This window comes from Ochotona princeps, chromosome 24 (genome assembly GCF_030435755.1).
Source record: "Ochotona princeps isolate mOchPri1 chromosome 24, mOchPri1.hap1, whole genome shotgun sequence".
NCBI lineage: Eukaryota > Metazoa > Chordata > Mammalia > Lagomorpha > Ochotonidae > Ochotona > Ochotona princeps.
In genome coordinates, this window is record NC_080855.1 from 16,713,136 (window position 1) to 16,856,372 (window position 143,237).

At 45.8% G+C, this 143,237-nt stretch overlaps 4 protein-coding genes across 5 annotated transcripts; 3 read left to right on the forward strand and 1 right to left on the reverse strand.

Moving 5' to 3' along the window:
• Window positions 1-763: 763 nt before the first annotated feature.
• Window positions 764-15,532, reverse strand: ACSM5 (acyl-CoA synthetase medium chain family member 5). The gene is made up of 13 exons (XM_004586779.3): window positions 15,256-15,532; window positions 13,932-14,142; window positions 12,359-12,566; window positions 10,533-10,676; window positions 8,538-8,691; window positions 7,962-8,041; window positions 6,356-6,479; window positions 5,588-5,668; window positions 5,374-5,475; window positions 2,736-2,863; window positions 2,541-2,640; window positions 1,413-1,532; window positions 764-870 (listed from the first exon to the last, which is right to left on the reverse strand). The coding sequence occupies exons 1-13, from the start codon at window positions 15,457-15,459 to the stop codon at window positions 787-789; spliced, it is 1,740 nt and encodes a 579-aa protein (XP_004586836.2). The 5' UTR covers window positions 15,460-15,532; the 3' UTR covers window positions 764-786.
• A 4,047-nt stretch (window positions 15,533-19,579) lies between these two features.
• On the forward strand, window positions 19,580-46,367 carry PDILT (protein disulfide isomerase like, testis expressed). 2 transcript variants are annotated; one of them, XM_004586780.3, is made up of 12 exons: window positions 19,580-19,769; window positions 22,530-22,738; window positions 26,066-26,272; window positions 31,211-31,344; window positions 33,695-33,832; window positions 36,379-36,489; window positions 36,576-36,701; window positions 39,518-39,715; window positions 40,739-40,859; window positions 43,309-43,487; window positions 45,075-45,170; window positions 46,030-46,367. In XM_004586780.3, exons 2-12 carry the CDS (start codon window positions 22,537-22,539, stop codon window positions 46,255-46,257), a joined length of 1,740 nt encoding a protein of 579 aa, XP_004586837.2. In that variant the 5' UTR covers window positions 19,580-19,769; window positions 22,530-22,536; the 3' UTR covers window positions 46,258-46,367. The 2 variants fall into 2 exon arrangements, with proteins under 2 accessions (XP_004586837.2, XP_058536985.1); XM_058681002.1 differs by having other exon boundaries at window positions 22,535-22,738.
• A 7,422-nt stretch (window positions 46,368-53,789) lies between these two features.
• On the forward strand, window positions 53,790-67,103 carry UMOD (uromodulin). The gene is made up of 10 exons (XM_004587082.4): window positions 53,790-53,880; window positions 55,776-56,552; window positions 56,709-56,813; window positions 57,916-58,124; window positions 59,046-59,194; window positions 60,881-61,126; window positions 63,840-64,002; window positions 64,466-64,547; window positions 65,379-65,420; window positions 66,783-67,103. The coding sequence occupies exons 1-10, from the start codon at window positions 53,790-53,792 to the stop codon at window positions 66,842-66,844; spliced, it is 1,926 nt and encodes a 641-aa protein (XP_004587139.4). The 3' UTR covers window positions 66,845-67,103.
• A 7,657-nt stretch (window positions 67,104-74,760) lies between these two features.
• On the forward strand, window positions 74,761-83,814 carry LOC131483284 (pancreatic secretory granule membrane major glycoprotein GP2-like). The gene is made up of 7 exons (XM_058681087.1): window positions 74,761-74,833; window positions 76,447-76,914; window positions 77,654-77,767; window positions 79,483-79,691; window positions 80,158-80,294; window positions 81,726-81,959; window positions 83,751-83,814. The coding sequence occupies exons 1-7, from the start codon at window positions 74,761-74,763 to the stop codon at window positions 83,812-83,814; spliced, it is 1,299 nt and encodes a 432-aa protein (XP_058537070.1).
• Window positions 83,815-143,237: the final 59,423 nt, after the last annotated feature.

Genomic DNA, 143,237 nt, shown 5'->3' on the forward strand with positions numbered 1-143,237 from the left:
CATCTTACTAAAATAGTTATACTACCTATTTGGAAAACTTGAAAACTATAGATACAATATAAAGAGGAAAGAAAACAATGATAGCTGTGCATTTTTTCTCTCTCCTCAATTCCCAGGAAAGTTCACATCTTAGTGAATCGGTGCTCCAGCTTCCCAGCTACAATTTGCTGTTTACCTTTCTGAGTTGTGATCCTTCAGCACACACACATTATTTTATTCTGCTTTTTAAAATTGAAATAGCTTATCTTTTCCGCAAGATACAATAAAGTCCTTAGATCTTTTAAATGGCCAGGTCATTATTTTATTGGGTTAATTTACTACATTTCCCAGTCATTTGGACATTGATTTTTTTTCCAGTTTTCACTTATGCAACAAATAATTTCTACATTTTGAGCCCTTTCTTTTAGGTGAGTCCCAAAGATGAAATTTCCATGCTAAAGGACATGGCCCTGATTGCTATTATCAAATGGTACTATTCAAAGGCTTAAGCTAAGCTTTCATGCTCCTAGTGGCAGATAGAGAGTGGTAGGTACCCTGTGAGTGTGATGACCTGGCCTTTCCAAGGGTGACCTAGTTAGGCCAGTGAGCAGGCCACTAAGATGCTTCCGGCTAGAGGGTTCCATGGAGTCCTTGAGTACCTGCTGGACTGGGCGTTGGCCATGAGCTGGTCAGAGCTCTTCACTCTTCTGGGATCATATGGTGACTCTGGAGGGACCCAATGGAAGACAAACACCTCTGGTGTTTGTGGGCAGGTTGGAGGTCGCAGGGCATTTGTGGGGATGCACTTCATTTCCCCCACTCTTGGCTTCTCAGTTTGGCCCTTTGGATCTTTCCAGAAACTGTCTTAGGCAGTTCAGAAACAAAAGCCACCTAGTGATGGAAATAAGAAAAAAAAATTAGAAATTATCATGGCTCAGGGAGACTTTCACTGTCAAAACATCATTCCTTTCTCTCACCGAGTGGCACAAGAGAGAGGAAAGAGAGGGAGAAAGAAAAGCGAACTTCTAGTTCTGGTCTAAATTCCTCTAGCTCTAAATTCCTGCAGCAGCTAGGGCTGGACCCATCTAGGTTTCCCATGTGGGTGATGAGAATCTAAGTACTGGAGTGGTCGCCACTGCTTCTTAGGGTGTGTATCAGCATCAAGCTGCAGACTGGAGCTTGAGTTGGCCATCAGACCCAAGTGCTGGAACATGGGACAGAACCTCCTTTCTGGAGTCATACACTTGTTAGAGTAACGCAGTGAGCTCTGGTTAGGGCTCGCAGAACACAGTGCTGAGGCAGCGGCTGGACTTCCATGAGTCCTCGCTACCACTGAGCCTGGCCCGGAGCACAGCTCTACCTTCAGGAGCCCGGGGTGTATATGTACACATGGGATTTCCCAACCATCACGTGTTTGTTTTCCCAGAATTCACCTTTCTGGGGTATTTGTATGGGGCAGTCACTCTCTTCACGTGCTCCTGGAGTTCCCGGGTCAGCACCTCTGGGTCATGAGAGGAGTATTCTGGGGAAAGGACGACAAATGCCTTCACCACCTGAAGGGGAAAAGCAGACCCCGGGGTCACACTTTGTACAGCAACCCCTTTCTCTTTAAGCCAGTGCTGTGAATAAGCGCTCTGTTACCAGCCCACCATGACAATTCTACCAATTCCTTGGGTGTATCCAGGGTACCAGACAATTTTTCCGTTGCTCACCTTTTCATGTCTGCTGCTGGGGGAGTCAGCATTGCAGAGCCTTGTTCACTCCCCAACCTGAACTGACCTCAACAGGTGCCAACGTCGCTTCTCTTAAGATAGAAATACTTTGGGGAAAGGAGCTTCTGCAGGGTTCCAATGGGCCTTGACTTTCAGGTTTCCCTAACCAGGCATGGGTACTGGCCAGGACCGAGGAAAGCACATCCACTTCCCCAGGAGTTATGCATGTAGGAACGCTTGCAACCAGCAAACACTAAGAGACACTGCTTCTGTTTCATGCATCTTAGAAGCCTAGTGCCTGGCGCTCCCTCCCAGGCTAGAGGCATCACAGTCAGGTCTAGTGTGTGTGATAGCCTCAGCTGCAAACAGAAAAGAATGTTGTGTTGGGTAGAATGGATGTGCTGCACCTGCTACCAGCATTTGTCCCACAGTCTGCCGCTGGGATCCAGGTCTCTATCTTAGCGACCAGTGTATTTTCCCATCGTGTCCCTGTAGCAGGGGTGGGGTTTCACTCCCTCCCGAGTGATTGTTTATAATATTATCTGTAGCCAATACAAAATGATCAACTTCAAAAACAGCTGACTGTAGAGTTACTGAATGGTGGGTTCTTCTGCCTGAAGTTGCCTTGGCAGAGCCAGACTTCCCCCATGCTGCTGGAGAGTAGTGATGTCTCCAAAGGCTGGGGTGATGGTAGACTAGAGGGAATTTGTGTCTCATGGTGGTAGCTGGCTAATGCTGAAACATAGGGAGTGGACTGGGCTATGTGTTCACCTGCTAGCACTGTGTTCCCTGCTGGCTTTATTGGATGTCGTGGGTACAGAAGCAGGAGGAGATGTTCCCAGTTATTACCTCCCCCCTGATGGGGTCTGGGCTGCTGACCACGGCAGACTCCAGGACAGCTGGGTGCTCAGCCAGGGCACTTTCCACCTCCACGGGCCCGATCCGGTAGCTGAAAGAAAAAAAAAAACCAGACACTCACGCACACGGCCCCTCTCCAATTCTGCCTGGATACATCTGAGGGAGGCAACGAGCGGACAATGGGACCTTGAGGAGTTGATCACATCGTCACTCCTCCCGACGAACCAGAAGTAACCGTCCTCATCCATGTGGGCTCGGTCCCCCGTGATGTAGAAGTCCCCTTTCTCTGATGCTGCCATCTTCTCAGGGTTTTCCTGAAAGTCAAACAGTCCATTTAGGATGCTCTGGGCCAGCAACTGCTTGGTTAGCCCCACATGGTGAGGGGCAGGAAGTGGCTCGGGGCAGTCACCCACTGCCACAAAGAGAAGGATCCTGGGAAACAACTGAATGTAGGAAGATGGACACAGGACATTGCCTTGACTTTCTAAATTGATTTTTGTTTTTTAGGATGAGAAAACACATTCTCTTTGTTTTCCAAAATCGCTGGATGTAGACAAGAGGTTCTGGCCAAAAGGCATACTGGTTGGGGGCAGTGGGGAGGGTAAGGATAAAGGACAGAGAAAAAAGTCAAACTCGGATACTCTAAGTTCTAAAGAACTATTTGCTGGTACTGGCAATGGAAATAAAGTGTCAGAGAAAGGGAGCCTCTTTTCTAGTAAATGACTTTACAAAGTACTTTGGTATTCTTTCTAGGAAGTGATGTGACCCATAGAGGAAAAGTGTGTGAACTCCATGAGTGCCTTGTCTGCCTCTGGGGGCATGGGACAGGCAATGAATAAATCACAACTGAGTTTGTTTGTCAGAAGTGTCAAGGATTTGCTATTGTTTACAGAAGCGATCAGAAGGAAGCACATTAGAATTTTAATGTGATCGCCGCTTGGCCTGATCACAAAGTTCCTCTTCGTTTTTTTGTAGATGTTTCTATGACTCTTGAATTAACACAGGTAAAGATTATTGCTTTTACAGTCACAGGACAACTTGTAAAACTCAACATTCCCCAAGCAAAAGGCTTGATTTCTGTGACTGCTTCTTGCCGTACTGCGCCTGATGAAGAGCTGGAGATGGAATTGCTGGAAAGTGTGGTTCTCAATCTTGGCCTACCATGGGGTCACCCTGGAGCTGACCTCCGCTGATCTCCACTGACCACTGGCGATTTTGATTGAATGAGGCCAAGGTGTGGCTCAGGCTGCAGGAGTGGCAGAGGTTTTCCAGGTGCTCCCCACACACAGCCTGCTGCCCAGGTTGTACAGAGAAGAGTCGGGAGAGGGAAAGCGCCTCATGATCATGGTCCAAAGGGGATGTACACAAACCATTGTCTAAAGTGAATGTACACAAACCATGACAGAACATCTCAAACACCCAATGTGCCCCACCTCCATCTTGAGAGCCCGTAAACACAAGATGCAAGAGGCTGTTGCCTGCGTGACACATGGAATGTTTACAGTAAGCTTCTTCATAAGTAGAAGGAGTGGGTTGTGAAATAATGATAATAAGTATGGTAAGCATGTAAGTCTGAAGATAGTCACTTCTTACCAAGTTTTACACACTGTGCATACTTGTGTGTACAATGCTTTTGTGATTTACTCATAGCAAGGACGGAGCCAGGGTAAAGTTGGGAGGTGGGAATTTAATCCGGGTCTCCGGTGTGGGTGGCAGGGAACCAGCTGCTGCGAATCATTACCTGCTGCCTCCCAGGGTGACAAGACACTGGGATGGGAAGTGGAGTAGCACCTTAAACCCAGATCCTTCCATCTGAGATGTAGGTGTCACAGGCAGCATCTTAACTGCTGTGCCAAATGCCTGTCACACGTGTGCCACACGTTTATGTGCCTGGCAGTGCAGCGAGTTTACCCCCACACCCACCCCCACACCCACACCCACACCCACCCCCACCCCCCCACACACACAGCTAACATATTGCATCATGATGTCACCACAGTCTTGATGTCTCACTAGGCCCTTGGCATGTTTCAGTTCCATTTTAATTTGATGGAATCCTATGTTGTCCCTTATTGACTGACACATCATTCTGCATTGAACAATTGTATTGGATCATCTCCAATTTTAGGCACACGTCCTGCCAGCACCCCCCAAAAAGAATGCTGAAAACTCAGCTCAAACATAAAATTCAAGTTTGACCTTCGCTTCATGCTTTTCCTTCCCCAAACCTCAATTTTCTCATCATGACAGTGAAGGGGCTGCCCCCTGTGTCACATGTTTCGGTCCCACAATCTGCAAGCCCATTGGGTGAGTGGCTCCCCACTTTGAGCTTCCTTCTCAGTGGCAGGAGTGCTCACCCATCCCAGCACCTTCTTTGTTACAATGCTGAGCTGTTTTGTGCACTAATTTCAAGATGTGTATCAAGAGTTGGGCTTATGGCATGGTAGTCTGACAGCTAAAATTCTCACCTTGTATACACCGGAATTCAATATGGGCTCCGGTTCTAATCCTGGCAACCCCACTTCCCATCCAGCTCCCTTCTTGTGGCTGGGAAAGCAGTCGAAGATGGCCCAAAGCCTTGGGACCCTGTATCTGTGTGGGAGACCCAGAAGAGGCTTCTGGCTCCTGGCTTCGGTTCGACGCACCTCCAGCCATTGTAGCCACTTGCAGTGTGAATCATCAGGTGGAAGATCTTGCTCTGTGTCTCTCCTCCTCTCTCTATATCTGACTTTGCAATAAAATTAAATTGATCTTTAAAAAAGAGTTGGGTTTCATGCTTGGCAGACAGCAGTTGGTAGGAGAATGGCCATTCTCTGCCACTTACCAAATAGTGTTTGAAGAAACAGAAGGGTCTGTTCGGTCTGACACGGATGCCAATGTTCCCCTCTTTTCCTGGAGGCAGAACGTTGCCTTCATCATCCACAATCTGGCAGAGAGATCATGTGACGAGGCCTGAGCAGCCAGACAAGCCTGGCTGACCCAGTGCACCCACCTTGTTCATGTCCCAGCCACAAGAGTGAGTTGGTAGCACATCCTACCTGTGTATCATAAGGTGGGATTGCTTTGCCCATGGATCCGGACTTGATGAGTGTGCCTTTTAGATTGCCACAAACTAATACCTAGAAAGAAATCCATTGGTTTCATTGCCTTAGCTTGTTTCCTGGGCTACGCCTTTCTTCCACTCTGCTTTCTCGCTTTCTCCCATCTTTACTTTCTTCTTTTGCTCTGTCTCCTCTCTCTTCCCTTCTCCCCTTTCCCTCTTTACTGCTACTATTCTTCTTCTTCTTCTTCTTCTTCTTCTTCTTCTTCTTCTTCTTCTTCATCTCTCTCTCTCTCTCTCTCTCTCTCTCTCTCTCTCTCTCTCTCTCTCTCTCATGCTTTTCATAGTCAACAAACATTTCTGGAGCTGTCCAAAGAGCACTCCCACAGAAAGAACACATCGTAAGTCAGGTGAGAGTTAATGGGCAGTTTGTCTTAATGGCTGTACGGGCACGGCTCAAGGTCTTGTGCTCCGAATAGAGCAGGTGTAGGCTGCCCTGGTGGAGGCTAACATTACCCTTGACCACGAGAGTTGCTTCCTGGTTATGGCGTAATTGTGAAATTACTTTAAATTATCTTTAACTCAAAAAGGAAATAAAAACCCATGGAGTTTTGTCACCAGCTTCTCCCATGGGAGATGGTGGGGGTTAAGGGGAGACAGATCAAGGAGAGAATAGTTGCAAGGGCAAAAGATTCCCCCCTGGGCTGAGGGCTCAGATGGGGGTGGGTGGAGAGGCCAGGGCAGGGAGTTAGGCCACAGCACTCACTGTTTCTGACTGCCCATAACCTTCAAACAGTTCCAAGCCCGTGTGTAGCTTCCACTTCTCTCTCACATCAGGGTTGAGGGCCTCGCCTCCTGCTGAGCAGTGCCTCAGGCTTGGAAACTTGTACCTTGTTCAGGGGAGAAGACCACAGAGATCAGTACATCATCCCCACACGCTGTCCAGGCTTGTTGTGTGGGTCCAGATCCTCAAAGGCACTAGAGGCTCAACTCCCCGGATTGGTGACCTGTTCTAAGTGCTTTCACCCTCTGGCTTTGTAGGTGTTTGATGCTGCAGTTGAATTGCCACTTGGGCTATCCATATCCCATACCAGAGTATCTGGGTCTCAGTCCTGGCTTTGCTGTGCATTCCAGCCTCCTACTGATGTGTACTCTGGGGGGAGGGTAGCAGAGACTCAAGTGTTTGGGTCTTGGCTACCTGTGTGGGAAACCTGAGATCCAGGATCCTGACATGGGCTAGGCTGAGCCCAGGTTACAGTGGGCATCGGGGAGTGAGCCAGTGAATGGGAGCTGTTGCTCCTGTGTCTGTCTCTCTGAATTTCAAGCCATAAATAATCAATGCTATCTGAGATAGGGATAAAATCAGAATCACCACTAGTAGTTTTGGCAGAACTCGGTAGCCTCTATTTAATAATAAATGCTGACCACTATCTAATTGACAAAGATTACTCAATTAAAAATTGGTAAGATAGAAATTCACCCCCCTAAGAATCACAAAATTTAAAAAAAATCACAAAATTTTGACAGATGGGCCCAAAATTCCTAAAGCCACTAAATCAGTTGCGAAACCACATCTTGGTTCAGCAACTTACCTAAAATATTAAAATATCAGGGGTTGCGAATGTATTTCCAATTTTCCTTTGGGTCTAATGCATTTGACATACTAGTAAATTATCCTTGAATAGATGGTTGTTCTCAGCCAAAATCTTAATGTGAAGCTACAGGCAGCAGATCAGCCAAAGGGGTGAGAGTCTGACATTGCAGAGCATTTTGCCTGACAACTAAGGAAAAACACTCTTTTTCAGACACTTGTTGGCCAGATGAAGATGTCTTACATAGACATCTTCAACATCTGTGTAGCAGATGTTGCTGTGCACTCACTGGCCAAGGACAAGCCACAGAATCTTATGAGTGCCCAATGCCAGGTACCCAGAGAGTGGCTAAGTGGAGTAAGTCTAGAGTTGGGCAAAACAGCAACCACAATGGTGGTTCTATGGATATCACCCACACCTAAGGGTCCTAGCACCCAATTCCTTCCCTTAAGAGGCTTTTACCCAATAATTTCTCTATTCTCACAGACACAACAGACACTCTAAGGAAGGAACAGCTTACAGGTACAAGTGAGAAAAAACCCACATCCCTCAACATTGAAACTTCAGATCAACTTAGCTCTATTCCATTCCATGTTCCATTTGGACATGTTTCTGGGAGGACCTGCAAAGGGTACAGGTGTTCATGCCAGCGAGAAGTAAAAAATACAGATACATAGAGTAAGACAGAATGTGGGAATGAGAGGGTGGGTGTCCATGTGGGTTCCTGTACACTCTATTCTCATTGTTTGACCCTCAATGCACCAAACAGGTGTGCTGTACCTGGTCAGATCTTCCTGCACGAGCAGCCGAAAGATGGTTGGAACACAGCAGAGGTTGGTGATCGGGAACAGGGAGAGAATCTAGACACAAACAGAAGGTGATAGAACTTTTTAGAGTCAGAAGGGCAGATTCTGGAATTGGAGTGGGCAAACTGGCTCTTTCAAAGCTTGTTACTGAAACAGAAAAGTTGAAAGCCATGTATGGTACCCATGCTCCAGGATGGTTCCCAGGGACCATAACCTGGGGTTTGTGCCCTTGTAGGGTCCCCTCCCACATTGTCCCATGGCTGGTTTGTATGGCCAGCACAGCACTGAGGTAGCAGATGTCACTTCTGAGATTAGGTTATACAAAGGCTATCACTTCTGTCTTTGATGCCCTTCCAATCATACCGTATGTTGTGTAGTAGCTCACTCTGGCAGAAGTAAGCCACCCAGCTGTGAGCATACCTGAGCTGATGGATGTGCACAGTGAGGCGCAGAGGCCTTGGGCTCACAGCCTAAGAGGAACTGAGTCTGCTAAATGCTACCACCCATTTCAGTTACTCTCCACATATGAGACACAGTTTTTGTCTCTCACATTCAGGATGGTCTTGGCATCAACTCGGGGTAGCTCATGCACAAAAATGCAAGCTCCGTTGGCCCAGGCAGAGAAGAGCGTCCAGGCTGCCTTCACCCAGCCAGTGTCGGTTGTATTCCAGAAGATGTCTGACTCAGTCAAGTCCATCCACTGCCTGTCAAAAATGAGAGAAAGTCAGCACCCTCCACAATACTTCTACTTTAAAATGGGGCTATGCCTATCACCTTATTTGGATCCCTGTACGGAGTGGATCCTCACTTGTGTTTGTCAAAACTGTACAAGAACAATCAAGTAAACCACTGTTTCAATAAGCACCTACTGAGGATCTTCAAGGTAGCTATGCCCTGAGGCTAAGAATTAAAAAGGCGGAACTCATGTTTCCAAGGAGTTCACAGTCTAGTAGGAATGATATACAAGGGAGTAACTAATCTCCATAACTACAATTTATTCAGCCATGTTATTTGATGTTTAGTCTTAGGGATACGGAAATGAATGCTTAGTTTTACAGAAGTTTATCATTTAGTAAATACAAGCGTATAGGAAGCCCTTTGAGAAAAGGCTCAACTAGAGTTTGACACAAACCCTTATGAAATGACGGAAGAGTTGCTTGATTTAGAGCAAGGGTGGAGATGGGAGCTGGGGGTGTGTTCCTATACAGAAGGTGGCATTTGGCTTAAACAATCAAGGGTGGGGAAAAGGAGGTGTGCCCCAGGAAGAGGAACCTTGTGAGCAGGGAAGATGGAAGAGCAATTGTGTCCTGTGCTTGGTCTCCTGGTTCCCCCCCTCTTCTCCTCCTTGTCAATCTTTTCTTGCCTCTGCTGAGTCATACCAGTCACCCCTTCCATGTATAAAAACCTCAGGCACTCCATCTCTTGTTTTGGTCTTCCTCTTATTAAACCATCCTTGTACTCAGGATTCCAACAGGCATTTTTCTCATTAACTCTCAACAAACACACCCGAGTGCCTACTGGACATTACCACTTTTACCTAGGGGTGTGGAGTATTTGCATTTTCAGTGTGTAAAATGCACTTTTCGTATCCCTCCATTCCCCATCCCATCCAGGCTATGCAATCTGGACTCATCCTTGACTCTACTCTCATTAGACTTATCAGACCTATGTTCAAAATACATCCATAATCCCCAGGTCTGGTATTTTCATTACCACACATTCCTATGAACTTATTGAAGACATTTAACATCAAAATGAGCACATCTCTTATTTCCATCTTGCCACACATATTCTGAAGTATCATACTAAAATGTAGAATCATCATGTGGTCCTGCAATTTTATTGCTGATTGTATCCCCTGAGGAATTAAGAGTAGGGACTTGAACAGTCATTTGTATACACCAGTGTTCATAGCAGTGCCGTTGACTATAACCTACATGTGGAAACAGTCCAAGTGGCAATCCACAGGTGAACAGCCTAGCAAAAGCAGCATACACAGACTCTAGTGTATTTCTTGCCTTAAAAGAGAAGGAAATTTTGGCACACACTCTAAGATAGATGAACCCTGGGGATATTATGCTTAGTACAAGAAGACGGACAGATTGTGTAAGACTTGCATTTTCAAGATACTGAGAGTAATCACATTCACAGAGACAGGAAGTAAGAGAGAGGTGCCCAGGGACCAGGCAGAGGGAAATGGGGGTTAATGTGTGAGGGGTGTGTGGAGTTCCCATGAGGGAAGAATGAAGATGATTTCTGGAGATGATGGTCATACTGCTGTGAGGATGCATTCCATAACATGGTAGTGCAAACTTAAAGATGACACACAAAAAAGGTGAAGTTGATGTCTCTTTTCCTCCCAAATAGTTCAACCCCCTGGTGGGTTCTCACCTCACTCAGAATAAAGCCAAAAGCTGTCAGTTCCTATCTGATTCGCTTCTTTTTGATCTCTGCTCTCAGCTCCTGCCAGTTACCCGTCACTTGCCTAGTCCCACTCACGTGCCCACTCTGTTCTTAGATCTTCCAGATGCGCCATCCTTGATACCTGCCACAGGTCACGAAGCCCAATCCGTAGCTGCTCTGAGAGTGCTCAACCATCTTGGGGGATCCGGTAGTTCCACTGGTGAAATAGATGGCCAAGGAGTCTTGACTCCGGGTTTTCACGCAGTCGTGCTTGGCCGAGGCCTCTCTGGACAATGTAAAAACACTAGGTGGTACGAAGAGCAGCAGGCGAGTTGAATGGTACAAATAATACATGTAGCCAATATTTCAGTGAATACCAAGTGAGACAGACAGTGCTGAGCACTTCAGTCTGCATTTTCTATAGCCGCTCCATAGGTAGAAACTTGAACGCTTTGGCAAGCAAGGAAATTAAGGCTTCAAAATAGTTAATTGTCTGATACAGGAGAGCCCATGCTCTCTGACCAGGACATGATGACCCTCTGGTAGCACACAATCAATGCGCATAATCCTGTGCATTCCTGCTCCACCCCAATTCCCCAGGATTCAGAACTGCTTTTTAAAGGGTTCCCTAACTGGGGACTTTGAGATCTGGACAACAGTTCTGAGAATCCCACCTGTACCTTGAGATCCCCTGGTAAGTTTCTAAAAGAAGCATCATTGCAAGGCCCTATCCCTTGGTCAAATTAAATCAGAAAATTAAATATTTTAAGCTCAAGTAATTCCAGTGACAACCTGCTGATTTAGGACAATCTGCAGCTTAACAAAATCCATTGGATGGAGTTGCTGAAACCCAGATTCTTGGAGTCCTTGCTCAGAGATGCTGCAGAGTTGCTGGTTAAGCAGGTCAGGTTTCGGGACTGGAATTTGAAGCAGCAGCTAGGCAAGCCAGGTGCATTTGGTTTGTGGGATGGGCCTTTGGGACTGAGTGGTGCAGACCCTCCAAACGCCCTTTCTAATTTCTGGTTTTAAAGCAGGACATTGTCTCAGAGCCTCAGATGGGCTTCCAGCAAGTTCTCGATCCAGAACAATTGGGGCTTTGACTTTTTCTGACTCCTTTTTAGCATGTTGGGCAAGTCTTCATTTCCTTACCAGTGAAACGGAGTCACAGTGCACTTTAGAAGGTTCTTTTCAGAGATTAAATGAGCTGGTATCATATACACTACCATGTTCTAAACACTAAACATAATGCTTGCCACAAAAGAGATGGTCATTAAATCTCTGGTGCATGAATAAGTGTATGCAAATGGATATTTAACATAGATTCAGGCATACACAAAGCACTGGATACATGACAGTTATTTTATCATCATTTGGCCACCCACTATGCACAAATTGTACCTTTTTGGTTATTTTGCATATTCTGGGTCTAATAGCTCTGTGGATAGACAAAAGCTAGTGAAAGGGCCTAGCATGATAGCCTAGTGGCTTAATGCTCGCCTTGCATCCTCCAGGACCCATATAGACACCAGTTGGTGACCTGGATGCTCCACTTCCCTTCCAGCTCCCTGCTTGCAGCCTGGGAAGGCAAAAGTCTTGGGACTCTGCACCTGTGTGGGAGACTCAGAGGAAGCTCCTGGCTCCTGGCTTTGGATCAGCTTGGCTCCGGCTGTTGTGGCCACTTGGGGTGTGAACCAGAAGATGAAAGATCTTTCTCTCTGTCTCTCCTTCTCTCTGTAAATCTGCTGTTGCAATAAAAACAAACATTGTTTTAAAGCTAGTAATAAGCCAAGCAGTGACTGAATGAGTGAACTTGATTATGAAGGTGATCAGTCTGGCTTCCACAGGGAACATTAGTCTCTCATTCACTCCCTTCCTGTGCAGTTGGCAATGCATTCCAACTCTCATGACTTAGAGCAGAAGCACCTTGACTTCACCTGAGTGTTAACTTCCTGGAGAGTCACAACTCACCGGAAATGCGCCCTGAAGTTTATCCAGCCTGGCCGGTTACTGTCTGACACCAGCAGCTTGGTCTGGAGGGCGGGGCAGTCAGCGCTAATGGCATCCACCCGTGCAGCTAGAGAGTCGCTGGTGATGATGCCCTTGGCCCGGGACGCCTGCAGCCGGTACTTGAGGTCCTTCTCCGTCAGTTGACAGATGCCTGGAATCATGATGACCCCTGACAGCACACAGAGAGGGCTTGTTGACAGAGCAGTAGGGGGGGACCTAGCCCCACTGGGTAGAGGTCAGAGAGAGGGGCAGGGACTGCAAAGAAGGAGCTGGAAGAGGTAACAATAATAATGAAATCTGGAAGGCATTTAGGGAGTGTTCACATGTGCTAAGAACTTTACATTGTTCCACTTACTTCTCACAATTTAGGGAAGTGGGTATGATTATTAACAACAACTAAGACTTTTGCCTTAAATCAATGAAACAATGTGCCCCAGATCACATGAAAAGTAAGTTGCTGAGCTGGAATTGTGAAGCCGGGCAGTGCTAAACCTGAGACCACGATCTTGACCATGGTATTCTATTGACTTAGAGAGGACTCAGTCCAGTCAGTTGACGAGCTTTTCAAATGCAATGCTACAATGGATCCTCGTGTTGGTTGTGAGTCTCTTGTGAGTACGGAGAAGGTAGATCAGGGAATAGGGATCCAGAGCTTGAACCAAAGGCTTTCTGAAAATAGTTGGCCTTTCTCACTTGGCAGGGAAGGAATGAGTAAGCACAGATTGGAGCAAATTTTCATGGAATACTTCAGATACTCAGTTGTAATGAATGCAGGTTGTGAGCATCCTGTGGAGGGTAACACTCAATTCACAGAGGAAAAGGAGCTCCCCAAAGAACCCATCATCCCATCACCTTCCAGAAAGCACGAGGATTGAATCAAAGTTCTCATTGCCCTTCGCTACTATCTCCTAACTCTTGAGGGACTCCAGCGCCTCAGCGTATACCCTTCCTGAGCTGACATCCTGTGCTTGTGGTTGTTCTCCCATCTCTGTGGATTAGTTATTTCCAGGGGAGGACTTTCCCACACAGAGTTTGGAAGAGGGCTGACAGGTGTGTATCTGGAGAATGTGAGGATGAGAGGATGCAAGGACATGCAGCTTGGATACTTTCTAAAATATTGGGGAACTGTAAAACTTGACTTGAAAATGTGGGATCTTGGTTTTGAGTGATTTGATTTGGACATGAAGGAAACTAGGGAACCTGTAGAACTGGGGGTACTGGGGAAATTAAGATCCTATGAAAAAGCCTAATGCTTTCAAGAGAAGTTTTGATCATGCAAAGTGCTTAGCACAGTACCTAGTACACAGCAGGTACTCAAAAAAGTGCAGGGACTTTTTGTACGTTGGCCTTCGTTCAGTGGTTCTGCTTTGATCAAGGACAACGCATTCTGGTCTCTTTGTACAATTAAGATTGTGATCACTGGGCAAAGGGAAAGTAAACCAAATTCCACACAGAGTTCATTTTGTTACATCTCATAGGCCTTGTGGCCACCGCAAGGCTCAGGTGTGTTGTTAGCCCCAGCCTGGCTACGAACCTGTCCGCATGCAAGCCACGCTGAGCAGCCACCACTCTGGGAGCCGCGGGAGCACCATAATCATCTTGTCCCCAGGCCTCAGGTCACACACATCCTTCAGGACGTTGGCTGCCTTCCTGGACTGTGTGGCCAGTTCCTCGAAGCTCCACTTGACCTCTTCTCCTGAGTCACCTACCCACCAGAAGGCAGGATTTGGGGGCCGATGCCCGACCTAGACAGTGGTACGGGCAGGAAAGAAAGTAGAAGTCAGTTGCCAAGGATTTTGGCTTGCATTTAAAAATATTTTATGCTAGTTCTCACAATACATTGAGTATATTCACAGTGTTCAAAATCAAAACAATGTGGAGTAAGATCCATTCAGGGGCTCACTCCATTCTTTCTAACTACCCTGTTCTCACTTCACCTGTCTTAATGTCTCACACATTCCTTCAGTATTTCTTTACGTAAATGGAAGCACAAAACATTTTGAAAACGAATAGCATTTTACTGTTCAACATTTTGTTATATGAAAATGAGGGGAAAGGGTGGAAGCAAGAGAGAGAGAGAGAGAAAGAGGGCTCTCCTATCTATCATTTCATTCCCCAAATGTCCACAACAGCAGGGCCAGGGCCAGACCATATCCAGGAGCTGGGGAGCTCAATTTGAGTCTCCCATATTTGGTGACAGTGACTCAACTACTTGAGCCATCCCCTACTGCCTCATATGGTGCTCATTAGCAGGAAATAGAAAGTGGAAACAGAACCAGGTTGAACCTAGACACTCCAGTCTGGGATATTGGCATCCCTAGAGAAATCTTAATTGCTGTGCCAAATGTCTATCTCTTATACAATCTTTTGAATGCAAAATGCAAAAGGTAGCATACAGTTCATGCTGTCCTACATAATCCTCCTTTTTAAAATTGAAATACTATTTGCATGCCACTTGTTGGCACCCCAACATGAGACTTAGATGTGTAGTGCCACAAGTCACCCCAACGTTGTTTTGTTTTATAAGTTGATGGCCATTAGCATAAATAAAAGGTAACCATAAAATACAGAGACACAACAGGCACACAAAGAAGGGAAAATAAAGAAGGAGATGTATAAAAAATGTAGTGTATTCCAGCCTGTGTTTGCCTGTGATCTTGAGGAACTTGGAGTAGGCAAGGATATCTGTGGCTCCCACTACTTGGTCACAATTTCCTCCATAGACTTAAGTATTATTACTTGATGTTTTAGGCCTTGCAATATTCACTGGTCAACACATCTTCTAGTGTTAAGTCTCATGGGGTAGCTGAGGGCAGCCTGGTGTACCCACAATGGACAGAGGGCAAGATGGGCCTCACCTTTTCCATCTGACTCCACGTATCCAGCACATCATGGGCAAAGTTGAAATACTCGGGCACTGGCTGCCTTCCCAAATTGATGGCTTCCCAAGTGGCCACCAGCTTCTGAGGCACAGGGAAAGGTGATGGATGCCCAGGAGATCTGCAAAATCCCCGGGAACCCCTAAGTGCCCGCAGGACTGCACCTCTCAGCCAGAACCCCATGTTCTCGTTGTGGCTGGTCGCCTCTTGTCTGTCACCTACAAGAGCAGAGAGAGCATTGAGCTGAATCCCAGCTGTGGGAGGAGCCTGCACTCTCTCTCCACTATGCAGAGCATGCTTTGGACTTCAGTCTCAACTCGAGTGTGTCTCTGTTCTCGAAACCTGAGATTCCCCGCTTGCCCCACTGCTGTCCTTCCCCCGGCCTGTGGCTGTCTGCCAGTCTGCGGTCAGGAGTTCAGAGTTCATTCAGGGTCACTGCTCAGTCCTGCCCAGGGGTCCCTCCAACAACCTCTGCCTGTCCCGACTTGGCCAGACAAAGCTAGACAAAGCTGTAGCCCAGACCTAGCTGGCAGAAACATGAGGGCACTTCCAAACGAAATAATAATAAAAACAAGATCTTTTTTGGTGCGAAAAATATAGAAATTCATTTGGTTTTTCCATAACATACACTTTCCATAACTTTTTGAACTGCCTACGAGCTGCACAAACCATTTATAATGTTCTAGCATGCTTGTGAAGAAAAGTGAAAGTCAAGAAGTGAAATGAATGTCAGGCACCTGAGTTAACCAGATAACAGAAAGTGTGGGTTCAATGTGGAATCCAGGTGAAAGCGAGTTGTGAAATGTTTTACATTGCTGTCTTACACTAAAAGTCCTCCAAGTCTACAGTGTGTCTTACATCTGCAAGCACCTCGAATCTGCATTTCAGGCACCCAACAGCTCTAGCATCCCAAGGTCCTATATTGTACGGCTCCATCTTGCTACTTCCCAATGTGGTCTTTGGAACAGCAACGGCACCAGCACCAGCAGCAGCTGCCACATATGAGCATTAGTTTCAACTGCTCCACCTCAGCTTCTTCTGGGTCACCTGTGGTCTAGAATCTGTTACGCAGCATCCCCAGATGTGTCCCCCCTGCACGTGGAAGTTGGCGCTGCATTAGGCTACTCCCCGCTTCTGTTCTAGCTCTCCTGGGTGCTCCTAACAACAGAAGATAAGCATTCCACCCAGCAGCAGTGACCCTTGACAACAGCAAGGAACCCAGGCTAAGATCACTTTTGGGGACCGAGCACGCTGCAAAGCTGCCTCAGTGTGATTGTGAGTTCTTAATATGGGCTCCAGGCCTTCAGGGTTGTTTCCTCCATTTTTACAGAGATACAGCTGACACTCAAGAGGGGGAAAAGTGAGTTCCAGATTTCACCTCCCAGAGAAACCTGAGTGTTGTTGCTATAACTGCCAGGCAGGCAGCTGTGGCCTCAGAGGCCCGCCCCGCTCCTGATTGCCCTGCATGCCCCCTTGCTCTCCCAGACTGTGCTCCCGGCCTACCACTAGGTTCCTCTGGCCTCTCCACAAAGCTCAGGCCCTCTTCCCAAGTTCCCAAGGCATTTCCGTCATGGGTTCATCAGCAAAGTCTGGCAGGGGGTTGGGGAATGGTACAGGAAACACCTGTTGAATTACCTTACTCGGTTCTCAGACGATGCAGAAGGAACCCGGATTCTGTTGCAGCCTGTGCCACAGGGGAAGGCCAACAGCTGGCACAACCTCCCACGGGGGGAGCTTTGGACTGGACTTTGCCAGAGGGTGGAGCTGGAGCCTGTGTCAGCTGCCAACGGTTTTGAAGCACATTGAACCAGGGCAAGGGGCTACTGCCAGGTTTTTCTCGCCACAGCCAATGGGAGGGGAGACTCCCACTGTATCAGCTAGTGGCTGCTTTCCTATGGGTGGATGTGTCCCCTGGAATTTCAGGTCACCATTGAAGTGATTTTTTTAAAAAATTTAAACTTAGGAGTTTATAGTATGCAAGCAAGATTTTACAGAACGTTATGCATTTTAGGGTAATCAAAACAGTGTTATGACTCTAACAAGTTAAATATTAACAATTGAAGAGCAGAAAAGTCTTAGGTAGGTGAGCAGAGAAATCCCCAATAACTTAGCAAGTGAGGAATAACTGAACTCTACATCCTACCTAATGAGGTCTAGGAAAAGCCAAATCGGGAACCTGACCAGTAAGGTACAGGCTGAGCAATTATAGGCCAGCTGACTTTTCCCTGTCTGTTCAAAACTTTCTATTATTAGTCTTTCTCTGTCTATCTGAGCTAATTTTGGGGCTCCTGAGCAATCCTGATGGTCAGTGCAAGAGAAGATCGGGAGCCAAAGCTGGAAGCAAGTAAGGACCAGAGAAAGCTCCTCTCCTGAGTCCAGAAGGAAATTTATAATTCTTTTGTCTCTGAGAACCACCAGGGGCTTCTGGCTGTTGTTCCGATGTCACCAGATGCTAGATCGAAGCAATTTTTAAGAGCACGTGGCCTTGTTGTATTTTAGCAGAAAAGATGGTCATCATGATGATATAAACCTCTTCGTGTTCAGAGATCGGGGGTGAAGAGTGGCTGCCTGGGACAGGAAGTGACTTTTAGAAGCATGGTTCTCCTTGTGGTCATGACTGCCCTGTTGTCTGAATTCACTATTAATACTGGTGATGATTGTATACTAGCCAAATTCATGTGGTTGCCAGAGCACTTCCTTCTCCCTGGGATAGGACTGAAATTCCTTGATGAAGGAGGGCCCTTGGGTGTCCTGCAGAGGGGACGCTTGGGGATCCACTGTTTCTCCTTGTAGCAATGCAACACACATTGCTCGTGGTTGGGATGCATTTCCCCAGACGTCACGTTGCATTTGCTCCTGCAGAAATATTGAGATGCAAGGCCTTTGGATTTGGTCCCCAGGGACCTGCTCCCCATGAATGAGATCACCCATCAATATGTACACAGATATTCCTAGTTCATATCAAATGTGTGCAACAGCCAGGGCTTGGCCAGGTAAAAACTAGGAGCTGGGAACTCCAGCGAGGTCTCTCTTGTGGGTGGCAGGAACTCATGTCCTCCAGCCAGCTTGTGCTATCTCTGGGCTGTGAAGATCCCTTGATTTCTACTGCCTCTGAAATATGTGGGTATCATAAGTAGCAGCTTAACTTGCTATGCCACAAGACCCATTCTCCCTCATGAGTATTGGATAAAAGTTGGACAGCAGCTGCAAACTCTATCACCATCATGGTGATGTTAGTAAAGTCTGTGGCCATGTATCATCCAAAACACACTAAGCACCAATAATTTACTGCTAAGTAAAATAAACGGAAATCTAGTATGTGATTGATGTTATGACAAACCCATAATAGTTATAACGGGGACAGGATATATGTCACAACATTGAGAAAATTGGTGCTACAGTTTTATTGCTTTATTTTATGATTTATTTTATTTTTATTGGAAAGGCAGATATACAAAAAGAAGAAGATACAGAGAAAAATATCTTCCATCCACTGATTCACTCCCCAAGTGATTTCATGGTCAGAGCTCAGCCGACTCAAAGCCAGAAGCCAGGAATTTCCTTCAGATATCCCATATGGGTTCAGGATCCCAAAGCTTTGGGCTATCCTATACTGCTTTCCCAGGCCACAAGCAGGGAGCTGGATGGAAAGCAGAGCAGCTGGGACATGAACCAGCACCCATATGGAATCCCAGTGGATACAATCAGGGATTTAGCCACTAGGCTATTGAGCTGGGCCCAGTGTTAAGATTTTAAACCAAGGGGTCAGGAAAGGCTTAACTGTGAAGGTAACATTTGAGTGAAGAATTGAAGATGACAAGAGATTGGTCCTTGAGTGGCCCCATGTAGGGTAGTCTTCTCCATCAGATAAAACGTAAGTGCAAGAAGACCCCTGAAGCAGGAACAGAGTTGCTCCTGGGAACTAGCAAGGAGCCAGTGTGGTTGGAGCAGAGTGAGCGGATGGTGTGGGGAAGCTGGGCTGGTGATGGGTGACGGACCTGATGCCCTCTGGGAAGAACTCTAGGCCTCATGTCGGATCTGTATCCTTGTCTGATGCCCTACACCCCTGTGAGGGGCATGCTATCTTACAGGACTGGATGTTGGACCTGAAACAGGGAGAGGGACATGCTCCAGCCCACACAGTTGGCAGTGAGTGAGCCCAGAACCCTTCTGCTTACTGTCGGCCTTGTTCCTGGGCCCCACACACAAACCCCAGCTCCTGCTGGTTATAGGCAGGACTGCCTCTTACTCAACAATGGCCCATTCTTCTCCAGGGCCACCCTGTCTCTCTGCAACCTCAGAACTCAGAACACTGCTGCCAGACTGCCCAGGAGGGGACTTGACCTCTGCCTCTGGGTTTCCTTAGAGTACCCAGCTGCCTGTGTGCCACCTTCTAGTCACAAAGGGGCGCCAGGAGCCTACTCTTCAGGCCAGGACTGTCCTGTGCAGCCTCCCAACCCCAGCACACTTAAGAGCGAGCCAGCTTCCCACAGGTATGAGTGTCTATGAAAGTGGAAAACCTGACTACTAGCCCTGCCCTGGCAGCCTTCCCTCTGCCAGGGGCCATGGTTTGAACCATGTACTTGGGTACAAATGGTAACCCAATAGAATTGACCTGATGGTGGAGGGACACTTAAAAAGTTAGTGTCCTGATTCATTCCCCCACCCCAAACAAATCGCAACCTAGTGGGTTTGGCCCTGAGAATTAGTATTTTTTTACATTCCTCAAGAAATTCTTTGTAATATTTTAAAAAGCCTTTTTCTTATTCTTTTGTTTGAAAGATGGAGAGATGGGTGGGGGGACATGGCACAGAGGGCTGGGAGCCAAGGAGGGGAGGGCCAAGGGGCCTTTAGTGATCATGTGGGCCCAAAGAACCAAGGCTGAAGGTGTGGAGGAAGTGTGTTCCGGGTAGAGACAAGGCTCCAGGGGCAGGGTGTGCTGTGGCAGGAAGGAGAACCCTGTGACTGCCTACAGGGGACAGGGAGAGTGTAGAAGGGGAAAAGGGCTAAAGCCCCTGAGTGGGCCAAGGGCAAGGTCTGGGCTGTATGCGTGAGCATGGCTGCTGGAGCGTGGAATGAGGGGTGGTGTGGTCTGATTTGTGTTTAAAGAGCAAACCTCTAGTTGCTGAGCTGGTTAGGTTAAGGAAGACACAGAAGGAAGGACAGGCAGTTATGGGGCCATCTGGACAGCAGAGAGTGGCGGCCAGGGCCTGAGTATTAGGGAAATGTGGGAGGACAGGATCTAGTTTGAGCTCAGCTTAGTGTGCTGGGCAGCATGTAATGTGTCTCCCCTGACACTGGCTGTTCCTGGTCGTAGAGCGTCCCATCACAGCCACTCTCACCTGAGCTGGGAGCGGGGCAGGTGGATAGCAGAGCTGCATGTGGCGGTGGTGGAGCTAGGAAGAGTGCATGGAGGGTCTCGAGGGGCTATGGTCGGGGGCGAATGGCAGAGCAGAAGAGCAAATGCAAGCAGCCCAGCAAACAAGCGGCAGGTGAGGGGCTGGCTGAGGCCGCAGTGCAAATGTTGAGCCAGAGAGATGCCAGAGTTTGAGAAGAGGCAACAATGCAAGCAGGGATTGAGAGAAGAGTCTTCAGAGAAACAGCCAAGGTAGGGGGACTGGGGAGACCACCTCTCTTTTGCTCTTTAAAATGCACTTCTTCCTTCAGTCAGAGGTGAGTTTCTAGGTGAAGCTCCCCAGGGTCACCCTGTTTGGAGTGTCAACCCTTGGAGTCGACATTGTGGCACTGTAGTTAAAACACCACTTGGATTTCCAGAATTCCACAGGGGTGTGCCTGGGTTCAGCCCAGCTGCCTGCGAATGCTCGTCTGGGGTGACAGCAGGTGAAGCTGCTTGTGGTTGAGTCCTTGGACCTGTGTGGGAGACCTGTGTGCGGTTTTGCACTCTTGGCTCAGGCCTGGCTCTGCCTTGGCAAATAGGGGGCATCTGGATTGTGAAGCAGGCAATGCAAAATCTTCCTGTTTCTCTGCCTTTCAAATAAATGAATAAACAAAATGGCAACACTGCCTCCTAGCCACATCTCTTTGAAATCTTACCTTACCTACATCCTCTCTTCAGCATCTCTGCCAGTGCACTTCGGATCCTGTGGCTCTGGTTAGCTCACTGACTGGGTTTTCTGCCCAAGAAGGCAAGGGCTTGTCCGTTGGTTGCCCCTTTGCACCCAGAACTGTACTTAGTGTCTGCCAAGATTCCCAAAGCACTCAATAAGTGGACAGAGGAGGTAATGAGGGAAGGACGGAAGGAGTAGGAGCTGAGGCATTAGGAAGGCTTCCCCCAGCAATACTTTGCTCACCAGCTCTTGGGGTCTGATCTCCATTCTGGACCCCTTCCAAGTTCCAGACCCAGCCTGCCCAATTTGATCAGTAATCTCTGGGATTTTAGCATAACCAGATTGGTCCTGGCAGTAACTGAAGTTGAGGGATGCATGCATGTCTTGGCTGTCCATTCTACTGGTTTGTGTCTTTCTGGGTATGTTCAGAATACTCCAAATAAAAAGTTCAAACATGGGCCTGGTGCAATAACCTGTTGGCTAAATTCTTGCATGCCCAGGATCCCATGCGGGTGCTGGTTCATGTCCCACCTGCTCCACTTCCCATCCAGTTCCCTCCTTGTAGCCTGGGAGGGCAATAGAAGATGACCCAAAGTCTTGGGACTCTGCACCCCATACAGGAGACCTGAAAGAAATTCCTGACTTCAGCTTTGGATGAGCTCAGCTTTAGCATTTGCGACCACTTGGGGAGTGAGCTAGCAAAGGAAAGATCCTCTTCAGATTCTAATTTTCAAGTGAATGTGTTTTTATTATGATGCCTGGAACTTTTTCTCAAGTGTACCTCATCACAAATTATAAAAAGGAATATTTACACCCAAGAAAATCATATGGGATACCCAGCCAGGTGGTAAGCTTCCCGTCCCAGGGGCATTCTAGCAGGAGCTGGTGGAACACAGTGTGGGGTAGCACTGCTGACAGAGGAACTCCTGGGAGGCTGTGAGCGGGGAGGGGACTAGTCACCCCTGGAATCCAGGGCTCTCCCTAGGACTTGGGAGCAAGATCGCCTCTCTGAAGCGCTTGTGCAGCCTGTGGGATTCTGTGTCCTGCACCTCCGAGCTCTCCAACTAGCAGGCCTGGGCCTGAGGTTGACCTGATGTCTGATTATGCTGCCCAGCTGTGGGCATTGCTGGGAAGGGCTGACATGGGCCCTACCACCTGTGCTGACCAAGGGTTCTATTCCTGCAGGACAGCCATGGGGCTGCTCTGGGTGCCCCTCCTGTTGGCGGCCTCTTGTGCTTCTGCTGACCATAGCTCGCTGGAGAATGACGACGATGTTTCCAGTATCAACATAACCCAGCCCTTGCGCATCATGGAGGAAGGCAATCTGATGGTGCTCACGCCTGCAGGCCTGGCCCAGATGTTGAAAGAGACTCGCTTCCTCATGGTGCTCTTCCGTGAGTTTGTCCCTTTCAGGTGGTAAATGATGGTCAGGCGGAGGCCTGATGCTTTGTAACTGTGTGAACACATAAGATGGCCCTCAGGTTCCAGCTAAGAATACTGAGGCTGAAAAAGAGCTTAAACAAATCACAGCATGGACCAGGATGTTACTTTGGCCTTGGATTTGTGTGCGGCTGCTCTGTCCCATTCAAGGCTAGGAGTCAGGCTTGACCATCACGTATCATTGGCATTCCAGGTCTCAGTTTTCTCTCCTGTAAAAATGGGTGTGAACATGGCAACCACACAGAGTTGCAATGAGTTCCTGTAACATGTGCACAGGGTGCCGAGTGATGGCAGGTATGCTTTGGGGCTTGTTGTCCTTTGCTGCCCCAGTAGACCTTGCAGGAGCGGGGACAGACTCCTTCCTAGGGAACACTCCCTAGGGTCTGGGCAGGAGGGCTGCCCCACTCTGCCTTGGGCTCTTTTCTGGGTACTTCATGAAGTTAGGTCAATGGATCCACACAGCCCACTGTGGTAAGCATCATGACCTGTCTACAGTTAAAAAAAAAACGTTCAGAGAGGCCAAGAGTATTGCCCAACATCACACAGCCCAAGTGGAGAACCGTGGATCTCTCCTGTGCTGTAACACTTTCCACATGGAAGGATCTGGAGAACGCGAAAGGCAGCTGTGAACCATGGATTCAGAAGCATATAGCATGGCCGGCTGGCTCCAGGCAAGGGCCAAGGTTTGCTTCTGGGATGGGCCAGGCCTGGCCAGCTTAGACAAAACCTGAGGGACCTAAAAGAGCCGGCTAGGCAGGGCAGGGTCCCTCCTCCTCCTTGGTTTCTGCCTGCATTCCAAGCAGCCGCTCCGTGCAGATTCTCCTTGCCGTCCGCTCTTGGATGCTGCTTCAGGGTGACCTTTGTCCCCTCTTGGCTTGTCCCCCTCTAACACAACCCTTTCCAGAACGCTGTTATTTCTGTCCTGCCAGTGCAGTGTAGCGAGGTGAAGGTTGGTTCTGGAGTGCTGTAGTCCTTCATTCAAATGCCCTGCTCCACCACCTCCCAACCTGGTAACCTTGAACAAATGACCTTGAACACTCTGAACCTCTTTACTTGGCTGCCAAGTGGGAAACCTAACATTTAAAAACATATTTATTTGCTTATTTAGTTGAGAGTCTGAAAGCAGAGTCCCAGTGAGACGGATTTCCTGTTTTCTCCTTAAATGGCTGTTACAGCTGGGAGGCCAAAGCCAGGAGGAGTCAGGTTCTCAGCCCAGGCCTTCCATGTGGTGGCAGGGCTCCAGGGTGTGGAGACCCTGGGTGTGCATTGGGTGGGGCCTGGAATCAGGAGCTGCAGCTAGGAATCGAGCCTAAGCACTCCAACATGAGACGTGGGGCATCTGCACCACCATCCGAATCACTAGGCCAAATTGAAGAATTTAACGACATTATTTCATGACTAGGGTTACTGGGGAGAGCACGTGAAAATGTGCTAAACACAGTGACAGGTGCATGGAGAGTTGAAGATGTGCCCTCCACCCACCCATGATTGTCACTAGTTTCCTTAGTTATACAACAGTGAATTATTCCTGGCTGTAATGATGAACGTGGGTCATATATGAGCGATTGTCAGCCAGCAACCATGGGCCCAGCATGGCTGACCCCACAGCACAGCAGATCCAGGGCAGCACACAATAGGCCAAGCCTGCTGCTGGTGGTGGATGGGGGTTATCCAAGGCAGTGATGGCGACAGAGTAGGATGTGGAGAAGGTACTATCTCTGAGGGAGGTGCCCTTTGATCGCTTATGCTTGGGTACTGTTATAGGAGCAGGAGAGACTGCTGGCTCGTTGGGTTTGCATGTGCACAGCCATTCCAGTGTCTGGCTCCCTGGGCTGTGTTTTACAAGATGCAGGAAATGTGAGAAAGACAGAGTGTTCCTTTGTAACGGGGACTCAGTGCCCCCCTCCCTGGCTGGGCCACCTGCCTTGGGCCTGGAGTCTCACAGTGTCCTCAGAGCAATGAAAGGCCCACTGGGCTGCTTCCCAGGGGCCCCATTCCTGCCAAGATCACAGACCAGTTTGTTCCTTCGGGCTGTTTCCACACCACGCATGGAAAAAACCTAGGAGGCCAGAGCCCTGTATCTGGTCTCTTTCTTCAGAGTAGCTCATCTTTTTTGGGACTGCTTCTCCAAGGTGGATGCTGAGAAGGGATCAGAGAACATCAAGCCACCCTCGTGCCCTCTCCTCCTCACATCTGGCTTTCTTTATGTGCCAGAATCTGCCCCTGCAGGGGCCCACATTGGCCTGTTAGCTCCAGAACATTCCACCAGATGGCACTCATGAAACCTCTCTCAATCTCTACCTTTCCCTTTCACCCCCAGATCTTGTCCACACAAATTTTATCCCAGTAGCCAGGAGTGACAGTATTGGCTGATGAGTTTCACATGCATAGTGGTGGTCAGTGGATGGAAACTCTGCATGCACAAGGAATGGGTTCAGATCCCAACCAAAGCACCCTGCCACAGGGTCCTGGGCAAATAGATAATCTTGTTGTGCCTCAATTTAACCATCCATAAAACTGAGATGATAATAATAGTACCTTCTCCATGGGGGTATGGGGAGATGTGCATGACTTGAAGCACATAAAGCTCTTAGAAAATAATAAGCACTAGATAACAGATGATTCAGCAAATTTCATTTTGTGGGTAGGTGTTCGGTACAGCAGCTAAGATGCTGCTTGAAACACCTACATCCCATATTTTAGCATCTGGATTCAGGCCCCAGATCTACTCCTGGTTCTCTGGGAAGCAGCAGGTAGTGGCTTCAGCATCTGGGTCCCTGCCACCCACATGAGTTCCCAGCTTCTGGCTCTGACCTGATCCCATCCTGGTTGTTGGAGCCACTGCGAGGGTGAACCAACAGATGGGGGCATTCTCTCTCTCTCCTCTCTCTCTCTATCTTGCCCTTCAAATAAATAAATTAAAAATATTATAATCTCTCATTTCACTCTGGCAGCTCCATAAAGTAGCTGCTTTGATTTTTCCCATAAAAAAATGAAGCTTAGAGACCCTGAGGATGTTGTCCAACATTGATCACAGTTCGGGCTTCCAATATCAGCGAGCCCTACAAACCCTTAAGTACCTTTCCCAAATTGTCCACTTGTACAAACTTTCATTGGATCACTCCATGTCATGCATCCAGTAGCAACTGAGCCCAAGAAAGGGCTGGGAACAAAACAGGTCAAATAAAGAAGTGACCTTAGGTGGTGGGGATTGGTGGGGAGTGGTGGGGAGTGGTGGGGAGAGGCTCTGGTGAACTCTGTCTCCATGCTACCTCTTTCAGACAATGCATCCTCAAAGCAGTCCAGGAACTTGGCTGAGGAGCTGGGCAAAGCCGTCGATGTCATGGGCAAAGGCAAGAATGGGGTTGGCTTTGGCAAAGTGGACATCACCGTGGAGAAGGAGCTTCAGCAGGAGTTTGGTGTGAAGAAGGCGCCGTCCCTGAAGCTGTTTTTTGAGGGCAACAGATCAGAGCCCATCACTTGTAAAGGTGAGGGGGTTTGTGTGCCAAGTTTCCTCTGTGCCCATGTAAAGCCCACTTGGCTGCCGGAGGGTGAAGGTGGGAGGCTCTGCTCCACATGGCCCCTCAGGGACTCAGGTTCCTTCTGGCTTGTGGCCATGCCCTTCTTTCTCTAGAACTAGTTCGTGAACAATTTGCTCTTGATTTGGTCTCTGATGGGTAGCTAGGATAAGAAGGCAGAAGCTTGCCACAGGTGACAGCTGTGACCACGACCAGACCTGAAGTGGTGAATATCATTTCTGTTCCTGTTGAACTGACCAGAACTCTGTCACATGGCTTCTCCAAAATGCAAGAAGGGCTGAGCAACATGATTCTGCTTTGTGGCCCCAGGCAAATATTAGTGCCTATGTCGCTGCTTCTACCGTAGCTTGCGTCTTGGTGAATGGGGCTGAGACGGGAGGCTGGGTTCATTGGGCTTCTAATTCCACCTGCCCTTACACACTCTTCTACTTTATAGTGATTTTGACCGAGTCCCAGGATAGAGATGTATCAGGTAGCCAAAAGGACGGCTGGTTTGTGTTGGGGGCATCTAGCAAATGCTTGAACTTATATCAATTATTTAGTTAACACGCATTTATTGAAAACCCACCATGTGTCAAGCCCTGTCTAAATATTGAGATTTGGAGAATTATACACTTCAGTGTGATATATGGAAAGTACTGATTTTCAAAAACTTACGTATGTGGATGCATCATGGATAGATGGATAACACCGATGAACACAGACGGGAACAACATAGCCTCTCCTACGTGAGAATGTTCCCATCGTATGTGTTGAATGATTTTCAGGACATTGAGACTGTGGATCATAGGGTCTGGCATATAGCTGACTTCTAACAAGCCAGACCGACTGATGTGACAGGGACAGGTGGGCTGGGGAATGCCAACACATGCAGCAGTAACAGGGCATGCCTTGTGGTTTTCAAAATGGACACAAGAGGGCATGGGAGATGCAGGCTAGGCTTGTGGAAGGGGCATGCTGGGGGAGAAGAATCAGCAGTTACAAAAGAGACAGAGCAGGACTGTGGCTCCACGCAGGCTGCTGGAAGGCATAAGGTGCAAGAGGAGAGAGGAAGGAGGGCAGGGACAGAGAGGGAAAGAGCAGAGACTGTTACTTTCCGTGGACCCTTTGGATCCAATCAGTGATCCCTTGCTTTAGGATGTGCTGGTGTTGGGGAGAAAAGCGAAGACTCACAATGCCAAAGTCATTTCACCAATGATCCTGTCTGCCAAGGGAGCAACTCTGATGCCAGATCTGTCCCAAGGGCAGATCAGAGATGGCTTAAGGTCAGGGACAGGGTCTGACCTCACTGCCATTCCTGGGCCTTCTGAAGAGTCTATGGGAATTGGCAACACACTTTCCGGATCCAAATCCTTAGTTACTGCCTAAGGAACAGTTGCTTCCTCTTGTCATCTGTGGAGTGGGGATGGTGGGCATAGGTACCTCCTGGGGTTGCTAGGAAGATGCAGTGGCTTTTGGGAGGTGCGGGGCCTGAGCCATAGCTGCAGCACTGACTTTGTTCCAGGTTCTGTACGTTGGACCTTTTAAAATGTGTTCATAATTCAGTGTCATCAGTATTTCTACAGATGCAGAAACTGTACCACAGAAAACTGGACTGACTTCCTCAAAGTTCCCTAGCTAATAAGAGTCAGTAAGCATTTTCTGCAGACAGCTGATAAACATTTTGTCCTAATGGCCAAATCTCTGTCACACTCAATTCTGTTGAAGCAACGTGAAAGCAGACAGAATGCCAACACATGGCCAAGGTGGTTTTGATAAAACTTTATTCATAAAGTCCTAGGGCCACCAGCTTCGACCTACTGGCTACAGTTTGTTGAACTCTGCTCTACTTGACGCTAAGGGAACGGCAGATGTGTTTATCTTTAGTATGTGGTTTGTTTCCTGACTCTAATCCACTACTTGGAATAAGCAAGTTCTTAGTTTTGGAGTTTGAGTGATACAGATTTGTGAGGATGCATGGCAGGCAGGCATACCAAGGAGCCAATTCCTGCTTCCTTAGTGAGGTGCTGGGATGCCAGAATGGAGACTGGGCTGGGACTATGGTGAACTCTACTTATGAGAATTTGAATAAGCTTTTCTGTTTTCTAAGCAAGAGTCTGAAGTAAGAGGGGGAGACAGTGTTTAATATCTGCAAAGTGACTGTTATGTAAAGGCAGGTGAGATTTACCCTTGCTGGGTCACAGCTCCAGTCCGTTCACCTCTAATCTCTGAGGATTGATGGTGGGAGACTCGGCCTTGGCCACTTTCCTGGAGGGAGGAGGTTCATGTTGCCTCCGGCCCCTCTATTAATGATGCATTCACAACTTGTGCCTGGAAATACTTAGCTGAGTGCTAGGTCCGGTCAATCATTGACAAAGTGTTCACACCTCAATTGTCACTGTGTCCTCTGGCTCACAGCCAAGTGCCAGAGGAGGCAGAGTGCCCAAAGAGGGCAGCACCTGAACTGCAGGTACCCAGAATAAACTGTTCGCCAAGTTCACGACTTCCTTAGTCCAGTAGAGTGAAAAAGTACCAAGGGGGCTCACATATTCCAAGATCAAATTCCCTCAAGCCATGCACATCATTCATTCATCCTAGAGTGTGGCAGGAATCCTAGGTGCCATCCTGGGGGCACACATGGCATGCATCAGCAATCTCAGAAAGTAATGAATGCAGTGAAGAAAGCAGAACATGTCACAAGACCAAGAATGGTTGGACTGCTGCAGGGGGTGGGGGCTGCGGAGCCCACCCTGAGATGTGGATGAGCCAAGGCACTTGGAGAGCTAAGGCAAAAGAAAGCCACATGGAGGGGCCAGTCTGTGCTTAAGCCTGATATGCCTGCTGGTGACCCAAGAGGGGCTAGGGAGTGAGGCTTACCCAAAGTGAGGCTCAGATGATCCGAGATTTAAACTCCTTTGGAGAGTGTTTGCTCATCCTTTTTTTTTTTTTTTTTTGGTCTTTTCAGAATTTTCAAATTGATTCTTTATAGAGTACTTATAATTTTAACCAGAGAATTTCCTTTGGAGGCTTTCCCGCCCCTCCAATGGGTACCCATTTTCCTGAAAGATGACTTAGGAACACTGTGAGAATAGAAGCTCAACTCAGGGGCTGAAATCTTAGTAGAGGGTGACAATAGTGGGGTGCTTCCAAAGAGCTGAGGGAAGCCTCAAGCCCCCCATTCCCCTGTCTCTTCAAGTAAATGCATCATCCTCATGGGGAACTTCCATCAACCTGACTCAATTGTGGCTCTTTAAATGGCGTGATCTGTATCTACTTAAGCTGAGCATGGCAGCTGGACTTATACCTGGCAGAAGCACGTGCCATGTGCCCTGGAGACATGCACCAAAGTTCATGCACAGTAGTTCCCGATTGGAGACAAAGCCCTGCCCATCACTGGAGAACAGATAGAAGAATTGTAGGGTGTTCACACGATGGGTTACTACAGAGCAGTGCAGATGAAATCTGAAAAACAGCAAGTCCGGTCCTGACAACACACACTGTGATTCCATTTACATGAATTTCATGCACAGGCAGACTCATGCACATGATCTAAAGCTAGGATCACGATGAGCCATGTGGCAGAGAGTGAGGGGATGGGGTTTGGGGACACAACAAGGATCTCTCTGTGGCTGCTGATATTCTGTATCTTGATCTCAGGGGCAGTCATACACAAGTGATCATTTGTGGAAAATCATCCAAGTATTCGTTGTAATGTGCACATGGAAATGTACTTGGTTATAAGTTTTTTTAAAGGGCCTACTGCTTGTGGAACTGAAGTCACTGAAAGTCAAGTGCTTTGCCATTCAGAATGCATTCCTCAAGCCCAGGAGGCAGTGTGTCCCATGGTAGGGCTTTTGCACAAGCTGCCCACTCTATTGCAGAGCCTCTTACTTTGCCCCTCTCCCCCTGGCTGATTCTAGGCATTCTGAAGTTTTCAGATCACACAAGATTTCCTCCAGGAAGCTCTCTCTGACTTCACAGTCTAGGTCAGATGTTTCTGCTATAGGCTCTTAAAGCTCGCCTATTGAACACTTCTCTTCTGGGTGGGATTACACACTAGTGCGTGCGGTTATTGGTTGAGTCTGTCCTCCAGAGCTTCAAAACAGTAGGCATACATTTGATTCCCCTCACCACCATAACCCCAAGACAATATATAGTTAACACCATGGGCATGTGGTACTCAATATTTGTCCAATGACTGAGTGAAGGGAAAAACGGTGAGTGAATGCAAAGGTCTATGGATGAAGACCACAGTTCTTTACAACAAACATTGCTTTTTGTCAAAAACTCACTTGAGATGCTCCATTTTATCCTATAACAGAGCTTCATGGAAATAATATTTTATATGACTTGCTACCATTCTAGAATTCACACATACATCTGTTTATAGCCCTGTGTGCACTACAGTGTGCTTTAATCTCTTCCCAGACATGGGGTATGTGTCCTCATTTTAGAAGTAAAGACTTTCAAGTACTTGAATTTATGTATTTAAAAATGTGTCTTTCCATCACCTTGGAGTGTGTGCATAACGAAAAAAGACTGGGATACTATCCATGAGGTTTGACCTCTAGGTTGACTAGTTGACTGTAAGTTCAATTTTGATTTCCTCAGCTGCAAAATGGGGAGAGGAGGAGTCTTTGTTCTACAAGGTCGTTGTGAAGATTTCAACACACCCAAAACACTCAGCAGAGAATCTGGCTTTTGTTAAACTCTCAGTCAGCTGCTGTTAACATTCAGGCCTTGAACTTGAGGGAAAGGCAAATGGAAGTACTGAACTTGACCCTCGAGCAGTAGGAACCCAAGACAAGATGCTTTTACACTTCTGCTTATGAAACTTGGGCAACACAGACTTGACTACTGATCAACAAGAAACCTCTTTGGGGTTCTTTTCATTGTTTCTGTTTCCAGGAGTGGTTGAATCTACTGCCTTGGTCGTTTGGTTGAGAAGACAAATTAGTCAGAAAGCATTTCTGTTCAACAACAGCCAACAGGTGGCAGATTTTGTGACTTCCAGGCCTTTGGTCATCATTGGCTTCTTTCAGGTACTGGGGTCAAGAGGTGGGAGGAGGCTTTTTGGCTGGTGAGAAGTGCTGGAGTTAGGAGGAGGTGGTGGGAAAGAGACTTATCCATCTAGGTTGTCTCATACCAAGTTTTCTCCACTCAATAATCTGGTTTTCTTAGAGAGCTCCACGGTTTCAGTGGAAAGTGAAGAGAATAGGAAAAGGTATCTAGGAAGATGGACAGAAATAGAGAAAGATGGAAGATGTTTGGGGCAGCAGTTAAGATGTGTCTCGGATCCCCTCTGTTTTGTCTCAGACTGTCTGGGTTTGAGTTGTGGCAGATCCCTGCTAAATCATGCCTTGGAGACAGAAGGGGCTAGTGCCTCAAGTACTTGGGTGTCTTTCACTCTCAGGGGAGACCCACACTGGGTTCCACACTCCTAGTTGTGGTTTGTCCCAGCTCTAGTTGTTGTAGGGGAATGAATCAATGGATGAAAGATTCATATTCTCTCTCTGTTAAGTCTCTTTCTCCTTCCCCTGTCTTTCAAATAAGTAAAAAGTGAAGACAAAGGAGATTGATGTGTTTATTTAATTTATTTAATAGTATGACTAGTCTTTTTGAGGGTCTGTTTAGGACATCACAGAATAAATTATGTCTTTCTTTGTTTCGAGAGTCATTGTCACTGCTTTCTATGATTCTGACAACAGCCAGACACACTTTGACCAGGCCAGCTTCTTGTCTTAATGTCTTCTTGGGCATTCTACATATAATAAGCCTTGATAAACATGTACTCATTTGAGAATATACCAATAAGGCAAGATGCTTGGAGAAGGATATAAATAACTTATAAAATGTGTCATGATAACTTTTTATTGATTCCATTTTATCTCTGCAATTGTTTCTGAATTTTAGAAAATTTCTTACATATCTGTTTTTTTTTAAGATTCATTTATTTTTATTGGAAAGTCAGATATAGAGAGAGGAGGAGAGACAGAGAGGAAGATCTTCCATCTGCTGATTCACTTCCCAAATGGCCATAATGGCTGGAGCTGAGCCAAAGCCAGGAACCGGAAGCCAGGAGCTTCTTCTGGGTCTCCCATGTAGGTGCAAGGTCCCAAGTCTTTGGGCTGTCCTCCACTGCTTTCCCAGACCACAAGCAGGGAGCAGGATGGGAAGTGGGGCTGATGGGATTAGAACTGGTGCCCATATGGGATCCCAGCGTGTTCAAGGTTGCCATGCTAGGTTCTCTCATATATCTTAACTCAAGTACTGTAAATTAGTGCCACCTCTTGTTCCTAGTAGAATCCAGAATTACACATAGGGAGAGTATGTGCCCCCTACTTCTTTCTTATTTATTATAGTCTAGGCAGCAGAGAGATGGAAGCAGATACCTCCCATCTGCTGATTCACCAGCCAAATGTCCACTGTAGCTGAGGCTGGGCTGAGACCAACTCCAGGAGCTGGTAGCTCAATCTAGGTCTTCCATATTGGTGATAGAAACCTAATGACTTGATTGTGCCCTGGGATCTGCATTAATAGGAAACCAAGAGTCAGGAGCCTGAGCTTGGATGTAAAACAAAATCATATTAACTGATGTCTTAGCTGCTAGGTCAGACTCCTGTCTGCTCTGCCCATCCACCCAACTCATTTATTTTAATTACCTTTGGTCCCAATTTTCTTCCAAGTTAAAGGATGAAGGCTGAAAGCATAGACACGTCTTTTAAAAAAGATTTTATTTATTTTTATTGAAAAGTCAAACATACAGAGAGGAGGAGAGACAGGAGGGAAGATCTTCCATCTACTGATTCACTTCCCAAGTGGCTGCAATGGCTGGAGCTGAGCTTATCTGAAGACTAGAGGCAGAAGCTTCTTTGCGTCATCCTCAATTGCTTTCCCAGGGCACAAGCAGGGAGCTCGATGGAAAGTGGGACTGCTGGGAAACGAACTGGCACCCATATGGGATCCCAGCATGTGCAAGGCAAGGGCTTTAGCCACTAGGCTATGGTGCCGGACCCTATAGCTGTATCTTAATATATACAAAGTTCACATTCAGTGTTTCATGTGATCAAATCAATCATCTCTTTTCAAGACAGGTAAGGAATAAATGCTAAAAGCTTTCCATCTCCAAGTTAGAACAGCCTATACTCTGATCATTAGAAATAGTAAAGCTTATCAATTTTCTGCATTGCTGTTATGGCTTTAGTTCTAGTCAGAGAAGTGTTTTAGGTATGACATTTCCATGAGAGGAGATTTAGTTTATTCTGCACATCCTCCAAACTTGGAAAAGTGAAAAAACCAGCCGGTCACCATTTCCCTCTTTTTTTTTTTTTTTTAAACAAATCAGCATTTTTTTTTGGTCTTGTTTGTTACCAAACTTCTTTTCCCAAACAGGATTTAGAAGAGGAAGTGGCAGATTTGTTCTATGATGTGATCAAAGACTACCCAGAGGTAACATTTGGTGTGATAACAATTAAAAATGCCATGGGACGTTTCCATGTCGTCCTGGACAGTGTCTTGGTATTCAAAAAGGTAGGATTTTGAGTCTAGGAGATAACTGGTTCAATGTAGCAGGAAGTGTAGGGCTTGGGGGGGTGGTGGCAAATTCAAGTTCTGTGAAGTCAGTGGTCTGAACTGGTTGGCGTCCATGAAGTCACAGCCTCTTGGTGCTTCTCTGGCCTTCATTTTAAGTTCCCTCTCTTTCCCTTGATCAGTAAATGTCACTCAGCCCCAGGTGCTACTTCTGCTTTGGCCCATGCTTCCTCATCCTACCCACAACCAGAAATCTCTGCACCATGACTGACAGATGCCCATCTCTAGCAGGCATCTCCATTCTCCAGACTTTGCTGTGTACCACCAGGTGCTTCAGCGTGCCTGGGGCCAAGGTTATAATCTCATTTCCAAGTCTCCTTCTGTGTTTTCTCTGTCTCTAATTATCTAATTAGATAAGCAAGACTCAGGCAACAATCTAATGTCTAATTCTTCTGTATCAGTCATAACCAACCAGTCATACCACTCTGATTTTATATCCAAAGTATTGTATAGATGTATCTACTTCTTGTATCTGCTTGCTACAATCTGGGTCATCTCCCACAGTGATCCCAATGGCCTGATCTAGTCCTCTACAAACAAACAAACAAACAAACAAAAAACAAAACAAAACAAACCTTCCTGAAGCTCTTATGTGACCCTCCAAATCTCTCCAAAGGCTTCCTAAACATTCAACTCCTTGGAGAGGTTCATAGGGCCATTTGTGTCTCAGTTTATGAAGTCCCTTCTTCCTTTCCCTCTCTGGGATCCAGACCTGAGCTATTCAATGTGGTACTTGCTAGTCACATGTGATGATTTAAATATAATTGATTAGACATAGGTCAACTGCTCCATAGCCACACATGGCTAGGGACTATTCTATTGGAAATCACAGATTCGTAGAGTATTTCCTATTTCAGAATATTCAATTGATGACTGCTACTTGGGATACAATGGTCTGGCTCGTAGAACATGCATTCTTTCTTCCCCACACGAAGCTAAGTATTTCCAATGGCTATGCTACTTACAGAGAACACTGAGAGGTTAGGCTGCTCTCCCGTGGCCACATGTGAGGCAGGTGGAATGACCCTAAGGTGTGCCTGACTTTCAACAAACGTTCTGAGCCACTTTTTTGTCTTTCTTGGACCCGTAGAGACCATTGAAAGGTCTTAAGCAATGAAATGATCTGATTTGTGCTTTCAAGTGGAACAGCATTGAGTGAAGAAGCACATCCAAACATAAATGGAAATTTAGTAGACGAGGAAGGTGGCGGTGTGGATGAGCAGGGAAAATATGTTGTCGTTGAGCTAATAGTTTGTTTTGTTACCACGTGGAACAAAAACTGAAGCCAGCTCCATTTACCTTCCCTTACACCACATTAAATTCCATGTGAAGCTTCAGACAGTCTACTGAATAAACACCATGGAAAAATCAAAAGCTAGATACCATGCTGGGAAAAAAAAACATTTTTGAGAGAGATTTGTTGTATTTCAGTGGTAGTGCTAGAGTCAGATCGCCTGGGTTGCAATCCTGGCTTAAATCTCACAAGTCACTCAGAATCTTGAGCACGTTCCTTCGCTTTTCTAAGATAAATTTCTTACATATAAGTTTATTCATCTTTAAAATGCAGAAAATAATAGTACATAGTTTATTGAAATATGATGAGGAATAAATGAACTAGTCCATAGGACCTGCCTAGAACTAAGACTCAAGAACTAAAAAGCTCACTGGATCATTATTGGGTCGATATTATCCAGAAAACAGCTGAGGCTATGAAGTGTTTAAGCAAGATTATAAAAACATAGCCATATTTGTGTCTGTCACTCTGCCACTGTCACTCTGAAGTGATGCAGTAGATCAGAAGAAGGCAAGGGAGAAGCTGAAGACTGGCAGAAGGCTGCTTCGGGAGTACATGTTGTGTCAGGGTGGGATTAGTGAAAATGAAGAGGAGATGGAAAATAGAAGATAGTTGCCTCTTTTTTCCTCCCCCACAGACTTTGATCCCGAGTTACAGAGAATTATATCATTCCTTGTATTAGTTCAGTTCCTTTTGAGAGGCCATAAGCAACATTAGAAATGCAAGTTGTTTATTAAGAAAAATGCCCCAGAAGGAAAGCAGAAATCTAGAGGAGACCCAGAGAACCTATATAGCCTAATGAAGATCAGACCCTGTAGAAGGAAGGCAGGTTTAGTGGAAGTGGCTTTGATGGCAGGGAAGTTCTAGAAAGTGTGGGTTTCCCTTCATACTGTCCTCAGCCATTGACATCTCAGCCTTGGCACAGATAGTCTGAAGAATTTTGGAGCACCATAGCTCAGGTTGTCAAGCACTTGTACTCCATATCACTGTAGACCTAGAGTCTCATACCTGCATCCCACCCACAGGCTCATCTGTCCAGATGTCCATATTAAGTACCTGGGTTATGAATTATACCTGTCACCATTCCTCACTGTGTTTCTTTCATTTAAGGAAAAATGGTGCTATGTATGAATGGTAAGAGCCTTTATGATGGACACTACCTCCTTCCAATGTTTTTCTTCTTGTGTCCAAGGGGAAAATTGTGAAACGCCAAGAGCTTATTAATGACAATACCAACAAATTTGACCTCAATCGAATCATCAAGCAGCACATTACAGATCTGGTCATTGAATACAATACCGAGGTCAGTGAGCAAAGGAACCCCCTTGAAGATGGGTATCCAGGACAGCTGTGTGTTCCTAAAATGACAAATTTTCCTTGCCATTTCAGAATAAGGACTTGATCTACGAGCTGCAGGTCTTAAATCACATGTTGCTGTTTGCCTCCAGAAGCTCTGAGTCATTTGGTGTCATAATGCAGCATTATAGGCATACGTCGAAGGAATTCCAGAACAAGGTTTGTAGAATGTGCCATTGCTCTTTGGGACTCTTGGACAGGGAGCAAAGCCTTGGAGACTCTGAGGTCATTCGCCTGTCTTGCTTGCTATAAGCAAAGTCGGGAAATATTTGTATACCATGGCCTTATGATTTACTATTTAATTTTAAACCAGCCTCCTCTATTCTTTCTGCACGGTGTCTCTTTCTCCCCTACTCCCACACCCGTGAAACTTCCTTTCTCATCTTCTTTGTTTCTACTGTTGGATCTTGATAGTTTGGCTGCTTTTCTCATGGCTCTTGCTCCACTCAACAGTGAGTGAATGCAGTGTGGTCTTCACCTTGGCTTGGAGGGTGAGTGGAGAAAGATCACCCTAGCCTGAGGTCAGGGAGGAACCTCAAAGCATGAAGCAACACAGATGGCCTGGTAAGCAATTGATGTAATGTTGGCTTTTTGGAGAAAGTTAAGTTTTAAGAAGCTGTATTAGAGACAGGGGATATGGGAAGAAGAGAGAGATAGGGAGAGCACTTCCACCTGTTGATGGACTCCTCGAATGCCTGGAACAGCTGGAGATAGGCTGGAGTGAAAGGTAGGAACTAGGAACTGATTCTGAATCTCCCTCGTGGGTAGCAAGAACCTAGTCAATGTGAGCTATCTCAGGATGTGCATCAGTAGGAATGTGGAGTCACGAGTCAGGGCTGAGCCTGAGGACCTAGATGTTCCGATGTGGAAGACAGGCAGGCTTCTTAACCGCTGTGCCAGACACCTGCCCTAGGTTCTAGGTTTTACTATTGCAGAGACCTGAGTTTCAATTCTCTTCCACTTAAAAATGTTATCTTGGTGAATTTATTAATCTCTAATCCCATCTCTTCATGTACAAAACAAAGTTGCAGAAATAATTAGAAAGTCTACACTGTTGGCAAAAGTGCAGTGAACTGGGTTGCTGCTTATTGAAGTCATTGCTATCATTAGAAACAAACCAGTTTCTCCTAAGTTTTCTCCTTACCTTTAATGTAGTTGCCACCAACTGGGCCATAGGAACTACATAGCTATTTTTATCTCTCTTTTTAAAAGAATATAATAATGGCAGGGATTGTTTGGAAGAAAGTTATTCTGAAATTAAAACAATTAAAAATCTTGAGCCCCCCCAAATCAACACAGAGTGAAGCCACTCAAAGAGAATGAACCTGCTTCATGTCTGTAGTTCATTCCAATCACATTATTTTCCAAGAAGGATGGTTCCAACCACAGAAATATCTCTTGCAAATATACTGTCCTTTTTTTTCCTTTTCCAAACACACACTTTCTGATTTTGGATGTAATTATATTGATGGCAATCTGGGTGCCATCCCCCCATCCCTCCTATTACTGTGGTCAATGCAAACCACATTTTCTTCCAGGTGTTTCTTTTTAATGCTTTAATCTAGCTGGAGTTTATTCTGTCAATGATTGAGAGGTGAGGTTCAAAATTCTGTTGCTCCTAAGGTGTGAGTTTCTCAGAGGCTCTTTATTGATTGTAATCCATGGTAGAACCAAAGATAAACAGCTGCACTAATGTTGTTCCAGTAGGACGCCCCCATAACTTTCATGTTTATTCTAGACTCCAGGTCCCAACAGGTGAGAAATAGCTGATGTTTCTCAAAATCATACAAAGATGGTTTAATAGGACTGCTTTGCTTTTCACAGTCTCCTTAGCACCTGCAGGAGCACATTGTGAGGCCCTGTAACTCCTGATAGAAGAATGACTGGCAAGTGTCAGACTAGGTGTCTTCAGCAATCCCTACCCTCTCTCTGCTTCTGCTCTCGCTGCCACTACATTGACCTTTTCAAAGTCAGCATCAGCTGCTTCTTTGACTAGCTTTCTTCCCAGTGATTTCCCACCAATCCCGAGCTTCTTGCTGGACTTCTGTCCTCCTTGTGGAGGTCTCTAGTCTCCCATTCCTCTGGCCTTGATTCCTAGGACATTCTGGGATCGTTTTTGTTTGTTTGTTTGCTCCCTAGGCCTTTTGCATAGATGAGTATTACTTCTAGAATCACTGCTGTTGGACTTATGACTCATTACCTACATCCCAGTAAAAGGTCACCTCCTCATGTTCTCCTCCTGACCTCTCTAGCATGGAGCCCCTCTCCTCCTCCTCCTCCCTCACCTTCTCTGTTACATTGCCTGATTTTATTGTTTAACAGGCACCCATTGATACATACATTGGTTAATTTGTTTACGTGTTTGTTGCCTGTCCTTTCCACTAGAATAATAAACTCTATGTGGCATGGGTTTTTGTTTGCTCTGGGCAGTGTGGTATCGCCAGTGCTTAGTAACACAACATGCCCAACATGTTGTAACTACTCCATGAATAGTTGTTGGCTGAATGAGTAAACCTAGTCATGGTGTTTTTTGTTTTTTTTTTTTTTTTGACAGTATCATTTGGAGCCTAGTAAGAGTTAGCATGTATTGAATGATTCCTGCCAGTCAGAAATGGAACTAAACCTTCATATGCCCTGTCTTAGTTAATTCTCACAGCAATCCCACAAGGTATAGTAGGTAGTACTATTATAATCACTCTTTTACAGGGGAGGAAATTGGGGTCCTGAGGTCCTGAAGTTGTACCAATGGTGCATGTCACAAAGATGCGCAAACCTGACTGATGGTTAGAGCCTGATTGTGCGTTTGGGAACTGGTGCACGCCTGCCTAAAGGAAGGGAAGCCTTGCTCCATCTTTCTTTCTTTCAGAAGTGCTCCGTAGATTCATCCTTTGCCTTCTGTCAGTCTGCGGTTTTCCACCAGTTTCTCCTGTTTGGTAAAAAATCCAGAGCCATGAATGTTTTGTTTCATCTGGCAGATCCTGTTCATCCTTGTGGATTCTGATGAACCTAGAAACAGACGTGTACTGGACTACTTCCAAGTCTTAGAAGTCCACCTCCCGTGTGTCCAAATCCTCAACTTAACCTCAGATGTTAGATACAAAATGCCTTCAGATGATATAACCTACCCGAACCTCAAGAAATTTGGACGCAACTTCCTGAGCAAAAATGCCAAGGTGAGTTTGTTCTTGGATGAGATTGGATCTACACCTGAAAGTCACTCTTTCTTGGAATTCTTGGCTCTGGTTACCTGAATGGGGAGGCAGAATGAGTTGGGAGATTCCGTCCATCTCCTCATCTTGAATCAATCCAATTTGTGACACGTTAATTCACCATTAATTCTTCAGTTAAAAATGTAAGTACTTACTTGCAAGAATTTCCAATTAAAATTCAGGCTCCTAGAAGAGCTAATTTATTCTTGTCAAGGAGAATCTTTGACACCTCTATAATGTGTTTATCTATTGGTCCAAGGGTAGATAAACACTTGGATTAGGGAGGAAGGGTAGGGCACAAAATAGGATTCAGCTTCAAAGGCTTTGGGAACTTCTGGTTAAGTTGGGTTCCTGAGGAGGAGAGGCTCAAGAAAGAGAACCATACCCAGCACATCACACACTATACAGCACCTGCTGTAGTCTCAATTAGCCTGATGAGTAAGTTGACCATAGTGTTTATTTTCTGAACTAAGACGCTTTGGAGGGGAAAGGGTGCATTCTTTAAAAATATTCCCAGAGAACAGAAGTAGATAGAGACTCTCCAGGCAAGCTACAATCTGGGATCACCTTATCTCCACGTGCCACCATTGCCTGGTGCCCTTTCCCGGGGACATGTTTTCCCTGGCAGCCTCTGCAGACTCTAGTTTTCTCTCTCTTATGCACAAGGTTGGTGTCCTTCACTAGACAAGGAAGGGAGAGTAGGAATCAGGACCGAGGAGGTATGCCAGGAGGAAAGGACTGCATAAACAAAACTCCAAGGCAAGAGGGATATTAGTCCTTTGGATAAACTGAAGACTGTAAGTGCTTAAAGAAAGTAAAATGAAGGATAGTAATGGACATAGGGTGGCTGTCAGGAACCAGCATGTGATGGAGGATTTTATAGGACATAGGAGTAACCTTGGACTTGATTCCCAGAGTAATTGGGGGAAGCATTTTTTTAACAGATGGTAATGTCATGAGCCCCACTAAGAATAATTTTCTCCATAGAGGCATCAACCCAGTGAAGAGATTCCAAAATACTGGGACCAAGGGCCAGTTAAGCAACTGGTGGGGAAGAACTTCAACTTGGTCGTCTTTGACAAAGAAAGGGACGTATTTGTGATGTTCTGTAAGTATCCTGTGGAGGTACGAAACTGGTCTTCACACCTCTAAAAAGATTGAATTGAGATGCTGTTAGCTACCTTAAACTCTAGCCCTAAAAACTGAATTCTTGAGCTGTATCAAGCACCTTTCCTTACAACAAGGGCTTGTGTCTATTCCTAACAATAATTGTGTTAATGATCAATATTGTTTAAGTCGATGCTGCATCGTGTTAGGCCTCCCGTTGAGCCACTGTATATATTTTTTTAATTGTCACAGCATTCTTTTGGAAGTAAAGTTCCCACTTTATCAGTAAGTAAATGGAGTCTAAAGGAGTTGAATAAACCGTCCCAGGATCATACAGCTCATAGGTTCCTGAACTTGGGTTTGCACATATGAAGTGTGATTACCGTACCTCCATCAATTGTACCTACTGCACAGCAATGCCATGCTTCTGGCTTTTGTGACTTACCTATAGCCCATAGTCTTCATGTCAAGGACTTAGCACAACGTCCTGTATATTGGAATCACTTAATAAATGACACTTCTTATTGCAGTTATTATTACTTACATTATAGTTATCATCAGATTTCCCAAAGCCAAAGACAGTCTCACTACAGTGGCTTTTGATACCTCCTTTATTGATCAGGCATGGCTACCCTTTCTTGAGTGCTTTAAAGGAGCCAGTCATGAATTTGCTGTTGATGCACCTGCTGACAGGAGGTGGGCAACAAGCCTGTGAGGAAGGTGTGCTGGCATTTCCCTGGATACATATGAGGTACCAGCCTCACAGAGGTCTGTTGCTTCACCCTGGGTCACATAGCATATGCAAGGTAAAAAGTTTAAGGCAAACTCTGTGCTATCACTGCATTACATCATAAGGCTCTTTGAAAATCCTACATAGATGAAATTTTGTCCACAGAACAAGGTGTTTCAAGTTGGTTTGGCTGAATCATTGCCATCTGCTGACTCTAAATGACAGGCTGGGGTGGCCTTTCTGTACTGCTCTGACACCCAGAGTTCTCAGAAGGCCCATTAGTTTCTGATGAAAGGCAAATGCAGCCTCATTTTCTTGGAAGCAGGGCTGTCAGACTGGCCCCCTGGGGCTGCTGCCATCAGACCCCCTCCTGTTCTTACCCAGGTCTGTGAGGTCCTTAGAGGGCTGCCGAGGGTGCTGCCAGCAGGAGGTAGGGCCATGGAGGCCCTTGGTCTGTAAGTGGGGCATGATCATCAAAAGGCAGAGTGCTGAGGGTCACTCATCCTGCAGAGGTGGAAATGTGGAGCTCTGAGCCTAAGTGCGAGGATGAGCCAGTAAAATTTGATTTGAAGTTTGTCTTTGGCTTCTCTCCAGAGGGCCAGGAGCCTGGGACAGATTCAAATTAGAACAAACTACCTACAAGAAAGTCAGGCATCCCCCTTTCAGGGGTACTTGAACTTGTCACATTTCTTGAGCTTACTTGTTCTCTTTTGGGCATGTTCTCCTCCACTGCATTGAAGTTATATTCTATTAATATTATGTCATAGTATATTATATGATGGAACTTCAAAGTTCACAGCATTAAAAGATAACTATTTTGATATAAAACCCCTGAAATTGATATGGTTTTTCATAAGATGCATTTTTTTCATAGCATTTTTGAAGAACTCTTATTTGCATGGATTTCAAAAATTCTTTATCATCAAAATGAACTTAAACATTTTAAAAAATGTGTTTATTTGAGAGAGGAAGAGAAACAAAGAGCAGAGAGTGAGAGTGAGCAAGCTCCACCTGCTGGCCAATACCCCAGATGCTCACTGTGGCATTGGGTGTTAAAGCTAGGAGCTGGGAACTCAATCCAGGCAGTTCATGTGGATGGCAGGAACCAACATGCCAGCAGGAAGCTGGAGTCATGAAGCAGAGCTAAGCACGAAACCCAGTAGTCTGACATGTGTCTGTCAATGCGACTGTCTCAATCACCTTACACCAGGACAAATCTGTTTTGTGGTTCTGTTTTTCATGAGCTTCTTGAAGTTATATCAGTTTCCCAATGGTCACTACCCAAAGCAAATCATACTTCCTCTGTTTAATTGCTAGATGTCCTTGGGCAAGTAGCTTTAACCTCTATCAGAACACCCCTGTGAGTAACACACATGCATACACATGCGCAGTTTTTGGCAGAACCTGAAGAATCACCTATCACACATTTTTTTGGAGTGGATTTCTTTAACCAGAGTGGAACACTATGTTAAAATAAAAGAGCGAGAACCACAATGAGTGGAAGAAAATGTTAATATTCTAAAAACATTTGTATCCAGCTATTAACCAGGCCAAGTTAAACAAGTTCTTAATAATAATGGTCAGGAATCATTGATGTGGGATTAAGAGAAAGATGGAGTGCCACTTACAAAGCAGCAGGACCATGAGTAGCAGATGATGGTGGGGCCAGCCTTCACAGTGTGCATGTGCATGGTCCTGAGCAGTGGTTTTTTTTTTGCAGATGCCCCTTGGTCGGAGAAATGCCGGGTGCTGTTCCCGGTGTTGGAGGAGCTGGGCATCAAATATCAAAACCACTCTACCATCACCATTGCCAAGATTGATATTACAGCCAATGACATTGAGCCAGTGTTCAAGGACCGGTATCCCTTCTTCAGGCTTTTCCCCACTGACTCTGAACAAGTGAGGGGCTCTTATGGGGGACACATACTTGAATGGGTTGTTTTGATATCATCAGGGAAACAGTTTCTACCCACCTTCAATCAAATGAACCAGGTTCATTCTCAGTTCTAGCCCCTCTTAATCTCTGTGTTCAAGTATAAAGAATATTTTTCCAGCAGTATCTACCAAAGTTCTAGGATTCACCACTATTGAGTATAGCCTATGTCAGTTGCATGCCAAGTACATGTGAGTGTTTTGAGTGGTTAGGACTGGGATGCCTGGCTCACTCTAGGAGCAGTGCTAAGCTCTGTCCCAAGGGGATAAAGGGTGGGGACGCTATGGAATATGATTGGGGGACTCTCTACAGGTGTGGTGTTGGTTGGGCACTTTAGATGGAAGGGGAATGCCTAAGAAAGACAAAGGATATCTTTTATGTGCTTGAATTGAAGTCATCATCCATCATTTATGTTGATGGAACACACTCTCCATGCCACTTTGCCATATGAAGAAGAGGGTCAGTCAAAGAAGTGTGAACCAAGTCCCCACTGCTGAGTGTGGGGAGAGACCATCATGGCATGAGTCCCTATACCTATAGCTCTGATTTGGAATAGGTAGATTATGGAAGGAAGACATGGCTGGATATTTTCATCTAGACATGAGGTAGTAGGAACTTCAATCAGAGGAGACCTGCAAACTCTAGGTAGGGAGTAAATGTGAACAAAGAGGTGGGCAGAATGACCCAGTGCATGGAAACGGAGGCTGGAAGAGAATGAGGCTGAGTCATTGGCCCTACATTACCTGCAAGGATGTTTACATAAACGGAGAACACTAAGCAGCTTCTTATACTCCCCAAAGACTGAAACTGGAAAGGGAATGAGTAGTGATGGGACACCAGGTGTGCAAGATGCTTCGTGAAATAACAGCTACGCTAGTTGTTATTAAGGTAATAGCAAATGCATACAGGGCTCACTGTGAGCCAGGTGCTGGTTTAAATGCTTTTGCTTTTTTGTTTTGTTTTAAGATCTTTTTTTAATTGGAAAGGCAGATATACAGAGAGGAGATACAGACAGAAAGATCTTCCATCAGCTGGTTCATGCCCCAAGTGGCCATAATGACCAGAGCTTAACTGATCTGAAGCCAGGAGCTAGGAGCTTCTTTTGGGTCTCTCATGTGGGTGTGGGTCCCAAGGCCTTGGACTGTCCTCAACTGCTTTCCCAGGCCACAAGCAGAGATAAATGCTTTACATTTATTCAGTCACTCAGTCCTTGAAGAACGATGAGAGGCTGGTGTCTACATATCACAAATGAGGAAACCATGTCAAGCAAGTTAGGCGACTGGACCACAAGGCTAGGTCATGCAGCCAAGGATAAGGGCTTGGTGATGTGACTCCGTAGAGTCCTTGCATTGGCTCATGACCCTGCAACTGTATGAAGAAGGAATGTTTAGTATCTTAACGTAAAGCCATGGCAGGGCAGGCTCAGGGAGGTTAAGCAATCTCCTCAACAAACCCAGATGGCTAGGAAGTTGATGCTTGGTTTGCCTATGTGGCCATTCTTGAGTATCTGGTCAGAGGGGCTTCCATCCTGACCACGCTCCACTTTTTCCCAGGCTGTTAAGTACAACGGAGAGCACACCGTGAAAGGCTTCTCTGGCTTCCTGGAAAGCCATGTCAAGATCAGGACGGAGGAGGAAGTGGAAGAGGAGGTAAGATGCAGCAGCAGCTCCCTGGATGATTGTGTCCCAGATAGGATTACCAGCATTAGAGTGTGCCAAGAGTTTCCTCACTTTATGCTTTCTGGAGCTTACCCATCCAGTTTGGATGATTTTATTGGTCCTTTCGTGCACACACCACAAAGAGATGGTAGGAAGCACAGTTTTTGGGAATGCACAGCTCTAAGGCTGCTTCCTGGGCCACTTTCCTGACAAGGAAATCTGAGGCCTTTGGGAAATTCTACTCTGCATTGAGAGGGTTGCAGACACTTCTCTTCAGGGCTCATTTGCAGCAATGAGAATTTGTCCTATTTAATTGGCAAGTAGCAGTGCATTGGTGGCCCTAGAAGCTCAGGCCCAGGTCATATCTTCCCATTTATGTATTTTTTCCTGTTGGCATCATTCCTCAAGAGTTATTTCTCTACAGAGGGTCAAAGATTGTCTCATAGTTCTGAAGTAACTTAGAAAGCACCTTTGTCTTAGTAGTCTAGCATGGCCTGAACACAGATCCCAGTAGCTAATCCAAGTCACTGCCCAGTCCTGGAGCTAGGAGTGGGACAGCCAGATCTGAGGATTTGGAATAGAAGGGTAGCTTCTTTCTCTTAGAAGGTCAAATCACCCTTCAGCACTTTACTGCTCATGCTAGGTGGGTTTTTAGAATGGTAACTTACTTGAAAGAAAGTCAGAGCTTTGTTTGTATCTACAAGAACTTTCCAGGACAAAGACATTTTCTCTAGGGACATCAAGGAGTCTTGATGGTTACAGTTGTCACATATTTGATCTCCTTTATGATTATATAGTGGAATTTGTTATTTATGCCACTCTCCTCCTCTTTCCACATTCTCTGTGATAGATCTTGTCAGCTGATCAAAATAGAATGATAGAAGATGAGGTGTTGGTCGAGGATGTGGAGGTACCTTTGGTGGAGACAGAGTTACCTGAGCAACTTGAACTGCAGAATATGACCACATTGGAAGAGCCAGCTGGACAGAAGGAAACAAGTGAGGCAGAGAAGGAAGCAGCCACACCTGAGGAACCACCAAACCAAGAGAAGAAACCATCAGTCAAGGAAGAACTTTAAGATCTCCAAAACTATGAGGGCAGGTGCCCAGAGTGGATTGACTCCAGCGAAAAGTATATGTCATTGTGGTGGGGTGGGAGGGGGCTGGATAATAAAAACCCTTAAATGTCTTTGGACCTTGTTTAGTCACCATAATTGGTGGTGCCTTAGGAGAGCTTCATGTTCTTATGGGAAATCACAATAGCAACAAGTACTCTTGTCCACAGCATGCTGGACATGCATCTCACTGTGTTGCTGGAGCCCCTTGCATAGATTCCCCACTGCATAGATCCCAGGAACACTCTATCCCCAGGATCTGTGCTGTTAACCATTGTGCTGTCACTTACTACCAGAGTGGGGATGCCAGAGTTTGGTTAACCCTTTGCAGTGAGGCAGGTTGACTTGTTGATGCTGAATTTTGACACACACACACACACACACACACAAAATATATCCACCCACACCCATTCCCAGACACATCTGAGTAAGTGACTCTTCTTGCTGTCTTTTTTACTACCATGGAAACAATTGACCCATCCGTGGGACTCCACCCACTTCACTTCAGACGACTCCAGCCATTCCATGCCATCTTCACTGAATGACCTGCCATTCCTCAGCTCAGAACACATCTCATAATTGGTCTTTGCTATCTCTCTATACTCCCTCCACCCCCATATTCTATTGGCAAAACTGCTAAGATGATCTTATAAAACTATAGCTGTGACGGCTACCTTGCTTTGATCCTGTAATGGCCTTTTCCTGTTTTCAGAATAAAATCCAGTCAGCTTACCATGCCTTCAAGGTATGGAGAAGTCTAGCCCTGAAGATATCATTTCCTTCTTTCACCATCACTGCCTGGACTCCAGCCTCCCCATTCCTGTCTTCTGTTTGAACAATCAGCTTTCTTCCCACTCCCTTGTTTTCCCCCTCCATCTATATACCTCCCCAGATCTCCTTGAAGCTGTGTGCTTTGCATTGTTTAAACCCCAGCTTATCTTGGAAACAGTTTCTGGGTAATGGTGTCTGGAAGGATCTTACTATTTCATTGTGCTATGATATGTTGCCTACATCCCCACAGCATGGGATCCCACAAGGATAATCATTTATCTTTTATTTCTTGCTGAATTCCCAATATATAACCTACATATTGTATGCTCAGTTAATGTCAGTGGATCAAGTAGACTGGTTCACATCAGGCAGCACTCTAGCCCTCCAAGATTCATGATATCACAGTCATTCCAAAATGGGGGAGTGCAGATAACGTCTCCTGACACACATGGGATTATCTGTTCATTTCCTGTTGTTGTTTTGGTAAATAAACACAAATGACTCAAAAACAAAATAACACAGAATGATTCTCTTAGCGTTTTGGAGGAAAGAAATCAGAAGTCCTTTGCACTGGGGGTGAAGTCAAGGTGTAGCCAGGTTTGCTCCCATCTGGAATAATCAGTCTCTGGGGGTTTCCTGAACTCCTCAGCTTGAGGTTCTGCCATGGAGTCACTCCTTTGGTCTCATCCTCTCATCTCCCACTTCCTGTGTCTCTGTGTACTCCAGAAGCTCTCCTAGAGGCACCCTGATGATGGCACCCATCTTGCCCAGGCTACCTCTCCATCTCCTCACCTGGACAAGACTTCCAGAACCCCCTTTGCTGTGGAAGGCAACATTCACAGGTTCTAGGAACTTGGATGTAGACATCCTCATAGAACTTTGTTTAACCTGTCCCACACTCACCCGACTGATTTGTGCCCTTTGTCAGCTAGGCAATAAGGCCACTTGAGAGTGGGTATAGGAATCTCACAAACCAACTTGGCCTTTCCATTTCCCACCCGTTATGTTCAACAAATGCATGGTGTGCTGTCCTCAAATCTCCAGAGCCAGCTCCCACACACCATGCCTTTCCCCCCCCTCCCCCTCCCACTGCCACCACAACTTGGACTGTCCACAGCCAGATGAAGCAAGGAACAGCCTGGGGCACTGGAATGTGCCAGAGCCAAATGCCCCAACAGGAGCAGGTGTTAGTATTCAGGACACGGTACAAGCCTCACCTGAAGGCCACGTGGTTGCTAGTTGAAGGAGAGGTCCACAGGTGCTGTTGAGACTAAATCACATGAAACAGAGCTCCTGACAGGCTGCCTATGAGTCAGAGGACATGTGTGTCTCCTGCAGGTCCCCTCCTCTAACAGGAGCCTTGGGGAGGTTGGGGCTCACATAGGGGAGAGTAGTCCAGGTGGGTGGACCTGGCAATACCCCTGTATGGGGAGCATCTTCTCTGTGTCTGTTCCCAACACAGCCCAAGCTCTCATTTTGATTGTTGGCGTATATATACATCAATAGATTTTCTCAAATTCTGCATCCTTTTGCTTCCCTTTTTGGGAAAAGACCTAAAACCACGTGTCATGCTGAATGCCTCTCATGGTTCAACATGGAATGTTCTTTGCCTCCATAGGAAAGCAGGATATTATAGCGGTAAATAGGAATAATAATTGGATTTTAGTCTGAAGTTACTCTGGCTAGCTGTGTAATCTTTTTCAACATCTGTAAGTTTTTCCTCATTGTACCATGGGTTTCATTGCTGGAGACAATGTTAAAGCACTGAGATGTGTCTGATACAAAAGGGATGCTCAAAAATAACTGTCAAGATTATTTTTTTAAAAAAGATTTATTTTTAATTGGAAAGGTGGATATACACAGAGGAGAGATGAAGAGGAAGATCTTCCATCCAATGGTTCACTCCCAAAGTGGCTGCAATGGCTGGTGCTGAGCCAATCTGAAGCCAAGAACCTCTTCCAGGTCTCCCATGCGGGTGCAGGGTCCCAAAGTCTTGGGCCGTCCTCGACTGCTTTCCCAGGCCACTAGCAGGGAGCTGGATGGGAAGCGGGGCTGCCAGGATTAGAACCGGCACACATATGGGATCCTGGAGTGTGCAAGGCAAGGACCTTAACCGCTATGCTATCATACCGGGCCCAACTGTCAAGATTATTAGCGCCAAATCTCCTAACTTTAAATCAAGAATGCAGAAGCTAGAGAAAGATTGAGTAGGATTTGTTCAAAAGCACATATTTACTGCCCTGGAAGTATGTTAGAGAACAGTTGATCAAACTTGGCATGGAGACTCCTTCCTTGGTGATCTTGATAAGCAAGGCAGGGAGCACACTGCCATGAGTTGTAGTGTGCACAACTCTTGAGATATTTGGCTATGAAAAGACAAAATGAAACAGTAGGGCAGGAGATCAACAAGGGTCTCTGGAGAATGACTGATGGAAGAGAACAGCCAGGGCTAAGGGAAGAGTGAAGGTGAGAAGGAAATGTCACAGAGCACACAGGGAAAGGACTCTGCCCCACCCCCAAGAAAGAGGGCATGTGGAAGATGCCTCTAGATGCAGGGCGACCAAGAATATGAGGGAGGCATTGCTTAGTGGCTCCAGGGAAATGCACCATTAGGATTCAGTATGTGGGGCTGCCCAGAGGGTTGGGGAGGTCAGAAAAGAAAGAGGAAGTGGCCAACTAGAGAAATGCCACAGGGTGATTCAGCTATACTGAAGGAATGTGGTATTTGATTATTTATTTTGAAAGATTTTGTTTCAGGAGGCAGAATGACCAAGGGAGAAGAGAGGAAAAGGAGGAGGTAGAGGAGGATGAGAGAGATCTTCCTTCTGCTGGTTCATTTCCCAAGTGGCCACAACAACCCAGGATAGGTTAGGCTGAAATCAGGAGCTTGGGACTTCATGCTGATCTCCCACATGGGTGGCAGGGACCCAAGCACCTGGGCCCTCTTTTATTGCCTGCCCAGGAACATTAGCAAGAAACTGGATTGAAGCAGAGCAGGTAGGACTCAAACTGGGGCTCAACTGAATCTACTGTGCCACAACTCCACCTCTGTGCTTATTGTTTGAAAAGGTAGGTTTTATTGCTATGTAAGTATGACAACAAGAGCAAGACAGGAGACAATGCCAGGGAAAAGACAGTTGCTGTACTCACAAATCCTGAGAGAATGGAGCATGTCACTTGTACCATAGAGGACGAAAAGGCACTCAGGGCATGGAGGGAAGAGGGAGTGAAAGCCATTGCTGTGTTTTGCAGTGGAGGGCTGGGAGAGGTAGAGTTAGGATTGGACAGTTTCAATTTTGTGGGCTTTGGGTCATGGTGCTGGCCCAGAGAGTTGATTAGAGCAGTAGTGGCCTAGAGAGAGAGTTTCATAATCCTTACTGGGCAGCTGGTTGGTGGGCTCCCATTGGTTGCTTTGCATAATTGCAAGTATATTGTAGGCCATCTGCAGGAATAGTGAGCTCTAAATGGGGCATTGTCTCCAGGGTCAATGAGGTGAAAGATGTGAAAGCGTTAAGTACAGAAACTAGAAAACATAATCTACTTGTGAATAAGCTCTAACTTCCTTTTTCCTTGGCAGGGTTTTTGTCCAGCTAATTTCAGAAACCCTCTGGAGGCCCCACCTTACCATCCTTTTTGGATGTCCAGCCTGGGCTTCAACAGCCCCTTTGACACACAAAGGCATCTAAACATCTGGCTCAGAAAAGAAGAATGCATCCTTCATACACAAGGACACGATTATGTCTTTTTCAACAAAGAACTGCAAAAGCGAGCAGGGGTTTCTGACATATGCTTCTGGAAAAGAAAACAAGCCTGAGCATACAAGAATTTGGCAGGGAGAGAGAGAGCTTGGCAAAGATACACAACGCTCAGGGTTGGTGAGTGCTGTAGGTGGGATTGTGATCTGATGTAAAGAAAAATCCTTCTGGGGTAAAACCATTTTCAGAGAGCACTTGTACTAGTGCTGACGGTTACCCAGGCAGTAGACGAGGCAGTAGGAGAAGTGCTGAAAATGTCAAGGCCATGGTCACAATTCTAATAACTACTTAGCCCAAGTGCAACACACTTGATTTTTTTTTTTTAAACAGGATGACATCCACTCTTACATTGAATTTTTAAAAAGATTTATTTATTTTTATTACAAAGTCAGATAAACAGAGAGGAGGAGAGACAGAGAGGAAGATCTTCCGTCCATTGATTCACTCCCCAAATGACCGCAACGGCCGGTGCTGTGCTGATCCGAAGCCAGGAGCCAGGAAACCTCTTCCGGATCTCCCACGTGGGTGCAGGGTTCCAAGGCTTTGGGCCGTCCTCGACTGCTTTCTCAGGCCACAAGCAGGGAGCTGGATGGGAAGTGGAGCTGCTGGGATTAGAACCAGCGCCCATATGGGATCCTTATATGGCGCGTTCAAGGTGAGGACAAGGCAAGGCAACATTTGAAAAGCTTCTACCCACAGAGTCATCACCATTTGTCTTTACTTACATCAGCTCCTGTTAACCATGAGAACTTTGGGAGCTGGGTCGTCTCAACTTACAGATGAGGAAAATGACTTCAGGAGACTAAAAAATAAACCTTCTGTCACACAGTACAGGAGTCTCCAGGATTCAGACTAAGTAATGATGTGTCTAGTTCCTAAGGGAACTAAACTTGATGGAACTCAGATTTCTTACCTCACAAAGTGTATCAAGTCCAATGGTGTCTGAATGATCTTCTGGCTTTGATGTTGAGCCATTCTCAGATCCTCTCTCATTCATGCCTGGACCCTTAAGAAGGGGGGCAGTCTGTGCACAACTCAACAGACGCAATGAGTACCTCTTTCATTCCAGTGCTTCAGACCCCAAATCTCCTTGGGCCTACCCTGCCCTTGTCAGTGACCAACACCTTGGCACTGCTTTGCCAGTTAATTTCTAACTATGGAATCTCTTGATGCCAAAGGGGGCAAAACAAAGGTCTTGAAATTCCAGGCACAGGTGTGACCCCTCCCCATCATGTCAATCATCTGGGGTCTCTAGCTATTAGGAGAAAGAACAACAACCTTAGTCTAAAAAGGCAAACATTATGCCAAAGGCAAACAAATATCCCACCCCCAAGGAAATAGTCTCAAGAAACAGAACTGGAGAATCATGGGAGGAGAAAACACTTGCCAAGGGCACAGGTACATATATATAACAGACCTGCACTTGCGAATAGGCCACTTTGATCCTCCTGGCTCCAGGTAAGTGCCTTAGCTGTCTTCTCCTAGCCTAGCTGCTTCTCTCTCTAATCTTTTGTTGGTTTCCACTCTATTTGAGAGTGGGGAGGGAGAGAGGAAATTCAGAGTTTGCAGATTGGAGCTGGGCCTGCACTAGGTCATTATTTTGCTGGTCATTGACTTTGTGGTCTTTAGTAGGTCAACCTCCCTCCCTGTCAGTGAGCCTGAACTTTCCTGATCACAATGACTGCTATTTTCTATGCAGTCAATGAACATTATCAAGGACCTGGTATGTAGCAGGTACAGGGTCTACAATTTTAGGTGGAAGTACTTGGAATGTGCTAGGCCTTTTGTCACAGATATTGTTTTAGTGAATCTAGGGACAACAATATATATTCAGTTACTACTATGGTTTTTAAAACTATAATCACACCTCAGTGGTGGTTGAAGAAGTCATTCCATTTGTGGGTTATAGTCAGAATTTTGCTTTTAATGAAATAGACTATGGAGCAACAAGCAAATACACACTAAGGATGTATTATTTTGTAAGACTTGTATTTCACATGTATGTGTGCATGAGCACATGTGTCAGAGAGATAGCACTGGATCATGACACAAAATATTTTCCTTCTAGTTCAGTGTAGTTACAAAGATCTTGAAAATAGCACTGTAGAACACAAGTTCTTTAGCCCAGAAGTCTCTTTGAGTTGGGTCTGGCATATTATAGACACTCAATTTGTGGAAGCAATGATCTCTAATTCATAGATGGGAAAACTGAGCCGTAATGAACTACACTATCTTGCCAAATGTCACACTGTTAATGATTAGGAAAATGGAAATTAGAATCCTTGTTATAGACTCCAGTTCCTACACTTTCACCCACCATATGAATTTATTTTTGTTGCTATAAAAATTGGGGCAAAACTAACATTTACGTAGGATTGCTAGTGGGGTAAAATACCATTAGAACCAACATACATTGTGGAAATAAATTACTTCTGTAGTTGCTCATTGCAAGCCAATGTTTTACAGTATGTGAATTACATGAAGGCTGGAACTTTGTGGCCCAGCTCCTTGTTTTAAAAACAGTAGCTTATCAGCAAGTGGGTGTTGGGTAGACCAGAGAATTGAGGTAGCTGAGCTCTTCCAGGCAGCACACTGAGAGCTGACTGTTAAAATTCAAGCAGGCTCCCTTGAATAATGTTACCCTTATTTTGCTACTCTTGCTTCAACTGACTCCACACTTCAAAATCTCAATGCACTAAGAATTGGGAAGCCATGCCAGGTGATGGTTGAAAGTAAGGATGGGCTACCGTGGGGGATATCCCATCAAAGCTGCATCATTGCACAATTTCTGTGATCCACAAAATTGGCATCTTGTGGGGGTGGGTGGTCTCAAAATGGAGAGCCCCTCCCAACTGTGGGAGGAGAGCTTACTCATGCATGTGTGCTATCCATTTCTGTTTCCAGGGCTCCAGGAGTCAGAGACTGGGAAAAGCCATTCCAGAAAGAAGTAGCTGCCAAAAAACAGAAAGGATGGGGCGGCTGCTCACCCTGTCCCGAATACCAAAGATGGTGATGGCGGTTTCTTGGTTCATTACTGCTATGGCGGACAGCTCGGAAGCAAGTAAGTGTGTGTGTGTGTGTGTGTGTGTGTGTGTGTGTGTGTAAGCATACAGCAAACACTGCTGCCATCTGCAAAAATAACCCCAGCTCCTCTCCTGTCTCATTTGTGATTTGCATAGCCTTGGTTCCAAGTCTACTTCTCAGACTTAGCACTGCGTGCAGAACTTACCTGGAAATGCTGCCCGAATGTGGATTCTGGTTCAGTAGAGGCTCAGCGTGGGGCCTGAGCCTGCATTTCTGACCAGCTTCCAGGGGATGCAGATGCTGTGGTCTCGGGGCTCCCTACTGAGGGAGGCAAAGGGGCTGGATCACATCTCAGGCTTGTTGGCTCTTCACCCAAAGGCCAGCAGCATCCCAAATCCTCCCCAAAGATTCACCGGGCATGGAAGGGAGCTGAGCAGACACCAGCAAGATGTCACAGCTGGAAAGGGGCAGCAAGCTCACCGTGGATCGTGCCCCAGTGCAGGAATCCTGTTTTTCCCTGTGCATGTGGAATTGTGGCTGTTTTACATGATACAACTTAAACAGCACTTAGCACTAAGGAATGAATGCCAGGAGTGTGGGCATCATCAGGTGGGGTGAGGTGGGGAGAGTTATTTGTTTTCAAGAGGATCAGCTAAGAAGTCTTTAAAAAAGATTATTTTTATTTGAAAGGCAGATTTACAGAAAGAGCACGATGGATAGAGGGAGAGGGACTTTCTATCTGTTGGCTCACTCCCCCCAAATGGCCACACAGTAGCTGGAGCCGGGGTGTATTTGAAATCAATAGTCGGGCTTGGCAGCGTGGCCTAGTGGCTAAGGTCCTTGCCTTGATCCCATATGGCCGCTGGTTCTAATCCCGGCAGCTCCACTTCCTCTCTATCTCTCCTCCTCTCAGTATATCTGACTTTGTAATAAAAATAAAATAAATCTTTAAAAAAAAAAAAGAAATCGAGAGTCTAGAGCCTCTTCTGGGTCTTCCACGTGGGTGTAGGGGCCAAAGGACTTGGGTCATTTTTCACTGCCCTCCCAGGCACATTATCAGGGAGCTGAATTGGAAGTGGAGCAGCCAGGATCGAACTGGCTCCTGAATGGGATGCCAGCACTGGGGGTGGAGGCTGACTCCACTATACCATGGCACTGGAACCAGAAAAAAATCTTAAAGAACACGAAGACAGACAATGGAATGGTAGTTCAAACATGGACATGTGCATTCTGTGTCCAAGTGCCTGGTTTGTCTCCTGGTTCCTCTGCTTCCCAGCCTGTTGTTTGGTAAAGTGCATCTGGGGGGGAGCAACTGGTGAGCGCTCAAGTGGCTGGGTCCTGCCACCTGCAGTGTGTGTGCCTGGGACACCCAAATTGTATTCTTGGCTCTTGGTCTTATGGAGGCTGTGGGCCTTTAAGGAATAAACCAGTGACAGAGAAATTTCTCTGCCTTTTACTATCTTTGAAACAGAATGAAAACAAACTTTACAATTAAAAAAAGATTTATTTACTTTTATTGGAAAGTGAGATTTACAGAGAAGAGAAGCAGAGAGAAAGATCTTCTGTCCGCTGGTTCACTCCCCAAGTGGTCACAATGGCCAGAGCTGAGCCGAACTGAAGCCAGAAGCCAGGAGCTTCTTCCTGGTCTCCCATGTGTATGCAGGATCTCATGGATTTGGGCCGTCTTCCGCTGCTTTCCCAGGCCATGAGCAGGGAACTGGATGAGAAGTGGAGCAACTGGGGCACAAACCAGCACCCAAATGGGATTCTGGCACAGGCAAGGCTAGGATTTAGCCACTAGGCTATCGCTGGGCCCCAAACTTTACAATTTTTAGAGTGTGAGTTCCTGGGGGTGGGGGGTGAGCGAGGCAGGACTCTCTGGGTGGCCACTGGCTGCCCAAGCTCTGAGTCTGCCATCTTTTCTGTCCCCAGGAGAGTGCTTTGAATGTCACAGTAATGCCACCTGCTTGGAGGACGGGGTGGTCACCACCTGCACCTGCTTGGCGGGCTTCACCGGCAATGGCCTGCAGTGCTCCGACCTGGATGAATGCGCCACCCCTGGAGGACACAACTGCTCCGCCAACAGCAGCTGCGTCAACACGCAGGGCTCCTACACGTGTGTCTGCCTCGATGGCTTCCGCCAGACGCCCGGGCAAGGCTGCACAGATATAGATGAATGTAAGGAGCCAGGTCTTAGCCGCTGCCACGCCTTGGCCACCTGTGTCAATACTGAGGGTAACTACTCCTGCGTGTGTCCCGAGGGCTACCTTGGGGACGGATTCAACTGTGAATGCTCGCCGAGCTCCTGTGGGCATGGACTAGACTGCTTGCTCCAGGGCACCCAGCATGTGTGCGTTGATCCATGCCAGGCGTACAGCACCCTAAACCAGTTCTGGCGCAGCTCCGATTACGGGACCGGCTATTCTTGCGACACCGATCTGAACGGCTGGTACCGCTTCGTGGGCCATGGTGGCGTGCGCCTGGCAGAGACCTGCGTGCCCTCGCTGCGCTGCAATACAGCTGCGCCCATGTGGCTCAACGGGTCTCACCCGTCCAGCGATGAGGGCATTGTGACCCGCTCGGCCTGCGCGCACTGGAATGGCAACTGCTGCCTGTGGGACTCCCAGATCCAGGTGAAGGCCTGTGCTGACGGCTACTACGTCTACAACCTGACACCGGCCCCTGAGTGCCACCTGGCGTACTGCACAGGTGAGTCAGGAGGCTCCCCACCCTCCCCTGCCTCCACACCCCTCCTCACCCTCCCCACCTCTCCCCACCCTCCCCACCTCTCCCCACCCCACATGGGCATGGCGTAGGGGTGGGCGCACCCTTGTTGATTGCCCGTCTGTCCCTGTGACCCCGCAGACCCCACCTCCGTGGAGGGAACGTGTGAGGAATGCGGTATTGACGAGGACTGCAAGTCTGACAACGGCAGGTGGCACTGCCAGTGCAAACAGGACAACATCACAAGTGAGGCCAGTGTGTTGGGGTGGGGAGGAAGGGCGCAGTGTGACTGGGAGCGGAGCCACGACGCTCTGTGTGAGATGGGGGTCGCGAGCCTGAGGCCTAGGGTGTAGGTCTCCAATTCACCGAGTCTCTATGCTTGCACGCACCGCCACAAGTCTGGCAAGGGACAGCTGGCAACGCCACCAGGGAACCAGGGGGAGCCTGGGACGCTGCCTGAGTCACATTCCCGCAGCACCATAACACGGGACTGCTGGCCACTTGGCACCCTGTCTCAGTTTCCTCACATGTCTGATTATTGAAGGTGACTAATATTTCCCACATGGCAGTCCCCATTGTGGCCAGGTGCAAACGCCACCTTTACAATTGTGCTCTACTGTCCAAGCCCCACCTATCTGCACGGTGATTTGGGGTGTACCCTTGGCTGTCTTTAAATTGAATCTTTTCTTCTTCAAAGTAAGATTAAAATGCTGATGGTCACTGTTCTCTATGGTGCTAGATGGGAGGTTAGCTAAAAAGCAAAGCATCACTATGTTGTATATGGTGAAATACATGAAATTGTTCAGTGTATATAAATAAATACATTTTTAGAAAGCAGAAAAACTATAAAATAAGTAGGATAAGAAAGCAAGATTATCCTTTCTAGCAGCAGTACAATATCTTAATAAAATGAGTAAAAATAAATATTGAAGATGAAGAGACTTCCATTTAAAGATACCTTAAAAAAAATTTAGCTGGACGTTGTAGTCTGTCCCACACTCTGAATCTGAGGTTTACTATCTAAAAGGGAAATCAACCAGTAAGTAGCATAAAAGAATTCACAACAAGCAAGGAGTGATGGGACTTTTCCTTTTTATGGGAAAAGCTGAGATTCAGTGTTCTGTGACACTGGCACGGTGCATAAGGAAGTTGGGCTGGCTGGTTGGTCTCACCCAGACATGCTCAGTCTTTTGTCTTGATACCTGCAAGCCAAGATGCTTAAAGCACTGCAGCTGTCCCGCTGGCCCAGCCAGCTCTGCCAGGCTCCTGGGAGTGTGGGCTAGACCCTTGAGCTCCAGCCACAGCTTCCCCCTACCAATCCCTCAACCATGCCCCCTGACTATTCCAGATATTAACCAGCTGGAGCGCAGTTTGGAGTGTGGAGTCAGTAACATCAAGGTGTCGCTGAGCAAGTGCCAGCTGAGGAGCCTGGGGTTCCAGAAGATCTTCATGTACCTGCGTGACAGCAAGTGCTCTGGCTTTGATGAGAGAGGCAACCGGGACTGGGTGTCGGTGGTGACTCCAACCCAGGAAGGCCCCTGTGGGACCCTGATGACGGTATGTCCAGACCAGGGGGTACACAGACTGGTTTGAACCCCAGCTCCTCCTCTTATGGTGGTAGGAGTTGGGGGAGTCATTTAGCTTGACTGCATCTCAATTTTCTCAACTATATAAAGGGAAACTAGTAAGACCTACACTGTGAGGGTGTTGAGAAAATTACATGGGTTCCTGTGTTTACAGTGATCAGGATAGAATTAGGGGCAAAGGTCTCAGAAGAAAAGGACAGAGAGAGAGCAAGCTGTGGTGTAGGCACCCATTTTACAGATGGGAAAAGTCAAGCTTGGATGGCAATGTGGTTCCCAGCAAGTACGTATCAATGCCAGGTTCAGAAGGAGGTCTGCTTGGTTTTGGTGGTCAGGGGAGGCAGGATCTGTTGTCATTAGCATTTGGAGAACCAGGTCCTCCCGTCCATGGACCTTTTCAAAGGTTTGCCTGAGTGAAGTGTTGTTTCCTCTTGCATCTTAAATGCCTTGCAAGAAAAAAGAGGGAAAACAGAGGAAGACAGAAATGAGTCATCTGCACCTGCTGAGGATGGTGTTTGCAGTTCCATCCATGACAATCAGGCTCTTCAGTCCAGGAGAGAGGAAGCATGCAGCAATGGAAACAGCCCAGGCGCATGAGATTCCCCATGCAGTGGACAATGACACAGTTACTAGGACCCCCTATCTCCTTCCCCATGATGTAGGAGTGAGGTGACTTGGTTTCTCAGGGTCCTCAAAGGGCCCAGTGCCATGCTGCAGAAGGAACACCTAGTTCAGAATGTAAAGTGGGATATGTGTTCCTATGTGGTCACTGTTGTCATTTTTTATCACCAAGACTGGGAGGGCAGCTGACAGGTGAGAGAGACAGACTGTTTGACTTAGTAATCTGACTCCAGTTCTCACACACTTCTCTCCTACCCCTGCTCCTTCCGCACAGAGGAATGCCACCCATGCCACCTATAGCAACACACTCTACCTGTCCGATGAGATCATCATCCGTGACCTCAACGTCAAAATCAACTTTGCCTGCTCCTACCCCCTGGACATGAAAGTCAGCCTAAAGACGACCTTACAGCCTGTGGTCAGGTGTGGCAGGACAGAGTCCCCAGGGCCCCTGGATGGCTCTGTCCAATACTCCCTTACCAATGAGGTCTTTCACAACCCTGACAACTGCCACCCTTAGGATGCTGGCGGTCAGGGCTTGGAGTCAGGGTTGCCCAGTGTAGGAGCTCAGCTGCCCCTCCTAGAGCCTGGTGCAGGCTGGGTCATGTGCTAACCAGATGGCTCTGAAAAGTTCTTTTTGTTCTGAGTGTCAGTCCTTTCATTTGTGAAATGGGTTTATTGATTCTCATTCTGCTTTTGCTAGGACAAGAAGAAGCCATCTGTAGATACAAATCAGATTGTAGTGTCTCTGGCTTTTCAGAGGGGAGGGAAGCAGTAGCTCTCAGTTCCACCTGTTAAGGGGTTTCAGGTCGTTTGCACCCCCATGTGTGGACCTCAAGTTCCTCTTTCTCTGTCACTTGAAGGAGCTTGATTAAAGAGGTGTTTGCAAATCCTGTTCCTTTGAGGTGCCTTGTTGGGTACAGAGACTTTGGGGATGAAGAAGAGAGGTTCCACCTATAGCAAGTGTGGGAGGCTTGATCTCTCTCTCTCTCTTTCTTAAAGAATACCCTCTTTGGTAAATAAAGTTGTCTTTCAGTATAATGAATCAGAGGCCATGGCTGGAAAAAAAACTAATTGCCATAATCCGTGGCATTTGCTGAGTGCTGCCATATGTCAGCCTTAAGCCTGGTACTCCCCACAGCACATTTGCTACAATCTTGCAGCAACCCTGGGAAGCGTAGGCATGGTTGGTGGTGGGATTCCTGTGGTTGTGGTGTGGCACTGAAGCTAAGAGAAGGCTGTCCCAAGATGTGAGGTTTAGTAAGGGGCAGAGCTAGGATTCACAACCAGTCCTTGAGCCTACCATGGCCTTCCATTTGAAACTTGCCTGTGTTTTTATGTTCTCTGCACCCATCAGACTCAGGGAAGGGCAGTGGTAGCACCAGGCTGGCTGGGGTTGGGGGGAAGAAGCTTGCTCAGTGCAGGCCTTTGGCTGGAGCATCACTAGGGTCCATGCTCCAGGGGCAACTTGTGGGTACAACACTAGATCTAGATTGGCTTGGAGATTTTGCCCCAGCAAAATCCAGCCTCACCTGTAAGCTAATAGCCATCTGGCTGGGCCCTATTTTGTGCAGTGTCAGTGGGACAATGTCCTGTGTGAGATCATCTGGTGAAATCCATATTGGAGTGGCTGTGTTTAGTGGTGTTAGAGATGACCCTTTATAAGCCCAATCTCTCATGACGCAGCCAGGACACAGGCCTGGGAGGTTCATAACTGCTCATTCCTCTTCACTTGTTCCAGGCTGAGAGTAAAGAAGGAGATTGGGTAATTCCTTCAAGGAGCTGCTTGCTCCATCTTGAAGGTTACATGGGTAGTGATGACCACCCAGTGAAGGTTGCTAGCATTATCACCAAGGAGCTCATTGGAAATTTAGTACTTTGGCCTCATCCCAAGCCCGTTGAGCCAGAGCCTGCATTCCCACCAAATCCTGAGGTGACCCAAGGGTGCACACTGCAGTGTGCCAAGTGGTGGTTGGAGGGACCTACTCCTGTTTTTTGCACCCAAACGCACATAATGGCAAGGCACTGCCCAAGAACACTGACAAGAAAGGGTGGCCCCAATCTGACTGTCCTCTGCCGGTTCTCCCACCAACTCCTCTTCCCCTACAGTTCCTTGAACATCAGCATGGGAGGGACAGGCATGTTCATCGTGCAGATGGCGCTCTTCCAGAATCCTACCTACACACAGCCCTACCAAGGCTCCTCAGTGACCCTGTCCACAGAAGCCTTCCTCTACGTGGGCACCATCCTGGATGGGGGTGATGTGTCGCGCTTTGCACTCGTGTTGACCAACTGCTATGCCACACCCAGCAGCAATGCCACAGACCCCATAAAGTACTTCATCATCCAGGACAGGTGAGGCAAAGATTCCATCCCTTCAGCGGAGGTCTTTGGGTCTGAAGCAGGGAAAAGTCCGTTCTTATTGTTCTTTTAACTGACACTGCTGTCCACTCTGAATATAGGCATCAACAATGTAAGTGCTAATATGTGGAAACGTTCACTGGCACTTTCTAGTGGCCATGTGTGAGGATTTGCATCAGTCCTTATTATCTAATGCATGAATATGCACATATATGGTTTTGTAAACATGTATTTATGTAGAACATATAAATGTGAGTATATGCATACACATATGGATATATCAAATGTTTAACCGTTTGAGAAGTGTTCTTCAATTTTAGTTTCCTTTAAAATCCTTTGCATATTTTATGTACTGAAAGTGTTATTTTTAGAAAAACTTATGTATTTGAAGGAGTGAGAGAGGGAAAGGGACCCTTCATTTATCCATTCATCCATCAACTAGTTTATTGCCCAAATGGCTGCAGTAGCTGGAACCAGGCCGGGCTGAAGCCAGGAGCCAGTAACTCCATCCACAGGGGTGGCAGGGGATCCAAACACATGAACCATCATCTGCTTCCTTCGCAGGCACCTGAGTAGGGCGCTAGATCAGAAATGGAGCAGCCAAAACTAGAACTGGGCACTGTGGTATGACATGTAGGCACCCAAAATAGCAGCTTATCCCACAGCAACCCAATGTCTTCCTCCTAAAATATTGTTGTTGAGGAGGAACACACAGTGTTCACCAGAGGGCAGAGGGGTCCATGACTCAGAAGATCTTAAGGCACCAGGTTGCCTGGCACCTAGTTGGGAGAGGGATGAGCATGGTTAGCCAGAGGCCAGGTGAAACAGAGGACACAGGTGCCTTTTCCTCAAGGAACACGAGCTGCCTGAATACCACATCAGGGAAGAAGGAGCTTGTGTTCCCATTCAGGAGCTGAACAGGTGCTTAGAGAGTTTGCTGGGCATCAAGCTTAGGGATGCCACAGGGAGTTAGGGAGGTGAACCCCTGTCCTCCTGGCCTGCAATGCAATGCTAAAGAAATATACAGGATGTGAATGACAAGGAGGCTATAGAATAAATGAAGGGGAGGCAGGAGAGGAGTCCTCGCCCGACCTCCTGGGATCAAGGAGCAGTTGCAGTTGAGTCTAAAGCACTTGTCTTTCTGTTAGCTGGAATCTCCCTCTGCAATAAAAGCAAAGTGGAAGTGTGGCTTAGGGCCGTTGGCAAGTAACAGTGCCTAAGATTTACTAACACTCTTCAGTTTACCTTGTGCTTATAGAATGGCTGTTTTAGTTATGCCGAGTGATAACCAATTTCCTATGTATCATTACAACCTTGAAGTACTTCTAGAAAATAACTATTTCAATAAAAGCTGTAAATGAACTTGAAAGAGTTCAGGTAGTAATAACACAGGTGTTGGGACATGCAGGAGAAAAATCAGGAAGATGGCATTTGGATACGATCAAACTTAGTGGTAATTTGGAAAACACAGGCATGGCCCTGCTGGAGGTTTCCTGGAGATTTGAGTTCAAATCCTGGCTTTGGCATTCTTAGTTCTGAGATACAAGTTAGTTCTTCTCTTAGGATATTTGTTTTTTCCCATCTGCAAAATGGGGATAAGTAATACCTCTTGAAAAATTCCTGGGGTTTTTAAAGTTTGTTTTTCTTCAGATAAAAGTACAGCAGGTACATTGTAGAAAGCTTGGGAAATTTTGAGAAAGAAGAAGGAAGAACACTGGGGTGTGTCTGTGTGTTTTGGTCTGGCTGTGGGTTTGTGTGTGCAAGAGGGGCTGGGTTGAGTATCATGGTCTTGGAGAGATGCCAAGAACATTACAAGATGCAAATGAGAAGGGGACAAGTCGGGAGAATGGTGAAGTTGGATGAGGGGACCCTTGGATGTCCAGCTTGGGTTGATGCACAGGGCTGCCTGTGGTCCGGCCAGACGCCACCCTGTCTGCTTCTAGACAGGTGGGTCCACTTTACCTCAATGTTTTTATTCTGCCAAGTGAAGTTTGCACTTGGGTGATCAGCTCTGAATCATGGGGAGCACACAATGGAGGGGAAATGCACCCTGAAAAGTTCCCTGCTCAGTTCTCAGAGTCAGCATTCAACCTTTCTCCTGAATCAATGTTGAGCAGGAAACAGCAGAGAGGGCACCCAACTGGCTAGCTCCGAGCCTCCGGGTTTCTAACCCTGGCAGCCATGTGCAAGTCCTTGGGCTGTGGCTTTTTCATTTTGTCTTTCTCTTCCTTAGTGTGTTTGGTTGGGCACGGTCGTGTGTGTCTGAAGATGGGTGCACCTGCCCCCACATGGTCTCTAGCCCCTGTTCCTCAGAATGTTCCCTTGTTATAATTAGTCCAGGCCTATCAGTGTAAATTTGTAATTGATGAGGCTTTAATGCCATTTCCTGAGAAATCAGAAACTGCTGATATGTGGATGGTTGTAACATCAGATACACTTATGACATTCTTGCTTTTGCGTCAAATGGTCAGTGCTTGCCATGCATCCCCTTCTGTTCTAAGCTCTGTGAAAAATTAGCTGATTTAATCCCTAAAACCATCTTAGGATGTGGGCAGTGATGACCACCCCTGCGTTCCTTATGTGTAGGTGGGAAAATTGAGGCATAGGGAGATGAAGAAAGTTGCCGCAGTAACAGGGCTAATACAGGTGGTCGAGCAGTATCTTGCTTTGACGGTATGTGACATCACCTCTATCCTCCATCGCCCAGATGCCCACACTCTAGGGACTCAACCATCCAAGTGGTGGAGAACGGGATGTCTCCGCAGGCCCGGTTTTCCGTGCAGATGTTCCGGTTTGCAGGGAACTATGACCTGGTCTACCTGCACTGTGAGGTGCATCTCTGCGACATCGTCAACGAGAAGTGCACGCCTGTGAGTGCCCTCCGTGCCCTCGGCCTGCAGAACTCATCCTCTCTCTCCCCCAGCCCCCATAGCCAAGGCAGCCAGCTACCGCTGCATCTCAGCACTCCCCTGTTAAACTGGGAGTGGAGGACAAGGGAGATGGGATGGGTGTGGCTATAGGGGAAACCTGAGCTCCTGGGAAGTTGGGTGGGAAAGCTTTGGGCTTGGGTTCTATCTGAGCTTTCTAAGGCTCTGCAGCAGCACTTCAAGGTAGGTAGTACTTGTCTCATTTTCAGGACCAGGAGAGGCTCAGAGAACTTAAGTAATGGCCCAAGGTCATGATAAATTGTAGAGCTAAGTGACATCACCTCTATCCTCATGTGTCCCCATGTGTCCTGATCTTGCCTCTGCCTACCTCAACTCATGTGCACCTGCCAGGGTCATGTGTGGTCTCTCTCATGACAGATTTTCTTGGTCACTCTCTTCCCTGCAGACCTGTACTGGAACCAGAGTTCGAAGTGGAGGTTCCATTGACCACTCCCGGGTCCTGAACTTGGGTCCCATCACACGGCAAAGTAAGAATGGTTTCTGGCTGGGTGGAATGGTTGCAGGGAGAGAGTGTGTGCACCCAAAACCTGGTTCCCCTTGGGATCTTCCTGGGATCTAAAGGACTGGTGGGGAGCTAGTGGATCCTTGGGGGTTGGAGGGCACTTGGAGCATAAACTGTCTTTGATGAATATTCAGTTCTCATGAATAATGCATTCATTAGTTCACTGTGTGCCAGGCTCCAGGGTGAGAGGTTGAGGATCTTTTGGTGAGCAGAAACAGATGTAGCATTATTCATGTGGAGCAGGCGGATCCTTGCAAGAAGTTTTGTTCAAACTCAGTTGGATTTGTTCAAAGCCATGGCCTTCAGGGAAATGAGGGAAAAGAGCTTTTACAACAGAGGGAAGCAGATTCCATCTAGGAGACTGGGAAGAATGAGGCTGGCATTTTGAAACTATGATGGAGTGAACCAAGAGGGGAAAGGGAAAGCGGGTAGAGGCAGCGACCCCCAGGTAGGGGTGCAGCATGGGCCAAGGTCCTGGGGGAAGAATGGCCCAGCTGCTGGAGGAACTACGAGAAAGCCTGGAAGCCTGAAATTGGCGAGGGATGAACAGGTGCAGGCAAAGCTTGAGAAGGAGGTAGAACATTATCATTCTGGCTAAAGTTTTGTGTCTTTCTCTGGAAAGCAGTGGGGAGACACTGAAGAAAGTGAAACGGAGGTGTTCACTAAACCAGATTCAGGGTTCGGAAAGCACACTTTGGGTTCAAGGAGACAAGCAGGTTCCGGGGGCTTCCCCCTTCACTCCTCCTCACCTACCTGCCTTCTTGTTCTAATGATGCCTTCTGTTTCCTTCCCAAAGATCTCCAGGCTGCAATCTCGGGGGCTGCTTCCAGCAACATGGGTAAGTACAGCTGCTCTCTGCCCAGGACTCTGCTCCAGAATGCCACAGAGCTTCTCTCTGTGAGTCTCAGGGCCTGCTTGGCCTGAGCTCTACAGAGGCGACCATGTCTATGGAGACATTTGGGCCTAGGGCGTCTTTCAGTGGCTCCTGTTGCATAGGGACATGGGTTCATGGGACTGTGAGTCAGGCACATTTGCGCACATACGGGAGGTCACGTGTGTTTGCTCTTCTCTGCACACGCAGATGTGGTTGCCTGCATGCCTGTGCTCACACACACACACACGCTTCTTAAGAGCCTGTGCCCCAAAGGGAAGGCACATCCTCTCGTCTGTATCTGGGCATTTTTGGGGGTGCCACAACTCCTCTCCAGCCCCGTTTTCAGAGTTCACTAGCAGGTGACTAAGAAGTGTTGAGTGCTACTATGTGCCAAGACCCACACATAGCGCTGGGCTGAACACAACGGAAAAATTAGGAGCCTCCATTTGTTTGTTTCTTTGCCCCCTTCAACGTGAAGGCCAGGAGCTGGGGTGGGGGTTGTTCCTATGGCTCTAGGTTTTCTACAGTGGCTGAATCGTCTGAAAATCGAAATGAGAAGTCCGCTCAGGCAACAGTCACCCTTCCTGTCTCCCGGCACCTAGACGCGTGGTGGTGTTACATCAGCCGGTGTGCAACCTGAGCTAGCTCAGTCTGGGTCTTGGGCTCGGAACGGGAGAGTCAGGTGTTCCTGTGAATGCCTACCCTGCCATGGTCTCTAGGGATGGTTGCATAGCACCAGCACTGCCCTAGAGTGTCCTGTCGTGGAGGATCCCAAGCTTTAACTAGAAGAAGGATGAAATTCATTCATCTGGGAGGGCACCTGTTTATGTCTTTTTCCACTGACGGTGAGCACTTTTTTCTAACTGATTAGAGAAAGAAGAATCTTCGTTTAAAGCTGATTTATTTGAAAGGCAGGGGGGCAGAGAGAAGGGGAGAGACAGAGGGAGAAAGAGATCTTCATCTACAGGTTTGTTCCCCACGTTTTCAGAGACAGGCCAGGCCCAAGCCAGGAACGCACCTGGATCTCCATGTGGGTGACTGGGTCTCAACACTTGGGCCATCTTCTACTGCCCACCCAGGCACATTAGCAGGGAGCTAGAGCAAAAACATACAGCAGCCAGTTCTCAAATTGGGGTAAGATGTCTGAATGGCAAGCAGAGGTTTACTCGGCTGCACCACACGCCAGCCCCAGAGGCTTCCTTTCTTTTCTGAGCGACGGTCTGGAGAGGGTGTCCCTTTCCCATTGGTGCCGCAGTGGTAATGTCCATTCCTTCACACACAAACACCAAGTGCTGGCAGTGAGGCCATGCAGGCTTTCTCTTTCAGGGCTCCTCAAAGTCTGGCTGCCTCTGCTTCTCACGTCCATCTTGACCCTGGCAGTTCAGTGATGAGGGTATGGCAAAAAAGCCTGTGTGCTGCGCTACCAGGACCCCCTTCTGCTGGCCAGGAGGGCGATTCCGGCTGCTGCTCCTGCCACAGGATCGGAGCTCATGCTTCAGCCAGCCAACTCTTAGATCCTGCCCTTCAGTCCCTGCTCTTGCAACTTGTCCATGTCTGTTAGCACTGCCTGCTCGCCAAGTGGGACTTGTGACAAATCTGCTCATGAGACCCCCATCAAGTGTGGCAAAATAAATATTTGAGAAGTTCGGTCTTGGAAGTCATTCATTCATTCATTCATTCAACAAGTACTGACTGAGCGCCTACTGGCTGTAGGCACTGTCTGTGCATGAGGGATCCTGTGTTGGGAGAAAGCAGACCCTACCTGTGTCTTCAAAGGAGTTCAGACCCCATCCATATCTTCAAGGAGTTCACAGTCTGCTCCGAGACTGGGTTCAGCCCAGGTTCTGCTGTGTGACCTTGGACAAGAGACACAAAATTTCTGTGCTTCATACCCTCCATTCATTCATGCATTCATTCTTCCCCCAAAATGATGGCTAAGCACTAATGTATGCATGACTTTGTGTGAGATGTTAGGAACAGGGCAGGGAGCAGGTGAAAAAACAGGTGAAAAGTTAGACACAGTCTTGCCTGCCTGGGCCTGGTCAATGAGAGAATGCATGCAGGCAGCTTCCAAGCAGGTCAGGTGCTTTGGATGTAGGGGCTGTTAGATGGACATCTGCCGCATCTGTGTCGTGGATGTGACCATGAGGCCTCCATGAATGCCATTTTGCTTTCCACAAGCATTCTGTGCAGCAGGTGCTATGCTAGGTAGTGGGGCGACCCCAGTGGGTAGGATAAGCATGATCCCATGTGTCCCTAGATGAATGAGAACTAAGCCAGACAATGGCAGTCCCAGGTATACCCTGATATGCCCTGCACTGGCTGAACGTTTCTCTCTCAGTCCTGAAGACCACACCAGCAGTGGGGAGCAGACTCTCGCCATGGTTATAGAAGGTTCACCAGGCTTGCCAGTTGGGGGTAGGGGTTGGTACACACAGTCCACCTGGGATTGCTGGACACCGGATCCCAGGCTACCGCAAGCCTGTTGGACTGCTTTGCCAAGTGAGTCAGAGGCCGCCAGTGCTGATGGGAACTCTCTGCCTGACTGCCAGCTGCCTCCGGGAGCTGCAGCTGCGATTTTCCTGCAGAGGAGGCCAAGGCCTCATGCTATTAGGACCATATGATCCCAGGGAAAATCACAAGTGTCTATCAGCAAACAGGGGGCGCGAGGACAAAATAGCTGTTGGTAAGGGACATCTTATCACCCACAGACCGCACTGGATACAATCACCTCTTACTTGTGCATAACAGCCTGACGTAGGAGGCTGCTCCCAGCCAGGTCTTTGATCAGTCTGTATTCAGGGGGCTTGGCTGACCTTGTCTGTTCTTCACCTCAGGTACAACAAAACATTAAGGGAAAGTCTGGGCCAAGAAAAATAAAACCAAGGCCAAAGACAAGAGCTGGGGAGGAGGAGGAGAGAGAAATGGCATCAGAACAAGGCCCTGGTTTCGCTACATTCTTTGCTTTGTCCATTCCTTTCTTGCTGTCTGTCAGTTCCTTATTTACTTCCATATACTCAACAGATACTTTGGCCACAAATTCAAAACTAGGCGCTTGTCTGGATAGCAAGCAAATAGCAAGTAAGCAAAACAGGGCCCTGGCTCATGAGGGAAGTACAGGGGAAAGGAGGAAATGGTTAAACAATAATAGCAATGTCAACGACGGTGGATGGTGGCAAGTTCAACGCAGAAAAATATGACACAAGAAGAGGAATAGAGCAGAGAATGCTATTTTTCATGGGATGATGAGGTATGGTCTCTGATAAGCAGAGACTGAGAGAAGTAAAGGGGGTTATATGAAGAACAGTACAAGCAGACAGAGCAATAGTACAAAGGCTCTGAGTACAATCTTGCGTTTTGCTATAAGGCTTAAGGCCTGACTCTCAGCATAGAGCGTGGAGCATGCTTATGGTGATCCTGTCTGATTGTTTTCCCTGACAAGCAGTCACCGGATGCCGGTTAGCACTGCAGGGATGAGAGCTCTGTGCACAAGCACCTTACAGCACTCAGAGGGCAGCCAAGAACTGAGTGGGTAACTGAAGGGGATTTGGATCAGCCCCCAGAGACCTGGGAGTTGAGATGTGAAACACAAGGCAGTTGACAGCATTGAGAAGGGAGTCCTGTGAAAGGTGATGAGCAGGAGGAGACCACACATACAATGATCCAGGCAGAGGCAAGAGTGCATGCTCAGGTTTGGATGAGCTTAAGAGTTCAGAGAGCATAGATGGTCTGCAGCATGGAGTGTGCCCTGGAGAAAGCTCAGTCAAGGTGGAAACTGGGAGTCAGGGTGGGTCTGGGAGCTTAGCCTGAGAGTGATGGGGTAACACTGGGAGATGGCACTGTGGCATCTGGGCGCAGGGTAGAGGACACAAAGAGGGCAGTAAGAAGGATGACACAGCCTAGCAGTGAGGAGGTCTGCGATCCATACTGGGGTACCTAGGTTTGATTCCAGCTCCAATTCCTGCACCAGCTTCCTGCTAATGTAAACCCTTGGGGGCAGCAGTGACTGCTCAAGTAACAGTTCTTGCTGCCCACGTGGGAAACCTGGATTGCATTTCTGGCTGCCAATTGCAATCCTAGCTTAACCCCGGTTGTATAGGTATTTGGTAGAGTAGATGGAAGAACTTTCTCTCAAATAAATAAATAAATGATCTTAAAAAAAAAAGATGTATTGATTTTTATTGAAAAGGCAGATCAGATTTTATGGAGAGAAGGAGATACAGAAAGAAAGATATTCCATTTGCTGGTTCATTCCCCAAGTGGCTCAACAGCCAGAGCTGAGCCAATCTGAAGCCAGGAACCAGAAATGTTTTTGGGGGGCCTCTCACATGGGTACAGGATTCTATCGCTCTCCCAGGCCATAAGTAGAGAACTGGATGGGAAGTAAAGCAGCCTGGACACAGGCCGGTGGCTATATGGGATCTCGACTCTTGCAAGGTGAGGATTCAGTCATTGAGCTGACATGCCAGGCCCAATACATACAAATTTGTCATCAAAGAATGAAAGCAAGGAGACTTACAAACAGCTGTTAGAGGCCCGAATTAGGATTGGTGAAGGAGGGTAGAGACAGGAAATAGTTGAAAGTTGGTGACCATTATGAAGTGAGCAATAGGGGGAAAGGAAGACTTCAGAAATGCAGGTGCTAAGTGTTCGTCTTGGAAGATAGGGTGGGCCGAGGGCCTTTGGTAACAGATGGCCATGCAATGAGGAGAAGCCTCAGGGGATGGATGCTTTAAGATTTGGGCCTGTTGTTGAGTTGGAGGGGTGCCACCTGTTACCTTCCAGGAGGCAATAAGGGAGAGAGGTCTGAAGCTCAGGAGCAGAATCCGAGCTGGGGCTGGGAATGGTCCTTTTTTTTTTTAAAAAAAGATTTTATTATTATTGAAAAGCCGGATATACAGAGAGGAGGAGAGACAGAGAGGAAGATCTTCCATCCGATGTTTCACTCCCCAAGTGAGCCGCAATGGGCCAGTGCGCGCCGATCCGAAGCCGAGAACCAGGAACCTCTTATGGGTCTCCCACACGGGTGCAGGGTCCCAAAGCTTTGGGCCGTCCTCAACTGCTTTCCCAGGCCACAAGCAGGGAGCTGAATGGGAAGTGGAGCTGCCGGGATTAGAACCGGTGCCCATATGGGATCCTGGGGCTTTCAAGGCGAGGACTTTAGCCGCTAGACCACGCCGCCGGGCCCGGGAATGGTCCTTGAAACCAACAGGTGAGTTGTATGTGGAGTGACATGAAAAATGGGATCCTTGACCCTTGTTAGAAACTGCAGAAGGAAGAGGATCCTGCAACACAGCAGGTGGATCCCAATAGGTACCAGATATTGTTACAGGGGAGCTAAGAAAAGGAGGGTACCCGGAGAATAGGGCAGGAGAACATGCCCAGTGGACTTGGCCATGAGATGACCCTGGCTGAGACATGTGGGCCATGTGGTTTACATGGAAATGAATGGTCAGAAGGGGCCGAAGGAGCTGGCTTTGAAAAGGAGGAAGCTTTGACTAGCATCTCCATATCTCCTTCCCTATTCTATCCTAGCCTCTGGAAAGTCCCACTCTACTTTCTGTTCCTATGAACTCAATGTTTTTGGAATCTACATATGATTAAGATAATGTGGTATTTGTTTTTCTTTTCCTGTGTGTGTTTTTTTTCACCTAGCTAGTCTCTCAGGTTCAGCTGTGCTCTCTAAATGGACAGGGTTTTCTTCCTTTGGAAGCGAAATAAAATTCCATTGTGTATTGATATCCCTCTTTATCCAGCCCTCCATGGAGGGACATCTAGGTTGATTCCATATCTGGGTTATTGTGACTAATGCTGCAATAAACCCAGGAGCACAGGCATCTCTTTAACATGTTGATTTCATTTTCTTTGGACAGAGATCTAGAACAATATTTTTGAATCATATATATATACACACATATATGTTTATATTTTTATTTGTATTTGCTTTGAGGAACTTCCATCCCATTTTCCATATTAGCCATACTAATTTGTATTTTCCTTAGTGTGCAAGGGTTTCCCTTTTTATTCATATCCCCCTCAAAATACTTAGAGTGGACATGCTAATTGAGGTGAGGTCATACCTTGTTGTTGATCAAAGAGCTGCACTAATTCATATTTTTCCAAAGTACCTGCTAATTTCTACTCCTACGAATCGTCTGCTAGTGTTTCCTTTTCTCCACATCCTCACCAACATTATTTAAATTCTTTGATTATAGCCATTTTAAATGCCAGTCCACTGGTGGTAAAAAAAAATGCATAATTGCAGTTAATAAGAGCAATACGTTTTAATGTATCTATTGGGCCCAGCACAGTAGCCTAGTGGCTAAAGGCCTTGCTTTGCACATGCCAGGATTCCATATGGGTGCTGGTTCACGGCCCTGTGGCCCCACTTCCCATCCAGCTCCCTGCTTGTGGTCTGGGAAAGCAGTTGAGGATGGCCCAAGGCCTTAAGACCCTGCACCTGCGTGGGAGACCTGGAGGAAGCTCCTGGTTCCTGGCTTCAGATCAGCGCAACTCAGCTGTTGCGGTCACTTGGGGAGTGAATCATCGGACGGAAGATCTTCCTTTCTGCCTCTCTTCCACTTTGTATACCTGTCTTTCCAATAAAATAAATCAATTTTTGAAAAAAAAAAACAAGAGGAGAGTGATCTGATCAATAGTTGGGGTGGGAGATGCAGAGGATGGAGGTGAACATTGTGTAATGCAGGAACAAGATCAAGTTCCTTACGTTTCTTGAAGTTTGGACACAGGACGTATGTTGAGCATGATGGAGTAGGGTGAGGTAGGTGGGAAATGCAGGTGAGGGCCAGAGCAAAGACCATTTCAGAGGATGGATAAAGAGTGGCCCCTGGAGACAAAGGCAGAGAAGTCTTTGACCTAACTGAATGAATCAGTGGGCTATTTTGTCGCAACAATTCCACAAATTCCACATCCTTGGAATTTTCCTCCAATAGCATTGGGAGTAGAAAGATGGTTTATGATGCTTTTTCTTTGAATATTCACTAGCAGGTGTTACCAATGTGAAAGCCCCTGTGTTCGGTGCCTTCAGTGGTCTGGGCTTCTCCAGAAGTCCTGTACAATTGAGGAGAGGCAGTAGCCACTGGTCTTGTGGAAGTCTTGACTCTTTTATTGATCCTGTATTTCCATCAGGCCTGACTTGAAAGCAAAGCCCGAACTAGAGTGTACAAGTCCAAGAGCTTCCATATCCTCCTCACGGTTCCGTATCTTCCAGTCTCTAGGGTAGCTCTCCTGTCAACAGATTTGGAAGAAAGTTTGTTTGTACATTGCCATTCCATCACCAATGCAGCCATTCCCAGCTCCTCCACACTCAGTGTCTGAAATTGGATAGATTCTGTATCTCTGCTTTTGTGGGCCCCACATTGATGAATCCAGAGTGTAAGTGCTCAACGGTGATTAGCTAAGAACACAGGTACAATGCAAATCCATTGTGCAAACAAGTGTATGTTTAATTTCTCTCCACTTTCCTTGGAGTATTAAGCTTCCTTTTGATTAGTGTTTGCTTTCTGGTAATAAATATGGCTTCATTGGTTTATTGTGCGGATTACATGTGAGGAGTAGTGTCTGCAAAGCACTCAACAATGCCCATTGCTTTCAGTGCGTATTGCCGTGGTGTACAGAGAAGCATTTGCATGAAGATGAGATTGCTGGAAGGGTTACATCAGGTGCAGGTAGGGCAAAGGGCCCTTTCGCCATCCCTTGTGGTAAATCACTTATCTCACCTCTACTCAACAAACCCTGTGGATGCCTGGCAGATTAACTGCAATCATACCTCAGCACCAATCATGGAGAGCCACATGGGTGAGAAATCGCAATAAAAGACAGCCCACAGCAGGCTGCCTTCCCATGGCTGGCCAGAGAAGGAAAACTGCCTTGTTCTCAGAGGTGAGTCCTACTCCAAGCCCTGGCAAACTTTCTGCTAATCCTTGGGCTTCCTGCTCTTGATCCCCTGGACTTTATTAGTATTGATTGCATTTGGAAACCTGTGAACCCAGCAAGGAATGTGGACCCTGACTGTCATCAGGTACTGGAGAAGGCACTCTATGTTCAACTCAGCCATGGCCCCAACCACCTGTTGGATGCTCCTGTCCAAGAGATGCCACCCTCACCCCTGCCACCAGGAACAAGGGCCGTCCTTGGACTCATCTCTAAGAGTTTCCAGTCTTGGGCACACACCTCTCTCTGTTCTCTCACAACAAACTCAGCATATCCTTTCTTGAAATAGACCTTCTATCTGCAATTGGAGTCTTCCAGAAACTTTTAATAAGAACTGCTTCATGGATTTGTCCTTTTAGGGGAAGAGTTTGCTGGAATTATAAATACTACCAGCAGGCTTTTTAAAACTTATGCATTGGATCTTTTACTGTTTTTTTCACAAAATTTCTGTTGGGCCTTTTACTGTTTAGTGAGCACTCCTTGTGTATCAGAATCTGGGTCTAGAGCAAGGGCCATGGGACTCAACCCGATGGGATCCTACCCTCATGGGAATCTGCCTGGGTAAAGGACACTGCAGGGGCTCTTAGCAGAATCTGATGCATAGAACTAGAAATGACACTGCAGCCCTCTCCCTTCCTCCAATCTCCAAACAACCTCCACCTTCACCTGAACACCTTCTAGAACATTCCACATGACCCACCAACTCTAATCCTGTCTAGTTTTCCTGCTTTCAACTTCATTCCCCTTTTACTTCTATCATCCCATTCCATTTCAACAAGTCATATCCTCTCAGAAATAGTAGGATGGATCTTCAACATTTTCATGGAAAATGAGTATCGTGAAAGAAACTGTAAGTGAATTTCAAATTTGCTTTGTACCAGAGTAAACTCATCTTCTAATTTCTTTTTTTTAAATATGAGCTTTTTCAAGTACTCCTAGTAAAGGAAGCCAACAATCTGTTTCTGAGACCATGGGGCTATGGCTATTAGCATGAAATTTACCTTCTAGCACATTCCTTGCACATATAAGGGGATAATTAAATATTTTTTTTGCATGATTGTCTTTTGGAGTCTCAATTTCCTTACTTGTAAAATGGGGGAAATAATACTTTCCATGTAGGTTGACTCAGAGTCTTAAATAAGATAACGTGTGGAAAAGAATGATAAAGTGTATAAGGAGTCTCCTACAGCTGAGTTGTATTGTAGATGCTGTAGTGTGTTCCTGTTTTAGTTGGGACCCATCAATGAGCATCTTTGTTGTTCTGAATTTACCGAAGTCATTCTTTTCCTTTGCTGCAGCTGCATGGAGAGTCTGCACCCTGCAGACCTGCACAACACACCTTAGAGAAAGGATGGCGGGCTCTGGCCTCCTGTGGCTGGCCTTGACCTCCTGCATTCTGACCCTGGCCTCTACATCACAGCACAGTGAGTACTCTGTTCACTTGGGATCTCAGATGCACAGTGAGAACTGGGAAAGTGGCCAGGGAGGTACACAGACAGTCAGTAAGGGAACTGGGTGGGTCTAAAGCAAAGACCTGGAGACAACATGAGGGGGAACGTGAAAAGGAAGGGAATGGAGTCCCAGTGTCTCAAAGAACCAGATTGGCAATTCCCTGGATGGGTAGCAGGGACACTAAGCCTAACTTCCTATGTCTTTCTGGGGAAGACCAGAGAGCCTAGGTTGGAGAAGTTGATGGCATCAATCTCCCAGCAACCTGTTTTTGGCAGCTACCTTCTCTCTGTCAGTTTGCTCATCTGTAAAAGTGGGAGGGTGAGAACTCATGGTCTCACCCAAAGACATGTGAATTGGGCAGCTTGGTATCTTGGAGAAAGGCCCAAGATCAACATGCAAAAAGCGATGGGAACTGGAGTTAATGGCCTCTGATGAGAAAACACAAGGTGTTGAATCTCAAATGAAGCCCTTCCCTTCCTTAAAATTAATGCATGCATGAGCAACTCTTGCAAATCTTTTCCCCAAAAGCCTCCCTGGCCTGTGTAGTAACAATGATATCCTAGGAACTATTTGGTTATTCAGGCACTTTCACTATTCAACAACTGGAACTAAAGAGAACTAACTTGGGATTGGTGCGGCACTTGCATTTTCTTTAACCAGTAACAACCCTTTTAGGCTTTGTTTCCCAAATGAGACATGTATAATCCAGGATAACTCAAGGAGTACCAGGCAAAGTCTTCAAACATTTTAGTGGCTATATATTATTCATGTTAAAAATATTAGTAATGAATTGTGTCTATGTTATTAATAATATCATTCCTTTTGAGGAAATTATTCATTCTGTGAAGGGAATTGTTGAGGAAAGCATTTTTAAGTAAGTAATAAGACAAAAAGATACAGGTGTATGTTGAAACAACCTGATCCAGTATATGGAAATGAGCTTTTGGGAAACTAGTAGCTCATGGAGGGCATTTTATAAGTGAGTTTGAAATCACCTGCTGGCCAGCAGGTGCAAAGCTAGACTTTATCCCAGCCTGTGGTCTTCCTTCCTCATTTCTCTGCTTTATCCATCTTAGTCCCTGAAAATATTAAAACGTGTGGTCTTTAAAGTAGGGTAGTGTTCAGTCTAGGCATAGGAAGATTCTAAAGCCTCTACAAATTTCTGATGATTTCTGAAAATGAGACAGGGTGCAAGTAAGCTTTCATTTTAGTATATGCTGCTGAAAACAGCTCTGTGACAATGCTCATTTCTACCTGATGTTTAGGTGCTTTTTTCTCCCATGAAGCCTGTGTTATATTTAGAATGAGAAAAGACAAATATTGGTGAAACAGGGAAGCACAAAGAAATCCTTTCCAACTCCAGGCAGGGCGGGGGGAGTTGTGTGTAGGCATCCTCAATGCCTATACGATGTCACTTAACATCCTCACTGATCAACCTGGCCCCTTGACAGTGAGTGTTGATGATAATTAATGGATTGTAAGCTAGGATTCCTGGCGTATCCTAAGTGGAGTGTGGAAGAGGATGGAAATTCTGGAGGCTGGAGTGTTGCTCAGGGGCCCTAATCCTGCTCTACTGCTTCTCCAGGTGACAGAATCCCTCGTGCAGCCATTTCCCATGTGCAGGAGTTGTCATGTGGAGATCCTGACACCCCAGAGGCTGATGACTGCTTCGACCCCTGTGAGAATTACACTGAACTGGATGAACCATCCAGGGGCACGAACAGCAAAGAAAGAATCGAGGCATGTGATGACCACTTGAGTGGCTGGTACCGCTTTCAGAGTGATGGAGGAATAACATTGTTAGAGGAATGTATCCCCATGTTTAAATGCCATACAGATGCTCCCTTGTGGCTAAACGGGGCTCACCCCAAATTGGGGGAAGGCATTGTCAGCCGCACTGTCTGTGCTCACTGGGTTGAGAACTGCTGTTTCTGGGAGTACGAAGCGGAGGTGAAGGCCTGCTTGGATTATTCAAGATATCCAGATGATCCAGATCTTTTCTATGTGTACCAGCTGGAGCCCACCACTAATTGCAACCTGAGATACTGCACAGGTGAGCATCACAAGGCCCAGAGGCAGCTGTAAGTTGCCCAGGAAGTAGTACAGAGGAACAGGTGAAGAGTAGATCACACAAGGACAACCTGGACACAGTCCCCACCCACCACTGACTGCTGAGGATGTAGTCCAAGAGTGGTCTTTCACCCTTTTAATGAAGTCAGAAATTCAGATTCAAAGGTAAAATCTCCCAGTCTATTCATGTATGTAGCATACTGTTGCGACCCCATATTTGTTCAGACCTCCATTCTTTGCAGATCATTCTTTTACCTCTCAGCCTCCATTTTTCTAAGAGTCTAAGCTGGCATATCACTCACAGTGCACCTTTAATGCATTAACTCCTTTAATCCTGCCACCAGCTCCATGAGATGGGTACTATACCCCAGTATCACAAAGCTGGAAGACAGAAGAGCTGCAATTTGAACTCAGGCCCTCTAGCCCCAGAACACTTGGACTGAAGCACTGTGCTGTCCTGACTCATTTATTACTATAAGAACTCAAGAAGCTAACACATGGAAAGTATCTAGAACAGTATCCTGCCTGTAATGAGGGTTTAGACAACAGCTCTGGGCTCTTAGCTGGATTGGGAGTCAGAAAGTCTGAATTTGAGGCTTGATTCTTCCATAATATGTCACACAACCTTGGCAAGTTTCCAGTGTCCTGGACCTGGGTGTTAGTGGGGCTTGGGTCCATCTCATACTGCATGAGATTCTCTTCCTCTATGCCCCATCCCCTAGATCGCAACAGCACAGCGATAATGTGCAGGTATCCAGAATGCCGTTCTGTGGAGAGATGCAGCTATCGAAATAAGGAGTGGAGCTGCCGTTGCAGGAAGAAGTACAACGACTCTGGTGCGTGGCTTACAAGGCTTGTGGTTGCCACCCACAGTGGGCAAAACAGAAGGCGTGGGAAATAAGGAGATCAGGACTAGGTAGCGACCAGAGACAGAGTCTCTGTGTTGGGGTGATGTCTGGACTCCTGGGCCAAGTCATCTACTTCCTCTGAGACTCCATATCCCCACGTGTAACATGAAGGTTAGATAATAATTTTAACAACAGTTGTCATTCTGGGCAGTTGTGGGAAGATCAGAGCAGTCCAACTGGTCAGGCTGAAGGAATGATGAGTGTAATGTCCCAAAGAGGAGTTAGCGATGGGTGAGACTGAAGCCCTGGGTGGGATGTGGATGAGCCTCCCACTGAGATTCTTCTCCACCAGTGGACTTTAGTGAGGGCCCTTTAACTCTTGCCTTTGGTACAAATGTGCTTTCCTCTGAGTACTCTCTCAGTCCCCGTGGAAGTATAGCATTCCAAGAACAGGGATGAGACGGAGCATGGCTCCCTTGGGAGGTTTGGTTGTGGTGTGGACAATAGAGTGGAAGTGCTGGGTGGGATTTGAGTTCCTGTACTTTGGAGCATTGCACGTCTGTGAACTCATCACCCTCTCTTCCATTTCCACACTTTGGCCTTTGCTGTTCTCTGTCTAGAATGTCCTCATTGACTTCATTCACCTGCAAAACTCCTGGCTCCCTATCATACCCTTCTCTCACCTGAAACATTCAAAAGAGAGAAAGAAAGCAAGGGAGAGAAGAGGGGGGAGAAAGGGAGGAAGGTAAAAAGAAAGAAAAGAAAAACAGAGAGAGAGAGAGAGAGAGAGAGAGAGAGATGATCCATGTTTTAAATTCACTTTCCAAATGCCCACAACAGCCAAGACTGGCTGAGGTTGAATTCAGGAATCTGGAACTCAGAATATCTGAGTCTTCCATATGGGTGGCAGGAAACCAACTACTGGAGACACTACCTGCTTCCTCCCAGTGTGAACCACTAGCAGGAAATTAGAATGGAAAGTGGAGCTGGGAGCTGAACCTAAGCATTCCAATATGGAGTGTGGGTGTCCCAAGTGGTATCTTAAATGCTGCTTCAAATGACTGCCTCTGGAACATACTTCCATCAGCAACTTCATCCTGTTAAATTTTAATATACTATTACTATGTTGATGGTTATACAAGATCAAGTCTGTGATTCATTAAATTTTGTATTGATTGTGCCTAGTACATGGAAAACCTGATTGATAAGTACATGCTCAATATTGTATTTGTAAATACAATAGCAATTGCATTGCTAGTTGTTTATTATCTGTCTCTCCCATTAGAATGTTAGGCTTAAAAGGGTGAGAATCTTGTCAGTTTTGAGACTCATGAACTGAGACTGAGTGCTAAATGGCTCTGAAGCAGATCAGATATGTGGGCTTCACAAACTAGTGCATATCTGCCTTTGATTCTGGTCTGGGAGGCATGAGGAGCTCCCTCAAGGAGCCCAAGGCCCAGAAGAACTAGATAGGGAAATCAGCAAAACCTGAAAATAGGATGTTTGGAAATCTTGGACCAGGCACTTCTCTAATACCCTCCCTTATTGCTAGCCTAAGTGTGAATTGCATTTGAATCCCAGGCCCCTTCTTGTCCTCCTAGCCCCATAGTGGGCATTCTGGCTTTGCCAAAGGCCAGGGAATATGGGGTCTGCTTATTTTTTCTAGACCCCGAATCACTCTACTTACCTTCTTGTTTTTGCAGAAATCCAGAGTCTGCAACCTATACTGCAGTGTGGCGCCTCTGAGATCACACTGACGATTGACACGTGTTTACTGGGTGGTCTGGAAATAGAGGAGCTCATTGGTTCACTCACAAATGGAAAAGCTGTTGATATTGAGCCAGGAAGTGACACTTACTCAAGGAATGTGATTATCCCTTTTGATTCCTTCGACTATCCTGATACCACTAAGGTGAGTGGTCTTCACTCCTCTGCTATCAGGGGTGGGGAGTTGAGCTTGTGGGATTCATCATAATTGTGCTGAGATCTTGGGCAAGTCACAGCCTCCCTCAGTCTCCAGGGTTGGGTCATGTGAAAGCTTAGAGCAGATCTCCCACTCAAGTATAATAAATGCATTTTATAGTTATGATGATTGTAATTAGGGGTGATATGTGAGAGATGCTCAAGGAGTGAGCGTGACAATTCTTGCCTCTTTCAAAGGGCCAGTCATTTGTAGTTCCACCATCAATTCTGGGGTCCTCATTCTCCTTTTCACAAAGTGTTAGTGACACAGGGAGGAGACTCCTTTATTTCCCTGAGATCAGAAGGCAGGGGCCTACAAAGGTAATAGCATTCACTCTGGAATCCGACAGCTCTGAATTGACAAGCATTCACATACAGGTGTGTATGATGCATGTGGTTTTGTTTGTATGCCTAAGAATGATGCAGTGTACAAAGACACCATCACCTTCAAGAGCACGGAAACTGAAAGTATATTGCTTCAAGTCAACTTCGATTGTACTTACCCACTGGACTATGAAGTCAGCCCACCAAATGTACTGAAGCCCCTTGTAAGGTATGCTGTGATCCTTGCCCTTGGTCCATAATCTTGATATTTATCACATGTACTTCAAGCATAGCTTATGATGCCTGTATGATGCTACCAACACCTCTGGGTGCTTCTATTCATTCCATCATTCATTCCACAGGCATTCATTGATTTTTAGGCAATGGTTTTTCAGCATGAGCCATGCACACATATTACTTTTGGTGTGAATATTAATCATAATATCTACAGAGAAATGAAGTGACATGAGATAGTGCATGTATATTAGGGAATACAAATACAGGACAAGTTTATTCATCCTGAGAAAGAAAGGTATTGCATAACTAATTGTGTTGATAATTGCTTACAAATGGGAAAGATCAAAGCAGAAAAAACATAGGGGAGTTTGGGGAGGAAGAAAATGCAGTGGGGATGGTGAGGGCAGACAAGGGATTTAGGCCAAGATCACCTCTGATTACATAAAAAACACAACCTCCAGAAACAGAAATGGAACCCTTTGGGTGGGATGTGACCTGGGCAGGTGCTTTCGTTTTGTTCCCTGTACCTCTACACTTAGAGTGGTGCCCCACGTAAGCAGTCCCTCAGCATCTTTAGACTTGCTGGAGGACTTCTGGGGTGTCAGGAACCCAGAAATCTGGATTGACTTCTCACTCCTTCATTATCGCTGGGCTCACAGAGTGGTGGGACCCAAAGTACTATGAGTGTTCTGATTCAGTGGTTTAAGACTGTATTGTGTAAGGAGCCATGGTTTCTAAAAAATCAGGTGAGATATTTATCTCTTTGTTTGTTTGTTTGTTTATCTTGAAAGTCAGACTTCCGAAGGAACAGAGGGAAAGACTCCAACAAAGAGTTCTTCTTTCCACCGGTTCACTCCTCAGATGGATACAACAGCCAACACTGGGCCAGGCCAAAGCCAGGAGCCAGGAGCTTCATCTGGATCCCCTGTGTGGGTGACAGCAACCCAAGCACTTGGACCTTCCTCTGCTGCTTTTCCCAGGGCATTAGCAGGGAACCGGATTAGAAGCGTAGCAACTGAGGCACAAACCAGCACATTCACGGGACTCCAGTCTAGCAGGTGCATACCCACTACACCATAACACCCACTCTAATTCTCTTGTTAAGATTGTGGGGTGGAGGAAATAGATCTGGTGATGTAGATTGTTAAGCTACAGAACTGGTCCCTAATCCTACTTTCTATTAGACGATACAGAGGCATGCACTAACCATAGTTGCTTGTATGACAGAGCTTTCACGTGGGGTGACTCTCCTGTCTGTCAAGCCTAATGGTGAGAAGCCAGTGAATGTACAAATGAATGACAGTTCAGCGAGGGAGCAGAATTGTGCTTTTGCCTTCATAACCTTGTACAAATACAGGACTTGATCAATGATATCCTCTCTGGTCAAAGCTTAATGTTCCTACTCTGGTTTTCCTTGTCTCAGTCCCTGGATCATCAGTGTGTCTGGGGAAGGAAAGTTCAATGTCGTGATGGGCTTCTATGATGAGGACTTCAAAAAACCTATTGAAGACGATGTCATTGAGCTGCCAGTTGACTCCATTGTCTATGTGAAGGCCAAGTTGAAAGAAGGAGACAGAGGCCACTTTAAGACGGTGTTGAGGAACTGCTACGCAACTGCAGACATTTACCCTGTGGATTACCCCTTGATTAAAGACAGGTAACAGGAAAATGTGGGATTATCCTTCAGCTTCAACAAGGTTTAGGGAGAAATGTTCATTTCTTTCATGCTTGGGAGCCATGTAAATTGGCTTACATCTTGTGGAAATATCTCTCATGATAACCATATTCACTGTATCAGGTATCTGCACCTGAGATTTTAGACTTTAGTACTAAGACAAAAAAAAAAAGCTGCTAAGAGTAAACAAAAGACACCTATTCCATACTCCATTATTAATTATTTTGTTATTAGGTTTATTATCCAAATATAGGAAATTAACTAGGAAATTTTGAACTATTAGATGTTAACACTGGTCAACATAAAAAGGGCAGAACAAATCTCAGAAAAAATATTAAAATTCATTAACTGACAAAAAAGGGAAACATATCTATTGATCGTTTTGCAAACACTAGTAATAATGTTGTAGAAAATGTAGCACTGATTTTAGCTGTTGTATCAAACACTTGTTCAGTCATAGACAATATCTTCTCAAGTGCTCACACCAGTCCTATGAGATGAATGTTACTGTGTCACTTTGCAGACAAGACACTGAATGTACTGTGACTTAAGCCTTATGGATAGATACATCTTGAAGGAAACAGAGAACTAGAGAAAGTCCATGTTGTCACGATGGAGGGAACCTAGGGGCCGTTTAACTTTTCTGTTGTTTTAAGAGTTACAGCTTTTTTCCTGTCTCTCTCACAGCTGCCCTAATCCAGACGATAATTATATCTATATAGTGAAGAATGGGGTGTGCTGGAAAAGCCAATTTGCATTTCAATTGTTCTTGCTTACGGAATTGCCACACGTACTTCACCTGCGCTGTGAGGTCCACCTCTGTGGTTTCAGTGAGGAACCCTGTGAGCCAGTAAGTGTCTTCATGGAATGAATATTCGGGGCCTGACAGGGTGCCTGGCATAGGAGAGGCTCTTCTTACATATTTATTGCAATGATGGTGGATGTTGGGAGGGAGGAATATGTGGTTGAGGTAGGAAGGCAAACTGGATGAAGATGGATGCCTGAAGAGATGGAAAGACACATGTATTTGGGTGGTTGGATGTGAGGCACAGATGAAGGGAGGGATTGAGAGAAGAAGGAAGGATGAAGGGATGGGCTTCTGGCCTCCATCCTACTTGTAGGCAATCATTGTGTCCCTGGAAGGCAGGTCATAAGGAAACTGTGTACTAGGTTTCCTTGAGACCAGCCATTTTTATATGATTATAATAAGAGTTGGCTTGCTCTTTATCAAGCACCAGGCTGAAATCCCCACATTCCTTGTCTGGTTTAACACCTATGCAACTTTAAATAGATTCTTTTGAACAACCTCACTGTACGGGTAGAGAAAGTGAAGCTTATATAATTCCCTTGCTTCAGGGTCACACACAACAGCAAATGATCAAATCTGGGATGTGGGCCAGCCGAGATGTGGTTCCATTTCTCATGCTTCTACACACACTTGGCACTAGCTGTGAGTGTTTTCCACTTACCGAATGTTTACTAGGTGACCATGGGTGGCAGACAGACCATCTTCTCCTCTAATCTTCACACCTGGATAAGTGCTATTTAATCACCATAAAGAAAAAAAGTCATTTGCCCCCAAATTATAGAGCTACAGAAAATTTAGATGGGTTAGATTTAAACCCAATTTTTTTTTTACATGAAAGAATTCCTTGGCTTGAGACATTCACATCAGATTCAAGGCTATATAGTAGATGGGGTCAAGTTCTTAGGTCAGGGCTGCCTTTAAATTCATTTAAATTTTGATTTGATGAGAGTCTTCCATCCCTGTAGGTCTGCCCAGAAAGAAAAGGTACTGATGGAACAGCCCTCGGCCAAACGCAGGAGACAGATTTGAGATCCACCACTGGGGAAGGTAAGGCTGACTGAGTCCTGGGGAGAGCCCACTTGGCCATCTGCTAACAGTTGCCCACAAATTCCTGGGGTCACAGGCCCACCTCCTCAGGACCTTTCTGCCTCCTCAGTGTAGCTCCCATTAGTGAACTGATCTTTTCATTAGGGGCTTTATACAATATGAACAGTCATTTGTACTGGGTCTCCTTGATGCCAAGGAACAGGCCAAGCTCCAGCATCCATCAATTCACTTAGTTCTCCCATGACTATCCATTTCATAAGACCCAAAGACTCACCCAGAACATCCTGCTTATGAGTGGTTGGAATTGGGTTTGAACTTGGCTCCTTCTCTTTCCAAAGTATGTGGTATTTTCCTTGTCCTCTACAAGTAAGTCCTCTCAGGTGCAGTTAAGTCTTAACACCTATTTAAATGTAACCTTTCTTTCAATTACAATATTTTGGAGTATAGTATAAGGGAACTTTTCAACTGTTCCTCAAACGTTTATCATCCTATATCTGGATTAGCTGTACTATCACGACTTTTATTTCTGCTGGGATGGAGAAACTGGAACACCTCAAAGAATGAAAGCATGTATTTCTCCCCAAAGAAATTAAAATGTAATACATTAATAGTAGTAAGAGTAACACCTATTCCTTTGTACCTGACATCATGACAAATGCCTTGCCTTGTTTCTGTAAATCGTTACTTTGAATGCATACAACAATGGGGTTCGGGGGGTAAGCACTGGGTTCCACTCCATATCCAGATGAATATCCGCAGGCTCTCTTGTGCAAAAGGTTGCATCCTGAGTCCTTGCTTATCTTGTCTTTTATCAAGCTCTCAACATGGGATGTCACAGAATGGCTATCAGTGGCAGTGGTTGAGAGCTTTCCCTTTGGAACCAGAAAGACCAGAGTATGAGTCCCAGCTCTGCTACCAACTAGCAAGCTCAACTTGGCACACCCCTTGACATCACTGAGCCTCAGTATTGTCATTGGTCAAATGGGGGAGCAGAATGCTTTCCTCATACATTTTTTTAGGAGGAATGAGTTTCGAATGCAAAAGAGGTATTTAGAGAGATGCCTGCTAGATACCAGATGCTTCCACACTGTGAGTTGTCAGTGGCTCTGACGACAAGTGCAGGACTAACAGCAGCTGTGTCCATGGCGCTGTGGTCATTAGGGCATGATTGAGGAAACCCTCCCCTCCTTCTCTTGTTTACAGACATCCAGACCTTTGCTGCCTTGAGTGGAGCCCCCAGGACTGCAGGTATGCCTCTCCCACAGCCCTCCCGACACTCTCTGCTTCTATTCAACTCAGTGAGCATTTATCCACCCTCTTCTCCATGTCAGGTTCTTTAGGAGGGGTTGCTGGGCACTTGAACAAGTTAGATCCATGACTGGCTTCTAGAATGCCCACCATCTAGCAGAGGGGGCAGCCACTTAACCATAAACAGCTGTCAAGTGTGCCAAGCATTGTTTTAGGCACTGGAGTTAGGATGGTGAACAAGACAGGCCAAATACTTTGTGTTCTAGTATTGGAAACAAATAACAAAACACAAATAAAAGATAATTTATAAGTAAAAGAAGACTATATGATATAAAGTTCCCAGCACAAATAATAATACAGGAAAGAAGTGAGAGGTCTGTTTTTACAATTATGAAGTATGGAGATAAGTAGTCTATGGCTAGTAGGGTGAAACTATAGTCGTTAAAGATCCTGGCTCCTTCCAGAATACATGGGCACCAGGAGGAGTGAACATGAAAGATGTCGATAAATGTGTTCAGGAGCATTCCTGGAAGCTGGCAACCTTACAGCCCCACTTACACTCATTACCTACTGCTCAGTCACATGGCCATGCTCGGTGGCAAAAGAAGCTGGGAAATGAAATCTCTAGCTAGCTTTGTGCCCAGCCAATATTTGATGCCTTTATTATCAAATGGATATGTGGCAGGAAATTTTTTAGAGGAGATATTAGAGCCATATGGGAAAAATAAGGCAGGCGGACAGGTGCTAGGAGAATAAGTCCTGCAGATGAAGCAGCCAATAGTCCATTGCATAAGTGAGGCAGGTGCATAACCAAGTAATGACAAGCAAATATATAGCACAGAAGGGGTACAAGGCAGATTAATTGGCTACATTGGATGAGCTCCTAAATAGTTTCATCAGGAAGTAGCATTCAGATAGAGTTTTGGTGAGGGACTTGGCAGACAAATTGAAGAAATATATTTTGGAGAAGTGCATCTTATTGAGATTTTGTCACTCCTCCCAAAGGACCTATATTGGTATACCCAGGAATGAACAAGTTCTTTCTACTCTCGGTTCCTTGCTCCTACAACAATTAGAAAATTTTCCAAGTCCATGATGGTCTCTCTGTGCTCTGTGCTAACATTCAGATGATGCTAAGTAATGCTTGTTGGGCAGAGTGCTTAGGGCTCAGAGAACAAAACAGTTTGAAGTCAGAGGTCAGGGACCCCAATCCTGTTCCTCGCTGGCAGTCTTCCAGTGTATGCCAATGCTTGCAACAGGACGGCTTCCCATTGGCATTTGCTGAATTGACTGATTTCTAGGATGCATGGTCTCAGGCTCTTGGGAGAGGATGTAGCAGACCATCGTGAGCTGATGTTGAGGTAGCAGATATCACAAGATGGCACTAATGGTTTTCATGCTTTTGCTATTTTAGGTTTAATTGAACATCGATTTATGCTACACTCTTATATGTTTTTTTGAAAACTATCTTTCTGCTCCCACGTCTAGGATATCATCATGCTACTTTGATATTTGGGGCATGGATGGGTGTTATGACTTGGTGGTGTGAGGAGAAAATACAATGACACAGAGAGACACGGTCCCAGCCCTCCGATACCCCAGAGTCTAATTTTCAAACCCAGCATTGATATTGGTGTTCACCACATGCTAGACATTGTTTTAAATGCTTGATCCGAACTCATTCATTTAAGTCTTAAAAAATCCAATGAGGTGATAGGTGCTATTAATATTTCCATTTTGCATACAGGAAAATTGAAGCCAAGAGAGGTTGGAAAACTTGTATAGAACTGTCCAGCTTGATGTAGAGATTAGCTTCTAAGCTAAGTAGTCAGACTATGGAGGCAGTCAATAGAAACCTAGGCTTCCAACAGCTTCTAGTATTTCCTGGCCACTCCACAAGCCATTGTGGGGCATATCTGAGGTCCTCAGTATTGGTTACTAAGAAGATAGAAGAGAGAGCCCATAGGAGCATGAAGAATATCCACTACAGCAAACCTAGAGATGGCCTACGTAACTTCTACCTGTCTTTGATCAGCCAGATTCAGTCACATGGTCCCGCTACCTGCAAAAGGAAACTGAGAAAAGTTGCCCTCCTGTGTGCCCAGAAGAAAATGTGAAAAAACGAAACAAACAAAACAAAACCAGGAGTTGGCAATTAGACAGCTTGACAGCTTGAGTACAAGATACAAAGCATGTCCTTCCTTTCTCGTCTTTGTGCAGACCAAAATAAGGAGCTCAAAGTCCAAAGTCTTGTCTCTTGTATTTCAGGGTTCCTAATGGCCTGGCCTGCACTCCTCCTGCCAGTTGTCCTGGTTTGGCTGTTCTGAGAGCTCAGCAGGACATCTGGCCTTGAAGCGCACATCCTTCCCTGCTGGTGATAGCTCTCATTCTTCCTTCAGTACTGCAGGCTGCCTCTCCACATCATGCAGACAGTCTTGGAGTAAATGAGAAGAGGTTCACCTTTAACACTCACTGCTTTAGTACTCCTCTTTTTTTTTCCTGGTGGTGGTAGTAGGTGAGGATAGCAGGGGGTGGGGAGGTGTCTATCTGCCTATCCTGGATTAGCCTTCTCATTGATGAATGCGACCTTGAATGTGAATTTGCTAGGCCCCTCTGTGGCTGCAGCCTATCCTGTGCCTGTTTGAAACCCCAGGGAAGAGCTGTGCTGTCATCAGAAAGGGGTAGATGAGCACATGAGAGAGACACCTCCTGTGACTGTTCCCCAAGCATTTCCTGTCCTGGCTGCTGCTGAATTGAATAAACTGATCCTTGTGCTCACTCTGCTGCCCCTGGTGTGTTTCTATCATGGGTTCAACAGTGGTCTTGGGTACATGTGAAGGGGACACTTTAGTTGTAGATGCTGTTCCGAGGAAGTCTGGTCCCCACACTCCCCTGTCCCCACCCACCACAGGCATGCTGTGACTTGCCCTCAATGATGCAAACACTTGTCCTTCAGACCTGGATGTTGGAAGAACTGCTTGCTTTTGATGTGGAAGCACCCTCATCCCTGTCGCTGTGAGGTGTGTGTTGTGACCACCCTGCGGGGTTAAGCACCAGGGTCCCAGCAGTAACTGATGCCCTAACCCTGCTGTGGGAATGTGGCAGTCCAGTGTGCGTGGTGGGGGGCATCTCTTTCAGGTGACCTTAAATAAACCCTCGCCAAAGCACTCTACAAAGATGCCACAAAGAGGGAATTCTCCTCCTGCCACAGCTCCACAGCAGGACTCTCTAAGTTGCCCCAGAGAAAACGTTAGGCACCATGCCCAGGCACCTAGGGGTGAGCCTGTTTATTTGATGGGAGGAAACTCACCCATGTATTGCTTTGTTTTGAGATTTTGAGGTGGCAAGAAAAGGAAACCCACTCCAGCCAACACTGATGGATGGGGAATTCATCACAAGGAGCACAAAGCCAAAGATAGGAGAAGCATCCCACCTGCACATACCCTGGGGTGGGCTCTGGGAAACCACAAGAAGTCAACATTGATTTATTCATTGTCACATGTGGACTTCCACCTGGGCTTGTCTTTGTGTGTTTCCTTCATCTCTCCCCCTTATCAAAGCCAGCTTTTCCTCTTTATTCCCTGATGTAATATGGGCATACTCTATAAATGTTCAATCTCTTTCATTCAGTCAGTCAGTGCAGATTTGCTGAGGAGCTGCTAGATCCCAGGCCTAGGGACGAGCCACCATCCCTTCCCTTTAGAGGATCACAATCCTAGCAGAACAAAACACATACAGCGGCACCTGCAGACAAGCCTCACTTGCACACACAGACTCACTGTACTGAGTACTGAGTACTCAGCACATACACCCAGGACCGTACACTCTACTGCCATCCACGCAGCCTCCACATTCTAATCCTAACCTCAGGTGTCCAATCTCACATCTGCACATACAGACAGCCTCATCTGGATCATCATGTCTGTCCATTTAACTAATTATAACACAAATTCTGAAACAATGGTTTTCTAATTACATGATCTATTTATTAGGTGTTTTTAAGTGCATTGTATCACTTCGCTCTCTAAACATTGAACATAGGTACTTTTATCATACCCTGTTTTAGTGGTGATTAAACCAAGGCATAAAGAAAATAATTATTCATTCAAAGACTGATAGCTTTTAAACACAGATGCAATGCTTGGAGCCAGGTATTTGGAGTTTGCAGCACATGTATTCAGCTAAACAGTATCTGCCTTTGTTTATACAGAAAGCTCACACACACACACACTCAGCATCCATGTAGCACACATGTACCAATATGCATACACATGCTCACTCACAGATAAGCACATTAGCAGTGTACACATAAAGATACTCAAATGTGAATAGGCATATGCTTTGCCAGCACTGAGACCCTCACAATGTACAAGAATTGGAATTCATGGACATGAATTCATGGACATGCTACCAAATGAACACTGACTTACATGAGGTCATTTAGATGCAGACTCATATACTTCGATGCAGAAAAAACAGGAGGGACTCTCACATCCAACATCCACACATGTAAATACATGTGTATGTATAAACATGCACAGAGAGACCCACAAGACATCGGTCCTGGGTCCAATTTTCCATTGCCACTGCTCTGGCCATGTCTCCTCCCCATTAGTTTTCTTCTCCCTCTATTCCCAGTGATGCTTAGATGGACACTGAGGCAAGAACAAGTCCAGCCTAGTGGACACAGTGAAAAATGGAATCTGGATACAGCTCTTGGCAGTAGTAGAGTAGCAAATGATAGAAACAATAAGAAGGAAGCTAACTCATATTCAGGAAACTGGTCTTTGCACCCTGAGGGAGAACCTGTAGGAAGATGCAGCCTTGCCCTTCAGGAGCTTAGGATCTACCTGGGAAAACAGAACATGCAGAGTCTAGCTGGCAAAGGGAAGCAATATGAAAACAAGACAGACACTGCAGTAGGATTCCAAGAAAGAACAGTAGAGCGGAGAGGGAAGGGCTTGATTCCAGTGAGCTGAGTCTCTTCCCTTGACAAATGGAATATGAAGCAGAGTTAAAGTGAGTGTCATGTCCACTCCAATTCCTTAGATCTGTCATGACCAAGGGAATATGAAGGGTTATAGAGAAAGATGGAGCTGGCTAAAAGAAACGTGGAAAGAGAACCCCAGAGGGTAGATCCCACCAGCCTGACTCATTCCACCGCCTCTCCTTGCCTCCTTCTCCTCCAGCTTCTTTTCCTGTGAAGGCTTGGAAATATTACTCTCACTTTCCTTCCTCATCATATTAGAGTCCCCCTCCTAAGTTCTCTTACATCCACCTGCTTTCTTCAGCCCTGTTGTCCCTGACCTTGGCGCAGCCTCTGTCATCTCTTCCCTGCACTGTGCACTTGCGTTTCTTCTCAGGCTCACTCCTCCCTATCCATTTTCCATTGGGCATCTAGTGAGCATTTCAAACAGAAGCCACTTTCTTCTTGCAATCCCTGCAGTAGCCCTTTGCCTTCTATGGGGTGAGCGTTGCCTGCTAAGCCAGCTGGACCTGGTCCTCCACAACCTGAACCATTGCCTATCCCTGCAGCTATAGTCTTTGCCCCTATCCTCTTCTCGAGCTGTCTTCCATAATTCCCCAGGCTGTCCTCTCTCACTTGCTCTACTTTGCATGCGCTGTCCTTGCTGTCTGCATACTCCTGCTCCCCTGCTGGGAGTGTTGACTTCAGGACTCAACTTTGGGGTCATTGGTCCTGTGACATCTTCCTGACCTTGCTGTCCAGTCTAGAACTAATCCCTCTCTGCTTTGTGACCCCTTTTCTACAGACCCTCGCATCACATCCATCATCTCTCTGTTTTCACATCTGTTCCATACTTCACCCTCCACTCAAGACAGGTAGTTTGCTTAAGGGCAAGGACATTGCCACATTCCAATATTATTGGCTGAATATATGAAAAAGCAGGTTGTTGTAATCATCATTTCTTATTAATGGCTTTGTCTCCTACATAAGCATCCCATCACCTTCTAGGAGGGAAAGAGGCAGTGTAATGCCAGAATTAAAGAAGACTCTTATTAGTTAGAATAATAGAGACAGGTGGGAAACTTGGGTCCGGTCTCATGTAAACATCCTTCCCCTGCTTCCTAATGTCAGCCAACCTCATATAGGTATACCTTCCTATTAATTCCCATCTTCTGTGTCTTCAGGGAATTTTGTGTGTCATTTGGATTTCCATCGAAGAGAACTACAATAGAACAGGATAGAATTATTGGTGAGGACAAACTGAGGGCAACTCAAGAGTGACTGTTCAGTGATGGGAAGAGGAAGGAAGAGAAGCAAACCTACACAGAGTTTGGGAGACGAGTCCAGAATTTAAGGCAGACAGCCTCTAAGCAGCAATCAAATCATAGAAAGCACAAGGAGCACAAAGCCAAAGACTTTTAAACACCCAAGTGTCAGAAGAGCATCTGTGTTGAAGACCTTCCAATCTACTGCACTAGGAGTCCTAAAGCAAAATTAGTTTGGTTTAATAGAATGCTTTGCAGGGCTGACAGGATAGGGCTTAGCTTCGCATGGAAAAGTCCTCATCCCTTAAGCTTCAGTGTAGATGGTACCTCTCTCTAGCAGGCCCTGCTAATCCTCACCATTTGGTGCCCTGCAACTAACACAGGATTGGTAGATGGCTAGCACTAAACAAATGAGCTGATGTGGCTGGCCCTGCAATAAATGGTCTTCCTCCAACATCCCGATTCTGAGAAGTCAGATTTCTTGACTCTTATCATGTGTGCCGGTTTAACTCTGTCCTCAGGAACTTAAAATTCACAGCTGGCAAATTTGCAGGACTTGTCTGTGTTGTGCCTGTTCTTTACTAAACAGCCAACAGAGGGCACTGTGGAAACACATCCAGAGGGAGGGCCATGATCCTTTGAATGATACAGAATTAGAGCTAGAAGGGAGGGACTTAAACAAAACAAAACCCCACAAAACCTAGACCCAATCCTGTTTTAGAGATGAGTGAGCAGATGCCCAAACAGGAGATGTGACTTTCCCAAGGTCACGTGGCCACTGTACGTTGGTTGGAGGTGACTCCCAGACCCCTGGGAATTCTCCACTTCCTCTGGGCATTGCCAAGCACTGAATGAGACAGCTGCTGCTGGGCACCATAGGCTTGAGTCTCCCAAGGCCCTAGACTTGGCAAGCTCCCTGTTACCTGGGCTTTCTCCATCTTCGCTGTGGTTCCATGAGAGAATGGATCTAGATGAAGATGTAGCAAAGCACACACTGTCACTTTGATTCCAGGGTGACCTTTGAGAAGGCATTTTATTTTGCTTGATAATGGCTTTCAACCTTGGGGAACATTCTGGATCCAGTACTATCTTTACATCAGTTCCTTTCATGGGCAACCCACAGAACCCAAAGATTCTTGGATCTCAGTTCCTGGTCACACCCTAAAGGGCTGTTAACTGAATCAAAGAACTAAGATAGGACATATCTGATTAACATGCACACGTACAGTGCCATTGTGCACCATACCAAATCTTTTCACCCTTGACAGAAAGATACAAGTGAAATGGGAAGCTAAGCCACAGATCTGAAAAACAACTTAACAAGTATGCGCCAAGAGCAGCATTTGGATTTAAAGGTCTAGAACCAGCATCCTTGTCCCAAATGCTCTTCTACCTTTCTGAGCCTATTTGCTTTAAGACACACAGCATCTCTGCAGAGCCTTGGTGGTCTGTCTTCTGCTTGGAGCATTCATTCCTGCTCTCACTGGAATCCAGCTGGGCAATTACCAAGGAGCTGCCAGGAAGGAGTCTTCACATTCAGACTCATGGGACAGCTCCATCCGTTCTGGATATGCCTCCTTCCCAGCAACTCCTGGAATTTTTCCTATACTCTGGCTAAATGTTGGTGCTGCCACTCCCCCACCCTGTCTTGCTGTTGCCCTCCAATGTGTTTATTTCCCTGTGGCCCAGAAAAATCCTCACTCCGGGCAGGCAGAGTGATGAATCACATAGCAACTTTTCACCTCCCATCAGGCAAACATAGTCCTTTTCCCACCCCTCTTGGAATCCACTGCCATTATAGCCCTCACTGAACGGTGATGTTTGTTTTTGTGTCTCTCTCTAACTTGTTGACTCCAAGAGAAAATGCACAGTTCACCTAACACATCTGGTGTAGGAGCTGCCACCTAAATGTACTTTATCAATGTTTGTTGAAAGGACAGGTGTGTGGATGAATGGACAGATGGATAAATGGATGGAGAAGTGGACAAATGACTCCATGACATGGATGGATGGATGGATGGATGGATGGATGGATGGATGGAGGAATGGAGCAAAGGATGGATGGATGGATGGATGGATGGATGGATGGATGGATGGAAGAATGGAGGAAAGGATGGATGGATGGATGGAGGAAAGGATGGATAGATGGATGGATGGATGGATGGAAAGTTGGATGAGTAATCTAGATAACTTCCAATATGACCACTTTTCTTTGCTACTATGATCCAAATCCTGTTCACCTCCTACTCAGGCAGAACTAACAGCCTCCTAAAAGGATCTTCACATCCACTCAAGCCCACTACAATCTACTACTTATGCATCGTAGAGAGACATCTTTGTAGATATGCATTCTGTCATGTCAGTCTTGCTTCACTCCTGCTAAAACGTCCCAATTGTGCCCCATCACCCCCAAAACAAAGTCCAAATTCCTTGCAAAGGTTTCTGCAAGATGTGGAACCTACTCTTTTTTTTTTCTTTTTCTTTTCTTTTATTTTATTGTGTTGTTGTTGACAATCTTTACATAGTTAGTTGCGGTTAAAAAAAAAGGTTCAGGGGGTATAGGGAAGTGGGTAATACTATTATGTCCATATTGTTTCCATCATGTATCTGAGGTAAAGGTGGATATTGAGGGAGAAGCCCCACCAGGTTTTCCGCCCACCCCAAGTCCCGGATGTGGGGCATGCTCTGAGATATTTGCTCAAGTGGTTTCAATAGTTCTCTAGTTATGAATCGCTGCCAGTTTCGCTCAATGAGGTCGTCCACTGATTGATACCATAAAGTCTCCGTTTGCCCCATATTTCGCTGCCAACATATAGCTGAGATGAATGATTGACCTGTTCTGTCTTCTGTCCTTTCCTGGTTAGAGTTCTGAGTCCAGCAGTTCGATTGGGGAGATCTCCAAAGAAACCTTGAGGTATTCTCAGACCATATTCTTGTATGTTCTAGCAAGCACAGAGCCCGGCACAGTCCATCACCCCGATCAGCTGGTGGTTGCAATTGCTGGGTTGGTTCTGTCTTCAGTCCCGAGTTGCACTGGAACCAATGGGTGTTGCAGTCCAGTCTGGTTCTGCCCAGCACATATTCGGCCCTTACATCAACCAATGGGAGCTGCAGCCTAGTCGGGGCGACCCACAATAACCCCCATCAGGCCCACCCCCTACCCTGGTTTGCCAGTATGTGTAGCAGTAGACCAGTCTGTCCCCCATCCCATTTGGCTCTTGTACTCGTCAATGGGTATTAAAGCTTAGTTCCATCTAACCAACTCAACCATCCAGCCCTCATGGATGTTGTTGAGTGCCTCTCTGTCTAGCCACCCCAGCCCAGCCTCATTGCATGGCAGCCTCTCCCTTGCTCCTGACATCTGGGCACATTAGCCATCTTTCGTCTCCTAGAATGAGTCCAACTCTTTCCTGCCTCAGGGCCTGTGTCTGAACCTCTTGTTCTTTTTCTGGCTGGAATGCAATTCCTGGGATCATTTGCATAGCTCACTTTACCTCAGGTCTTGATTTAAAAAATGAGTTATGAGGAGGATGGGGAAGCTTCTCACTTCTCTCCCATTTAAGTGACATCTAAGTCACATCTTCCACATTTCTTTTCTAGAGCTTGCGCGGTACATCCACATGTAGCTCTTCATTGAGCACCAGCAGTATTATTTGTCAGTGTGCATCCCCCAGCTAGTCTGTGAGCTCTAAGAGGACAAGAAGAGCAGGTTCCATGTCTGACCTACTCACTGCTGCAGACTTAGTATTCAGTAGGTGGCAGACACTCAGTTATATTTCGAGTGGATGCGGGAATGGATGGACGGACACCCGTAGGATATCTTCTGACATTTCATTAGGCTACGTGTGCTTAGGTACTACCAGGAATCTTTCCTTTTTATCAGCCTCATTCATGAATTCAGGCATAGAATTAGAGACTCTGGAGCCCGGTGCATTAGCCTAGTAGCTAATGTCCTTGCCTTGCCCATGCAGGGAGCAAGTTTGTGTCCCGGCCCTCCTGCGTCCCATCCAGCTCCCTGCTTGTGGCCTGGGAAAGCAGTCGAGGATGGCCCAAAGCCTTGGGACCATGCACCCATGTGGGAGACCTGGAAGAGGCTCCTGGCTTCGGTTCAGCTCATAGACTCTGATCACTTTGATTCTGATGGGATCTTTCTCATTCTGAAGTCAGGCTTCATTTTACATTTGGAGAGATGGAGCCCAGGATTGCTAGGACCACTGGCCACCTGAGCAGCAACCATTCTGGTGTATCTGAGCACAGTGAGACTTCTGTAGAAGTCACACAGTCGTGCTCCAGCTGTGGTCTTCCATACAGCAGTAGCAGTCAACTGGCTGGGCAGGTACATTTCTGGACCATGCAGATCTTTTGCATCAGAAACTCTGGGATGGGACTCCACAACCTGCATCTCCACAGGCTTTCCAGTTTTCTTTGACGCAGGATACATTGCAAAATCATACTGAGTTAAGACTGCAGTGTACCTTAAGGACACTGCACCAGTAAAGCAGATTTTTTTGTGCAGTGTGATGAGGCATCTGAGGAACACAGAAGGTCTGGAAGACACTTTCAAGGCAGGAAGAAGGGAGCTGTCTCTGAGCTCAAAAATACATGGACAGAACAAGCACCTTGTATTTGCATGTTGTCCATTTGTTCTTAGAGAGCAATGCAGCTCAGCAACATTGACTTTCCTCAGGTTTCTGTTGGAAATGCAGAGTCTTGGGCCCCACCTGGGATCTGCATTCTGGCACTAATTCCAGTGGTTCATGCACCTGTTGAAATTTGTGTGCCCAACTTAGTAGGGATGAGTTAGGTCCTCACTTGAGAAACATATACATGGGATGTTTGTGGGAACCTTTGCATGGCTGGGGCCAGGCAAAGGAGATGTGAACACAAAGCTTATCATCCTAGGAGCTGCCATGTGGTGCCTGTTTCCTGCCTATCCACTGGCCACCTTCTTCATCCTGCTGCCTCCAATTACCCCTTATCCTTCTATCCATCTGCAGCCTCCTGGTAAAGAGAGAGGCCCCTGCAGTTACATCTTTCTTGGCTCAATCTTACAACTTCCTGCCATACCATCTTTGTGCCTGAGTATTGGCATTGACTTCATGGAGTTGTCATGGAGATGAAATGAGTTAATGCTTCTGAAACACCCAGCATAGGGCGTCTCAACCATGGATCTACAACAGCATCGCCCGAGGAGTTTATACAAAGTGCTGATGGCTAGATCACCCCAGACTAATTAAATAAATATCTGTAGGCATGGAGCTCAACAGCCACATTCAACATGAGTCCTTCTCACGTGCAGTCAACATGCAGAATGGCTAACATGAAGCCGCATTGGCTTAATGTAAGTGCTCTACCAATGCTAACTATTACTATTCACATCGCATGTCCTTCTGCACACACAGATCCCTTTCTTTCTTGACCTTGAATGACCTGTCCCTTCTGGAAGTTTTGGCAAGTAGTTCTTCTCTCAAGCTTCTGCAAGAGGCTCACCACCTTTGGGAAGTCCTTTCTGACTGCCCTAAACAGAGCTGCTTCTTTACATCTGGGTTTCAGGATCAATGAGGTGTTAACCAGAATACCAGCCTTGGATGCCACTGTTATAGTGAAGCAGGTCAAGTTACTACCCGAGACACTGTCTTCCTAAAGCAGAGCACTGGTTTGAGTCCTGGCTGCTCCATTTCCCATCCAGCTGCCTGCTAATGTGCCTGGGAAAGAAGCAGGATATTGTTCAAGCACTTGAGTTATTCTTACCCCATAGGAGACCTAGATGGAGTTCTAGACTCCTGGTTTCAGCTTGGCCCAATCCTTGTTTTTGCAGCCACTTGACATGTCAACCAGCAAATCAGCATTTCTCTCTCTCTCTCAACTTAGCCCCTACATAGAGTTTTTAATCTTTTGTGAACATTGCCTTAGGTTGTTCATACATTTGCTTTTATATTTCTCATAACCACTGAAAGCCCCCCAGATAGATGTAAGGATAAGTGCACCTCAAGGGGCAGCGATGTGTCCAAGTTCAACTGATGGTAAGCTGGGGTAGGCATGATAGTTGTTCTTGGTCCTAGCTGCTCTGAGCCTGACCTCTACCCCCTATGCCACACTGTCTCCTGCAGCTGCAAGTACTAGGGTTGTATATAATTTATTATGCTATTTCTAACACCTGGTACATATTATACACATAATGATTTAATTAGTTTACTCTCATGGAGTTTGTAGTATAAATTCACTCTGTACTGTACACCAGGCAATCTACTGACACTGCCTCATTCCCAACACTGGGCACAGGTAAATACAGAGACTGAGCCCAAGAACCCTGCTAATAGTACCCTATCATTTCCTGCAAGGTCCCCAGCACTGGAAACCTAACTGAAACCTTTCTAAGCCCTGGCTCCTCATTTGTAAATGGAAATAATAGACATGGTGATGTAACATGTTGTACACATGGTTGCACACACGTGCAATGAGCTGGCTGTTGCCACACTGGCCCAAGACCTCAGGTGAGGCAGGGCTGAGGGCTGGCAGAATGCAAGAAGTAGCCCACAGAGGTAGAGTCAAGCACAGGGAGAGGAAGGCTGGGGAGATCATGATAAGAGGGGAGGTGGTGGTATCAGCATAGGGCAGTTGTCCAGAGCATATGGAGCAGTGTCTAGGACAGAGGGAAGTGGGGACGCAGGGACTGAAGAAGGCCTCGTGGTGGGAGCTGATCTCTCCTGATCTGGAAGAGCTGTTGCCATGACAACACCAGGAGCCAGATCGATGCTTGGTGTCGGATAGATCTCTCCGTCCCTGCCAAGGTGGGAGAGTGGGGGGTAGGGGTGGGAGGGTCATTCCTGATTCCCCAGAGCCTTCCTGGAGTGGTGCATCTCACATCCTGTTCAGGGAATAGACCCCGAGGTGGGTAATGTAAGAGCCTCTCCCAGGTCCAGGCCCTCTGTCTTGAGAGAGATGGGAGGATATGGTGCTGGGGGCAGTGGACTTGGGGCTGGGACCCTGCCTGTTGTCCCCAGGACTCTGGGATACAGAAATAACATGTCACCTTCCCTGCCCTCAGTCACAGACCCCCACCCAGGGTATGCCAAGGTGTTGGCTCAGTTTCCTTCCCAGGCCTCCTCTCCATCACATGGAAACATGCAGGTGAAAGTAGATTTCCTCTGAGTTCCCTCCAGCTCCAAGGGCAGCGCTTGTGTCCATCGTTGCTCTGGAGGAAGGGCCACGACCCGGTGTGACCCCTCCATGCTGCCTGATCCTGATTCCCCCACAGGCAGCCCAAATGGTCTTAAGGACTATTCCAGGGCCACTCCTTGGAGTGGCCTGTGAACAGTGAGGATAACAAGGGTGGGCCATTGCATGAGCCCCCTCACTCAGGAGGCAGCTGGAAGCTCCAGAGGTCTTGGACCCAGAGCAGAACCTAAATCCTTTCAGTTCTGATCCTTTGATCCTGATAAGTTACGCAATGTCCCTGAGTTTTTTCTTGGTTTCTATACAGCAGAGTTTGGAGCAACGTTAGCATAAAGAGTATTAGAGGTACAGTAACTTGGATGATGAAAATGGAAATGCAGTTAAAAGCAGAGATCATTATATAAACATTGGACATTATCATTGGTCATGCCTGACGGAATCAGGCCTGAGAGAGGAGGGGTTTCCCTGAGGAAGCTGAGACAGGTGGCTGAAAGTCACAGGCCCCTACTGGGTGCCAGACTCTTTACTAATGTTACCCAGCTCCACACAGCCTTGTTGGTTGTATTACTTCCATTTTCCAGATGAACACACTGAGTTCCAGAGAGGTGAACCTACTTATTGTTGAGGTCACACTGAAGGCTGGGAACTGGGCTGGGATTTGAACTCAGGTCTCCCTGATTTTGAAGTCCTCACTAAAAGCAAAGCCATGCCGCAGTTTCATTTCCACAAAGGGCTAGGCCTGGGGTTTTTATCAGTACAAAGACGGGTGAGGTTTTGTTGGGAAAGGCAGTGATGAGCAGGTTGATGAGACTGCTGATCTCCTCTGTAGGGTTCCCCCCAGCGAGCATTTCTCAGTGGGTCCAAATTCAAGAGGACGGATGCATCAAGCGTGAACAGAGATAAGCAGCTTGTATTGATTTTAGCCCAGGAAGAAAAGGGAAGGAAAAGAGGAGACGAGGCCAGGGGAGGGGAAGGGAAGGAAGTGCAGTGAGAAGCCCAAACCCCAGAGCTGAGAGCTTGTCCTTTCTCTAATCCGAGGGACACAGAACTCCCAAGGCCAGAGTCCCAGAAGGGAGTCAGCAAGGTCCCACTGGGTCAGTTACAACTTCCCAGCAAAGCTGAACTCCTTGGAAGGCAAAAGGAGGAGAGAGGTTAATTCCATGCTGAGCCTGGGACTTTACCAAAGGCGAGGAGGAAGCAGCCCTCAGCCCGGGAAGGGGAGGGGAGAGCAGAATGCACCTCACTGCCAAGTGCCTGGCAGTGCTCCTGAGTTTCCAGACAGGGGCCTTAAGCTGTGTGGGAGGTGGCAGGCGGGAACTGGCACTGAAGGGAAGGAGGGGTGGGGCGCCAAGGAGGAGACAGGCGACTCTGCTGGTGAACAGCCCTGGTGATACTAGCCCTGTGCTGTCTGCTTTGGTTTACAAATGAATGATTTTTTTTTTTTTTTGAAAAGGAGTCATTTAAAGGCTAGCAAAAAGATGTTTGCACACAGTAGCAAAGTTGCCTGTTCAGAGTAATCCTGAGTTTTTTTCCCGGTCCAGGCCCCGATTGGCTTTTCAATCTCCTAAGTATCAACATTGCTGTCTGAAAAAGCAAAATGAAACACAACAACAGCAGCAGCAACTGGCGGAAGGACATCTACCTTGGAGAGGGGCTGCAGGGAATAAATGAGAATGAGGATGTATGGATGACGTTGGCCTCACAACTTTGACAGGCAAAGGGGTCAGATGGGATCTCTCCCAGAACTTTAGAGTTCTTGAGGTGAGGGGCTGGAATGTACTCCGAGGCCCCTAAGAAGGACACATCACTGAGCCTTGAAGAAGCGAACTTGAGAGGGAGTGCAGGAGCAGAGTCTTTTCCCATTATATAGATGAAAGAACTGAGACTTAACGGAGAAGTTGATACTGTCCCGAGTTCCTCAAAATAGTGACAACAGAATATATTTTTTAAAAATGAAATTCTACTATTTGCAACAAAATGGTCCCAACTAGAGACCATTATACTCAGTGAAATAAGCCAATCTAAAGGACAAATATCATCTGTTCTCTCTCTAACATAAGGCAACCTTCATGCAAAATGCAAGATTAATAGATATAAAGATAAGCATGTGTATACATATTTCTAGAGGAACTGTATAAGAGAGACTAGCATATTGAGAAGTGAAGGTGCCGTGTAGTATGCATCTCTACTCCCGAACAAAAGATAGACTCCAAGTGAAACTGTTAACTATCTCTTGACAATAGGATGCTAGACTTTCTACCACTGTCTACACTACAATGTCATGATACACTTAATTAGAAGAATGACAGACTTGTTACTGTTGCTGAAGGATTGTACTACTGTAATAGCAGGAGGAAAAAGTGAATAGGGAAGGGCAAATGAAGAGGGTGAAAGGCGAAATCCCTAAGCCCATGAAACTGTATCATGAAAAATAAAAAAAAGAACACAATGTGTTTCTGCCTTCTAAACCCAGTGCTCTCCAGTACTTTCACCCTAAAGGGCAGCACCTGACAGCAGGCAGCCCTGGTTGCCAGTTCCGCTTTTGCACTTTATAAAGGGGACGTCACCTTTTTGAGCCCCGTTTTCCTCATCTGTAAAGCAAGGATGTACAGAAAGCAGCCGAGCAACTCTAGGTGAGAAGAGGCATTTCTGAGAGCCAGAAGTCCTGGGTTCCAGGCTTGAGTCTGCCTTATCTTGCTGTGACCTGGGACAAGCATTGGAATTCCTAGGAGAACTTTTAAAGACATCAGTGATTGAGTCCCCATCTGGAGATTGGGACTCACCTGCACAAAGATTGCACATCGAGATTCTTCCAGGCCCCCAGGTACATGGAACGTGCAGCCTGAGCTGAGAAGTCAACAGTGAGTCTCTAAGAGTGACCCCCACACCTGCAACAGCAGCATCACCTGCTGTTAGAAACACAAAACCTCGGGCCCTTTGAGCCCCTTCAGGACCAGAAATGCGGACCCATCACTCTGCTTTTATAAGTTGTCTATATGATTCTCATCCACGTTTAAGTTTAAGGGCCTCCAGATGACGGGATGCACCTGTCATATCTCATATCTTTAAGTCCTATGCATCAAAGAAGTGAAAAGTAGAGAAGAGCAGAAGATGTGAACGGAGACTTAAACACTCAAGAAACCTTGGCTTTCCCCTGGACCTGTTGGCATCACAGGTTATAAAATTGGCTGAAACATTTAAAGGGTCCTCTGGGGACATGCTTCTCAAAACTGGGGTATAAAGTGGGAGTGTCTGAAGCCACAGAATAAGGATGGTGCATCTGCCTGGAAAATCAATTTACCAGAAAATGTTTCAGGAAGAAAAACATCAAATTATTTCATCAATGAGTAATAGCAAAGATGATGGTTGGATTACAGCAAACAAATCTTCACAGCACAGAATACCACCTGCTATTCTCTTCCAAAACACAAGTCTCAAAGACTACATATTTGCAGTTGGAAATTTTATATTGAACCCCACACCACACCACAAGGAGGTTAGCTCCCTCTTCCCTGCCCTTTGACAACCTCAATGGAAAATAAAACCATTAATGAATGAATCATGGATTAAGCAATTGACATGTCAACTGGTGACTGACTGATTAGGAAGAGTTGATCTTCTCCCTCGTACGAATCACTACCCTGGACACAAAGAATAAGCCAGTAACAAGAAGAGTTTCCATGGTTAAAAAAAAAAGCTTAAAAAATAACAAGGGTAGTGGGCAGGACAAGATATGAATCTAATGATCAAACAAATAGATACAATAATCTCTCTTCTTCACAGTTTTAGCTGCCTGTGACAAACCACATTTCAAAATATCAAATGGAAAGATCCAGATATAAACAAATGATGTCTAAAATCGCACGTTGTTCTGAGTAGCATGATGAAACCTCACACTGCCCTTTTCAACCCGCTGGGATGTGAACTGTCTCTTTGCCCAGAGTCCACACTGCACTGAGTAGCCCTCAATGCTTGTGTTCAAGCAGCACTTACAACACAACACCTTTGCTATTCATTTACCTCATCATATCACTCAGACACTTGGTCATCTCATGTTTTTACAAGAAAGGTAAGCACAGACCGATGCGTGGGTTTTAGAGAGAAAGGCCACGTTAACTTTTATTACAATACATTGTTACTGTCACGTTATCAATGCTAACCTCTTTAATAAATAACTTATAAGTTAAACTTCACTGTAAGTTTATGCTTTATATACACACACATATATTTTAGATATAGATATGGTTTGACATATATATATATATATATATATATATATATATATATATATATATACTGTGTGTGTGTATATATATGGTTTGATATTCTAGTTTCAGGCATCCTTTAGGGATTTGGAACATAGAGAATTGCAAACTGTGATAGGTGTTTGGAACCAACGGGCAGTTCTGAGGGAGATCTAAGGGCAGGTAGAGCGAGGTCAGGAAAGAGTGCCTGAGGAAGCAACATTTGAACTTTGACCTGGAGACACATGGGAAGGGCTGTGGGAAGGCACAGGAAGTGATCATAGCTGGCTTCTATGTCTCAGTACAGAAGTCTCTTTCTCTCGCTTCTGTTGAGCTTAGCCCCCACCAGGAATCATTTCCTGGCGACTGCTGACCACTCTGATCCCCTCTTCCTCTAAATTGCCAGGGCTCATTCTTCCAGTTCCAGCAAGAATCAACCACTCTGAATTTTGGCCATTTGGGTTCTGCCTACACAAAGCTTTCCAAATCCATACCTTGAATTGACTAAATCACATTCTTCTATCTGTATTTATAGAACTGCATTAAAAAAGAGCTTTTATTCAACACTGTGATAGAAAAGCCATAAATAAATAATGCTAGAAATCAAACATAACTATTAAAACAAGGATCTCTCCTTTGGTTATTAAGGAAGATTGGCAAATGTGAGATGGCTTTGAAAGACGCATCTACGTCGAGCTTTGTCATGTTGCCTCAGCAAGACTGAAGCAAACTTGAGAGGGGGAAATATCACTCTGAGAGCCACCTGTTGCCCCTGCAGCTCCCGAGATAAACTTCATGCTGCGCTAATAGTTGGCGGCATGGGTCATTGGCATTCTTGCTTGTATGTTTCATGTTTTGTTTCATTTTTCAGGAGGATGTTAGGGGGCTCTAATTAAACTGTAAAGCCCCCAAGCATAAAGTTCTTGTAGTGCTCTGTAGCATCTATGGCAAACAGTCTGATGTTTCTTGCTTAAGAAACATTGCCATGACCCACAGGTGTTGAGATTTCTTGAATCTTTCATCTCCTCTGTGAATGATGCTAAATGTTTTCCATGGGTTATTGCGTTTCATTCCCACCACAATGTCCCCAGGCAGAGAGAGAGAGAGAGAGAGAGAGAGAGAGAGAGAGAGAGAGAGAGAGCTTTTCCATCTCCTGGCTCACTCCCTCAGATGCCTGCAACAGTCTAGGCTGGATCAGACAAAAGCCAGGAGCCCAGAAATTAATCTTGGTCTTCTACATAGGTGGCAGGGACCTGAGTATCTGAGTCATGACTTGCTGTCTGGACAAGTGCACATTAGCAGGAAGCTGAGACAGAAGTAGAGGCAGGACGTTCATCCAAGCACTTCAATATGGGAAGCAGCATCCTAAGCGATGTTTTCACAGTCACTGTGCCAGGAGCACAGCATTTGTTTCTACAGAAAAAGAAACAAAGGGTCAAGTGGGTTAAGGAAAAGATGGGGTTAGGGCTGTGCAGGGTTAGGGTTGTCCAGGAGCAGCAGGACTGAGACTAGAACCCAATTCTGGCCCTGAGGTACTCCTCGTAATTGCAGCCAGCTAGTCCAGATCACTGCACCCAGAAGGAGCAGTTCACAGCGGAACCACAGAGAGAGTTTCTCTGGGAAACATTGCCCACTTCTACAGCGGGGTCCCCACCCATAGGATTCTTGTTTTTGCTTCTCTGCCCAAGCAGTCAGCTCACAGAGCTAGCATGGCAGAGTCAATAAGAGTTCATCTGGACATAGCTTGCTAAGTTCAAATTCCAACTCCGTCATGTATCAGGTGATTGACATTAGGTAAGTTGCTTAATGTCTTGGGGCCTTGATTTTCACACTTACGAAGTTGTGATAAGATACTGACATCTACTTTAATTTCACTATGAGAATTACGATGCATTTTTACCCAAATGCCTGACGTGGTGTAAATACTCTATAAATGTTCACCATAGCCATTAGCTTTATAGCTCGGTTCCTTCCCATGAGGCTATTAGCTTTTTGAGCTCCTCAGCTCTTCATTTGCAAGTCCTGCCAGGTTTACCTCCAAAGGACATCTCATCTTGCCCATTAACATCCACCTCGCACAAGCCACCACTTCTCCCCACCTGTTCCTCAGCTCTCCACAGTCTCATTCTATTCCCAGTGCCCTGTGCTTTTAGCAGTCAGAGTGATCCTTCGTAGAACTCAGCTTGGATCTCTTCCTGCTCTTAACTTCCAATTACCTCCCCATCATTCTTAATATCCCGAAGTCTTCACCAAGCTGTGCAAGGCCCTCCCAATGTAGCCCCTTCCCTTTTGCATCTCTCTCTCTGAAGCCACATCAGTCTTTTTGCTGTTCCTCTCAGACACTCTGAGCAGGAGCTTCCCCGAGAGCCACACAGCAGTCATTCCCACTGCCTGCTCTTCTCCCAGATAATCATGCAGCTGTTGATACCTTGAGGTTGCTGCTCAAGTAGTACCTCCTCATGTCCTCCCCAGCCCTTATTGCAAGTGGCCATCACCATTCCTCTCCTGTCCTTCTCTCCCCAAAGCACTGACAGCTTCTTAACATGATGTGCATGTTTGTTCCCCTGCCTCATACGAATGTATACTCCATAAGAACACTTCATTGTTTTTTAAATTTTTGTTTCTTTTCATCTTATTTTAAGACAGGTAGAGAAAAAGAGATCTTCCATCATGGGTTTCCTCCTCAAATGACTGCAAATAGTTAGGGCTGGGCCATAGCCAGGAGCTCAATCTAGGTCTCCCATGTGGGTGACAGAGACTAAAATAGTTGAGCTGTCATTGCTGCCTCCCTGGGTGCACATTAGCAGAAACTGGACTTGGACGTGGAGCTTGAATGTGGGCACTCTGATACTGGATATGGGTGTCCCAAGCAGCAACTTAACTACTATGTAGTCACCCACTCCTGGCAAAGGGACTTGAAGCAGTATGCTAATGATTTCCTGGTATGGATGAGTGTTGAATCTCTTCTGGAGGTGTGTGTGGTAAAGTCTTAGTCCTCAAGGTGGCACAATTTGAGAGGTGGTGAGACCTTTAGGTGGGGCCTGGTAGGAGATGATGCTGAGGTCTTTGAGGGTCTGCCCTGGGAGGTAGCTCTCCCCAGAGGCTTGTCAAAGTAGCCGGAGTTTAAGTCCAAATACTTTCTCTGCCTCCTGGTTTTCTCCAGATAATCTTTTCTCAGCACTTGCTTCCCTGCATAAGTAGTTTTTCTCAAGCATTTCATTATAGAGGGAAATGCTGACTAATACATTACCCATTAGCCATTTGGTAGGGATTTGTATTTCCCTGTTTTGGGCTATTATACATGCTATGGCATGATGTTCATGTACGAGTTTGGTCTGAATGTCATTTTCAGATCTCCAGGGAGGACACCTAGGAGTGGAAATTGCTGCACTATAAGGTAAATGTATGAGGATTTTGGTGCCCTAAAGTGGAGCTTACTTTGGAAGTCTTTACTGATGCCTATAGGAAGACATTTCAAACATGGTAAAGAAAAATGCTTGTAAAACTCAAGCTCATCTCCAAGTCCCATGTGCATGGCCAATTCATTATGCCTGTTGAAATCCATTTGTAGCTGCGTTTGATGTATTGTTTGTGAGGAGACAGTGAAATTTGCCAGCCTTTAGACTAACAACTGAGCCTAATTTTTCACCCAGCAATTCCAAAGAAGTTTTTTGTTGGCAGAGGGCTGAGTGAGGAGAAGTTGATGAAATGGATTGTGACAAGATGAATGGGAGAAGAAGGGGGTACATTCTTTACCACTGAAAGGCAAACACAGAGGGTTTGAGCAAGCAGCAGCCAGGGACACACAATTATAAAGAGACTGTCCCGCCTCCCTGTAAGCATTTGGCCAGACGACTTCTCTTTATACCACCATTTCCAACAGCCAAGACCCTGACACCTGTGCCCGAGCGCCCAGACATCGTGCCAGGTGTAGCTGAATCCTTGTCTGAGGTTTTCAATTGTGTTTGTTAAACATGGGGTGCAGGCTGTGTTCACGGGAAGCTTCCCAGCTTTCATTCCCTGGACCTGGACCTTGACCCTTGCTGTGTTTTGGCATCAAAGGCTTTCTTACTCTTTGAGGGAACTGACCTTCACATGAAAACCTCAGGGGCCATCTCCATTCTGCCCCGTGAGAATGTGAAACATTTACCATAGCTCTTTTGAGAAACCTTTTGTAGCAGAAGATTGGCATCAGTTCTAGGATATAATTTTGCCTTCAAAAGTCAATCTCTGGTGCTCTCAGTTGAACAATGCCCATTGAGGGAGAAGGAGAGAAGCAGACTGAATACAAGGCAGAGGCTCATGGAGATTGGGGTAAGTATTTTCTCTGATGGGCTCCAGCCTCCTTGCAAAAACAAACAAACAAACAAACAAAAAACACAAAACAAAACAAAACAAAAATCCTGGGAAAACCATCAATCAAAGGGGTATGTGGTGTGATGAGGAGATTAAATAGGGAGTGGAGGCCACCTCATGGGTTCAGTGAATTGGGAGGTTAGCAGTGTCTCCAAGTGATCCAGAGCCAAAATTGGTGGGCATGGCATGGAGCTAAGAAAACGAGGTAAGATCCTCCTGGTTGGGATCTGGGCTCTGAGGACAGGGATGCTGACAGCTGTCTGTGAATCTCAAGGGGACCTGACCACAGAACATTGAGGGCTCGGGGACCGGCTGAAGCACCTTCCAGGAGACAGACCCACTGCACTCATTTCAGCACAGTACATGGTATGGCTTCTGCATAGGCATGGCGGAGAGAAGGCAGCACCACGTAGTGGGGCAGTCCACGTGTGCGAAGAGAGATGCCCATGATTTAAATTCTGTCTTAGCTGTGGGCCCATCACTTCCTTAGTTTGCATCTTTTGTTATCTCATCTGTAAAGTAGTCATGTTACTAGTTATTATTGTTTAAACTTCTAGAATAACTGAGTTGGTAACTGTAAGAGCTTATGATTGGTGCTTGGAACATATTTGCTAAACACTAGTTATTATTATTGTTGCTTTCTCATTTCCAGGTATCCCCCTCTTGATATATACTTCAGTGTCGTTCACGAAGCTCCAACAAGAGCTGTGAAAAACTGAGCATCCAAGAGAGATCTGGAATGAACACATCTTGGAAAGACCATTTGAGAAGCTAGAGCCCTACAGGCAAGACTCTGCTGGAGTTCATTTCCTGAGGCTTTTATTATCTGGATCAGATGCCTGCCCATGCTATGGGTCTTGCTACTGTTGGTAATGATCTCATTAGATTCTTAGCTGTCAGAACTGGGGAGAATATGAATTACTAAAAGGAGAGGGTGCTACGAACAGCACCAGTGAGTCAACTCAATCCTTTGTTGTTGATGGTGTTAAAGATCTATTTATTGATATTTGTTTGCTAGGTGGAGAGACAGGGAGAGATCTTTCATTTGCTGGTTCACTCCCCAAATGGCCACAGTGGTCAGGGCTGGACCAGGATAAGCCATAGTTATTTTCAAGTTACAGCAACAGAATTGTGTGGCTGCTAAAGAGATTGGATGCCTACAAAAAATGAAAATATTTACTATTTGCCTCTTTGTTTTGTGACCCACATCCTAATCCTGATCCTGTCTTAAGGCTGTGTGGACACAAAGTGCAGTTAATGGTCATGTTGGTGACCAGGAGTATTCTTGGGAAACGCATGGCTTGTGTGAAAGGGTGTTTTCTGCACTTTGCATCTAAGCCTCCCCACAGAGAATCTGAAGTCCCCTGGGAACTCAGATCAGCCTGGGGGTGGGGCTAGAACACCTGCTCAGCTGGAAGTGCCGGCCCCCACACTCATTCCCTATCACCTGCTTCTCTCTACCTATCTGCACACACTTGGATCCCATGGCCTAGAGGACCATTTTCAGTTCTTAGTAGTCTTTCCCATTTCTGCCTGTTCTTCAGTTAGTGATTCAAAAGCAATTTTAATGAAGCCCAGTAGTGTCCCAGACACTGAGCATCCCTGCCCCCAAAGAATTCTTGATGTAGAGTGGGAAACAGCTACAACACTTGGCAGCAAGAGTTATGCTGGGAGCGTGCTGGAGCTTGAGAGCACCGAAAAACACTCCCCATTGCAGCTCTGGGGAATCTGAGAAGGTTGAACTGGACATGGAACTAGGTAAACCAAGTCCTGCATGTTGACTAGGAATAGTTAAGCCAGGAGATTAGGATCAAGTTTGGGGCAGGGAGTCCTGGAGGTGAGCAAAGAGCAGAATTAGCAGGGAGGTAAGATGGGAGTTTGCAGCTGCTCTAGAAGCCACAGGACTTTTTCTTCATAAGAGGAGAGATGATGAGCAGGAGGGAAATTTCTAGGGCATTGGACAATGATCCTGTTTGTGGCTGGGTCTCATCAACTCTTTGAAGGCAGGAGCCTTTTTTTCTCTCTCTCTCTACTTGGAGCACAGCATGGGATGAACACTAATTTGAGTGTGTAGGATGTTGTTAAAAAGTACTGGGCAAAGCTCTAGGTCAGCATTCTGGTCCTGCCGTGGCCTCTGCTGATTCACTCTGGGACCACAGCCAAGTCAAACCATCGATACCCAACTTTTGCTGGACCTACAGGGGATGAGAGGAAGGCAGTTAATGGCAAACAGCTTTAGCAATGGAGTCTCTGCTCAGCTCAGGGTCCCAAGGTCCAGTTCCCACATGATTACTCACAGGGAAGATCAATGATGGATTTTTTTATGTAGTTGAACTTCACATCCTCCATCAAGCTTGTGTACTGATTTTTCAGGCGAACCGGTCAATTCACCTGAAGATGTTCTTTTGAACTAAGAGGGAGGTTAATTACCAGCTTGTGTATCAGGGATATAAAGAAGATATTAATCCCATATCACAAATGAAGAACCAGAGCTTCAACAAAAGCTGAATTTGCTTGTCTATGTTCACATGTTTGGGAGCAAAGTTGCAGAGTTGGCATTTGAACTCAGATCTTAGTGAATGCAAAATCCTTGTGCTCATTTTCTGAGAGTGGGTGCTGGGCATTGGTTGAGAAGCTTTTCCCAGGATTCCAGCACTTGGATGGACATTTTGTATTCTGTTCCCCCGCCCCAGACGCGCGCGCGTGCACACACACACACACACACAAAGGCTTCTAGGACACAAGGGTTTAATGTTGGGTGATGACTCAGCTAGAAGCTTGACACCACTGTGGTGGTTAAGCTACTTGGAGAAGCAACGAGACTCTCAACTGTTCTCTACTCTCTCTAAAGGTCCATGGGCCTGGGAGCCCATGGCCTGGACTGATAAACAGAAATCAACGTCAACAAAAACACAATTGCAGAGCTTACAATTTCTGGGGAAAAAAATAGAGCATGCTCTCAGCGATGACATCAGTTACAGGGTGAAGGAGCCTGGCCACCTTCAAGTTTAAAAGCCTCTAGAGATTTCACAATTTCCTCTCTCCCAGCCTTAGTCCCCTTCAAGACAATCGATGCTTTCATTTTGCTGGAACTGAAATTCACATTTAAGTCCCCATGACATCATAGAATATGCCTCATGCATCCGCACAGATTTACCAAGCATGTTTCTGAGTTTTGCATGTATTATCTTTTTCTGTAAAGATCTTAATCCAATATTTCTTCATCCCCATGAAAGCACCTGGTTAAAAGGTATTCCCCCAGGAACGCTCTTGCAGTGCCTGCAGTTTCACTGCCATGGTGAGTTGGAAAACTATAGACACAAAGGAATGCTACAATCTAGTGAGCACCTATTATGTGCCAGTGATGAGCATACATGTTGGTTACTAGAGGAGGGACTCACATACAGCAGAGGTCAATGGATTTTACTTCCCATTTAATGGTCTGAGAGAAAGTGGCCTAGGGCTGGTGTTGGGGGAAACAATATCAGAAATCCCATGATCCTTTTCTCTTGTCACTCTGTTACCCGTAGACGATGCTGCTCTTGTACAATATGGTGCATTTCTATCTGCCAGCTGACTAGGAAAGAAATGGCAAAAAGGCATATCCCAGCTACAAGTGAGGGTGACAAATGCAGTTCTTAATCCAAAGGGAGTGGACCCAGTTAGAACACAGAACTTCCAAGACTACAGAAAAGGAAAATGGAGGTTGGTGTTGTGACACAGCCGGTAAGTCACTGCTTCCTGTAGTGTTGTCATCCCATAGGGATCCCTATGAGTCCAGACTGTGCCACTGCCAATCTAGCTCCCTGTTGCTGAGCTTTGGAAAGCAGTGGAAAATGACACAATGGGTTAGGCTCCTGCCATCCATGTGGGCAACAAGGAAGAACCCCCTGGCCCCTGGCTATGGTTTTACCCATTTCTGGCTGTTGTGATCTGGTGCGGGAGTGAACCAGCAGATGAAAGATCTTTCTCTTTTCCTTACTTCTTCTCCACCTCTCTTTCTCTGTAACTCTACCTTTCAAATAAATACATCTTTAAAAGAATTTTTTTTTTAAAGAGCAATGACTATTGGGACATCAGCAACATCAGGTGCCATACCAATTTATCATGAAAGATGCCAGACCTCAAGAGCTTTGAACCTGTAATCAGGACATACTAGAAGCCAAGTACTCTAGAGAGGCAAGGCCTCTCTGGGCTGTGGGATGTGTGCGTCAGATATGACAAGCTTAATACAAAGATGCCTCAAATGCAGGCTGTGCATTCTCTGGGTGCCAGGGTAGATTTCATCTTCATCTGTACCCTGTGGGACCTCTGTACCCTGTGGGTACAGATGAATCTTTTTTCGAAGACTCGGGAGGTTCCTGCATTCAAACCCCATGAAAGGCGATCCTACTGAGGGAGGGCCAGGCATCGGGAAGCAGATGGAGCGGGCAGGAGGGCATCACCTCCCCTCTCTCACCCAGGTGCCATCTTGTCCTGAACCCCCTGAAGTGTGCTTGGTGGGACAAGGGGAAAGCCACGGCAAGTTGTGGAGAAAGAAGCTGGGAGCCATGAAACCATATAGTTTAGGTGGACCAATGACACACTAGGGCCTGCTTGGTTGTTGCAATTGTTCTGTTTGGTTTCCTTGGAAGCTATTTCCAAATTGCTTTTGAAAGCTCCTCAAAAACAGTGTCTTGGTCTCTGTTATATTTTTGTCTTTATTTGCAAATATGTATTTGTTTTATTTGAAAGGCAGAGTCACAGAATGAGAGAGAGAGGGAGAGAGAGACAGGAGAGAGAGAGGAAGAGATCTTCCATCCACTGATTTACTTCACAGAAGGCTGGGCCAGGCCAAAACCAGGAGCCTGAAATTCCCTCTGGGCCCCCCATGTGGGTGGCAGAGATTCAGTTCCTTGAGGCATCACTGCCACCTCGCAGGGAGCCCATGGGTCTGCATTCAAATCCAGGTCTACAAAGACTGTCTTCATTCAATCCACCCCATTTACCTCCCAGAGAAATGGGGGTGGGGAGGGAAGACCAACACCAACCTCAAGTCATCACCTTGAGTCTCACAGCAAATGCTCCTAGGGCTGGTTCCTCTGGGAGCATCCCTCTTCTGCAGGGGTACCTTTTTAGCCAAGTTCTGCCAGCCTATTTCTGGGAGATGTCTGGCATCTAATCTGGATACTGGCTGCTTGCTGTGAAGTTTCATCTTAGTTGGAGTTCTTTGGTCTCTTCCCTCACTCTCGGATTTCCCAACCTGTGGTGACTGCTACAGGGGGCTCTGCTGAGCTGCATCTCTGTCAAAGTGAGTGGGACGTTCTCTTCTTTTCCTCATGTTAACAGGTGCATTTTGGATCCTTTCCTCTGGACACACAGCAGCATCTGGATGTCCTTCCAGAGTAACATCTCAATCTGAACAGGCTGAAATGAATGCAGTCTGCAAACGGCAGTATAGCTTTGCTCCTCCGAAGCTTCCAAAATGTACCTGTATTTCATCCAGCTTTCCCGGGGGAGGCAGTTCAGCTCAGGAACACAAGCAGACCCATATGATAAAGCTGCCAGATCAAGGACTTTTTTTTTATTGGCAGAAATGTTTGTAATCGTGAAAAATGGAAACAACCAAATATCCAGTCATTGAGGATTGATAATATAAATGGAGATAAATCTACCCAGTGTTATACAATGCAAGCATCACACAGGACAATGTAGGCTTTGTTGTTGATGAAAAATGCTGAGAGGGAGAAAAATAGGTTCCCAAGCAAACTGTATAATATGATTTCATTTTTGCTGACACACGGATTGATTTGTTCATTCTACAAAATGTATTGAGCAGTTCTGTTTGTCAGTGTTCTCTTAAAAGTTGAGTGTGCAGTAATGAAGAAAACAAACACTGTCTATCAGGAGATCAGCAAACCATAAAGCTCTGTTTGTTACCAAGTAGGTCAGTGGTTCAAGATCTCTAAGCCTTGGTTTCCTTATCTATCTATCTATCTATCTATCTATCTATCTATCTTCAATAGCCATACCTGCATCTCTACCATTGTTCATATATGAAAGAGAACCTCATGGTAGACCATAGTACATAGCATACTGTATGCTTGAAAGTTACAAAGAGAGTAGATTTCTTTTTTTAAAGCATGTTGCACTTAAAAAAATATTTATTTTTATTGGAAAGACAGATCAGATTTACTGAGAAGGAGAGACAAAGATTTGCCATCTGCTGGTTCACTCCCCAAATGGCTACAATGGTCAGAGCTGAGCTGATCTGAAGCCAGAAGCTTCTTCCATGTCTCCCATGGCTTTGAGCCATCCTTTACTGCTTTTGCAGGCCATAAGCAGGGAGCTGGAAGGGAAGTGGAGCAGCCAGGACATAAACTGGCATCCATAATAGATTCTAGCATGTGCAAGGTGAGGACTTAGCCATTGAGACATCATACCAGGTCCCAAAGAGAGTAGATTTCAAGTATATTTTCCCCACAATATGGTAATACATATGTTAAAGCTCCATGAGATTGAGGATCTAGTTTCATTAGTTCATTGCTGTATTCCCTCTCCCCTGTTATAACTGTGGTTGTCACATGGTGGGTGTTTAAAGGATGTTTATCAAATAAATGTGTGAATGAATGAAGTGCCTGGCACTGTGATGAAGGAAAGGCTATAGCAGTGAGCAAGACACATGCAATCTTTTCTGATCATCACCTGGCATTGCCTCTTTTCCCAGTCCTCACAAGGGGAAGGATTCTTGTGCCCTCTGGGCAATCCCCTCTTGGATCCTCTGCCACAGTGCTGAGGAGTTAGCCTTCAGAGTCTGCAATGGCTCTACAAATTTCGACTGAATGCTTTCTTGGCTTTTCAAATCCCAGGCCCAAATGATTAGACTTTGCTGTGCTGTGGCATTTGCCAGCACAATGACCAAGCAAAACGGCCCTTGTCCCCTTCCTGTTTTACAGTCACTTCCCTGAGCATTTTGATCCGGGCGGGAAGTATGATGTTATCGATTTGTTCCATTCTGACTGCCTTGTCTGCAAGAACAGGGATTTCTAAGGCCCCGCTGATTTCTCAGAGTGCAGGGAACTCTTTCAAACTTCTGTTTAGGTGCCTCGCTGACATTTAAGCTTTGTCCCTTATTCCAAAGTGCATTGGGCTGTTGGTTTGAGTTCCAGGAAGGAGTCTGATTGCCTTTAGTTGGAAACGGAAGGAGCAAGATGAAAGCTGAGCAACACACAGACACGCATATATTTTTAAAGCTCTAAGTTTTAGACTTCTTTTCAAAGAAAAGGAAAAAAAGGGCTCAGAGAGGCTTAGTGACCTGTTTAAAGTAGCACAGCTAATACATGGGAAATATTCTTCTACTGCTTCTGGGCTAGTCATTGGGTCATTCACCAATTTCTCCTTTTGCTGGACACAAAGTAATTGCCCTTTTCTGGCCCCATGAGGCCATGTGACTTGCTGTGGTCAGCAATATATGAAGGGCCATGAGCTGCAGCACCTCCAAGTGGAAGGCTTTCAGAGCTGGCCCTCCCACCTCCAGGTGGTGGAGGTTCCATCCACCCGCAGCCTGAAAGAGTGACCAAGATTGACCGAAAGTGGAGAGTGATGTGAAGAAACTGATCTTGCATTGTAAGTGCTGTGCTTCAGCGTTGCTCATTGCTCCAGCAGGACTTAGCTCATCCTGACTGATCGAGCCTTCAACTCCAGTTAGATAACTTGGAAGAGCTGTCTGAGCCTGGAGAGACCCTTGTGCAAGTCTTCAGAGAGATTTGAGAAAGCAGCCTGTAGTTGTTTTAGCATCATGGATTCTCCAAATCCCTTCAAAACTTGACACTAAACTTCCTTTCCAGCTTCTACTTTCCAATCCTCTCTTGGACAAGGTATGCTTCAGCTTCATGACCCTGTACACATCAGCCATTTCTTCATCTGCACATTCACTCATTCAACAGGTAACTGTGGGCTCCAAGTAAAACCAAAACATGCTAAGGACTTCAAGTAGAAAACGGTTGTATGCACCACACCTCATTGCTACTTGAAGTCCCTGCCACCACATTCCACTTTCCTTTTCAGCACTTGTATTTCCAGATCCAATATGGAATCCTTTCTACTAGGAAGATTTCCCAGACGCTCATTGTTCCGGAAAACATTTGGCCTCCTTCTTTCGCACATGATCACATATTTAGCTTACCTTCGGAGTGTATGATATGCCAATGGCTCACATGCTTGTCCCTTCACTAGCTAGGTGAGTGCAGGGATCACCCATAGCCACCCTTAAAGCTTCCATGCCTGGCTCATCATCTGGATTCAGAACATTTTTCTTGAATAAACGGTGTGAGCCAGTCTTACTACTTTCTGATTCTGCATTCCACATCCTAGCATTTCAGCTTTCTATAGGAGACGTGTTCACATGCAGTGTCCTGAGACTGGACTGAACTGGATGTCTGAGTTGGTGTTCAATCTACAGATGTATCTGGGTGAATTGGTACAGGTAGAGAGCAGTCTGACATCTCTCTGGAGAGGCAGAGAGCCCCTAGACGTACTAATCCATCTGTACAATAGCCACCAACCCTGGCTTGCTAAGAGGAGCCAATGCTGCTTAATGAGTAGGAAATCACCTTCTTAGAGGCCCCAGCACAAAATTATGCCAGCGGGGATGTCCTCATTCCCTGATTGCATTTTAAACACAATAAACCATCCATGCCCTCATTAGCCCAAAGCTTGGGTCCTGAGGCTGGAGCACAGAAGGTGCAGGCAGTTAAGCAGATCCTGTCACTTCTCCAGCAACATCAGTTCCATTGATCTGCCCAAGCTAAGCCAAACCAGCTGAACCTTCTGATGGTTCCATTCCCTCCCCAGTTACCCTCCTTTCTGCAGTGTGTCTGCACAGCAACTGGGCTCTTTGTGTTGGGTTCCTCAACCATATTTGACATAATCCATATTTTCCACTTTAAATATTTATAACAAACATAAAGGGAAAAAGTTCACTTTACAAGAGGCCATCTAATTTCAGTTAATGGTGCAGGTCAAAGCAATGAACGTTCTTCAAAGATATTTCTTTGTTGATTTTCAACAGAAGTGAGAACAGGAAACAGAATCCTCTTGACCAACTTCATTCTCCATGCCCCTGGCTACCAATCATCTGAATGACCTGTTAAGGGGAAAAAAAACACCTGAGAAATTACTTCCTAGTGGATTTATACTTGTTTTTCTGATTACAATAACTGCAGGTTTTCTGCAATAATTTCAGAACACATCTAAAATCATACACAACAACAAGAAGAAAGCAAGGGCTATCTTAGTTCGCCACTCATAAGTAATGATTATTAATAATCTGACATCTAATACTTTGGTTCTTTCTTCCAAAAAGAGATTGGATTGGTTCTTACTAAAATAGAATTACATTATGCATACTCTTTGTGACATTCTATTTCCTAATTACAATTATACTTTAGAAATCTTTCTTGGATATGTGTGTGTGAGTGTGCTTTTATAAGGACAACGATTTTAAATGGTTACATATTCTGCATTCTGTATCACTGGACACTTAGGTTCTTTCTGCTTTTCATAATTTTGAAAAATATTTTATTTATTTGAAAAACAAAGTGACAGAGAGAGAGAAAATCTTCCATCTGCTGGTTCATTCCCCAAATGCTTACAACAACTGGACTGGACCAAACCAAAGCCAGGAACCTGAAACTCCGACTGGATTCCTACATGTGGAGCAAGAGTCCAAGCACCTGGATTATCTGATGCTTTTCCTGGTGCATTAGCAGTAAGTTAGATTGGAAGCAGAGCAACCAGGGCTCGAACCAGCATCCTGATATGGGCTGCTAACAGAATAGGTGGCAGCTTAAACCACTGTGCCACAAGACAAGTGCTGCCCCATCAGTTAAAGACTCTGTGACTAGCCTCCGATGACAAGTGCTCCTCCCTTACTAATTCCATACAGATTTCTTGATGCAGAATTTCCAACTCAAAGAAGATGGGTCATTTGACTGACTTTATCAGAAACAGAGCCCAGCATGCTTTCACAAACAGGGATGGCAATGTCTGTCTGCTTATTACAGCAATATTCAGTACTTCTCACACGTCTTTGTGTTTCTTTCATGAATTTGCTTATTCTGGTCCTATTTTCCATTGGGGTAGTTGGATAATGCCACCATTTTTGATGCTTTTGTGCTGCAAATACTCTTCCCATTGTGTTTTCTGTCTTTTAAACTTGTGTTTATTTGCCATACAACTTTTAGGTTTGTTGTTGAAAGCAACAGTTTTAATAGAACATCAGGAACAGATAACCTGAACAGACAGCTTCATGTGCAGACCCAGTCTTCGGGCAGCCTGAGGCTGTCCAGGGTACAGTGAGCCAGGGTACAGTAACCCCGGCTGCAAAGCACATTCATTGTCTTCTTTCTAAGGTCACATGTCAGTGGAGCATATGGTGAGGCAGATTAACAGGGCAGGAGGGCTTTCCTGTGCCACCAGCACCCGTCTCATTTACGTGGATTAATGCCCATGCCTACGGTCATTTCCTCTTCGTCAAAGGCTGAGGGGTTTGGAAACCAGAACAGTGCACCACCAGGGCAAGACGTCAAGATGAGTAGGGAGTTATGTCTTGTGACTTCCTGATTTGTGCTTTTCTGATGAGCAAAAATCCAATTGTACCATCCATGCCAGAGAGAAAAGCATAGCAACTGTGCACATCACTTAGATGTGGTTTGCACTTGACTGTGGGGATTTTCTGGAAAGACCTCAAAAGAATGTTTTCCTCATTGCTGGGTAACTGCAAAACTGGCATCTCCGGGTATCATTGCAGATCCACCCCCCTTTGTCCCTGTGCTGTTAAATGCTTTTCATGCAAGTCTTATTAGATCCTTAAAACCACTCCCAAGCAGCAGCCTAGAGGAAACAACTTGACCCAGTGGTTTAGATATAGACCCTGCTCCAGGTCCCTCTGCTCATCTGATTTCCATGTGATCTGTGAGACAAGGTGCAGGAATGAGTTAAGCAGCCATTTGAAATGCCTATATCCCCAAACAGCATTCTGTCCTGACTGCTTTGCTCCCAGTCTGCTGCTAATGGTGTGGGAAACAGCAGGTGAAGTTCCAAGTACTTGGATCCCTGCCACCCATGTGGAAGACCTGGGTGAAGCCCCCGTCACCTGGCTTCAGCCTGACCCAGTCCCAGGTATTGCAGCCACTTGGGAACTGAACCACCAAATGCAAGATATCTCTCTGTCTCTTTGTTACTCTGCCTCTCAAGTAAATAAATAATAATAGTAGTAGTAATACTACTACTAATAAATACCTTTTACAAAGTTAGGGGTACAGCGCAGTGGGCTGAATGATGGCTCCCCGATACAGCGGGACCTCACCCCTAGAATCTCTGTTGCCTCCTGTAGTGTAGTTTCTGTAAGGCTCCCAAGGTTAAGAGAACACTCTGGCTCCTCAAGGTGCTCCAGAGGCCATGTGAGTTTCCTTACAGGAGGCAATCAGAAGTGTTTAAGCACAAAGACAAGGTTGACAAGTAACCCTGGAAGCACAAGCCAAGGGCTGCCTGCGGCTACCAGAAGATGGGGGGACACAGAGAGGGCTCACATCTGGAGGTCCTGGCAGGATCCTGGCTGTGCTGATGCCTCCATTTCAGACTTCTGAACTGAGAGAGAAGAACTTCCTGTCATTTTATGCCTTAAAGTTTATGGTTGACTTGTTACAGTAGACCCAGGATGTTATACTATTTCCCACCTCCTAGGGTGGTTTTAAGAATTAAATGATTCAGGCCCAGCACAGTAGCCTAGTGGTTAGGGTCCTCGCCAAGCTTGCACAGGGATCTCATATGGGAGGCCCTGCTTCCCATCCAGCTTTCTGCTTGTGGCCTGGGAAAGCAGTCTAGGACGGCCCAAGGCCTTGGGACCCTGCACCTGTGGGAGACGCAGCAGGGGAAAGGGTGGCTCCAGGCTCCTGGCTTCGGATTGGCTCTGCTACGTTGCAGCCACTTGGGGAGTTGGCGAATGGAAGATCTTCCTCTCTGTCTCTCCACCCCTCTGTATTTCTAATGTTGCAATAAAAATAAATAAATCTTAAAAAAAAGAATTAAATGATTCAAAATTTTAAAAGCAAACAATGTTTTGGAAAAATAAGTAGATATTAGCAAAAATTCTTTACCAAGAAGTGATTGCCTAACTATTCTTTTAAAGAAAGGCAGAGATACAAAGAGAATGAGGGACAGAGAGATTTTTCCATCCACTGATTCACTGTCCAAATGGCAGCAGTAGCCAGAGCTGAGCTGACCTGAAGCCAGAAATTAGGAGCCATAAATTTCTTGTGGGTCTCCCACATGGGCCATCTCCTACTGCTCTCCCAGGCCATGAGCAGACAGATACATCAGAAATGGCTCAGCTGGAATCAAACTCGAACACATACAGGATACTGGTGCTGCAGGTACAAGCTTAGCCCACTACACTGTGGCACTGGTCCCCCAATTTTTTGTTTTGTTTTTCTTGAGAGATAGAGAGACACACAGAGATCAAAGCGACTAACAGAGATCTCCCATTTACTTCTTCACTCCCCAAATGCTGGCAATAGCCAGGACTGTGCCAGGCTGAAGCCAGGAACCCATTACTCAATGTGGGTATCCATGTGGGTGACAGGAAGCATCCCTCTGTCTCCCAAGGAGTAGCAGAAAGCTGGAACTGGAAGTGGAGCCAGGCCTGGAGGCCAGGCACTGTGATGCTGGATGTGAGTATCCCAGGTAGCATTTTTGTTACTGTGTCAAATGCCTGCCTTTGCATCATTGTCTTCAAGCACAGGGAGAAAATACCTTAGGAAGCCCATGTGACACAAAAGTTAAGCCACAGCAATGTACTGTCTCTCTTGCCAGTATCCAAACCTTGCAGTCCTAAACCCCAGCAGGAGTTCACTGGGCTGGTCCCTGCTACACCAACACAAGCTCTCCTAGGAAAGAAATTTCCAGAAGCCAAGAAACAGACTATGGCCAGGCTCAAAACCTGAGCTGGATCTTTTCCAAACTCCTCTTAGATCTCCCATATCCTATGGTCTATTCTAATGGTACCTGGGCCTCCTCCAGTTAAGGATAGAATAATAATTATTGAAATAATAATATACATACATATGTATACATTTACTTACAGAGAGCCAGATTTTGGACCAAGTGCTTTAAACATTTTATTTTCATTAATTATTTATTTTCAATTACTGATGAGAGAGATGAGATTGAGGTGGATTAAGTAGCATGCCTAAAAGGTAGTTCAAATCAAATTATAAAAGTGTGCCTGAGACAGCATTCTTTCTCATGATGCGCATAGCATCTTGTGTGATGGGCACCTTGCTAGGAACTTCCATGTTCCTCGAGTCCTGTTAGGCTCTGCATCTTACAGACAATGGTACTGGTGTGCCAACAGAGTAGGTCACTTATAGTCACCCAGAATGCCAATCTCCAGAGCCCTGGCTCAGTCCCTGCCTGACATCTTCCTGAAGGCAGGGACTCCTTGGTAACTTCAAGTTGCAGAGGCCAATAGGTTGATTCCCTACCTTTCCCTTCCTTCATTCTCAGACGAGGTGGGACCGTTGGAAGCCATAAACCTGGGCAGGCATAAAGTTTCTGCTGATGATAACTTACTTCTGGGAATCCCCAGGGTGTGAGTCATCCACAGGAAGAGCAGGAGAGGATTGACAGAACGGAGAAAGGATGCTTCCTCCTGGGGCTGGGGAGGGTAGGCTGGTGGGACCTTCCCTCTGTGGCAATCTCAGAGGTCTTGAGTGGTGACTGACTCCACCCAAAAAGGCCATTGCAGCCCCCTTCCAACCACACCAACCCCAACTTCTAGCAGAAGCCATTGGCCCTCCCTGGGAGACCGCCTTCGCTTCCTCTTGAACCTGGTGGCTTTCTCTTCTTTGCAGCCCTGATTTTCTTTTTGGGAAATGAAGCTTTCCCCCAAACTTTGTCACACTTTCGTCTTTCCCAGCTGAGCCTTGGGTAGCCTGAGGGCAAGTGACTGGATCTAGCTCCCTCTTTTTTGACACCAGGAGGAGGCTATAGAAGCAACTGGGAGAGGCAAGCCGGTAAGATTGGGGGGAAAGTTCTTTGCAACTTAGCATTACTGTTCAGCACTACAGAGTAAGGCTTTTTGCACACATTTTCTCACTTGATCATCACAAAATCCCTAAATGTGCCAGGATCCTTGTGTACAACTATAAAAACAGGCATTTTTATGATTCCTACACAAAAGATCCAGGTTCCTTCAATGACAAGGTACTTTCTAGTCCTTATCTGTGTGTTGGCTTTGACCCTTCACTCTCTAGCACAGCTTGTCACAGAGCCCTTCAAGCATCCGCTCACTCAGATCTCTGAGGTCTTAGCGGCACAGTAAGTATGATGAGGCTTGGTCATTTCCATTACACAGGGAAGCTGGGACCTGGGAGTGAAGTAAGACCACAAAGCTGGCAGCTGGAAGGAGCAGGAGTGGAACTTCAATGATTTAGCTCCAGGATTAGTTAATCATTGCATGCCGGCTGGCTGCCAGCTTTTGTAAATAAAGTTTACTGGAGCCCTGCCATGCCCATTTGTTTCCTTGTCTGTGGCAGTTTTCATGCTATCAGAGACTACAGTCTCCAAAACACAAGATGCTGGCTCTGGCCCTTCCCAGAGGTTGCTGACCTCTGATCTCACCCCACAGCCCCTGAGAAAACCAAGTCATTCTCTTCCAGACACCTCCCCAAAGACCAGCTGGAGGGGTGGAAAACAGGGACACACCTGCACTAAAGTCCTTAGTCTGAACTCACCTCTTTATGGTACCTTGAGTTCTTCATCTATAAACCTAGAGACAACTATCTCTTTCCTGGGCTGGAGCAGGGAGTGCATATGGAGAGAATTGTAGGAGATGCCACAGGTAAAGTGCCAGGCAAACAGTAGGTAAACAGCAGGTGCCCAAAGATTACCAATGGCACAGGTGGGGTCAAGACTCCCTTCATCTCCTCATCCCCCCCCCAAAAGAAATGTCAGTCTTCCTCCTCTCACTGAGCAACCACACCTGTTATTCAATTGAAGTGCAAAGCAGTTCCCATCCAGGTCACATTTGCAGGCAACAGCAATCTGCTGCTTTGGCTTGGCAGATGCACAGAGACTACATCTCTAGCACAGCCGTCTGCCTCCCTGGTGGGCTAAGTGGAGGAGGAAGAGTGGGAGAATGGGAATGAAGGCAAAATGTAGTGCTTCGTTGGACAGCTAGGGCCTTTCATTAGCCCTCCCTGGTGTCCTCACCTCCAGGTTAGACCATAGGATCACTTAGAATCTGGAGGCAGACCTCTCAGAATCCCAGGAGCTGATTGATTCCCCAGAATCCTTTAGTAACAAAAGCTATGCAAAGAGCAAGACTTGGAGTCTGCCTGCAAGAGCTTCTCACTGACCCCTCTGGAACTCCTAGAGGGTGGGGGAGAAAACTGGGGGTGTTTTTTCCATCTGATTTCCCTGAATGACTTCCCTGGGGGTGCACTCAGGAGTTCAGTCATGGCCAGCACTAATAGGTGGGTAAGCACTGTGAAACACTTACCCACTCATCACAACCCAGAGCGTTGGATACAATAAACCCATTCTGCCTGTAACTCATCGAGGCACACAAAGGTTTGCAGGTACATGGGAAAAGAGGGGATGCATTGGATCCAGCCAGAGGAATGCAGACCCTTGGAGTCAAAGCGGATTCAAATCCATGGAACCTTGAAATCAGCTTCATCTCATCTATAAAATCAGCACAACTGCTTCTTTAAGTTATTTTGAGAAGTAATGAAATGTTTAAAGTTTAATAGAGTGATAAGGATTAGATTAGTACTAGACATTATTATTGTGTTCTGTGTAGGTATCAGGTGTTTGTCACATAACCAGCATCTCTTCCCCTTCCTGGTAATAATCAGGAATACTGATTATTTTTTTTTCCTTTGAGAAGACAGTAATTTTCCACCTTCCAATGGCTTTGAGGTGGGAGTGGTTGAAAAGTAGAAATTGACTTCTAACAGCCATCCATGCACCAGACATGGTCCAGGATGGTACTGTGTTCCCAAGGCTATGGTGATTGGCAGGTCTGCACACCCAATCTGTACTCACCCAGGAAGGTTCACACTTGGGGCTGGCTAATGATGGAGATAAGGAGGCAAGACATGCTTCTTTCAGCTAAACCAGGAGATTATAAATCCAGAGTTGCTGAGGCCCACCAAAATAAAGACACAGGGAGAGAAAGAGGGGCAGCAAAGGGAAGGAGGGACTGATAAGACTTCTGACTCAGATCTGAAGAGAGAACTTGGTTTCCAGTTATTAGAGCGGATAAATTCTCCCTTTCCTCTCAAGCCAGTTTGAACATGGATTGTTTTATTATCAGGAGTTCTAACTTATATATTCTCTGAAACAAGAATCTTGCATGAGGCTAGGATCCGAGACTTCCCTGCAACTTTCCGTTAAATGATGGCTCTCTTTTCTTCCTTGTCTTTACTCCAACACCTTTGATTGCCTCTTCTGCTATTTTTTTTGCATTATTTTCTGTTGCTCTGTTCTGATTCATCAGTTTCCTACACTTTGAGAGTATGTGGACCTGTCTCTATCTTTGCTTGGTCTGTATGCTCAGGGAGCTGAGCTCAGTGGTGCTTGGTCCGAGGCAAGTGCCTGCTGGCCTCCCTGCTGGGGATGATGCTCACATAGCAATGCTGAATTAGAATCAGGCATCTGGAACGCATATCAGGTAGAGTCTGTGACATCGATCCTAACTTTCTTCTCCAAGCTCAGCACTTCCAATGTTCAGATTCCCTTTGGTCTCACTAACTCGTCTGTTCTTTCCATTTTGAGAGAGCCGTGAATTTTTTTTATGTCCTGCTATAATATCTTCTTTGGTTTTAATGTTTGTGCTTGCCCAACTTTATCTCATGAAATGCCCTAACCCCCCAGGAAATGATAACAGAATATGGGCTCTGTAGAAAGTGATTAGGTCATGAGTATGGAACCCTTTTGAGTGAGATGAGTGGCTTTGTAGAAGAGGCTCAAGAGAGTTCTCCTGTTCCCTCCACCTCATCAGACAACACTGAGAAGGTGGCCTGGGTAAACTGCAAATAAGCCCTCATTAGGCACCAAATCTGCTGGTGCCTTGGTTTGGGACTTCCCAGCCCCCAGAAGTGTGAGAAATCAATTTCTGTTGTTTGTAAGCCACCAAGTCTAAGGCATTCTTTACAGTAGCTCCCAAATCCTGAGACATTATTCTCAAACCAAAGCAGTGGGAATCAAACATTCACTGGTTGATTAGAGAAGATGAAGCTTCTAAGAGTGTGGTCTGCATGAGTGTTGAAGCTGAGGGGTGAGCTACCTACAGCAAAGTTGCCCACTCTCTCCGGAAGCCTTCTGTAACCATGTTCTCTCCATTAAGGCAGGGGCACGTGTTGCAATCCGAGACCTTTACAACCCCTGTATTTTCCTTTCTTAGCATTTACTGCATTGCCTTATAGTTGCTGGTTAATAGGCTTCTAAATTAGGGGACTCCAGAAATTCATAGAAAAATGGAATAAAAGGGTTTTTTGTAACTTACATCCTCCACCAACTTTTTAAAAAAGCTTGCTAAGTACAGATTTCGAAATTTTAAAAATAAGCTGTTTTTTCCCATTCCATGGCCTATGAACTTTTTGAAGTGCCAGTATGTCTCCCTCCAGATTGAAGTTTCTTGGAGACAAGCACTTCTTCATCTCTGCACCACCCCCACCTCCCCAGGCTGGAGTGGGTTAAATGGAGGATCCCAACATGGTATGAACATGTTCGCATTCCCAGATCCCATGCCAATGACTTGAAGTGGCCAAATGTGTGATAAAGTTGAGGGTTTTGAGAGGACATGTCTACTTGGACTATCTGGATGGGCCATAAATGCAACCATGTGTCTCTCTAAGAAGCAGAGACACAGAGAAGAGTGGCAAGACAGAAGAGAATGCCACACAAGGCAATTACAGGTCAAGGAAGGCAGCAGATTCTGGAAGCTGGAAGAAGCCAGTGAATTTTCCTTTTCAGCCTCCAGGGGGAGTGCTGCCTCACCTCCAGCAGCATCTGAGAATGTTAAGTGTGGTTTTGGACATACGGATTATAGCAGTGTGTTGGACAAACCACAAAGACCAGTGCTTTGTGTTAGGCTTATGGTATCAAGGAGGCCAAACAGATTTCAATAGACTCAGCCAACTCTAGGTAATGTTTACAGGCGGCGATGAAAATACTGATCCTGCTCTCTTTGGGGGAAGGATAATGGATTAGGCATGTCTCATAGGTAAAGAAACCAGACCCGTGGCATGAGTGCTATGTCACTTAACCCTCTTTTGAGGATCCTTAGCAAAAAGCTATCAAACTGGGACTCAAATGAGACTTCCACAAAGGAGAGTTCCTGAAGCTGAGTGAATTGAGAGTTCCCAAGTAGCCTAAAGTCTCTGAACATACCTCAGCTCTGGGAATACTGAGGCCCGCGGATATCGAACAGATATTAAGACCACAGAACACCTCAATTCCCAAAGCTCCTGTCAGGGGAGAAAGATGAGACTGATAATGTATTTATCAAATCCTTTCCTTTCTTGCTTCTTTTCTTATTTTATTATTGCAGGCAATGCCTTGGGTGAAGGAATTCAGGTGTTTGGCCAGGAAAAATAGGGAGTAGGGTGGTGATGGTGGTGATGGTGATGATGGTGGTGGTGATGCCCAGATACCAGTTAGCATTGATTAAACAGTTGAGAAAGGTATTGTCCTGGCTGTCCCAATCCAAAGGGGATTTTAGAAGTCCTTGATTCAAGCAAGCAGCAATATAATAGAGGCCCAGGTTCTTTCAGTTTCCCCTTGGTTATCCTCAAGGTTGACCTCATCCTCAGGTTGATGTTACTTTTTCTACCAGATGCTGAAAGTCCAAGGGGAAGAAGAGAGACCACTTCTTCCTGCCACTCTGATTTATGAGCCATAATCTTTTCCCAGAAGTCTCTAGCAGATTTCTGAGCAATCCGTGATTTGAGAGTTGGGTTGTATATAGTCGGGTGTATTCCCTGTGCTAGACCCGGTTCAATTTTTCTGACTCAACCAGAGGAAGCTAATCAAAAGCTTGGTTCAGCTATCAGGGATCAAGTGGATGTTGGGGTGAGGTGCAGTGTGAAGCAACCAACAGCATCCATAGCCGAAGAGCTAAAGACACACTTTGGACTTGACATCTCCGAGAATTCTCAGCCTTTCAGGCTTGGCTGCCCTACTTCCACCCCAATCTGAGGCGTGGCCACTACTTGACAGAGCCTCTGCCACAGGCTCCTCTGTTTTCTCTCTTTATCCTCAATCCCTTGTTTATAGACATCTGGAGTCATGGTTTTCAAACATTCGTCTGATCTTGCCTCAAGCTCTCTACAGCTTCTGATTGCTCTTAGAATAAAGGCCAAACACTCAACATTAACTGAAATGACCCTGAGTGATCAGACCTCTGCTGACCCCTCCAACATGGCCTGTGACCATTTCCTCTCCCTTCCTCCCACCCCTAGCCTCATCTTTATGCCTTGAAATTTGTTCTTTCACCTTCCTTGAATCTTGAAGAAGCATCTTCTCTTCCTGGGGTCCTAACAAGGCTGGTTCCTCTCCCAGCTCATGTGTGTCACAATTATAATTCATGTTCATATCCCCTCACTAAATTGTAACCACCAAATTGTGTTTTTCTTCTTTTATTGTATCACTCATAAGTTGGCATGCACTAGGTACCCCAAGAAATAACAGAATTATTCATGACTTTGGAGGTTGCTAGTAACTCACTATATGAGAGTACTTTGGTAAGTTCATGAATAGCAGAATTATAAGTGCATCGAAATCCATGCATACCAGAAACCCTCAGAGTTCATGGAAAGTGGATTTTTGTGAGAAAACCATGCATGAATTTCAACATTTTAGACTCCAAATAAGTTCATGTTTTATTTCTGATTTCCCCAAATTTTATGAAGTACTCTTGTATTATTCAGAATGTAATTCACTATATTGCTATTATTTAGAATTATTTAGACTATAATTCACTATATTATTTTGGATGTCATTGCAGTTGCTGTGCCAAATACCCAGAGTAGCATAAGCTTAAGAAAATAGAGGTTTGGGATTGGTATCATGGTATAAAAAGCTAAACCACCACTTGCACTGCCAGCATCCCATATGGGTGCTGATTCCAGTTCCAGCTGCTCCACTTCTGATCCAGCTCCTGCTGATGGCCTGGGAAAGTAGCAGAGTGGGGCCCAGTTCCTTAAGTTCCTGCAGCCACATGGGAGAGAGGAAAGAAGCTCCTGGCTTCAAACTGACTTAGCTCTAGCTGTTGTGGACATTTGGGAAGTGAAGCAGCAAATGAAACATCTCTTTCCTGTCTCTCCTTCTCTGTCTTTCTAATAAAAATAAATAAATATTTTTAAAAAAGAAAACAGAGGGTTTTTCCCTTCTGGCATGTCACATTTTGCCATAAGCATTCTTGGGCTGGCGTGGTGGCAGCTCTGTGATGTTGGAGGCCAAGTTCTTAGTTTGTTGCTCCACCTTCCCTTGGGCTTTGCCCTCATCTGTATGCTAGAAAGCAATTTTTACTATTATCGTTATACCAACAATGCTATCAAAAGGATGAGAGAAAAGGAAAAAAAGAATGGGCTGTTCTACTCCTTTTGTGGAAGGGTGTCACTCAGAGCTTATAACTTTTGCCTTTTGTCCATATGGGCTTTGCTTTGGCCAGCCTTGTGGACAGCTAAAACTTGGGGGTACATAAAAGAAGGGAAGACTAGGCATTAGGAGGAAGTTTTGCCACTTCAAATCATGTGCTCCCCAAGCTTCGAATGCTCCCTAAGACATGGTTAAGAGTCACACTTTGGGAAGGGCAGAGGCACTGTGGCCTCAGGGACATGGAGAACTAGGACAGATTTTTCTCCAACTTTGTCTCAGCTCCTCTTTCTCAATGTGACAGTTTCTGAATTATGCATCGCACCCTGGCTAGTCTTGGAGAGAGATTGGCCCTTCATGAGCTTCAGAGCAATCTCAGGGCACACTTGGGAGGAAGCAACTGGTGTCAGACAGCCAGATTCCAAGAAGGGCATTTCATGAAAGCATCCTGGATAAACACAGGTGTCTCCCCCATAGCAGACAGATTGAAAGAATGAATAAATGAATGGGAATGCCAGCACCTGTCACCTTGGATTTGAGTCTGCTATTTCACATGTCAACTCCTTGAAGTGCCTCCAAGGGGATCCCATGTCTGTATTCTCAGACACTGGGATCATTTAACAAACATTGATGGAGGCAAAGTTAAATAATTTTTTATATTGTGCTCAGTTTCATAAAGATGATCAGGATGAACTAAACACACAGAAAGTCTGGAAAATTCAGCAAATGGGCAGTGGAAAAAGGTAAGAGTGGACTTGGAAAAGCCCCGGCGCTGTGGTTTGCTGAGTTGGCTCCTGGTGTCCAGCTGATGGGAGATCCTGGGGGTGCAAAAAAAGGCAGCACGTGCTAATTGCGGCAGAAATCGCCTTCGTTACCAGCATGTTTCTGTTATCCTTTACATCCAAATGAGACCCAGTGGGGTAAGTTTGGAACATGATTATGAGGGATTTTACAAGGTGGCTCATTAACATAATTCCCCTAATTAGAAACCTAACAAGTTCTTGTGGAAAATTTTCCACTGAATATTATAGAGCTGTAATTTCCACATCATCAGGTACCCAGCTCTAAATTCTGACTTTCAGCCTTCCACTGAAATGGGTTGTGGGTGTCTCAGACAGCAGCTTCACTCGTTGTACCACAACATCTGCCCAAGAGTGGATGAATTCTGAGAACAGACGTATGCAGATGTGAAAGCCTGGAAGTCCCACAGAGTAACATTGGTAAGCTAGGAAATGTAGAGGGACCACTTAGCCTAAGCCTGAAGGTGCAAGAACCCAGAGCTCTGATGTCTGATGGCAGAAGGTATCCATCCCAGTTATAAAAGAGAGAAGGGGTTGATCGAACTCTCCCTTGCCTTTCTGTTTTATTTGTACCCTGAATGGCTCAGGACACCAGGCCATGTTGGCCAGGATGGTCTTTATTCACTTTGTGGGTTTAAACACCAATCTCTCCAGGACCCACCCAGACATAATAACCTGCCCTGTTATCTGGGTAGCCCTTAACCTGACCAAGTTGCTATAGAGCAACACATCACTAGTAGTTAGTCCAGCCCACACCTGGGGGAGAAGGGAATAACTTCCAGTATCACACAGGAAGACTCGCAGACCCATGGTGCTCCCACTGACTTGAGCAAAAAGGAGAGGATTTTTCTACTGCACAAACTATCCTCATGACCCCTGCTCTACATTTTTCTTATTTCAGGTCCACCCCCACCTCCTGTATTTTTGTTTGGTGTGATGCACAATCTGTCTAGTAAGAAATGGACCGTCAGAAGTGTATTGGTTCAGTGGATCAAGTCGACAGAAATATAAATAGGGGCCCTGATATGTGGAGCCTTGCATATCCCAATGGTCTCATTTATTAAAATCCTGCCATGCTGCATTTACAAAGCATACTCATCTCTATATGTACTCTCAGAAAGCTCCACTTCAGTTGCTCGTATCCCAGCCCTCCCCGAGTTCACTGAGAGCTGACCTTTCTCTTCCTAAACCGCAAGGACTGGTGAATGCCCCCCAGGGACTCAGCATTTAAGCGTGTTCAGAGCAGGATTCAGGTTTGGATTTGAGTGGAAGGCATGATGCTCCAATCAAGGTTAAAATGAGAGTTTAAGTGGGATTTCTCAAGTAAGTGTATTGTCTGGTTCATTCCCACCTCTAGCCACCCATTTAGTGCTGAGGCAGGCTCTACATGAATAAAAATCATTGATTTAATTAGTATTTATTGAACACCTACACTGTTCTCAGTTTGAGCCAGACAGAGATGAATGATCCATAGCTTTTGCTTTTAAAGTGCTCACAATAGAGGCAGGCATAAATGCACAAATATAGAGTTTTGGCATGTTGTGTCAAATGACCCCAGTGACTGGGAATGCCAATCAGCAGGCCATACAGGGTCTAGGGCAGGCCAGGCACTGTGTCACTTGAATACCACTGTCCTGACCTTCCAGAGGAATCCCCACTTCACAGCTGAAGACAATAAACTTCATACAGGCAACCAGTCCGCCGCAGGCAGAAGAAAAGTGTTTTCATGCACAAACTCTGCCAAGGTGTTCTGCATGCAAGGCAGCAGGTGGCCAAAAGCTGAAGGCATCCTTGAGGTAGGCTGGGGGGTCATAGGAAGAGTCGTCAGCAGCCAGAGGGGGGCTGATGCAGACCAGGGTCAGTGTGTGAGATGGAAGCTGTAAGGGAGTAATACTGTGTCTGTTAACAAGGTCCATGTGAGCTAGGCCAGAGCCTCAGTTTCCATTCCTAAGGTGATTGGTCATGTGTTCTATGCTCCTCCTCTCCGGGCACACAATGATCCACCCAGGACCTCCTGGCTGGAGCAGTGACTGATCAGTAAACAAAATTCCACAGGTGAATTCATTTGACAGAAAATGTGGGTCCCCAAGTGAATAAAAGCCGGCGGGATGGGCATTGAGGTCTTCCTCTCTCTAGGAGGAACCCTCTGGCCCACTGCTTTGAAAAACCTCTCTCTTCTATTTTTTATTTTTCTTGTTAAAAGCTGCAGGGGCATGGGCAGGGTCTAGGGCTGGGGGAGCGGGAAAAAGCCACTGGAATAGGCATTGGATTGATCCATTGTCAGACAGAGGAGTCTTCTGCGCACTTTTGAAAACCTCTTCCAAGATGTGTATCTTGTCGTATTACATGTCCCCCTCCTCTTCAAATGCTGGTTTGTGCTGCACTGGTCACTTCACTTGAGCCCTGGTCACAGTGAATCTATGCACTGCAGTTGAGCAATGCCATCTCCCCACATGCTGGGAGCCCCAGGCTCTGTGATTCGTGTCTCTTGATTTGGAGAAGGCAGATATAAGGGGCTCAGCACGAGTCAATGGCTTACCCATAGTTTATATGGCTCTGGGGATAGGGAAAGGGAGGGGGAGATTAACGAAGAATGAAAATGGGTGCTGGAAGCTCAAGAGATGGTGGGAGGAAAAGATTAGTGCGTCTTGTACAGACTGTCCCTTAGCCTTGGGATTAGGGGTGATTACTTGATCACTAATTTTTAAGCAGTAGCCAATTACGCTAAAGTAATGGGAGTTGGAGGTGGAATAGTTCATGTTTAAAAGAACAGGCTGTGGAAGCAAACAAGGCTCAAATTCTGGGTTCTTCTTAGTTGTCTGACTTGAACATGTGCACCTCATCTTCATTGAGCTTTATTCCCCTCATCTGAACAACAGAGTATTAACTTCTCAGAAATGTTGGGATAATATAAGGGTAGCATTGGGTTTGTGGTCTCACGCATAGTTATCACTCAAGAAATGCTTGTATAAAGGAGCATTATACTCCTGTTTTGTCATTGGCACATGAAAATCATACCACTTCAAAGGATACCCCGGGGCATTTCAATACATTCAGATATTGTATAATGTTGTGTTCGGGGTAAACATATCCATCTCCTCAAACATCTATCATTTTTTATGATGAAAACATTCAAATTCCTTTCTTCAAATTTTGAAAGGAAAATCTACAGTGCATGATCATGATCTAACATCACCCTACTGTGCAATTGAATACAAAAACTTCTCTACCCCTATAACTCTGTGTGTTCATTAGTCAACAGAAGTTTCGTAATTGAAAATTCTTTCAAAAACCACCTCACAGCCACCTGTCAAGCATTACTCAGTCGCCAGGACCAGGCTGTTGTTTTCCTACCCCATTCCTTCTTGGAAAACAGACATTTTCTGTGCTGGAAATGGGCTGTTGGCAACTTCCCCTGTCTACCAGGCACCCCCTCTTCCCAACTCACACACAGACACACACATAATCAATAAACTAAGCTCCATTCCCTCTTGCTCACACTCTCATCTGCTAGCTCTAATTGATCATTACTAGGCACACTCAGAGAGCCCCTGGGCTCATATGTTAATTGACTGCACACCCACTTCATGGGGTACTCCCAACTCCCCAAGCGTGAGCCATCTCCATGCTCTCTCCCTAGCCCGGTGCATTCCGGGAGCCTGTGCTGAGAGCATCAGCAGGTGGTACATCTGATCAATTCATCAGAAGTGTGTTGAAAGGCTTGGCTCCAAGCTTAGTTAAAGGTATGATTCTATCTCTACCTATCCTCCATCCCAATTCCCAGTCCACAGACTCTCCGCAAGCCTACCATCCCTGCTTGTTCCAGGGAAAGACATGAGCTCTCCTCTCCTCAGGCCCTTTCGTGGCAGGATCAGCCCCTTCACTCTTCTCACTCCTTATTTCTGAGACTTAAAAAAAATCAGTCAGGGAAATGCTCTTGGAGAGCACTAGAGAATGACAGTGGATGAACTTCCTCTAAAGGTTGTGTGAAATAATGGTGCACGGTGGTTCTTCAAAGGGAGTAAACCTTCACCTGCCCTGGCTCTGCAAAGCCTGCGAATTCATCCTTTGGGCATGCTGTGGCAGACACAGCTAGTTCCCCCATTCCTGCTTATGTGCTTTCTTCTCTTTGTCGCAGGAACCTTGTTTTTGTTCATGGCATCCATATGTACCACTAAAACACATCAAATTTTTCAGGCTCAAAACATGACTTCTGATTACTTCTGTTCCCTGAGATCTTGGCTGCAGACCTCAGGGAGGGTGAACCAGCACCCCAAAGTTGAGGGGATTGTCTGTTGGTCTCCACCCTTCTGTTTTTGCCTGCTGATGACAAATGTAATAGCTGGAGCTGAAGGAGCTATTTCATAGCTGAGGATTGAAATCACTCTCTTAGGAATGAACTGTGAGTGGAAGAAGCTTGGGCTTCTGATGGCATTGGGAGGAGCTCTGACTATCTTGGCTGCCTGTCTGGATTTGTTGTTATGTAAGGAAGGAAGTACAAAATGTTCAGTGAAACTGAACAACTTTTACTTTCAACTTCTTGTAGAAACAAGTTTTGTCCCCCAAATTCTGAGTTTTCTCACTCAATGCAAGACAAGTCCATCCCTGACACTGGGGTGGTGGAGGAAAGTAGATGCTGTTATTTTGCAAAGCACAGAGCAAGGGAAGCTATCACTCAGGTCACGGACTCCTTGAGAAAATGAGAGTGGCAGTCTTGAAGTGTAAGCTGGGAGAAGACCAGGGTCTGATAAAGTCTGCATCAAAGGCATTCAGAATAAGAGCTTGGTTTCCAACACCTGCAGTTCATGACACTCCTCACTGACACATCTCCGTGTGTAATCATCCTAACTACAACATATAATGATAATATGCACTTGTACAATTAAATACTTTACATGAGCTAGAGTATTTAAAAGTCTATGTACAGAGGGAGACTGTTATAGAACTTGAGTTTGAAAGTGTTCATAAGATTTGTCAAGCAGCCATGAAGACAACATGTTCTGGTGGGTCACACCAGAACAAAAAGCATTCATTATTATAAAGACCTTCCCCATTAGCAAAGATTCTGAATTTGCCCCTTACATGCGGTGTGACCCCAGGCAACCTATTATAACCTCCATTTCAGTTCCTGCAGCTGAAGTAATTATGAGAATTAAATAATATATGCCAATATAAGGGTTTAACTACCCCATAGTTGATTAATTTCACCTGGAGATGGACAGGACCATTAAAGAACTTCGCTGAGAACTGAGATAAGTTATGTAAAGCAACACCCCCATCTCTCAGCCAAGCTGTTCTCTACCAGGCCTCATGAAAGGCAAGAAGAGGCACTTAGCAGCTCCCTCACTTTGATGAAAATCTCTGAGAGGCAGTAAATTACCAAACTCTTGTTTCAGCTAAATCAAACCTACTGAATATTTGCATTGTCATTTAATATTGATATTATAGCCCCAGGAATAACAAGTGAAAGTAATTAAGTTTAATTATTCCAACAAACCCAATATGCTTGATTGCAGTGTGTATGCCTAATTATCTCCCCCCCTTTTTTGTTATTGTGCACATGATGTAAATAAGATCTATTTGGGGGAATTAAAAAGGTACTCATTTTAAAATGTGTTAGGGAAAGTTACATGTGCCTCTACCTTTCTGAAGTGCTCACTGACTTGTTTGCAATCCTGAGCATTGAGAAAATCACTTGGCTGTCAAAATGGCCAAGGAGAAAGGATGGAATCCTGCACAACAGGTGGAAGGACAGGGCTAGAGAGGAACCCTGTGCTAGCAATAGCAAGGCCTCACCTGGTGGGACATCCCTGTGGAAGAATGCACAGTGGGCCTTCATTCCCCACAACTCCTGTGTCCATGTTCTCTTCCATATGAGCATCAGTCTCCTCCACTAAGAGGACAGACTGCATTTCTCCATCCTGTGAGTTTAGATTTGAACATGCAACTTGCAGTGGCTCTCAGAATGAGGTGTGACAAGGTGCCAGCTATAGGTGTGGGGTTTCAGAGGTCTTCAATGTTTCCATGGCTGACCTGTGTTTCTGACATTGCCATGTCCCCCAAGGTGGGCTGGCCTGCTGGTCTAGGAGGAAGAATGAGAGATGTGTGGAGCGGTACCACTGAGTCAAACTCAACCTAGATCAGCTAAGCCATGAATATCTGAGCTAAATATATCCCCCACTGGGGGCTTGTTAAAGTCCACTGGGACTTTTGTTTCTTATATGTAAAACAATTTCTTCCTATCTACAATATCTTGAAACACTTCCACAGTTCTGTGGCAAGAAGCAATTTTCTGGGAGAGCGGTTTTCCAGATTTGGGGGGGGCACCATTAAAACTGTCTGAACAGAGAAAAATTAGAAAACCTGTAGCAGTAAGCCACATCCACCTGTACTCAACCATACGTTAGAAACTCTTAAGGCATTCCTGGCTACTCTCACTTTTCACTGACTCTCTCTGGTTTCCATTTAATGACATTTCATAACTGAAAATTGGTTGTAGGGGGAAGTAGTCACATCATTTAAATTTGAAAAGTTTACGAACCAGTGCTTCTACACCCTCCCACCACACCCCCCAAGAACCAGCCTACAAAATGCCTAGTGCATTCCACATTAAGTTAGTTGAGTCATCTTAAAGCTTTGACATCAGGAGCACCGGCTTCAAAAGCCCCTTTTCCTCAACTGCACCAGGAGCAGCCTGGAGTCATGCAGTGCATATCAGAATAAAATGATCTGTGTTCAAATCCAAGCTCAGTTACTTAACCTTGATGTAATTCTAGAAAGTTCCTTAAACTGTATCAGCCTCATTTTTCCACGTCTGTAAAAAGTGAAGGACAAAATAGTAGCTACTATGGTTCTTATGCTGATTTAAGAAAACAACTCAGCCAAGCATATAGTTCTGTTGGGTACCTGCTAAGCGTGCCACAGGTAGCAACACTCCTAGCTAGGCTTATATTCATACCGTCTCTTGCCTTGTTCATTTGTAACACATTCCAAGTGGCCTTTCTCATGTTGCTCTTGTCCTTTCAGTCTATTCTCCCCACAGCAGCCAGAGTATACTCACAGATACACAAGTACATTACTGTTACTTCCTGGCTCAAAACCTTGCAATGATTCCTTTCCTTCAAGAGATCCATGAAAAGGGGGAAACATTGGAGTTAGGAGAAATTGAGAAAGTTTCTTAAAATTACATAAGTAGCAAATGGCATGGATTTGAACCCATCTCTACCTTTTTTCTTCATCTCCATCTCTACATTCTTTCTTCTTAATCACTAAGCTGTATTGAATACAAAAGAATAGGTGGCTACAGAGCAAGGATGGATAAATAGATGGAATCACAAAAGGCTCAGAAATATGGAAGGATGGACAAGTAGATGGGCGTCCAGAAAGACAGCAGACTCTGGGATGAAAGGATGGATAGAAGGGTAAATAGAACAGAAAGTTAAAAGATTGAGAGGACTTAAGGTTGGAAAGAGAAGGGATTCATCTAAGCCGCATTCTCTCCCTCTCTCTGGTCTCACTTTCTCTTGCAAAGGCTGTCTGTAGACACCCCCTGAAGTACCTGCTGAGAATGCACTTGTGGGTCCTTCTCCTTAAAGCCTGTTTTCCTTTCCTTGCTGTCCAGAAACAAGTCTCTTGGTGACTAGCCTTGAACCAACAAACTAGTTCCAGAAGTTCAGGATTTCCAATGGCCAGGGACCATTTTTTATATCTTTAGTAACTAATGTTCACTAGGTCTTACTGTATGCTCTCTTATTTTTATCCAACCATCTCTTATTATTATCCAACTAGCTCTCTTGTTTAATCTTGATGATACCTTTACAAGGTAGGACCTATGATTCTTCCCATTATGAAAATGAACAGTTCCGAAGACCTTAAGTCATTTGCCCAAAGTGACACAGCTAATAAAGTGGCAGAAATAGGACTAAATTCGGGCAAGCTGACCCCAGGATCTGCACTCATGATGATTATAGTATCCTATTTTCTCTCCTTAGCTGCCTCTGCTGTTAGCTCCTTTTTCCATATTTGGATGACTCCACAATTCTCAGTCTATGAGGACTGCACTTATAGCTTCTCTTCTGGCCTAATCTAAGACATTTCTTACACATCTGCCAATACATACTGAACAAAGTGGTGAACAACCACTGGAGTATTAGAGCATCCTTAGTACCAAACCCAGTGAAACAGGCCAAACCACCCCTTCTACGTGGAATTAAGGACTCGCTGATATTTTGTCTCAGAATGACATCCTGTAAAAGGGACAGCCTCATTGGGACGAAAGACCCATGATGAATGAAGATAGAATCAAGTCACTCAATTTGGTTGAAAATATTCCATGATGACTTCAGGATATGATAAACCTGGGTCCCTAGCCCTTGCCTTGTCAGTTGTAGCATGTGACCTTGGTCAAAATTCAATATTGCTGAGTCTCAGTTTTCTTATATATAAAATGGGGGGGGGGAGTGACGAGTAAAACTAGCCAGTATAATTATTTGTACAAACAACTTAATATCATCGGACATACTAGCTCCGTTACTGTGTTGCTTGTTGTGTCTTGAAGGAGCTGCCTCTCTCAGAAAAGAAACTGCCTGAAATTTTCTAAACCCTGCAGGATAAAACACAGGATAAATCATAAATACTACCTGGACATATAGCCTATGTTTCTTCAGTGCATCTATGTGTATATTGGAACAAAGTGAAAATTCAGCAAAAATATGACCAGTGGCCCCAAACCTTTCACCTCCTGGCTCTTCCTTCCTTCCCGGAGGCACCCAAAATCCTCCTTCACCCTGTTGGGTGAGTCCTTCCTCTGACTTGATTGACTTCTGCTTTGTTCATGAACAGGGTTCAATGCAATTTAATTTCAATGGGAGGAAGTGGTTCAGAAATCAAGGTCATTTAATTTCTGAAAGACAATTTCTGAAAGTGGCCTTTCCCAAACGATCTTTCTGCCATTTATTTCTCCCTTGAAATGAACAGTACAGTGGTTAATGCAACAGCTTCAAGGTTATGGCAGATCACCTTTGAAAATAAGAGAAGAATTCTCTCTACAGGATTTTAATTAGATCGAGTACAGCTAATTCTTCCTTTGGTGCTTATTCCATTTCCTCTCCTTTCTGTAATTACTGCCAGTGTAATGCTCCTCACACACACAAATGGAGCTGAAGAAAGTCCTGAGATTATCTTTTGTTTCTCCTTCATGTGAGAAAGCAAGGGTTATCTGCTGTATGCAGTCTCTGTGAACCAAAAGCTGTCGTCCTCACAGCCCTGTCTGCACAAGTGAGGGCCAGCATTGCTAGCACAGTGTGGGGCTTCTCAAGGCAATGCTAACGCTGTGACACGCAGATCTCCCCTTGACCTTGTCTACAGAAGATGGTGAGGCATCAGAATATCAACTCATGCACATGTTAATAATTTTTAAAAATCAATGCATCGAGTACATATCAAGGTCTCCGTAAGGGTCTAAGTGCATGGGAGTGGGATTGCAAAAGAAACAAAGGAAGATAGTTAGATTAGAAAAGACAGACTATGGACAAGTAAGAGTAAATGAGCAATGCCCAAGTTGGTCATATTTGAGCAAAAGGCACTGTGGGTGCTGCTGCAATTGGGGTATAAGAGGAGATACCCAGGCTGCTTCACAAAGAAGCAAAGCATTGAATTTGATCTTGGAGACACCGGTAGGATTCAGACTACTTATTTTTTGCCTATCATCCTGATCTGACCCCAAATGAAAAGTGCCCTCTGGACCTTATGTATCTCATCATGCTCACAGTATTTCTTCTCATTTCTTCTTGTTTTCCTAGAAATATTTATTCATCAAGTTTGTGTTTGGGAAGTTATTGAAATTATGCCTAATTATGTGATGATGTTAAATAATAATAATTGCCTAGCTGCAACACATACTGTTTCTGTTATGGGGATAGAGTTTGTGTGATATATTGAGAAATATTCTGATGTAGGAGTGCTGATTGAGAAGAAAGGAGTGAATAACTATTATAAGCTAAATTGATATGTAGGAAAGATCCTATGTATTTTTTATGCAGCCTTGAGACCACACTTTGTGAATATTATTATTATTAATATTAATAATAGCTGCTCTTAATTCAGCACTTACGATATGTCAGATCCACTTTAAAGATGAACTAAAAATCAATACAAGCTTGGATGCCTCTGGAAACCAAGCCAACACGGTAAATGACTGAAACTCGCTGAGTTGGGAATACAGTAGGGAGAAGCGGGTCTGCAGAGAATGGAAGCTTATATCCCATTTACAGGAGCCAGTTGCTGCACAGCTAAAAAACCTGTGGGGACAGTGCTGTTGGCGCTTCTGATTTTTTTTTTGTAGAAATCAGAAACATGTATTTTAATGTGACATTCCCAGATTTTTAATCAGCAGAGTGTCTGCTAACCACCCTCTACTGCCTGTGTGCAACCTTCAATCCAAGCACCCCCTCCAAAGCCCTCCAGGGAAGCCAAGACTGTAAGCAGGGACTATATCTTCTTTGTTGATTTACAGCATGGGGAAAGGAAGGAAAAATTGCATGGAGCCAACATGGAAGCTGTAACAGCGCATTTCTCATTTTTATTTAAAATTTCGTGGAGGTAATTTTAGAGAACAATGAAATATCAGCAGAAGTCTGGCCCTAGAAGAGGAGTGTATGAAAGGAACGGGCTCAAGTCCTGGCAGCACTGATGAGCAGAGCCAGAAGCAGACAAACCAGAGTCATGGGGAAAACTATCCTAGGCTCCTGGGGCCCAGCTTAGGCAGGCAACACGAAGGTATGGGCCCCTGGAGCTGGTCCAGACAGGGCCAGGATGCCCCGCTAGAGCCTCAAGATTGGCAAAAACAGAAGGGCCGGATCTGACTTCTGTGTAACAGAATGAAGCAATCCTATGTTCTTGGCACTCAATAGGGGTGTCCAAATTCTAGGAAGTCTTAGGAGATTTATTAAAAAGATATGTTTATGTGAAAGGCAAAGCAGTGTGTGTGCATGTGTGCACAGATCTTCCATCCATTGGTTCACTCCCCAAATGACCACAACAGCCAAGGCTGGTCCACAGTGAAACCAGGAGCCAGGAACTTCATCCAGGTCTGCAAGAGGCCAAGCACTTGGGCCATCTCCTACTTCTATGCATATTAGCAGGAAGTTGGACCAGAGGCAGATGGGCTAGACCTTGATCCAACACTCTGATAGGGGATGATGGTGTAGCAAAATGAATTGCACTGCAATTCCAGTCCCCCAAACCCCCTCCCCGAGTTCCAGCCTTAATAATCCCACCCCTGGGTGCCCTCAGCTTCCCATTTGTACAGTGCGTTAGCTTTGGAATTGTCAGTTAATATTGGAATCACTTTTCCTCACAAGCTGAGAGGAGGGGTTTTATCTGTCTTCCTCCCCAGTCAATCCTTAGTGCCCATAGTTTTGACATACAGTAGAGACTCAACGCAAAGCAGTCAATTGAATGTACTGGGGCACTAGCTAAGGTGCAACGCTTCAACTGTGAAAAGGAGAGACTAACACTACCACTTCAAATTGCTATGCACTCTTGCTAGAAGCCATGGGAAAATGTGTGTCCCTTACACGTCAATTGTTCTACACAACAGGCATACAGGTGCCATGGCATTTTTATCCTAACCTTGCACTGAGAAAACCCTTATGAGTTGCCCAAGGTCACCTACCTAGGAAGTGACACAATGGAGATTCCAACTCAGGTCTATTGCAGTGCTTATCATCTACTCCACAGGAATTTAAAAGGGGAGAAAGTTGGTCTATAAAACCAGTGAAAAGCAAAGCAAGATTCCACCGCAGCAAGCCTACAGTCCAACACTGCATCTCTGACTTTACAGTGTTGTTGCAAAGACCAAATGGAGATGTAGGCAAGAAATAACTTTGAAAAACCTGCCCACGTTATTTAAATTGTCTGCTTTGTGATGTAATGTGAGGAAACTTTAAAAAGTTCATGAAAAAGTGAAATTACAAGAAAAGTTTGGGTAAAAAATATGTTGAAATTCATACCTAGTTCTTCCATCAGACATTTTTCAGGATCTTTTGGGAGTTCTCTTGTGTGCATAAACCCTTCGTGCTAATGAAGTTGAAAACTTCAGTTCAAATTGACTTTCACACAAATGGAGTTTATTGATTTGTGCAGGGAGAAGTTGCCCATCCCTCTGGTTCCAGGGGCTTTCCCATGTCACCAAGATGTCAGCCCAACAACATGGTCCTCTTCTGTGTGGGGGCTTCACCTTCAGACAGGTTGTTCACTCTTGACAACTCTGGAGCTCATGCCATTTTGATTGTGTATCCTACTGTGATAAAAATTTCTCTTTCCCTGAGGCCAGGTAGTAGGTTGATCCTCTGCTTGTGGCATCTGCATCCCACATGGGCACCAATTCTAGTCTGGGCTGCTGTACTTCCTATCCAGATCCCTGCTTATGGGCTAGGAGAGCAGTGGAAGATGGCCCAAAGCCTGCGGCCCCTGTACCCACATGGAAGACTTCAAGGAAGCTCCCAACAGTTCAATTTGAGTTCAATTCTCATTGGCCGGGAAGTAACTGAGCACAACCTTAGAACCCATCACCACACCTGTTAGTCAGTGTATGCTAACTGGCTTGAACTAATCTGAAAGAGCACCCCCTCACCTCCCTACTCCCAGGTGTCTTGGCTTGGCCAAGAAAAAAATACAAGCTGAGTTTTGTTTTACAAAAAATTCTTCAGAGACAATTCTAGGGATTGATAGTTCTGGGAAACAAACCTAGTCATTCACTCTAACCAACATGAGGTTTGCCATCATCAGAAATCTCACACAATTAAAACATGAAATTATGAAGACCATGGTTTTAGAGGACTGAAAGATGTCAACGGTGGAAAGCCAAAGTTGTAAGTGTCCTTGGCAGAAATATCCATAGCAAAGATGTTTTGGTTCAGAAGGGATATGTAGTTTGCCATCGTCAATGATCAAACTGACCGAAGTGAACCTGGACATATCTGAGAAAATCCTTAAGGACCTTGAGATTAGTCTCAAGCCAATGACCTCTCGGACTGGCACATATTAAGTACTTAAAAGAGCACAGGCCTCACCCATCATGAGTCTTATTTATTTGGGTACAGTGCAGATGCGGATTATTTTAATGATAGTTTTCAACTTTAGTTGTAAGTAGGTTCATGTGTAAGGTTTTTGGAACTCCAAAAGTTCATACTACAACCCAGATCAATTGTATCAGATTTCAAAGAGCTGGGACCCAGGCATCAGTATATATGTGGAACACTCATGAGAGGCACAGTTAACAGGCAAGTTAAAAAAAAATCCCAGCAGGATGATAATTCCACCATAAAGCAATATGTGTTTCTTCACAATGTATAAGATTATGTTTCTTCTTATAGCAGTGTTTTTGTTTCCAATCTATTCCCCTAGGAGGCAATAGAAGTTTGAATTAGGGAAACCATGTCGTTAAAATTAATGCTCTCAGATGCATTTCCCAGTATAAGAACTTATGTTGTAAAAGAATTATTCTGGGTCCAACCTAATTTTCTAAGTTTACACAAGATACCACAAGCCACCAGCGTAGATAGCAGGCTGAGTTAAGGACTTGCATTAAGAACTGATATTTAATGAGGGCATAGTTTATGCCAACACTGTTACAAGAAGTTGACACTGACATTATTTAATCTTCAGAACAGCCCTGTGTGTCAGCGTTATCTCAGGTCTATAGATAAGGAAACCTAGACACAAAGAGGTTCACAGACAGGTCCAAAATCACATGGACTGTCAATTACGGCGAATCAATATTTGAACTTATGCCCACGTACTTAATCTCTATGTTGTAGGAAGGTCTACCAGAAGTTACAGGGACGTCTTGGTGCAGGTCAGTTCACTGCTGCTCTGGAGTGACACATTTGCAGCTTCAAGGGGTGCTCCTGTAGCCTTTAAGACTAGTTCCCCGGTTCCTCCTTCATGCACTGGCTGCAATGAGTCGGTTAAGGCCAAGCAATGTCCCAGGGAAGCACAAGGGGGACAGGGGATAGATAGTCATTATTCTCATGCCACAGTGTCTTTGCTCAAAAAGAACATTCTGGGGCAGGTGCAGTAGCACAACAGGCTAAACCTTGCCCTGTGGCACTGGCATCCCACATGGGTGCCAATTCAAATACCGGCTGCTCCATTTCCAATCCAAATCTCTGCTAATGGCCTGGGAAAGCAAAGTGGAGGATGGCCCAAGTCCCTGGGATCCTGCACCCACATGGGAGACTTGGAAGAAGCTCCTGGCTCCCAGCTTTGGATGGGCTCAGCTCTGGCCTTTGCAGTCATTTGGGTAGTGAACAAGCAGATGGATAACCACCCTGTCTCTCCTTCTCTTTCTGTAAAATCTACCATTCAAATAGAAATACATTTTAAAAAAACATTCTATCTCCATCTCTATTCCTCTTCACTTAACTAAGGTTTTTCCTTCAAGACTTAACTTGGGGTCCTTGTTTCTTTTGAGAAACTTCTGATTGGTTCCTTCCCATCCTGAACTTATCCTTCCCTCTCACACTCAGTGTGTTATCATATTTTCTCCCTGACATCATATTCTCACACGAGGCACATTAGTCCTTTGCCGCAAGATCTATGGGTTTGGAGAAATCCAAAGATGATTACAACACAAGGTATGGAGGGGAGTTCACGGATGTGTGCTCACCTTCATCTTTTGGTCACCCATCTTCAGCATGCTGAC

Coding starts and splice junctions, on each gene's coding strand:
- UMOD (XM_004587082.4), top strand. CDS start 53,790: ATGGGGCGGCTGCTCACCCTGTCCCGAATACCAAAGATGGTGATGGCG. Junction 56,814..57,915: donor CAAACAGGACAACATCACAA/GTGAGGCCAGTG, acceptor TGACTATTCCAG/ATATTAACCAGCTGGAGCGC. Junction 64,003..64,465: donor TCAACGAGAAGTGCACGCCT/GTGAGTGCCCTC, acceptor TCTTCCCTGCAG/ACCTGTACTGGAACCAGAGT.
- LOC131483284 (XM_058681087.1), top strand. CDS start 74,761: ATGGCGGGCTCTGGCCTCCTGTGGCTGGCCTTGACCTCCTGCATTCTG. Junction 74,834..76,446: donor GGCCTCTACATCACAGCACA/GTGAGTACTCTG, acceptor CTGCTTCTCCAG/GTGACAGAATCCCTCGTGCA. Junction 80,295..81,725: donor GTACTGAAGCCCCTTGTAAG/GTATGCTGTGAT, acceptor TCCTTGTCTCAG/TCCCTGGATCATCAGTGTGT.
- PDILT (XM_004586780.3), top strand. CDS start 22,537: ATGGGGCTGCTCTGGGTGCCCCTCCTGTTGGCGGCCTCTTGTGCTTCT. Junction 26,273..31,210: donor AGAGCCCATCACTTGTAAAG/GTGAGGGGGTTT, acceptor TTCTGTTTCCAG/GAGTGGTTGAATCTACTGCC. Junction 36,490..36,575: donor TCATTGAATACAATACCGAG/GTCAGTGAGCAA, acceptor TTGCCATTTCAG/AATAAGGACTTGATCTACGA.
- ACSM5 (XM_004586779.3), bottom strand. CDS start 15,459: ATGGGGTTCTGGCTGAGAGGTGCAGTCCTGCGGGCACTTAGGGGTTCC. Junction 8,042..8,537: donor ATGCCAAGACCATCCTGAAT/GTGAGAGACAAA, acceptor GTTTGTGTCTAG/ATTCTCTCCCTGTTCCCGAT. Junction 6,480..7,961: donor GTGCAGGAAGATCTGACCAG/GTACAGCACACC, acceptor CCCCTGAACAAG/GTACAAGTTTCCAAGCCTGA.